The sequence below is a fragment of the Eucyclogobius newberryi genome, unplaced genomic scaffold, assembly GCF_026437365.1.
Source record: "Eucyclogobius newberryi isolate DKJ021-1_F unplaced genomic scaffold, fEucNew1.0.hap1 SCAF_14, whole genome shotgun sequence".
Taxonomy (NCBI): Eukaryota; Metazoa; Chordata; class Actinopteri; order Gobiiformes; family Gobiidae; genus Eucyclogobius; species Eucyclogobius newberryi.
The window spans coordinates 13781217-13925395 of NW_027315768.1; the positions used below are offsets into that span (position 1 = coordinate 13781217).

General features: G+C 39.6%; 7 protein-coding genes and 1 long non-coding RNA gene across 10 annotated transcripts in view; 5 read left to right on the top strand and 3 right to left on the bottom strand.

Moving 5' to 3' along the window:
- upp2 (uridine phosphorylase 2) overlaps window positions 1-2174 on the bottom strand; it is a 3340-nt gene extending 1166 nt beyond the window's left edge. The window contains exons 1-5 of the mRNA XM_072444357.1: window positions 2026-2174; window positions 1832-1946; window positions 1602-1760; window positions 1405-1519; window positions 95-304 (exon numbers count right to left, since the gene is read on the bottom strand). Coding sequence (XP_072300458.1) covers window positions 95-304; window positions 1405-1519; window positions 1602-1760; window positions 1832-1946; window positions 2026-2120 — 694 coding nt within the window. The 5' untranslated portion in view covers window positions 2121-2174. The remainder of the gene's footprint in view (window positions 1-94; window positions 305-1404; window positions 1520-1601; window positions 1761-1831; window positions 1947-2025) is intronic.
- A 1383-nt stretch (window positions 2175-3557) lies between these two features.
- LOC140360073 (uncharacterized protein C7orf57 homolog) lies at window positions 3558-6625 on the bottom strand. The gene is made up of 6 exons (XM_072445389.1): window positions 6427-6625; window positions 6248-6335; window positions 5776-5893; window positions 5354-5413; window positions 4538-4629; window positions 3558-3678 (listed from the first exon to the last, which is right to left on the bottom strand). The coding sequence occupies exons 1-6, from the start codon at window positions 6623-6625 to the stop codon at window positions 3594-3596; spliced, it is 642 nt and encodes a 213-aa protein (XP_072301490.1). The 3' UTR covers window positions 3558-3593.
- An 8908-nt stretch (window positions 6626-15533) lies between these two features.
- LOC140359433 (activin receptor type-1-like) lies at window positions 15534-49957 on the top strand. Of its 2 annotated transcripts, none has more exons than XM_072444360.1 (12): window positions 15534-15827; window positions 35012-35088; window positions 36159-36410; window positions 37759-38031; window positions 38960-39226; window positions 41806-42011; window positions 44314-44413; window positions 45679-45825; window positions 45907-46182; window positions 47476-47673; window positions 48647-48777; window positions 48861-49957. In XM_072444360.1, the coding sequence occupies exons 2-12, from the start codon at window positions 35019-35021 to the stop codon at window positions 48993-48995; spliced, it is 2055 nt and encodes a 684-aa protein (XP_072300461.1). In that variant the 5' UTR covers window positions 15534-15827; window positions 35012-35018; the 3' UTR covers window positions 48996-49957. The 2 variants fall into 2 exon arrangements, with proteins under 2 accessions (XP_072300461.1, XP_072300459.1); XM_072444358.1 differs by lacking the exon at window positions 15534-15827 and adding an exon at window positions 20825-20886.
- Window positions 49958-54708: 4751 nt separating this feature from the next.
- acvr1c (activin A receptor type 1C) lies at window positions 54709-93668 on the top strand. The gene is made up of 9 exons (XM_072444361.1): window positions 54709-54920; window positions 58982-59212; window positions 88166-88408; window positions 89472-89702; window positions 90925-91092; window positions 91173-91329; window positions 92329-92453; window positions 92547-92677; window positions 93329-93668. The coding sequence occupies exons 1-9, from the start codon at window positions 54851-54853 to the stop codon at window positions 93452-93454; spliced, it is 1482 nt and encodes a 493-aa protein (XP_072300462.1). The 5' UTR covers window positions 54709-54850; the 3' UTR covers window positions 93455-93668.
- Window positions 93669-99744: 6076 nt separating this feature from the next.
- cytip (cytohesin 1 interacting protein) lies at window positions 99745-104927 on the top strand. 2 transcript variants are annotated; one of them, XM_072444363.1, is made up of 8 exons: window positions 99745-99961; window positions 101120-101154; window positions 101249-101303; window positions 102130-102232; window positions 102403-102496; window positions 102897-102963; window positions 103080-103146; window positions 104329-104927. In XM_072444363.1, the coding sequence occupies exons 1-8, from the start codon at window positions 99788-99790 to the stop codon at window positions 104781-104783; spliced, it is 1050 nt and encodes a 349-aa protein (XP_072300464.1). In that variant the 5' UTR covers window positions 99745-99787; the 3' UTR covers window positions 104784-104927. The 2 variants fall into 2 exon arrangements, with proteins under 2 accessions (XP_072300464.1, XP_072300463.1); XM_072444362.1 differs by having other exon boundaries at window positions 101111-101154; window positions 104329-104925.
- Window positions 104928-108021: 3094 nt separating this feature from the next.
- LOC140360074 (uncharacterized) lies at window positions 108022-110032 on the top strand. Its single transcript, XM_072445390.1, has 2 exons — window positions 108022-108560; window positions 109776-110032. Exons 1-2 carry the CDS (start codon window positions 108128-108130, stop codon window positions 110030-110032), a joined length of 690 nt encoding a protein of 229 aa, XP_072301491.1. The 5' UTR covers window positions 108022-108127.
- Window positions 110033-111673: 1641 nt separating this feature from the next.
- Window positions 111674-119747, bottom strand: LOC140359436 (polypeptide N-acetylgalactosaminyltransferase 5). The gene is made up of 10 exons (XM_072444364.1): window positions 118343-119747; window positions 118092-118258; window positions 116463-116582; window positions 115942-116077; window positions 115695-115814; window positions 115506-115623; window positions 114489-114818; window positions 114105-114185; window positions 113158-113310; window positions 111674-112502 (listed from the first exon to the last, which is right to left on the bottom strand). The coding sequence occupies exons 1-10, from the start codon at window positions 119389-119391 to the stop codon at window positions 112368-112370; spliced, it is 2409 nt and encodes an 802-aa protein (XP_072300465.1). The 5' UTR covers window positions 119392-119747; the 3' UTR covers window positions 111674-112367.
- Window positions 119748-138088: 18341 nt separating this feature from the next.
- LOC140359154 (uncharacterized) overlaps window positions 138089-144179 on the top strand; it is a 7222-nt gene continuing 1131 nt past the window's right edge. The window contains exons 1-2 of the long non-coding RNA XR_011926829.1: window positions 138089-138266; window positions 138367-138576. This is a non-coding gene — a long non-coding RNA (uncharacterized lncRNA). The remainder of the gene's footprint in view (window positions 138267-138366; window positions 138577-144179) is intronic.

Genomic DNA, 144179 nt, shown 5'->3' on the forward strand with positions numbered 1-144179 from the left:
ATTGTATCCGGTTAAAGTTTCTATAAAGCACAATTGTTGAAAAAGGATGACACATATTTGTACAACACAGTGATGAAAGCACGTCGCATTCTACCTTCGTAAAAGTCGTGGGTGCACATGGTGTTCCCGATGACGGTCGGCAGGTTGGGGATCTCGGTGGAGTATTGGAGGAGTTCGTTGGACACTCCCTCGTCCAGCTCCGTGCTCCTGATGATCACTTTACCCAGAACCACCTGCTCAAACTTGGCCTGGAAGGAGTAGTCCACGGCCTTGTCCGTGATGACCACCGTCCCGGCTGGGAGGCCTGCAAACAAAGCATAAATGTGTTAAAAAGTGCAGTTTAAAAAGGTTTCAGTGGGCTTTAAAGTATAATTGACTGTTCTCTGGGCTTGTCTGTTAAAATCACAGTTGCTTTACATCATCAAACTTATAATGAAAGCTGATAAAAATGAAATAAATTGAGAGAATATAAATTAACCTGTACATTTCACAAAGCATTTGGCTTTTGTATATTAACTACTAACGGCCTCACACTATCTCATCTAAAGTGACAAATAACTCACAAAGTAGGTGGATATTGAAGAACTATAATACTACAATATCAGTGACAAAATGGCTGTGGGTAAAAGTTCTGACTAAAACATGTTCCTGACTCGTGGTTGATAAGACGTTTATGTTATGCAATATTATGAGATTGTGCAAGAAAATGTCATGATTTCCATACTGATGTAACATTAGGTTTAAATTAGCAAGGAATTAGACTAGAAATCCAAAGTGTTCTAATTTATCATTCAAAATACTGAAAATTCATCAAACTAGATTACAATACTAAGGAACAGGCTCAATACTGATTTCGATACCATAATGACAACAAAAAATGCACAATGGACATTTTCCACTCAAAATAATAGTACTTTAATTAGGCAAACAATGTCGCATTCAATAGCAGTATTGTGATATTTTTGATACAATAAAATCAGTTTAAATATGACTTAATTCACTAAAATAATAAACTCAACACTGACCAAAACCAAACCAAGGCCAAAATGAGAAGAATTTTGACACAAATCAGATTTTTAGTTTATTTTAAAAGTAGTAAAATGTATTTATTTTCTTGCACTATTGATGATTGAATTAGTCAACATTGATCTATTGATATTTTTGCCCATTGACCTATTGATATTTTTTCTACATATTGTGCTGTCAGATCATTCTAAAATTGTACGGGAAAAGTACAAGTTTGTCCTGTTTAAGTGACGTTTTTAGTATCGATACTTGTTCAAATGGTTTTAGTCGCTCAATATCAGATTTATTTATCCTTTCAACCCAATTTCAAACTTAATAATCGCACATAATTGCTCGTTGTCTGTCTGAAGCGCCGCTCTTCTAACATTCTTTTCTTACCAACTCCTCCAGACGTCCCAAGACGGAAAAGCACCACGTCCCGGCACTGAGCGTGGTGCAGGAGTTTGATCATCTCGTGCAGCATGATGGAGATGGACGGGACTCCCATTCCATGCTGGTGGAGAAACCAGATCATTGATAAAAGATGTCTGCGCGGACGGACGGAAATGAAAAAGAGTCTCGATCTGGATACTTACGCTTATGGAAAGCACAGGCCCAACTTTGTACATGCAGTAGCGGTCAGTTCCCTCACAAATGTCCTGGATGTCGTCGGCGTTTCCAGGCAGCGTCAGTTCTTGGTGGATGAACTGGGCAAACGCCTTCATGCGGTTTGCACTACCACCAACACAAACAAACTAAAGGAAAGACAGAGCATGTAAGCAACAATAAAACTGAAATGATGCAGGTTTTTCAATGCCGTACAAACCTTGATATCTCCAAACATTTCAGGAAGGTTGTGAGTCTTTGTACCGAGGCTGAAATGGTAGAGAATGTCCTCTTCCATCGTGGACAGATTGGGGTTATTCACATGGACTAGTTCACTAAAAAGATCAAGGATATGAATGAATGGGAAAAATGTGCACATTATTGGCTATAAGTATTGGCAGCAAACAGACTTACTTGATATAGTCCTTGTGCTCGTTCCCCATGCAGTTCAGCAGAATCGGAGCCATGATTGTGGAAAATGTCTCGGTTAAATCCTCAAAATTTTGCATTAAAAATCTCGGCAGTTGGGGCAGTAATCCGAATACGATTTGTTTGTCCGAGCCCGGCTTTTATAGCGTCGGTCTGTTATCTCTGCACTGATTGGTTGTGGAAAGAGGAGTTTTTGCTCGTTCACACCCACCACCCCAGACAAACACAACAGGAGCGATCACCTCGGAGATTACAGTGTAAAGTCATCCTGTCGATCACAACAGGCGTGCGAATGGTTAAACTGCTTTGTCATGTCAAGCAACGGACAGAGTTTGTGTTCAAACCAAGCCGAGACGACCTTTAGCAATGTTTTACTGGAAAAAGATTGATGATTGATTACATTACAGTAGACAATTTTCCCGATCACTTCCATTTATTTAAACTGCAGTCAAAAACTCATAGAAAAGCAACATACAGGGTAAACAAATTCTGTCCATATTTACAGAAATGCACCAAAGCAAAACAGGCCACGAACAAAGAAATCTTTAAGTTTATTAAATGTTTGTTGTTGTGCGTATTTACTAAAAATAATCATTTGTTGTATTCTATTAAAATGGAGAAAAAAAGTCTAAAACTGTTCAGAAAAGAAGACATTTTGTCCCGTTTGTGATTTAAAAAAAAAAAGTCGTAGTATCTGGTCCGATACTAGTTTAAGAACCAGATAGAATCTAATTTTCGATACTTTAGACAACTCTACTTTTGTTTGCAATAGAGACAATAATTTAAATAATTTGTGTTAATGATTGAGTCATTTTTAGTTGGAATTGTGATGCAATTCTAACTTATTTTAAATGTTTTTTTTTCTCATAGGGCATTTATTACAATTATTGTATAATTCGTAGTAAAAGCTCTTAAGCTAAACACCTTTATGAAAGACTGAGAACCTTTCCCACTTAAAGTACTTTAAGAAGATTAAATTATATTTTATAATTATGGCTTTAATGTTTGATGTTTTTCTTTTTACTGGTAATATGAGTGGCAAGTGGAACAAACTAATTATTGCTATGTATTTTAGATGAACTTAATGAATCACTTTCATGGAAAACACCCAATTATAGAATTTTGAGCGGACTTTAAAAACAGACAAAAACAATAACCAAAGAAATACAAGCAGAGGTCATTTTTGGTCAATCCCCCACGTTTCTTAATATTTAGCATATCAAACAAATTCAGGGTTCATCTGAAAACAACATTATACAGCGAGGAAAGTAAGTATTTGAACTCTTACTTTGTGATTTTGCAAGTACTCCCACTTAGAAATGATGGAGGATCTGATCATGGCAGGTGCATTTCCACTGTCAGAGACAGAATCTAAAGAATCAGAATTATTGCTGATTGGCAGGTGTTCAAATACTTATTTGCAGCAATAGCATACAAATTAGAGCACAGTGGAAATGCACCTGCCATGATCAGATCCTCCATCATTTCTAAGTAGGAGAACTTGCAAAATCACAGAGTTCAAATACTTTCCTCATTGTAGATGTGGAAACACATTAAGAAGTAGGTTTGGAGTCCTCCATATATCCAAAACTCAGGAGTGTAGACATGTCCACAGGAGCTGGCTTCTTGTCAAAAACTCTGCAATAGAAAGTTAAAAAGTTTATAGAAGTGTTGATCCAGAATACGGGAACATACTGTGTGCATAAAACATGGACCTGTCCTCAAACAACAAAGTACACTGAAGAGTCAATAACTGTTTCCTGTAACACAAATCCAAAAGAACTGCAAAGTCATTGCCTCAACCCAGACATAACAAACCACTTACATTTTATCTACGAACTAAAGTACATTTCTTTACATCCCTCTTGCATAACCGTCAATCACAAATTGTACCACAACAGTTTGAGAACAGGCCGAAACCAGTATGAAAAGTCATTCATTGGTTAATTAAAGGTGCACGTTGTAATTTTTCTGGTCCAAATCAGTTTTAAAGGAGAAATATTTTGCATGATTTATTTCCCTTTAAACATGCTCTTGAATACCTTTACATAAGCATGTCATGTTTAAGAAAAAAATAAAAAATGCATGTCAGTCTTGCTTTTCCCACGCCAGGAATGGACTTTTGGGCTCCATCTACTGGCAGCAGAGGACATGCTCATGCAGCCGATCGAGATTTGACTTCAAATCGGGCGATGATTTATGTATTTAAAAACAACGCAAAAGATCTCGGAGCATTTGAGACATTCAGTGTGTTTTGAACGCTCAGAGTGGAGAGGACTTTATAAACAGGATTCTTCAAGCTAGTTACAAGATATAATTCTGAAGAAACAACATTAGAATAATTGTCCTTTGAATAACTTTAGTTTATCTTGGGTATTTTTTTCAGATTTTTCCGAGATAAAAGTGAAGAGAAATAATAAAAAGTCATTTATTTTCCAGACGATGGCTAAATAAACAGAGCAGAACAGCTGGGAGCCAAAACAAACATGAGCTGAACCGTGGCACTGTGACTGTGGCATGGGCCGCGTTTCCTCTGGCAAACACAGACACACTGTGAAGTTCAGGACATTGTGCACATTTACCAGAGTCCTGCAGTCAGATGAATATACACAAGCAGGCAGTACATGGACATGTAAATATGTCGGCTACTAAACAAGTTAAGTTAAATGTATCTTTATTCTGTTTTTACTGGGGTTCAGCTGTTAAAAAGGACACATTTATTCTTAATTATGCAGATAATTAATTGAATGTTCTTATTTTTCTTTTTGATAACTATGTCGTTTGTAATGAGAATAATTTCCCCTTTGAGATGAATAAAAGGAAACTGATGTTGCATAAGCTCAATTTAAAACAAGGTAAATAAATAAATGTATATAGAATGTACATTATATAGATGGAATTCTGAGTAAAACCGGTAAAGTCCAAAAGTTTGCTGTTAATTTGACAGGCGATATCTAAAAAGCTACATATGTAAATGATAAATATTTGTCATAATGAACTGTGGTTTTAGTTTTATGTATTTAGTTTATAATCTATATTAAATCAGTAATATGAATATTCCGGGATCTATGTTTATGATAAAAATGTGTTTCTTTAGCTCAGAATCAGTAAAACAACAGCACTATCTAGTGGTTAAAGGTACTCACTTCCGCCTGAATTTGCTGCGTTCCAGTTTTTGAGTTGGCAGTTGCTGCTGCTGCTGCTGTTGTTGCTGTTGTTGTTGTTGCTGCTGCTGCTGCTGCTGATGTTGCTGCTGCTGCTGTTGTTGTTGCTGCTGCTGCTGCAGTTGCAGTTGCAGTTGCAGTTGCTGCTGCTGCTGTTGTTGTTGTTGTTGTTGTTCTGTCTCAATTTCTGGATTGCTGATGTGCTGTGGCTGTCGAGTATAAATTCAGACATATGTAATACATGAATATTGTTACATCACAAGCTGGAATTGGACTGACATAAAGATGACAGCAACACTCAAAGTGAATTCATGCAGATTATGTTAAAATATCAGTACTAACACCCCTGAACATTAAAAATTGGGTAATACAGCTAAACAAAAGATAATGTGGGGACAGGATTATGGTGTTTGCGAATATAATTATACTGCTCGTGTGTGACTTTTCTTTATGCAATTTTGATTCGATTTATAGTATGAATTCAACTGTAATATAGAATTAATTGAACCCATCTACTTAGCTGTAAAGAGAAGAACCCGAGCCTAGAGTTACTGGAGGTATTTTTGTTTACCTCTGTGCAGGCGCTGCCATCATCCCTCTCCCAAGCAGACATATTATCACTCCCAAAGGGTGGCTCTCTGCGCAGGAAAGCTCTGGGGGTCTTCTTCTGTTTGCTGGCGGTAATGAGACTGTCAAGAACAGAAAGGAGCGGCGTGAATAAACTCGGAGCTGACAAATAAGGACAAAAATACATCGAAAGAGTAGTGAAGATTAATGCTGGTGCGGAGGCGGCGAGCACTTTTAATGAGGAGCATGTGCAAAATGCAACAACTTTTCATCGTTTTAATAACTTGAAGAGTTCTTATTGTTGTGAGGGAAGGTTTTCATGGCATTTATCAATAGACTCAAACAAAAAAAAAGGTCTGGTGTAGGGCTGAAGTTGTAAAATAGGTTATATATAATAGGTTTCGTGACAATGAATGACAATGATCACAAATTCAGTCCCAACTTTCAGATAAGAATACACTCCAGTACAGTCGTACCTTGGGTTTCCATTGTCAGAAAACCAGGATGGAGCTTTGTATGAGTGCGGGCTGGAAGGAGACAAAATTTCAGTGTGCCAGAGGAGTCCTGTTCAAGCACAAAAAGACAGTTTACTGCCAGTTCAAGCCGTGCCATGGTGTAGCAGGAGTCATGTAGCGTGCAGAGTATCATTCTTTACCTTTATGTCCTCCTTGTTTTGACAGTCTGGTAAATTCAGAGTCAGTGGCGAGAACCCCAGATCTTTTCCCTTGGGCCCTCTCATCATTGATCGTTTTAACTGTGGGGGACAAACCTGGGATTTGTGAGATGTGGCCATTTTCTCCCACTGCCAACACAACACAAGCCAAAATAATGCAAATATTATTCAGAGTTTTCATGCACCTACTTCTTACTGAAAATGTCCAAATGCAAAGGTAATGTAACCCACGTAGCAAGAAAAAATATAAACATGAAAGTTAACTTTTTTTTTGCAGAGGTGTTAAACTTCAGCTAAAATACAGCCATCAATTAAAATATGTTTTGTGAGTTATACTTGCCGTGTTTTATCGATGGTAGATTGTCATTAGTGGACGATGGATATTTTCTAATCAAAAGGCAAAAAGACCGTCAAACAACAAGTTATTTAAGTAAGCTAACGTGACTTAGCTTGTTAGCATAATGTCTATCTACAGAAGAAAATGATCACGCAAACTTAACAAGATTAACGATAAAACTTAACAGCATTAAATTTGGACTGCAATCCATGTTTTAACACGTTGTTCTTTTTTTACTCACTCTGAAGTCATGGTGAAAGCAGCGGAGCAAAGTGCAGGTCCGGGAGCGCGGTGTGTTGTTGAAAGTTAGGAGGGCGTTACCATGGAAACGGCCTCTAGTGCCCCGCAGTCCGTCTGGAGTCTGCAACGTGCCAAATGCGCACTGAATGTTTTATTCACTCGTTAATCACTCTGTTTGACTGACTATTCTTAAACATTTTCCCACCATTTTTTTTTTTTTTTTAATTTTTTTAAATTACAGAACAAAACATAAACAAGACACATGACTTATAGATAGTCCTAAAACATATAGTCTGGTATAATTGTCTGTCAAATTAAGTCAGCAAGTAATTTTTTTTAAATGTTTCGAACGTCTTCTTCTTCTCTGGTGTTTAATGGTGGTTGGTATCCAAGAGTTACATTAGCGCCACCTACTGTATTCTTAACGTCTGAGACTTTAGACTTTATTCCAAAAGGCCACAGAGGTATCCATTTACTATGTCCATGGCAGGAGTTTTGAGGAAGAAATACATAGTTCTGGAGTCAAGTAGAAGGGTAAGGTGCTTGGGTGGTTAAGGCGTGTGTGAGACATGTGTGTTGTTAATGGACTGTAAATAATCTGTAAAATGGTAAATAGTCACATCTATATAACGCTTTTCTACTGTCAAAGCACTCATCATCAAGCAACCACTCACAGGCGAGGCGGGTTGAGGACACAATGGCAGCAGTCACCTGAGACAGCTTTGAGCCGCTCTACCAAGGATGCATGAGCGGGATTCGAACCGCCAATCTTCAGATCAGAGGACGAACACTCAAACCTTTTACTATTGGACAATTTATTGCCGCTTGCTGGTTTGCTTGCATCTTTTCGATATATTAAGTACTATAGTATGAAATTGTATGAAAAGCTCTTAATAAATTAAGTCGGTTTGAGCTATTCATTAAATAATTAGTTTCTAGCAATATACTAATGCTAAGCCTAGCATTAGTATGAACAAGTATGGCTAAAACAATAGGTTCAAAGTCACTTTTTTAATTCAACAACATGAATCTCATATGATGCTCATTTCTATTTGCACTTTGGCAGATCTAACTACACCAGAGCTTCTCAACCGCGGTGAAGTTAGTTTCACGTTGGACGTTGGATATTCGCCTCCGCAACTAGAGCGGGAGCTTCCTCTGAGTGTGCCCCGCCTGCAGTAGCTCGACACAGGGAGCTGCGCGCTGAAGTGCCGCTTGGTGCGCCAGTTAGGGACAAACTCTAAAGTACCGTTTGTTATCTTAAAAAATATAAACATATTTATAAAAAAAAAAAAAAACATTGAGCATGAATCCAAGTTGCTAATCCTAGATGTCATAGTCCTTTTGGGCTAAAAAATTAACCCTTTGTAGATTTTTAAAGAATATTTTTAGTCAAAAAACAAGGATTCTTTTCAATAGCTCCTAAATGAGCGAACCTAGATAGTAAACGTTAAATGATTATAGTAGTTTGAGTCTCCGGGTATCACGCACACCTTTTACTTTTTCAATTTAACCCTTTGTTAATTTTAAAGGAATATTTTTCGTCAAAAAACAAGGATTCTTTTCAATAGCTCCTAAGTTAGCAAACCTACATAGTAAAAGCTAAGTGATTATAGTAGTTGTGGTCTCCAGGTATTTAGGAGCTATTGAAAAGAATCCTTGTTTTTTGACGAAAAATATTCCTTAAAAATCTATAAAGGGTTAATTTGAAAAAGTAAAAGGTGTGCGTGATACCTGGAGACCACAACTACTATAATCACTTGGGTTTGACTTTCTAGGTCAGCTGACTTAGGAGCTATTGAAGAGAATCCTTGATTTTTGACGAAAAATATTCCTTAAAAATCTACAAAGGGTTAATTTGAAAAAGTAAAAGGTGTGCGTGATACCTGGAGACTCAAACTACTATAATAACTTGGGGTTGACTTTCTAGGTTTGCTGACTTAGGAGCTATTGAAAAAATCCTTGTTTTTTGACGAAAAATATTCCTTTAAAATCAACAAAGGGTTAAATTGAAAAAGTAAAAGGTGTGCGTGATACCTGGAGACTCAAACTACTATAATAACTTGGGGTTGACTTTCTAGGTTTGCTAACTTAGGAGCTATTGAAAAGAATCCTTGTTTTTTGACTAAAAATATTCCTTTAAAATTAACAAAGGGTTAAATTGAAAAAGTAAAAGGTGTGCGTGATACCTGGAGACCACAACTACTATAATCACTTAGCTTTTACTATCTAGGTTTGCTAACTTAGGAGCTATTGAAAAGAATCCTTGTTTTATGACGAAAAATATTCCTTAAAAATCAACAAAGGGTTAAATTGAAAAAGTAAAAGGTGTGCGTGATACCTGGAGACCACAACTACTATAATCACTTGGGGTTGACTTTCTAGGTCAGCTGACTTAGGAGCTATTGAAAAGAATCCTTGTTTTTTGACAAAAAATATTCTTTAAAAATCTACAAAGGGTTAATTTGAAAAAGTAAAAGGTGTGCGTGATACCTGGAGACCACAACTACTTTAATCACTTGGGTTTGACTTTCTAGGTCAGCTGACTTAGGAGCTATTGAAAAGAATCCTTGTTTTTTGACAAAAAATATTCCTTAAAAATCTACAAAGGGTTAATTTGAAAAAGTAAAAGGTGTGCGTGATACCTGGAGACCACAACTACTATAATCACTTGGGTTTGACTTTCTAGGTTTGCTGACTTAGGAGCTATTGAAAAGAATCCTTGTTTTTTGATGAAAAATATTCCTTAAAAATCAACAAAGGGTTAATTTTTCAACCCAAAAGGACTATTGCATCTAATATTAGCAACTTGGATTCATGCTCTATATATATATATATATATATATATATATATATATATATATATATATATATATATATATATATATATATATATATATATATATATATTTTAAATATAAATACGTTTGATATTTTTTAATAACACATTTTTAAACAAACGGTACTTTAGAGTTTGTCCCTAACTGGCGCACCAAGCGGCACTTCAGCGCGCAGCTCCCTGTGTCGAGCTACTGCAGGCGGGGCACACTCAGAGGAAGCTCCCGCTCTAGTTGCGGAGGCGAATATCCAACGTCCAACGTGAAACTAACTTCACCGCGGTAGCTTCTCAAATCTTTTCTGGCGCACCCCCTGGCAGATATAAAAGTATCCGCGCCCCCCACAGCCCAGAGGCTGCAGAATTGGCCCTTCACGGCTGTAAATACGGCGCTTCAAGGAGAAGACGTACTCACGTTACTTCTCGTCACTGTGGATCACTTTTACCACTGCGGGTCCACGACCGTCACAGACTGCTGCTGCTGCTGTTGTGTCACTTTTAATGGCAGTGGGCAGCCAATTGAAAAGGTGCATTAACGGCAACCTACTGTAGTTGTATGTCTTCAAAGTATGTGTTTTACACTTTTGTACTTGGTGTTTTATGGCGGTTGGTAAGTTTTACACTCAAAGTGTGACTCGTACTTCTGCACCTCTTCAAAGCCCATGAGATCAAAGCGGAAAGGAATCGGATGCACACGCGTTCTTTTCATATACGCTCTATTGTCACATGAGCGGTCAGTTGCTCCATCTTCGACTACGACAAAGTCTAAGGAATAAAGTCTGGCGGTAATGCAACACTCGGATGCCAACTGCCATAAAACAACAACAACAACAACAACAACAGTTGCTCAGTTGCTCCCTCCTTCTCTCTTTTTCCCTTCTCTCTCTTTCTCTCTTTCTTTCACTCTCCTCTCGTTTTAACAGTATTGCATAAAACACATACTTTGAAGAAGTACAACTACAGTAGGTGACGGTAAATGCACCTTTTCAGTTGGCTGCCAACCGTTATTAAAAGTAACACAACAACAACAACAACAACAACAACAACAACAACAACAACAATGAGCTGTCAGTAGCAGGGCAAGTTCAAAAGTTAGTCTAAAAGTTGAGTGTAGCGTTCAGTCGAATTGAAAAGGCCAGAACTGATGGTTAAATTAGTTTTTATTGTTTCCATTCCGTGCAGTTCAACCAACATAAGAGCAGGCAAGAACAAATAAAGAATCATTACCATTTTTTAGCTCATTACATTAGTCATTCATATTACAAACCTTGTTCCCCTGACGACTGTAGCTTAATCCTTAAGTTTTTATAGCTTTCACCATGTTTTTTTCTGTTTTCATTGTTAACAGTAGCTTTCTTTATTTACTATGCGTCTTTTCTTTGAGTCTCAAGTCCACTGTAAATTCTGGGACATGTAAAACCTTGTAGATTTACGTTTACAGGTAGTAGGTAGAGAGACGAGTGCGAAGGGAACCAGGACAGAAGCACATGCGAGGGGACAGAGAAGGGACTGAGGAGGGACAGAGGAGGGACAGAGGAGGGACCGAGGAGGGGCAGAGGAGGGACAGAGGAGGGACAGAGGAGAGACAGAGGAGGGGCAGAGGAGGGACCGAGGAGGGGCAGAGGAGGGACAGAGGAGGAACAGAGGAGAGACAGAGACGGGACAGAGGAGAGACAGAGGAGGGGCAGAGGAGGCACAGAGGAGAGACAGAGAAGAGACAGAGGAGGGACTGAGGAGGGGCAGAGAAGAGACTGAGGAGGGACTGAGGAGGTGCAGAGGAGGGACCGAGGAGGGGCAGAGGAGGGACAGAGGAGGGACAGAGGAGAGACAGAGGAGGGGCAGAGGAGGGACCGAGGAGGGGCAGAGGAGGGACAGAGAAGAGACTGAGGAGGGACTGAGGAGGTGCAGAGGAGGGACCGAGGAGGGGCAGAGGAGGGACAGAGGAGGGACAGAGGAGAGACAGAGGAGGGGCAGAGGAGGGACCGAGGAGGGGCAGAGGAGGGACAGAGGAGGAACAGAGGAGAGACAGAGACGGGACAGAGGAGGGGCAGAGGAGGGGCAGAGGAGGCACAGAGGAGAGACAGAGAAGAGACAGAGGAGGGACTGAGGAGGGGCAGAGGAGGGACAGAGGAGGAACAGAGGAGAGACAGAGACGGGACAGAGGAGAGACAGAGGAGGGGCAGAGGAGGGACCGAGGAGGGGCAGAGGAGGGACAGAGGAGGAACAGAGGAGAGACAGAGACGGGACAGAGGAGAGACAGAGGAGGGGCAGAGGAGGCACAGAGGAGAGACAGAGAAGAGACAGAGGAGGGACTGAGGAGGGGCAGAGAAGAGACTGAGGAGGGACAGAGGAGGGACTGAGGAGGTGCAGAGGAGGGACAGAGGAGAGACTGAGGAAGAACAGAGGAAGAACAGAAGAGAGACTGAGGAGGGACAGAGGAGAGACAGATAAGATTGACAGAGGAGCGACAAGGGAGCGACAGAGGAGGGACCGAGGAGGAACAGAGGAGGGGCAGAGGAGGGACAGAGGAGAGACGGATAAGATTGACAGGGGAGCGACAGGGGAGCGACAGGGGAGCGACAGGGGAGCGACAGGGGAGCGACAGAGGAGGGACCGAGGAGGAACAGAGGAGGGGCAGAGGAGGGACAGAGGAGAGACAGATAACAGGGACAGAGGAGGGACAGGGGCGGGACAGAGGTGGAACAGAGGAGGGACAGGGGCGGGACAGAGGTGGAACAGAGGAGGAACAGGCGAGGGGCAGAGGAGGGACAGAGAAGGAATAAAGACAAACATGTGAGGGGCCCAGAGGCAGGCTGCTGCTCTCTTGTATTTAGAGATTACCCATGTGTTGGCACCGGGCGATTTTCCGTCGCTCAAAAACACACGTAATTTTCTCACATTTCTCCAAATGTCTCACGCCCCCCTTGGCACAGCTCTGCGCCCCCCAAACGGGCGTGTTCCACACTTTAACTAGATGAAGCTCTAAACTAGATGAAGCTCTTCAGGTCTTGTTCCTCTTCTTCTGGTATGACTTCATTTACCTCAACTGTTGTCTTTTGGTCTTCACCATTGAGAAGTGATGTCCACACTTTTCATCTTCTTGTGAAATGACTTACGACTCCTCAGAAGTTTCTTTGGTGGCCTAAACCTACTTTACCTCCACTGCAGGTTCCGGTTGACACAATCCAGCCTTTCTTTTACTTCACACTTCACATTCTTCTTTCTCTTTTAGGCTGGAGGTGTTAAAGTGGGGAAAAAGCTCCACCCCCATCTTGCTTCTGAACTGGTTGGGATGATGCCTCAACTACAGTGACAACAAGAAGAAGAAGAAGACGAAGACGAAGACGAAGAAGAAGAAGAAGAAGAAGGAGGAGGAGGAGGAGGAGGAGGAGGAGGAGGAGGAGGAGGAGGAGGAGAGAAATGACTTCTGAAGCTTCACCAAACATCCACTGACGCTCTTTTACTTCTGTCACTGTTGTCTCTTCCGCAGTCTTAGAAGGACCTCTGAAAACATCTTCTAGTGGGGATTGTGACAGCTCTGTAGCTTTGTAGGTTTGATGCCGTCAACTTGTGTGGCAAGCTCCATCTGAGTCACTTGGAGCAGTTTCACTCCTAATTGGCTGTAGCAAACTCCTCCTGCTGCTGTGTTAAGTGTTTCCAGGCCTCTTCTCTCTCCTTGAGGGTCCTCTTCTCCTGAGCTGCACATGCTCTGAGGACAAACACTTGTCTTCCTCAACCTGAAAAGCCACTGGTTTTGTTCCATTGTTCCTTTTGTCACAGGTTTGTTCAATGCACTTCCAGCTGAAGTGAGTGTCTTGTTTAATGACTGGTTTGGTATGTGAACGTAACAAGAGTTCATGTTAAGGTGTCCTAAAGTTATGTTCTCGAAGCAATGATTTTAGAACTGACTTTACAACAGTTACTGAATACATGATTGAAGATAGGTAGGCCAAATTTGTTGTTCTTTTATGACAAAATCATCCATTATTATTTAATTTATATCAAATCAATAATAGACGCGTCCATAGAGATGAAAAAAAACATTTAAAAAAGTAAACATGAGACGTATAGCACCCCATAAACTTGGGACTAGTACAATTTATCACACTTTAGAGCCAGAATACTTGTTTTGAATGAACTCAAGTTTGGCATTTAGCCTCTTAAACCCTCCCTTGGTTTAACATCAGGCAAACAATGTAAAAATGATGCACACATTTTATTTTAGCCCATCACCAGTTTGTAAAAGCATGAGAGGCTCAATGTGGCTTATTTGTGAAACCACAGTATAATGCAATGTATCCATTACACTTTCCAATAAACAGCACGTAGGCTACACATTATTATTCGATACTAAGCTAGCCCTTTACCACTAAATACTTTGTATTGCAAAATGAAAAAGCCTTTATGGGATCGCTAATATCAAAAAGGAGCTCGTGGTGTCTCATGTCAGAAAAGCCTAAACACTTTATTGTAGGCTAAGTAAAAGGTGAACATTTTAGATTTGAAAAACATCTCAATTTAATAGGGTGAAAGCTCCATTTTGCAAAGTGGATATGCTAGAATAAATCAATGGTAATGGTCCTTTAATTACAGCACTGAGCCACACTGTGGCGCTCCATAGTCAAGTCAGCCAAAACAAGGCCTTGAACGGAAACACAGTCTAAATTCCAGTATAAAAGCCAATAACTGAACTATTTGACAGAAAGTCACAGATTTGGAAGAATTTAATTTGAAATAGGCTAGATTTGACTGAATAGCCTTGTTCAAAATATTCAAATAGGCCAGTGCTTTAAGTGGACAAAAAAGTGCCTGTACTCAAATGTATGCCATGTAAGGTCTTAAAGTTAAATTCACAATATCTGCCAACTGCAGATTCAGAGGAACAATAAACACGTTAGGTAAATGAGCTCATGTCTTTCTTTTCATTTGTCTTATTAGAAGTACTGGTAAATCAAAAAGAAGATGCAACATTAAAAACGATCATAAACGTATGATATAACAGGCTGCTCTAGTGGCATTGAAGGATGAGTCAAATATAGAGGTCAAATTTCAATAACAATAAAACTAACAATAAAATCTGCCCCACTTTACCTTTCAATGAATGTGTTACGAGGACAAAAGGACGAGGACAAAAATTGCCACATTTATGATTGGAGTTCTTATTTGGAAATTATTATCACGTTTATAGTTGTAGAAAAAGCTTCAGTTGTAGTCATCCAAGAGCCATTGACAATGACTCTTGGATGAGAGTCGAAGTCGAGTCCAGATGACTACAACTGAAGCTTTTTCTACAATGGAACACGCCTGGACAAATGAGGGATTACACCGACATATATCACGTTCATAGTGATGAAACAGTTTTGTGCGTATGCTGATAAATCTTATTTATTGACATTACACAAAGCAATTTTACAATCTTATTTTCATTTCCCTAAAATCTGATGTTTATTCATCAAGTATGATTGTTAATTATAAAACTAGAAGAACGCTTATGCCCACCTTACAAATGTATCCCTAGAATTTGTGTGAGTTTGTTTACCGTTTTTCGCAATTCTTTTATTTTGAAGGCTTTGACCGGAATTGCGCTTACGCGTTGCCGGCACTTGACGCGTGTTAATTACAGAGAGTTGTGGCACGGACACTTCCTCCTCAGATCCGTGGCTCCTGCCTTCAGCGCGCTGTCGCCTCCAGTGCGAGAGCAGAAGTCTGACCCAAACAGAGCTAAAGCTGTGCTCCAGATCACAACAACATGTACCGACATTCCCTCTCCCATCTGAGCACGAGCACCTGGTGATTTTTGACTTTTCCCACCGCGCAGCCCTCGGGAAGAGAATGTTTGCGTCAGGCACACTCGGCTTTTTGGAGTTTGGAAAACAAACTGGGCTGGCGATTTTTGCGAAGATGACACAATAGTTCGACCCGCACCACTGGCCGAATCTTCATAAAGCACTTTCGACACGATTTCACCAGGTAAGTTCGCGTCAAACGGCACGAATCGAACTGTAGACAAGGTGAAACGCGTGACCGTCTGCGCCCCGTTTGGACATTTTTGTGGACGTGGTTAGAAGTTTGCTGATCTGTTGGAAAAAAGGAGCTTTAACGTGCATTTGACTCGCATTTCCACGCGCAAAAAGACACAAATGACCTTCCAAAACAAACAAAAACATCTATGCATTGCTATTTCGTGTTTACTGATTCGATAAACATTTTTTACGCATAAGCTTTTCGCGCATGAGTGTCTGGTCATTTTAAAGTCTCCATCCTCTCAAACGTCTAGCCTGGTCAGTACTTGTGACTCTGTTGACTTTATTCTCATGCAAATAGTATTTCTTTGGGAGGGTCTCTTCTTGCAAATCGTGCGGCCCCATCATCATCTGCTCCCGCTGTGCGCGCTTTTCACATTACTATCGCAGAGACGCACGGGACATCAGGACATTTGGACGCATTACTAATTCAATATATATATTTTTTTAAACAATAAACAAGTCTTGTGTTGACATCTTTCACTCAGGTGTGCTCCAAAAGTCATGCGTGGAGCGTGATCAGACTGGTGCAGTTTTTAAAAAAAAGGCAAATGCATTAAGGGTGATGATGAAAGGGTGCAAACTTCATTATTGAGGTGTGTAAATGCGCGCAGAAAGCCCATCAAAGATAATTGTGCCGATTAAAAGACGTGTGAATGGGCACGTCTCGCGCGCCAGTGTTCGCCCGTCTTGAATCAACTCGCACATTGTTCCAAATTCGAGCTCCCCTGGAATGACATTCTCACATACTAATCAGGCTTTTGAGTCACTTCACAGTCACTTTGAGGCTCTGCGGTCTGGAGACCGCAGAGCGGTAGAGTTGGTATTTTCTTGCAGAGTTTATGGCAATGGAACGAGCATAATGTTTACACTGACACATGTAAAGGCGCAAAAGTGAAAATACTGCATACAGGAAGCATAATGTAAAGCTGTACCATGTCACTTTTCGGGTGGAGAGTGCATCGCCTGCTTGTCTCCATAGATATGTTATTTATTTGCCAGGAATGTTCCTCAGTGTGAGATTAAAATGTAATTTTTTGCCTTTTTATTTGCTAAAAACTGCATTTTTAGCGTGCTTGTGGGTCACCTCTTCACTGATCTGACCTGTACCTCAGCCTGGTTGCAGTAGACGTAAGGTAAATAAGTCTATACCGGGGAAGATTTTGGGCAAAGCATGTTATTGCTTTGCTAATGTAGAAAAGCAGGCACCAGAAAAGCTACATAATGCACCTTTAACCCATCAAAGATTTTTGCACTTTTTTAGAACGACAGTATGGGGACTTTTAAAGGAGTAACGTTGCAGAAACTTGCTTATCAAAATGACACTGACACAAATTGACGACATACATTTAACCTTGTCTACACTGACCTATGACTAGTGCTGACTCTTAGATATCACATTGTTTATGTCCCATAGCTGAGCCGTCATCGCTGCCGGGCCCGTGACTTCTTGCCTTTCACTTGCGCGCATACTGGAGTCCCCTGATAGTGGTCAGATAAGAGGTCGTCAGGCAGTCTGTCTGTAGACTCCGGGGGTCTGGGGGGGTCTTGAATACTTGTATCCTGCCATTGTGATTTAACCCTTTCTGTGCAAAATGGTCAATACGGTTCAAGTTACAGTTTTAGCGAGTCTGTTTTCTGTAATGTTGGCCAATACTGGAATTGGGAGAAGACCTAGAGCAGGGTAAGTCTGCTTTTTGTAAACGTGGGACATTGATTCCTACGAAGAGTCGCATACGCAAGCAGCGACCATGAGGTGACAGTGGGTCGTGTGACAAAGACGCCATCATTACTCAATTATCAGTTGTTGTTGCTGTGTTTTTTGTAGAGCTTACTTCTTGCATATGTCATTAGCAACCATAGTTTACATAAAACGTAATTGTTCTGCTTTCATCTACAGTGTAACATTTCTAACAAACCGGAATGTCCTGCTTAGACTGTAATGCTTTGGCAATGGTACAGATTTTTTTGCTTGCAGCGTTTGATGAAGATTGCTTGTCAGAATTAAATGCATTGAAGTCGTACAGCGCTGGAACAATGACTTGCTGTCCTGCTCACATAGAAATGTTTTAATGAGTTATCAAGATGTTGGTTGTGTCGCTGTCTTGTGTCACACAGGCTTGCGAACACGACACTTGCAATGTCTTAAAAGTTTGTCATTTGGGTTACAACTTTTTCTATTTCGTCAGCGGCTGTCTGCAAACCGCATGGCTGCTCCATCAGACGCCGCTGATGATGACTATAAAGTGTATAATTTTCCCACAGACGTCTGGGGTTTTCAGAAAGCATGAGGTGAGCGGGGTTACGACGCAAGAGGGAGAGAGGGTCTAAGCCTGTGATAGCAATCATTTCTCAGTGCACAGTAATTTGGCTGTCACAAGCAGCTGGCAGTTTGTGTTGGAACAATATGGAGGGAAGAGGGAAACGCAAGCTTTCTCTTAAAGAACCTATGCTTGGGTAGTTAAGGGGGGTTGGGATATGTATGCATTTGTGTGTGTGGAATCAGGTTACGCAGTCTGTCATTAACAACAAGGCTGCAGTTATGGGACCAAGATAGACTGCTTCAAGTCTGAGCAGGAGTCGGAAGGATTACGGGCCGTCTGTGTAGCTGTAGGTGGCTCTTGGGTTGAAAGAAAAGAAAAGGGCAGGCGCTTTGTGGAGATACTGTTTGTTTATGAATGCGGTTGGTAGACTGATCCCAGCCTGGGAAAAGGGACAGGACCTGGCTTGAAGTTGGAAACAAATGTTTTGGGCACTGGAGAGGATACCACTCCCCCGGCTAATTTGACTAGTGGGCACTTGTGGCTGTAATGTAATGTCTTTGCCATTAGCCGCAATGGAAATTAGGATGGCACAAACACATTTTTATCCAAAACCTTTGAGTCATCTTTATGTAATTATTGTTATGGTTATGCTTTTCATTACAATGTGTAGGAGTGCTTAGCCTTTGTTGACAACCTCTGACGAGTGCATACTGTGTTCATGTGGTTTGCCGAATGGTAGCCACACGTCATTGTTCTTCCCCAGTAGGGATGGGCGATATATGGGTTACAGTATTGGCCGATATCTACCCATTTTCACCAGTATCGGCTGATATTTGACGCCGATATTTTTGGGCGGGGCCCCAGTCTGTGCCCATGTAAAGTAAGTAAATATTGAAATTGAAGAGCAATTACGGTAGGTTGAAATATGGACACATATTTACACAATCATGCCACAAGTCATTTTATATCAAAGGTAAATACATTCAATATTTTTTTATAAATTGAAAGTTAACTTATTATCATTACTCCTACTTGAGGTAGATTTGCAGGCCTTATTGTGGATTTTAAACTCTAAATATCGGCATTGATAATTATTACAGCAGCAAGTCAATATCGGTATCGGACCCTTTCCTTACCCAGGACTGTGGCTCCAAGTGGGAGGTGAATGCATAATGAGGGATTGAGTGAGTGTTTAAAGGTGCTTTGGACTATTGTGTTACTAATAATGAGCAGCCTATTTTTGGCTTTAACGTGAGTTGTATAGCTGCTTTTTAAAGTTTCCAGCAGCCATGTTTGATTGATTAAAACTCTGGCTTAAGTAAAACTACAAATCCCGCAGCTTGTGACCATGTGTGTGTTCTATCTTTATGTATAAAGTTTTACTAGCAACAGATCTGGCATTAGAGGAGGCAGTGGGCTGCACAAAAACACAGCATGTGGCTTGAATTTTCTTGTGTCTATGCTTAGGTCCAGTTTTTTTAGAAAAGGCCTCTCTGACTATCTGTTATTTTTAGTGCGAAAATGGAAAAAGCCTTTTAATAATCATCTGCTGTTGTACGTAGCCCCACTGTATCGGGAGGAGAAAAGCTGTCTGGGACTGGCGGGCACTGCCGTCTCAGCAGGACTCCACACACCAGGAAGCGGGAAAAAAGAAAAACACCAAGAGATAAAACTGCAAGACACAGAGTTTAGTCTTGTTTTAAGCGTTTGCTGTTTGTCTTCATTACATCGATTTCTTCCATTCTGTGTCCAATTGTAGAGACTGCGAGGAGACGAGACACCAGGCATAGATCTGCAGTGTCTCCCTCCCCGCGCTCACCCCAGACTGCCCTGGAGACAGTCGGCAGTACACATTTTATGAGCCCTTCACTCGCCTCGGTGCTCTTGTCTTATCGCTCGGCTGCTAGGGGGGAAGTTAAGGCTTTGTTTCACACTCTGATCTCATTCCCGGAACCAAATCGTCCTCTGTTTTGACTGTGAATTGAAAATAACCCGTCTTTCATCGTGTGGGCTGTGAAACGGTAAAGAGGAGTTTGTTTTGATAGTTGGGTCTGTCCAAATGTGTGATTTGGTTCAGGAGTAGTGCGTCAGAAGGTGAACTACAACGTGGGGGATTGAAGCTGTAATAAGCCATGACCAAATCTCTGCAGTGTTTTCTTGCTAACGCTAATCTAAACACTCACATACTGAACTAACCAAACCATCTTTTTACATTAGCATGTTCTGAAAACCCAATACTGTTAACTAATTGTGGGAAATATAATAATGTAGTGAGCTATAACTAGTGAAATTACACCTTTGTTATGTAAAATTATGTAATAGTCAAGGTATGAGAAAGGCTAGCTTTGATACAGTATGTAGCTAATTCTTACTACAAAATAACATAGTTAGCATCTTTTGCTAACAGGCTAATACTTTTGCAATAATGGTGAAACTTCTATGTACAGTGTTCTCACCGTTTTCTTTCAATATCTAATAACTGCAACATTTTCTGCCTAAACAGGATCTTTTTGCTGAGGTATTCCAACCCTCACATGTCCTTTACGGAAATTACAGTGTGCCCGGGCTGAAATTAGACATTAAATCCAGCTTTTAAAACATTTACTATTTGCTCTGCTCTTAGAAGTCATCGAGAAGGCAGGAACCTTGTGATTTAATAAAAGTTGTCTGCTGGAGGAGACCGTCTGCGTCAGTCATGCTAAAGAGGCTAGCGCTCCAGCTTATGCAGCCATTGTTTTCAAGGTGAGATGTTTGCACGCTCATTACCATCACACTAGGCTATGGTCACACAGGAAAGACTAGCTCCAAGGCTCTGTACCTATGATCAATTTCAAAGGCCATGAAGTTTTTAATCTATTATTTAATGCTTTATGTTGCTGGGATTTTTAGTCCTTTCCTGAAGCACTTTGTCTTTTCTAAATGGCCTTTTGAAGCAAACTTTTGATTGGATTTCATTTCAAAGCTTGCATCTGGTCTGACTATTGATTTTGTGACTAAATTGGCCAATACTTTTAAGTTTGAAAATGAACCTTACCACAAGTCTAATTCTTCATAATATTAATATTACTGTATACTATAGATGACTTGGCTATATTGTAACCACAAAAAGGAGTTATGCACTAGGCCCATTTCAAAATTAAACACTGCTTCTCTGCCAAGAAAAGCAACCAAAACACTCAATAAATATGTCCAGAGCTTTGTGTCTGCACACTCTGTTCCCTGGTCTCTTTTTTTTTACATCTTGGAAAGTTGGAAAGGAGAAAAGTGGGTTGCCCTTAGGAAAGTGAACTTTGTGGGGCCGTCGTATTTGTGCATTCCACTTTTGGGCAAACATCGTTCAACACTATAAAGCCTCTGTTTGAGTTGGCTGTGTCCAATGTTTTGATGGCTCTGTTAAAATGAATGTCAAATTGCTATGGAGACCAATGCGTTGGACACTTGTCAAACATTGTGTTCAGAGGACAGTAAACTATCCTAGTTCTGTCTCACGAGAGTGTAGGTCACAATATAAGCACGTACTGGTCAGACAGCTAAGATTATTCATGCTCTATGGGTAAATTGGAGGTTATTGTGTGGGAAAATGAATGTGCTGTGTTGACATGTACAAGACCCTATTGGGAAACAAAGGACTCATAATCACAATGTCAGTTTGCTTTGTGGTTAACAGAAAATCATACCATGTTTTGACACGCTGTTAAAGTCTGCTATATTCCTATTTACAGTAATTAGTTTTACTGATAAAATACACATATTATTCTAAATAGACTTGTTTGAGCTTTTAACCATGTTCTAGTATTGTTCCCTCATCAAAAACATACCTAGAGTTACATTTAGCTTCATTCACGCTAGTTTGATGAATCCTGGTTAGAAAATCTTCTCCCCCCCGAGCGTCAAACACACTTCATTCTGAATTTCCCCAACATGTGATGTCGATCTGTGACGTGGTTTTGAGAATCTTCTGCTCTTCTGTTTTAAAGTCCATACATTCTTACCGGACTAATTCTGAGCATTTATGCAGTCAAATCACGATCTTTATAGCTGCGTAGGTACATCAGAACGTCGGGAGGCTAGTGTGCAATGTTTATTTTAAACTTGTGTAATTCTCAAAACTCCGTTAGAGCCGTGGGAAACGACAGAGGTATTTTTATTTTTTATTTTAATACTTTCTCAGGTTTGATACATTTGATGCCAAACTAAAGGTACTCAAGAGCATGTTTTAAAGGCTAAGAACAAAACAAATTATGCATAATATTTGTCCTTTTTGAAGTTGCAACATAAGTAAAGATGCAAGATTTATTGCAATTGACTCATAATCACTATTTGAATGGACGCCATTAGCAAAATAGCAAAGGCTATTTCCTCCACAAATTAACTTATTCTGCTTAAAACCTGCTAACCCTGTGGTTTAGATCTGTAAAACATGTTCTTAAATACATGAAAGTTGTTTGTCAGTTCATAGGATGTTTTAGTCAATTCTCATGGGCTTTAAAATGTGAAGTTTGAACAGAATCCCTCTACTAAAACATAATTGGCAATTGCAATTGCCAGAAAAATAGCAATTTTTGTGCAGCTCTAACTATAATGCAATCAAGATTTTAAAACAGTTTTTTGTCATCTGTTGTTTTGATTATGTGAACTCATGTCAGTAAAGGAACTTTACTTTTTTGAATTACATGATTTATTTCTGTAATATAATGTATTGTGTGTCCTTTAACCTCATATCTGTGGTCTGCGGACTGTCATATGGCTGTATCCATGGAGCATTGCCCTGTTATGCAGTGGCCCACTACAGTGAGTACTGAAGGGAGAATTAAACATAGCGGGGGGGACATTTGCATTTGATTACTCAGCCCGTGTGGTGAATAGGGGCAGCTGCAGAGATGGTGCCTGAGAGACAGGTCCTGGCCAGAGCTGACAGGGCACTCCAGATTCCAGCGGCTTTTCCTGGGGCCCGCTGAACTTCTTCCTTTCATCTCGCGCTTGATGACGCCCTTGGACAGGCAAGTGTGTTTGGAAAGGTTAATGAGCTTTTCTTTCCAGACAGCAAACCAAGTGTATGCAACTGGATATCAAGGAGTATAGGTCAGTCGGCATTTCAATTTTATTTCAGGCTAGGTTGTGGCGCTGTCATGGGTAAATTTCAATTCTGGAGCTAGCGGGGTGCCTGGCTATTTTGACTACACATCCAGCTGGAAATAAATTTGCCACATCCAAAAAATAATCAGATTTTTTTTCAGCATCTAAAGTGGAAGCTCTCAGTAACTTATCATTTCAATGTGTTAATGCCTCAATTTGATTGCCCCGTCTCATGTTTTGAATCCCAGACGTAGACTTGCGCTCATGTTTAGTGGGGATTTAGTCTGAATATTTAATATAATATGACACAATATCAGTCCTGACATCTGTTGATGACGTAGCTGCCCTTACGGCGTACAGACATTTACAAAGTTGCAGCCTTTGCTTTGCCTTGTGGCCCACGGGAAGTGTGGGCTTGTTCTGTTTATTGTTAATCAATACAGACTGACTATATTTACATGACTCATTGTACAAAATTGGACATTTTGAGCTTTTGTACATGTTTTAATATTGTTATGTCATTAAAAACGTACCTGGAGTTGTATTTAGCTTCATATACGCTAGTTTCATGAATCCTGTTTAGGAAAGCTTCTTTCTCTGAGCTTCAGAAAACACCGTTCCAAATCTCCCAGATTTGTGACGACATTGGTAGCGCTCAGATCTTCTGCGCTGTTTTTGGAGTCCATAAATCAAATCTCATTCATAACTGCAAGCTTACATTAGCATGTCGGCGGCAAGCTAGCTTCTACTCTTTGTAATTCCCTCTCCTGCCAGTAGATGGAGTTCTAAAGTGCTTTCAGCAGAAACATTATTTTAAGTTCTAAAATATGAGTTTCCAAAACAGATATTGTAGTTCACAACAATTACATAATGCATATGTGTCCTTTAAGTACAATCTGGAAGTGCTTTCAGTACTTTTAATATGGGAGATTAATTTTGTTGTGCCAACCAACTTTGGTACTTTTCCCACAATGCTTTCCGTTTTTATCATTGCCAATTGTAACATTGAAATATATCAATGGGATCTTGATAACTTGTGCGCACAGCCCAGTGGCTTATTCATTTTTTTGCCCAATGCCTGAGAGGTAGAACTATATTCCCCAAGAGGAAGGAACACAACATTTTTAATTGAATGTGCCATATTTGATTTGTTGATAAAGCTCACCTCACACAAGATATCAGCGTTAACTGAAGAGATTTATATTTATTTTTGATTTTCCATATACCTATTACCAAGTCATTATTTTAGCAATGTTTTGAGTTCATGTATTGCACAAAGTAAATTGCCTGTCAAATCATACATAAAAGGGCAGAAATAAAATATGCGTACCTTTTTGTTATGATTTATATTGCCCCCTTAAACTTTTCGTTTTTTTCCCCATCATCAAAAGTGGTTACCATGTCTATATCTAACTCCTTTTAAATTTGTGCTAACTTTTATACTTTCACATAACGGATCCTCCTTCTTGGCTCAATCTGACATGGCCTAATTCTGATTTCTCACCGCCTGTCTGTGGACTCATCTCGTGCTGGACTCAATCTGAACCCACACGTTTTGCTGATAAAGTGTGCAGGGGCCGCAAGCCAAGTGATGACTGGCTCCACAGACCTCCCACTGCATAACGGAGCTCATCAACTGCTCTAAATTAGTCTGCCGCAAAGTATCTAACACATGACTTTGGTAGGCCCACATCACTTTTGTCATATTGGGTGAAATGATTCAAAGATGAGCTGATCTGCTAAGGATATGACTTGATTTCTAGGTTACAGAGGACCTCATAGCATTCAATAGTCTTGTAGTGTTTCATTGGAATGTTGGCCAGCAGATCTCTGATGTGGCGAGATAAACAAAGCATTATGGAATTGTTCAGTAAAAGTTCAGCAGATTGATGGTCTTAAAATGAAAATTATTTCTCATGAAAACACTTCAAAAGGTGGTGCACTATGTAACTTTTCTCGGTCCTCCACCTGCTTGATGTCGATTTATTTACATCTTCATCTTGAATCTATCATCTTATTTTGATAATTATAATCATTATTTGGATTATACAGACTCTAAAACACATGAAAAAATCCGTTTATAACTAACAGTGACATTATTAAATGAATGAGAAAATTCAGATTTTCACTAAATACACTATAAGCCTTCAGTCGCCATATTTCATATAAATGTATTTAAAAAGTATCGATGTACATTAGACATACAAGACAACCATAGTTGACAGTTGTCAATACAAAAACTTATCTATATACTTATTTAATTATGTGAGGCAAATGATGTAGTTCGTTTTACCACCAGCATCCTGTGGTATTATTTACTTATATATCTACGTATATATTTTTATAATGTAGATATCTAAATTTGTTAGTCATTTAAATTGTTATCCCTTGAAATCATTCATACTATGTTCAAATTCATCCAATGATGCCCCCATTCTGTGTTAGCGAACCCACATAACCCACTTCTGTTCTTTCCCTCTTGTAATTTTTATTCCGAGTCATTCCGAGTGTTCCGTTGCACTGTAGGCAGAAGAGGCTTTCTAGTCCGGGGTGAATGTGTGAAAGCTGCAGTGTGAATATGAATGTAGGTTGCAGCAGGAGAGGAGAGGACGGCACTGGCCCTCAAGTTTACAGCACACCCACACGCACCTCACAGTCAACCATCTGCAAGGGCCCGATGGTGCTCTGGCACTGCAGATGGGCTAGGTTTACGCTCGAAGGGTTAGAAGGTTAGAAGGTTAGAAGCTCCATAGGGTATTGGCATGAAAAATATGAATAATATTTGGAATTTTGTTAGTTAGGGATTGGTGATGGTTTGTCATAAATGTTTAATTAAAGTAGGCCTGCAGTATTATACATTTTTAATTGACTTGGTATTAAAGGACACATATTATGCAACATTGAGTTTAACCATGTTCTGACACTGTTCCCTCATCCATAACATACCTAGAGTTGCATTTGGCTTCGTTCATGCTAGTTTGAAGAATCCTGGCTAGAAAGTCCACTTCCCTCCGAGCATTAAAATCCATCCGTTCTGATGTTTTTTCAATCTGTGACAAGGTTCCGAGAATCTTCACTGCCGTTTTAAGTCATTAATCATCGCCAGCTGGGTTCTGTGTATTTCTCCCATCTAATCACAATCAGTACAACTGCGTGCTTCCTTACTTCTCTCTGAAAACAGCCAGTTTTTTTAATGAGCCTGTAATTCCCTCTGCAGGCAGTAGATGGCACTTAAAAATCCTGTGGGAAACGACAGGGATTCAAATGTAATCAATTCGTTTTTTATTTAAAAAAGTTAATAAAGTTCTAAAACGTTTTTAAAAAGATAAAGTTCTAAAACTTGAGATGCCAAACTAAAGGTAATCAAGCACGTTTAATGGCAAATAACAATACAAATAATGCATCATATTTGTCCTTGTACTATAACATAAATGTATCATTTTACATTTTGTTCATTGTAAGCCACAAAAGTAATGGGTCCATTGACTTCCTTTTCAAAACTGCAAGTGGCTACGTGACATTTTAGAACTCTGCATGTGCCACTCGGAGTCTTGCTTTTTAAAATAACCAGAACTAAGAACGGGGATATGGGCGGAGAAAGGGGGTAGGTGAAAATCGGTGTTGTGAAAATGTAGCAAAACATTACCTGGGGTGGTTCTGGCACCCTGCTCGTCCCTGCCAGGTTACCCTCATCTGTTACAATGGAAAACTGTTTGGATTTTAAATAAATACATGATGAAAAAGCCTCTTATTAAAGGACGAGTTACTGAACCGTCAATGAAACTAGAGTGCATAACATTACATAACATTGTATAGCACGATTAGCGATCTGTTGTCCAGCTTTAGCCCTCTCCCCCCCCCCGTTTGCCGCAGTCCCCCTCGCAGCCTGGCGGTGCGTGCCATGGTAACCGTGCCAGGCTGCCAGCTCAGACACAGATTCCACCTCTCGTCTGCCTCGCTGCCAGCGTGATGACTCGGCAGCTCCTGCAGGGCTCCAGCCTCCTCTCTCCTCTGCCTCCCTCCTCATCCTCGCCCATACACCGCCGCACTCATTAGACAAAGTAGCTTTTTGTTACTCTCTCCTTCCCCCTGACCTGAATGCAAAGCAGACCAAAATAATAATAATGATGCGCCCGACTCGGCTAATACGATTTGTTTCGCTCTCGAGAGCTTATTTCAACACTCGCTTTTTGAAATGGCACAGCAATAAATTGGGTTTAATACAGTGTTGAGTAATCTTTTGTTTTGCCAGTTCACACAAATGAGGTAAAAAGTATTGCTATGGCTAAAACTTATTGCTTAGCGTATACTTATTGGCAACTAGATTGGTGAGTGAGCGTCAATGATTTTTCAAACGATGTTTAATGTGCCATACAATATTCCTGGCAATTTAATAACATTTCCATAGAGACAAGCAGAAAGCAGGTGGGATAAGATGATATTAACCTTTTATTTATTTCACAATGGAGAAATTCCAGTGTTGCAACACAGTTTAGGAACAGCAAGATAATAGAAACAAGCTAAATTCATTTAAAAATAGACTTAAGTCTAACACAATGTGCTGGTGGTTAAGCTGTTGCTACCACACAACCATTTGCAGAATGTCTAAACTCTCTCTCCACTTACGTTAAAGCCTTTGGGTCAGAAAATCTTAGAAACAGAAATAAAAAAGTCTTCCTTTTCTGAGGTGGTTAGCTGAAAGTCAAAGACACGTACATCCAAAAGTGTGTTGGACCATAAACCGTTTGCAGTGACGTAAAATAAAAAAACACGGTTAACTGAAAGCACCTTGTGTTCTCCTTAAAACCTGACTTAAATGTATACCTAAAGAGGAATCCTCTTCCTAACTATATTATATGCTTGGTACTTGGAATATATTGCATTTAAAACCATTTCAATCATAATTTGTAGCCTAGTAGAAAAACATGACCAGCAATCCATCTTGCACAATCAAATAACAATCTATTATATATTGTAAATCAAGTCAAATCAAGTGTATATAAGTTTTCCCTTTCACATTAAGCGGCGCATTTAATCATCTCTGGACTGCTAATCACTTTATGCCCGGCTCACAGTCTCCTTCTCGAGGCCGTGCTTATCGCGATGGCCCTCTGGAGCTTGATCACTGGAAAGAGTCTGTGGAGGATAAAAACATGGCATCATTGCAAAGTGGGATCCTGTGCTGATACGAGATCCCTTTCAAGTGTCTCCAGCAGCACACAGCGGGGGTCACCCTCACGTACTCTGCTCCCTCAGCCAAGTTGCCTCTACCGTCCAGTCCGCTCAAAAGTCCTCGAGCACTCTGCTAGAGGCTTTGTTGCACAGCGTACAGTAAAACGTGCAGCTTTTTCAAAAGCAAGCATGAATACTTTATGAGCAGTGGTCTATTGTGCTGCTATGTAACGCAATTATTACTGTCAAGGGAGAGATTGCTTTTAAGTGCACTTGAAACGCCACTTCACCATTTTTTTTGTTCTTATCTTAACCCCAACACATATTTTCATATACTATTTACCCCTGTTTTTATACAGTGCAGTTACTAGTCCTCTTGACCACCATTGGGTTAAGTATGCTTTGCATACAAGGTTTCAATAATGGAATATCAGCAGCTTTTTATGTTTTAATGCTTGTTGGAATAAAGACCAATTTTAGACCTTTTCCTTTGTTAAAGATGCGTCCTATTAAAACTTTGTTTACTAAATGCCTAACTGCTGTTGAGTAGTTTTCTGCCAAAAACACTGGCACAAAATGCTTTGAAATAGCTACCATCATTAGCCTTTAATTTTTGCATGAGTTGAGAAAATGAGCGGATAGACGTTTTTAGTGCTATGATATCAACTCTTCTCTCTTGGGACTTGGGAATAAAGGAAGGAATGGCGAGTTGATAGATGGGTAGAAATGAGAGCGCACCCATGGCACCGTGTCAGCGCTACGTACACACGCATTTCACCAAATGGTGCCAGTGAATTCAATACGCAGAGACTGAGCACAACAGTACACACACACACAGACACACACACACACACACACACACACACACACACACAGACACACACACAGACACACACACAGACACACACACAGACACACACACAGACACACACACAGACACACACACACAGACACACACACAGACACACACACAGACACACACACAGAGACACACACACACACACACACACAGACACACACACAGACACACACACAGACACACACAGACACACACACAGACACACACACAGACACACACACAGACACACACACAGACACACACACAGACACACACACAGAGACACACACACAGAGACACACACAGACACACACACAGAGACACACACACAGACACACACACACAGACACACACACACAGACACACACACAGAGAGACACACACAGAGACACACACACAGAGAGACACACACAGAGACACACACACAGAGAGACACACACAGAGAGACACACACAGAGAGACACACACAGAGACACACACACAGAGAGACACACACAGAGAGACACACACACAGACACACACACAGACACACACACAGACACACACACAGACACACACACAGACACACACACAGACAGACACACACACAGACAGACACACACACAGACAGACACACACACAGACAGACACACACACAGACAGACACACACACAGACAGACACACACACACACAGACACACACAGACACAGACACACACACAGACACAGACACACACACACACACAGACACACACACGCATACAGCGCACCGTGAAGTTGTCTGCTCAGATCGCAATCGCTTCTGCAGATGCTAACCTCTCCCTTTCCTCTCCCCCCTCTCTACGAATCCCTTCTGAGGTTTCCAGTGTCAGGACCAGTTCTGGGTGTGTAGTCAGACACAAAGCTGCGGGGCGGCTCAGTGTTACCGCGTCGCCTTGGATCCATGCTAATGTGTGAGCACAAGTGTGGCGTAGCGTCTGTTTACTGCCCCCATGTAAGGTAAACATGCTCTCTAAACACAGGCCCATGGATTAGTGCAGGCATGTTGGTGACGCAGGCCCGCACGTACAATAGATTCATATGATGGTAGGCTATATAACAAAATGAGGGAGTTAAGATTATTGTTTTGCAAAAAAATGTGTTACAAGTTTGACTATTGGGACACCAGGGTCTTTCTGTTCCTCCCCGTGTCTGGGTGGGTTTCCTCCATGCACTCCGTTCCCCCCCAAACCAGAAGCAAGTAAAACTCCCCAGGTCCGGTTCTTCCCAAGCCAACCTCAAGATCTAGAAATGGATCCCCCGCGCTCACCGCTCCTGGCGGGTAGCTGCAGCGGCATCGGAGGATAGGTCAAATGCAGAGGACACATTTGTCTGCGAGGACAAAAGGAGTTTGATATTTGGATGTGGGAACTGGTCTTCCTCCGATCCGCAGTACTACGGTAGTTTGTCCATTTGGCAGTTGGAATGGAAATGTGCAAATGGCTCTATAAATAAATAAATAAATAAATAAATAAATAAATAAATAAATAAATAAATAAATAAATAAATAAATGTTTGAGTTGAGCTTGTTAGATGGCAACATGTTAACTCTATTTTGATGCTAAAAAGCTTGGTACTCCATACCAAAGGTTTATTATTGATTAGTGTTTGAGTTTAAATATTTTTGGACAATCCTACTACTGAGTTAAGAGTTTGTTTTCATAAGTTTCATCAAGCAATTCTCAATTTTCCTACTTAAGTAACAAATTTCCAATATTTTTTTATATTTCAGTTAAGCTACTGGTAAATCATTTTGAGATGGACAGAGAAAGACTTATGTCCCAAGTTTACTGCTGTAGCCAATAACTGACATTTGCTGATACTAGAATTTAGATTTTAAAATCCATAATAAGACCCACAGAACAGAACTATGAAGTGAAGGTTAAAAATGACTTTACTTCAGCTTTAGTTACAACCAATAACAAGTGTTTATGTGGGATATAAAATAATTGGTTGCATGATTGTGCAAATATAAGGCCATGTTTTGAGCCCATTTTCTTCTCTTCCATTCTTACTCATTAGTTCATTACTAATATCGATGAAAATGCTCTCATATCTGCCAAACCAATGCAGTGCTGTTTATTTCAATACCTTATTCCTTCTTATACCCTGCACTGAACTCCCCACTCGCAGACTAGACGTGGGTGCACAACAAAATCATTCCTGTGGCCCACTGAGGGTCTTTTGGCAGCAAACAAAAATGCAATCATTTACCCACACAGTAACTGCAGCCCATTAAGAGGAGACTCCTGACATCCTCCACTTGGTTAATTATGGTGAGTTATTGATCTGCCTACTGCGTCTACTTCTGGATACCGCACTCATTGTTGGCTCTCGAAACATGAGTGATATATGAGTCAATATGGAGATAACTAAATCAGCCCTTTTCTTGGCCGGCGCACTCGACTGGCAGAGCTGCGCCCCAGACAAGTGTACTGTAGTGTCTTTTACTCATGTCTTTGTCCCGCGTCTTCCGGATTGGGCAAACTTCCCAGGGAGAGGGTGAGCGAGCGAGCGAGAGACAGAGCGAGAGGGGAGGGGGGGTGCCCTTCTTCTCAGAGTGTCCCTTGGGCGCTGACACCAGACACTTCCTCGTCCCACTTCCTCGTCCCGCTGCCTGCCACCAACGAGGCTTTTCATAAGGTTGTGCCCAATGCAATTGAGGTAAAGCAGGAACGAGAAAAGGGGTAACGCAGCAAGGCATATTTCATACCGTTTATGCATATTTCTTACTTATTGGTTCAATGACTTATTTATTTATTTACTTTCTTACATATCTCTTCAACGAGAACCCATTGACCCAGAACCCACTTTTTTCAAACGTGACCTGAACATGTTGGGCTAGTCAACAATATAAAATAATACGCATTTTTTGGATCATGATTGTCATTTATGTGGACTATATATACACTCTTAAAACATGTTATTATAGAAGGTATTGCGCAAATGTATTTTTCATGTAAAAACTATTTCTAAATTTTATCAATAAGACACTTTATTTGTAAAGTTTTTTATTTGTAAAGTGTATTATTAAGAAGCCTTCAGTCCCCACATTTCTACCTTTTTTATTTACTTAAAACTATGTTTTTATTGTCCATTATGACTTTTAAAATAATTGTTTTACCAGTACACTAAGCAAAAAGATAATTGTCGACTACTAAAATAATCATGAATTGCTGCCCTAGTAAGATGACAACACTGTGTTGCTATGTAACGGCCATATGCTTAGCAATATTGGATATTGTAATAACTGACAAAAGGCAATAGAATTTGTATACCTTTGAGTACCTAAAGTGTCTACGTATATATTCTGTATTGCTTGTTTGTATTTGATTTTAACACAATTCAGGAAAAAAAACTTGTCTGGAAAATTGTGTATTAAAAAGTAAAAGGACTGTGCCTCTCTGCCACCAAGGCTCAATATGTTTGACAATAACTAAAACCTTTAAACAAACTCTGCCATGGCCATGTTATTGAATGTGAAAGTACCAAAAATGATGATGACAATATCCCAGTTATTGCACGTGGATAAAGTATGACTAATTCACACAGTCAACCTTGGAGAACAAATATGTAGACAGTGTAAATGGCTCTTAAGTATCCCCCATTAATCATACATACCCAAAATGAACCGTTTCGCTCACTGCCCCATAACCTCCGACCGACCCCATGGTGTGGCCTCCCGTGACCCACTGTCCCCCAATTGCCCTCTAGCCACACCCCCTTCCTCTTCTCCCCCTGTATTTGGATGCATGCAGAGTACCCCAAAGCGCGCGCTCACACACACACAAACTTCCCGATTATCTCTGTGTGGCAGGCTGCTGTTTTGTGCCCTGATTAAAGGAGCAGCATGGGGTCCGTACGCACCCGGGCCCATGCAGACGCCGCCGTTGGGCCAATGCTAACATTACGTGCTTAATCATTTATGTCTGGGTAGACAGGGGCACAATGGCAGGAGAGGGGCTCGGCTGGTGCTGTGTGTCTGTGTGCGAGTGTGTGTACATATATTTATCAGTGGAGCAGATGCATTGAAGCGTGCGCACACATGCTGCCAAGATAACGGCCACGGTGCTGCTCAGCGTGGCACAAAGGAGGCATGCTTTGGGGAGTGCTTTTGAAAACTAACATGTCATCTTTATAAAAAAAAAAAAAAGACTAGTCTGGGGTGTTTCATGTTGCCGGGTGAACGTGATTGTATGTAGTACAGTAAAAGGCTTCAAGTATTTGCAGTGTTATAATAAAAGCTCACGCGATCTTAAGTTTCAGAGGCTCATTAGCTCCTAGAAAATAAGACTTCAAGATTGATCACAGTTGATTCAAATATGCAGTTCGAATTGGCCCGATTGGTAAAAATGTTAGACGTTATTAAAGGTGCTGTGTCTGATTTTTATGTCTTAAAAATGTGACGAACAGAACTGCCGGTAGTTCATTGGTGTTCAGCACATCCTAATGAATTATTAGTTCATAGGCACTTTTCACAACGTCCAATTGTTTCCTCTATTTATGTGTAAAAAGCCAGTGTTTGGGCACTCTTGCTCCTCCCTTTCCCTCCTCATGTCTGCTCCTCTCCTCTCTTTCTCCAATCTACATATCTCTATCTCTCTTCCTCTCTTCTCCACTCTCCAACTCTCCTCCTCTGTCCTCCTCACTTCTCCACTCGCCTTCTTTCCTCCACTCTTCTCCACTCTCCTGCCTCACTTCTCCACTCTCCCTCTCTCCTCCTTACTTCTCCTTCTTTCTTCCTCTCTCCTCCTTACTTCTCCTTCTCTCTTCCTCTCTCCTCACTTCTTCTCTCCATCTCTCCTCCTCACGTCCTCACTCCTCCTGACTTCTCCACTATTTTAATCTCCTCCTCACTCCTCCTAACTTCTCCTCACTTCTCCTTTGCTCCTCCTCACTCAACTCTCTTTCTCTCCTCCTTTCCCCTCCTCACTTCTCCACTCTCCTCTCCTCCTCACTTCTCCACTCTCCTCCACTCTCCTCTCTCCTCCACTCTCCTCCTCACTCGTCTTGTCTCCTATCATCCTCACTCCTCCACTCTCCTCCTCTCGTCTGTCTCCTCCTCACTCCTCCACTCTCCTCCTCACTCGTCTTATCTGTTATCATCCTCACTCCTCCACTCTCCTCCTCACTCATCTGTCTCCTCCTATCCTCCTCACTCCTCCTCACTCCTCCACTCTCCTCCTCTCCTCTCTCCTCCTCACTCCTCCACTCTCCTCCTCTCCTCTCTCCTCCTCACTCCTCCACTCTTCTCCTCTCTCCTCCTCCTCACTCGTCTGTCTCCTCCTCCTCTCTCTGTGCCAAGCCGCCTGTCCCGGTGACACACACGCACAGTTATCAACACACCCTCGCGCACGTTCCAGAGGCAGCCAATCGGTGAGCACCAGTCTCCCCATTGCTTGCCACTCAACGCCTTGTTGCCAGGACAACAGGCAGGCATGAGACCCACTCTATTTGAGCATGTTAAAAACTTGATGTTGACTCTTTTTACAAAATGACAAGAAAGGGTTTTGGTGTGTGTAAATAAATAAATAGTTTGCTCCCACAGTTCTACTCGGATCATCAGAAGATCTCCTCCGCTCCTCGCCTGGTTGTCCTGTTGTCTCCGTGCTGTCCCGCAGACGGCTGCTGCCAAATATATTGCGTTAGCGTGGGGTTCATCACCTTATTTTTTTGGGCCGTTTTTAGCATTAGCACATTGGGCTGGGTTTTTACTGCAGTGCAGCTCTGACCAGTGGTGTCTCTTCTCTGCTTCTCCTCCAGGTCTACGATGAAGTCCTGGGCCACGTTCTCTTTGCTTTTGATCATCCTGATGGTGCCCTGCTGCTGTAGCTTGGAGGGTAAGTGCCAGTGTGGGATTTATTTTGCTCACAACAAAGTAGCAAAGATCTGTGATTAATAAAATTGTATACATCATTTATTCATAGTTTAACTCTTAAGACCAAAACTGTAAAATTGGGCTGGGCAATATACATTCCTCAGCAACCCTCATTGTAAAAGCATGACCTGAGAATTAATAATCAAGTTGGTTTATGCTCTTACATGGCTTGTCAACATCAAAGTTGTATATTGCCAATAAAACCCCCACAATTTTCCCAGATTATAATTTTCTCATGATTCATGGGCACTTGCCATCTTCATAATTGCATTTGTCACCTCCCTAAAAACATCTGCTGCCTCAAAGAGTTTGTCACTGCGGTTGGCTAAATCCACAGCATATTGTCGCTCGTATCAGATCAGAGACTAAACTAAAACTAAATCGAGATAAATTTGGGCTGAACAAATGAAAATCGTGATTGAAATCTTTCCCTTATCAATATTTTCTTTTTTCAAAGCGTTATCGATACATTTGCCACGTATTGTTCAGCCCGAGTACTAGTTACTAGAAGAAAATGATCAGATTCAACATTCAAAGTTTCGGAGATGTTTGTAAAACTGACTCACGACGCCGTCACATTCTAGAATCAGAAAACCACCAGTAAAATTACAAACACAATGCCAAAAATGTTGCCAATATTTGAAATCTCACAAAGAAGCAAGATGTGAGTAGGTCATGCATCGTGGTTGTGCGTCGGAAAAACTATGATTCAGCCCACCCGCGGCACCCCTCGCTCACCCACATTTAAATAGACCTGTCTTCCAGTCCCCACCCGTGAGTCATAGCTTCAGATTCACACGATTTGTTTTGGTCTCACCACGTTCCCCGTCTGTCTCCCTCTGAACTGCTGTCTGCGTTTTATTTTTAAAGAAAGGACTGCAGTGGCACGCACTTTGAGAGCGCTGCAGGATTTCACTTCAGAAGTTATCCCTCGACTAATCTCTCTCAAGCAGACACAAAACATTTAGCACCCTTCTCTCCGCACTGACCTTGTGAATTTACTGTATTTTTGTGTTTTTTTTTCCCCCGCAGGAGACGCCGGTGTTGTGAGGAACTTTGAATGCGAGTGTGACGCATCGACGTGCGGCGCGGACAGACGGTGTTTTGGACAGAAGTGTTTCACCTCGCTGTCCGTGCAGAATGGGACCGCGGCGCCGGAGAAGGGGTGCATTGTGGGTGGCGAGGGCGAGGCTTGCTCACGCCCACCGACTTCTGAGCTGGTGGTGGAGTGCTGCGGAGGAGACTTGTGCAACGCCAATGCCTCCTTGCAGCGGCCAGTTAAAGGTAAGAGAGAAAAATGAAGGAACGTTTCAGAATAAGTTCCCACATTAGCGTGAAGAAAAACATAATTATGTGGTGAAATAAACGTTTGCTCGCTGGCATCAATTAGCTGTGAAATGAGCCGGAGAGACATACTGAATAAATATTGTGTCTGCTGCTGTCTAATGTAAGAAATTGCCTCTCTCAACAAGGATTCAATTCAGCCGCTGTTCAAAAGTAAAGTATCTCACCTTGAAAACGCTGGTTATTAGCAAATGGACTCATTCCATTATAATGGGTTGAAACATGGACAACTAGCAACGTTCATTTCTTTTATCTATTCCCTAACAAAAACTATGACAAATCAAAGTGCAGACTATTTTTTGCCTTTCTGTTCTTTCGTCTTCAGAACATCAATATAATTATATCATATGGAGCTGAACAGTCCTGCCCGCTTTCCCCATTAACTTTTAGAAAACAATCTAATATTCATATTTTTAAGGCACAATGAAAGCTAACCGGTTATGTGATATCTAATGTACATAACTACCATTTTCAGAAAAAAAAAATCTAAAACTAAAAATTCAGCTCAACAACTGGTTTATAAAATTTCATAAAGAGGTTACAGTATTTGCCTAAAATGTACACAAAACATTGGGCACACATACTATTTTGGAGTAAATATGTCACTTATTGCTTCTACTAATCAAAAAAGGACTTGATAAATAAAGTTACTTTTATATACACTATTCATAGTAATACAACAAGCAAAAAGTATAATTATGTACTATCATTTTATTGCACAGCTAGTTTTAGACTATGGGGGATAAAATTTGAATATGAAACACTGAGATTTAAAATAAAATACCACATTTACTGAAGATTTACTTCTGGAACCTCGTAGTTGTCAATCTAGTTGAGCTCCATTACATTCTCTAACTGCTCCTCTTCAGTTGTAGTCTGAATCGTTTAACTTAGTCTGAGAACAATGACCTGGTTTAGCCCTGGTTTAGTCCTGTTAGACCTGGTTTAGCCCTAGTGTAGTTCTGTTAGTCCTGGTTTAGATCAGTTGGTAGGTTACTTGGAAATATATTTTTTTCAAAGGCGTAATGCTGCGTTGTGAAAAGTGAACTGATATGTTGAGTTTTTGAATCTGCTGAATTGCCTGTAATACTATTATGACTCATTCTGTGATATCACAATACTCCTGTCACTAGACACTACCACATATGTGTAATTTTGCTTTCTTCTGCCAAAACGAGGCTCATTTAACTCTCACTCCCATGTCAGCTATAATCTCTGCCCTTGCCATTTCATTTAATGGTCACTAATGGTATTGGTCTAATGGCTGCGTTGCTTGTGCTCTTATCAGATGTGGAAGTGTCTGCTGGCAGGCCTGTCCTCCAGGAGCAGCAGTGCGTGTGCGACGGCGCCCACTGCAGGCACAACCAGCGCTGCACGGGCCAGCACTGCTTCTCCTCGCTCACGCTGACGGACGGGGTGGCCACGCAGCACAAGGGCTGCCTGAGGGACGACCAGGAGGGCAGAGACACCTGTGCCACGGCGCCCTCCTCCACCCGCGTCGTCAAGTGCTGCCAGGGCCATCTGTGTAACATGAACGTCAGCGTCCAGGCTCCAGGGAAAGGTGACTTTGGACACATTTATGTCAACATTTGTCTTTGGGACCTAGATCTACACGTTGTACATGCCTTCCTACAGTCTTGGTTGATTTGCTTCATAGATACAAACAATCAGTTCAAATGAAATGTAAAAAATCATTAAATTCTGCAGGTAAAATTGATGAAGGGTTTGTCATTTTGAACGGCACTGACACATGATTGTATGTCATTGGTTTTGGTTCCACGGGTTTGCTTTGGATCAGATTGAGACAGTTCAATAGTGTTGCCACTGTCCTAAGTGAACAGTACCTGCCCAAGATCCAAAACAGCCCACGCGAGGCCTGGTTTCCAAAGCTGTCTGGCTCGCCTTGGCTCCCAGATTGCTCTGGATGATTAGATAAAAGAGAATTCAGACTCGGGTGAAAAGACGGCAAAAACAAACAAACAACAAAAAATTATAATTTCTTACCAACCCTTGGTTTTCCAGTAATAAACTGCATTTCCAGTATGACCACTTTATGTTTTAACCGACAAATCAAAGCTAGCACAAGTTAGTATCAGCCGCTTTCTGTATTCGAAAATATTGTATTTCTAGTGCATAATGCATCTAACATTATCCAACCCCCAAAGCATTGCATAAAGAGATGTTGAAACACAACGTAGAGCTGAAAAAAGTGAAATAAATGGTGAAAAACCTGACCATAAACTGGAACACCACAAACTTTGAATTACTAAATTCATATTTTTGTGAATTCCTGATGAACAATATAATTTAAGTATGCTTTAGAATATATTTAGGAAGAAAACATGTGTTATGTTTGGGAGACTACAGTTGAAACGTAGCTTTTTGGCCCCAGAGACCATACTGTATGTGATCTGGAAATCTCTGTATAATCTGTCCCCAACCTGAATGTATTTATCATGGTATGTGGTATGGTGATATTTTTATTGCAGAAGAGTCGGTGAAGCCCGTGGTGCGAGAAGAGCATGAGTGCGTGTGCGAGGGCAGCTCATGTGAGACGCTGAACCGCTGCAGGGGCCACCAGTGCTTCTCCTCCCTGACAGTGAACGCGGGGTCCCTGGTGTACCAGAAGGGCTGCTTTAAAGTCTACGAGCAGAGCACACTGACCTGCAAGACGCCGCCGTCCAGGGACCAGATTGTGGAGTGCTGCTACGGTCACCTCTGCAACATGAACAGCACCGTGCAACTGCCAGTCAAAGGTAACGGCTGACTTCTGACGCCGCATCTTCTCTATCCAAGAGGGCTGGAATTGAAAATCTATTTCTATAGGAAAAGGATTGATTCAATAGTGGCTAAAGGCCATTTTTTGGCAATAGAAACAAAATTACTTTCTTTGATATCACAGTGGTACTAGACTAGCTTAAGCTTTCTAAAACTACTCAGAAAAGGCCCAACTGTTTCCTATTTATGTCTTTTTTTACCAGTATCGATTTAATTCCACGACGAATATAATTTTGACGCTAATTATAGTATTGATTAGTATCAGAGTAACAACACTTTTGACAACTCTACTAAATACACAACTATTTAGTGGAATTTGTGCATGTATTTTTTCTTTAGTTGAAGGTATTTCCATTTTGTTTCAATGCATTGTGTCTTCATTTATGATGGTAGTTAATTCATCCCAACATTGGTAAATTATATATTTTCCTTTCCAAAATGCCATGAGTCAGTTAAACCCTAACCCTAACCCAAGAAATTCAATTTATTCCGAGATAAATGGCTCAAATCCAGAATAACACTCTAAATTCAAGTCATTCCAACCCATTCTAGACATTTTTCCCCGTGTTCTATGTTGGTAGTGATCAAATTTACATGCATGAACTGAGGCATTATTCCACTTCACTCCAACATGAGTAATGTTATATTCATGTGGTCTGGGCAGTGTTTGGCCTTGGTTAAAAATGAGATCATTTGGAGCAATACTATTTAGTGATTGACGTTAATTTGTATCTTTTGGGTTGAAACATAAATCTATGCTGACGCTGTAGGCCTTTTCAGTTATTTATTAGTCGTAACATTTTCTCTCGTGGAAGACCATAACAGGCAAATGGCTTTAAGCGATGTCAATTTAAAATGGCTGCCTGCCCCTAGTCCTTGTTTTGTTTCTTTTCGGAGTAAGCTAAGAATGCTTTCAGAGTTTGCTTGCTTGAAGTGTCGGGCTATGAATCCTCCATGAATTAAATTACAAAGTTATTTTCCCTTCAGTCATAGTTCACAAATTCAAATGGTTAGCTTAATAGTCACAAACATGCCACCTCCAAAGTAACTGCCAATCACTTCCCATTTACCACAGTCGGGGTGACACCACTGGCTGTCACATTTTCTGCCCCAGCTGTTTTGGATGCTTCCATTGGCCTGGGTTTTCAGGGCAGAGTGGTCATACTGCTGGAGCCAAGGGAACCAGAACCGCAGGGGACAGTGGCCAGCCACGGGGAGATTTTGAATATGATTTAGTCATGGTCTACTTGCGCTGTGTCCCCCTCTGCGGCTGTCAAAACTGGCTGACAAACACCTACTGGGTGAGCCCACCTGGGAATGGAGCTGTATGCAGATAGAAAACGCCTTCTAAACCTTCTACTCTGAGATTCATTTGATGCTAAAGGAGTTTGCGAAAGGCTTACATCGGCGACGGCGTGGTAATTATCTAAATATCTTAATGTGTCTTTTGTTTATGTCTGGTAGAAGTTATGAATGCGCTGCTGGTTGGTTAGATTTGCGGGGGAAAAAGGGCGCACTATGCTAGTTGAAAAAAGGGGAACATTGTCAGTGCTGCCTGGAGAGCTGTTCAGGCGCTCGCTTGGAATGTCTGGAAACGCTGAATAGTGGTCAGTTGTTTGGCCCGGCCTTTGCAGACTACATCGGACACCCCCTCACCATTGACAACTTTTCAGAATTCAGTGACAAGTGACAATTTAGTGCAAGACTAATGACACAATCTGTTCAGTGATTGATTGTTCAACATTTTGCTTTTATATTCACTCTCAAAGGAACGCATTATGCCAAATTAACGTTCAGTGTTATGGCCTTGTTTTTCCAACTAGTGTGGCTTGATGGATTGAAGGATGTGTCTTGGAAAAAAAAAATAAAAAATCAGTTGACTAATGCACAAACTCATGAAGCAGCATGAACACAAAAACAAACTAATGCAAAATCCCAAGGGCCAGACTGTGACCGATATTATTACTCTTCCTTTTCCTAATTGGAGTCATTTGAAAATGTTCTCTATGATAATGTTTTAGTGGATGGTGTGCCACAGCATGTTCTCAACAAATAACATGTGCTAACACTCAAAAAAGGTTGAAATATCAATTGCAGAGCTTCAGAACTGTAAAGTGTTTTTTCCTTCTTATTATTTTTTATTCACATATGTTTAGGCATTTCTGTTCTGTTCTTAAGCATCCCTTTGAACAGAAATAACTTCCCCACCAAGCATCCATCTTTCAGTGTCAAGTTGATTGTAGCCTCACTGCTAATTTGTTATTTAAAAATGCTTCAGTACCCATTGCTGCCAGTAGAGTGCACCTAATCCCAGTTAAAAAGTACATATATGTTAATTCTCGATTTAACTACAGAAAGTTAGTCCAGTCGATTCGTACTACATACAGAAATAAAATAAAAGTACACATATATGTCCTTTTTCACTGTTAGAAGTGAGTCCAGTGTCTAATCAGCCTCAACAATGAAATAAAAACAACAGAAATGTTTCTGACTGACGTGTATTGTTTTCCTCGATCAACAGAACCCACTCACCGCATTTGATTTTGTGTCCCTGCAGCGGCGGAGCTCTCCCACTACAGCGTGACCACCCTGGCTGTTGTCATCGTGGCGCCCATAATAGTCCTGATCGTCCTCTCCGCCATCGCCATCCTGGTGTTCCGCCGCATCCACCAGAACCAGATGGAGAGGCTAACCTCCCGGGACGCCGAATATGGAACCATCGACGGCCTCATAGCTTCCAACGTGGGGGAGAGCACTCTGGCAGTAAGTATTGTAGACCGTAACGACATGCACTAAGCTAAAAATAACAGCTTTGTCAAGGAGTTAATAATTAAGAACCAAAATATAGAGTACACCTGGTTTGCCTACTTCTGTTTTAAACAAAGGAACGGCATTTGTGCGGTTCAAAGATGTAATGTTTTTATAATTGATGATGAATGGTGTTTTTGGTAACAATTGAATAGCTGTACAAACTATCAGAAAATATATTTGGACTGAAGACACAAGTCATGAGATCATATGTATATTTAAAATTGGATTGAGGTAATTGAAAGACATTTTGATTGCTGTTTCCTGACCTACTTCTTTTGGTTAAATATTGATCATCTTGATAATAATTGTTGTAATTTTAGGTTTTGTACAAATTAAATGCTATAAAATGCAAATTAACAGGAGCATTTATTTTGCGTTTCGCTAAAATGCTACAAATGTCATTTGGGAGATGGACCTTAATCCCTTCCTGTATCCTGTGTACAATACGTGTAAACAGTACTTTAAAATGGATGAATCCCTTTTGAACAAAGACGCCACCTGTCTACAAGGAAGCGCAAACCAGAATGACTTTATTTAAGCCACAATAGCTTTGCACTCCATGTTATCTCCGACTGGAAACATGGGATAGCACAGTACTCTATGTATTGTTTCCAACCACATGTCACTACACAACAAATGAACGTTCTAAATAGTTGAGCATAAACGGGGCTCCATATGTTGCAGATGAAATGATTAGAAGCACAGTGGCGTCATTCACAAACAAAACAGACATTCATCTTTTTTTTCCCCCCCATTCTGTTTTTCCATGTCTCCTCTCCCTTCAGTCTTGGCCTTTGTGTTTTTTATGCTGTGGTTTGAGTTTGAGGTTAGCAAAAATGAGCCATAATTTGGGTGGAGTCTTGAGGTTAGTGCTTAGCCTACGGCAAGTGTGTAATCATCAGTCTTGCTCAAACATCGAAGTTCGGCCTCAAACTTAACTCCTACTTGGACATAGTAGTGGAAAGCAACTAGATACAGTACTTTTACATGTTCTTGAGTGGATTTTTAGACATTTTCTAAAACAACACTTGCTCATGTTGAGAGTCTGTAGTACCAAATACTACATCATAATATTTAGTCAATGCTGGTTCAATAGTAGCCCCAATAATGAATTCTGCTGTTTAACAATCAATCATCCATCAATTATTGATTTAATTAATGAAGTAGAAGTACAAGTAGTACTAAAAGTTGTACTTCTACTTCTCCACTAATTAAATTGATGTATATTAAAAAGTGTAACAAAAAACTGCACCTACTTTTCTCAAATTTGCCTTTAGAACTCGAACTAGAATGCATGTATACATTGCATACTATTATTATACAATATGATCTTATTATTCTTTTCATCAAATGTTCAAGAAGCTAGTCCGAGTCCAGGGTACTTTTTGGCTCCCTCCAAGTCCACATCAATTCAACTTGGCACCGAAACATCCAAATATGAGCCGCGCCGAATGTTTGTTTGAGCATAATTAAATCGCTCTTGGCAGCAGGAGGAGAAAGGTTATTAGAAACAGCGGTGTGGAAAAGCTGAAAACACATGCGCCGGCCTCTCCCTCTGCAGCCCACAAAGTCATCTCTGATTAGAATGATACTCCAGCTCTGTCATGATTGCATTCTGCCGCTTGCCCCAAGTCTAACCCTCCGTAAAGCAACTCCACAGAGAGGCATTTAGAGTCTCCACAGAGCGACACCTCATTTCAGTTTATGTCCTTTCACCTATCTATGTTGTGATACCAAATTGTCTTCCAGGCCGCTCCTCACACATTATCTAACAGGCATCACTCATGATTTCTCTGCTTCGAGCTACCGCAGCGCCCCCCTGTGGTCACGCCGTGAAGCTGCCAGTCTAAAGCGGCGAGACAAAAATAAAAGGCTTAGCAGCATTGCACCTGTTTTGGAGTCTGGCCGTGGGATTAGATCAAATCTCCATCACCCACACCAGCCGGCCACGGGGAGGGGAAGTGGCAGTGGTGTTGTTTACCCACCAGGGGGCACTCTACACCTCTTGACAACAAGAGCACAGGCACACACACGCCCCAACAACCCACAATGCCTGGCTTCACACAACACACACACACTCCTCCCATGGGTGCCACTTCAAAGACACTGCAGCCATTGGAGACCAGATGCTCCTTGTTTCATTTTTTATTTTTTTTCTAAATCAGCGCTTGGGGATGGCTTTGAAAAGAGTTTATTATTCACATGGTCTCAACACACACAGGGCCTCGTGTTTAGTGTTGCCTTCTGTTCCCAGGATCTGCTGGACCATTCGTGCACTTCGGGGAGCGGGTCGGGACTGCCGTTCTTGGTCCAGAGAACAGTGGCTCGACAAATCACTCTGAATGAATGTGTGGGTAAGTGGTCAGTAGTTTCATAATGGGCACGTGTGGAATGTATGTCCATAAGTTGCGTGTGTCAAAAGTTGAGCTGAAGACGGGTCAGAATTCTATGGTGAAATTTGCTGTTCGATGAGGGATTGCATATTTTCTGACTTGATTTATGGTTCATATCTTGGTAGTACAAGAAACCAAACCAAACGAGATGCTGTGTACGAAGATGGAAACGATAAGAGTAGTCTAAAAAAAAAAAAAAAAAAAATGGTTTGTCCCAATGACTAATAAATTTGTCCAAATTCAATTTTTTTTTTTTTTTTTTTATTAATGTCCAGTGTTATTCCAGTCCAGTTCTTGATCGTTGATTCCGTCTTGCCATTCATCTTCTTGTTACGTTTTTTTTTTTTTTTTTTCTGCAGCCAAAAGTTTATTTCATTGGTATCCATCCAGCATTTCCATTGTTGGAGTTTTACATCCCAGATACATGTCGATGAAGAGGGATCGCAGTGCCCCATTAACTAAAAATGGGCACAAAGTTAAACATCTTCTGTCTGCACAAATGGACACAAATGTTTTATAGGCCAAGTTATTTATTTCACCATAGCTTAGAGATAGTGGAGCCGTTATTCAACACAAAAGACATGATTGTTCCTCATAAAAGGGCTTTAAGTGGAAAAAACTTAATATGGCAAGTTTTTAGTGCTAATCACTAACAAATAATACGGTTTGGCTATTTGCTACTTTCAAAAACGGTGAATGTGAACAGAACCCATAAGATTATGCATTGAGCATAAAACCTGCAAAGAAATGTACAATAAGGACTATTTTAATAAATGTTTGTGTGTTGGTTGATGAGTTGTATTACACAAACCTCCAAATAAATTGGACATCTCTTTCTAGCTTTTATTTATTCTAATGCAATACTGCCACTACTAAAATATAACAAATAAAATGAGACGGTGTTGCGACACATCTTTTATTTACCTTTTGACATCATACCCTTGCCAAAACTCAATTTTGGAATAAAAAGCAGGTGAAAGGAATGTATAAAAGCTCTGAGTTCCACAAATTCCTCATAACAAGTCTCACTGAAGAGAAGCTATTAAGAAGAAAACAAACTAGACATAACATATTTGTCATTTGCAGAATTTTCTTCAGTTTCAAATCAGGTTTAACACATAACCATGTCATACACCTAAATATATCTACAGTATAAAGCACAGAGCAAGTTACAAGTCATTCAGATAAACCAAATGTGACCGGTGTTGTCATGTTGTTGTCCCCAGGAAAGGGTCGCTACGGTGAAGTGTGGAGAGGCCAGTGGCAAGGCGAGAACGTGGCTGTCAAAATCTTCTCCTCCAGAGACGAGAAGTCCTGGTTTAGAGAAACTGAGATCTACAACACTGTTCTGCTCAGGCATGAGAACATCCTGGGTATGTCATTTCAGCCTGTCACTAAATGATCACACCTCCATAAATACGTTTTGTAATTTTCTTTGCTGATCTCTGTTCCAGGCTTCATAGCTTCAGACATGACCTCTCGTAACTCCAGTACTCAGCTCTGGCTCATCACACACTACCACGAGATGGGCTCCTTGTACGACTACCTGCAGCTCAGCACGCTCGACGCCCTCAGCTGCCTACGGATGGCGCTGTCCATCGCCAGCGGCCTCGCCCACCTCCACGTGGAGATCTTTGGCACTCAAGGCAAACCGGCCATCGCCCACCGAGACCTGAAGAGCAAAAATATACTGGTCAAAAAGAACGGCCAGTGCTGCATCGCTGATCTCGGTAAGATGATTTCCTGGTATGATAGTTATTTGCCACATTCAAAAAACGAAATATATAAACCTAATTTTCAGGTATTTATGCATTGAACTATAACATAGGTAGATCATCATTTTATATTTTGTTCATCGCTGCGATATTGATCTATAACGGCTTGGTTATACAAGTAGTTCCATTGACTTCCAAAACTGCAGAACTGAAGCTCCTCCTTTTCATAGGGACAGTTCACTGCGGCAAGAAGTAAAAAAAAATGTATTCCCATGTTTTTTATGAATTTTTTTTCATGGTCTTTGTGATTTGTTTGATTTTTTTTTTTACAGAGGGGAACATACAATTCACATAAACACTTCCAAACAGTCGTACACATTTAGTCCAACACATTGTGGGGTCTTTTTCCTGCTGCCATGTATGCTCCAGCGATGGGCGTTGATTGTGGAAACTTGATTCAACCTTAGGCTTGTAGCATGCACTTTTTATAGTTTAGTTTTATACGCTTTTAAATAGGCGTACAGCCAAGCCAAGTGGCTACTGTAACTATTGAGCTATTGTTTTACAATGTTATGTAATCACAGTTTGTTGCTGTTGCCAAAATGGATATCTTTGGTAGTAAAGTTTTCAATGGCATACGGACAATATTTTCTTGTAATGGAGACGTTTTGGCTCCACTTATCTGAGGAGAAAGTTAGATTAGAGATTAGTTGTGTCCTAAGGGCCATGGACTGGGTTCGAATTGTTACTATTAAATAATATTTATACTAAATGGCATCAGTCCTGGCACCACCAATATGCTGTGTATTGTTTACAAAAGGCACTTAAATTAAATGTGAGATTTTATAAAAGATTACGGAATAATTACGAATAAGAGAGAGGTTTGAGATTGAACATAACTCTGCTCCATAACATCTTTCTGTATGGATGTTTTTCATTACAGACTAAAGGCCTACTTTAAACACCAACTTTTATTTTTTATAACATCTCTTAACTGGAAATATTTTTTGAACAGCACAGACCACTTTGCCCCATACAGAGCTGTTTCCGTTTGTACACACAACTCTAATTCAGCTTCGAGTCCTCACCTACCCAGCCAGACAAGTTCATTACACACTTCCAATCTCTCCTAATGTCCAGATAAACAGGGTACCAGTTGTTCCTTCCTGGGCAAATACTCTCTAATTTAGGAAAAAAACAAAAACATCCTGTGTAGAAAAACAATTTGGAGGAGCAATATCTAGCCAATGATAAAATGATTCGGGTGCACTATATTTCTGAGTACTTTTTTTTTTCGTTTTTTGCTAGGTTTGGCGGTAATGCATTTCCAAGACACCAATGAGTTGGACGTGGGCAACAATCCGAAAGTGGGCACCAAGCGCTACATGGCCCCTGAAGTGCTGGACGACTCGATCCAGATGGACTGTTTCGAGTCGTTCAAGAGAGTGGACATCTGGGCTCTGGGGCTGGTGCTCTGGGAGATCGCCAGGAGGACACTCAGTAACGGTTAGGACACGTTTAAGCCATTTCATCTCAACAGAACGGCTGCACAATGTATACAATATCCGCGCTGCTTAGCTTCCATCCATAGTGTTCTCATATTGTAAAACTATAGTAAACACATGCAAATATTTGATCACAATTTCATTTGTAATTTAGGTTGAATATGTGGAATGGATATTTTAGATGAAACAACACTTAAAAACACTTAAATACATGTTTACTAACAATTATTTTTAAGTTGAGGTCTGGCACCATTTCCTGCTCTATTTTTTTTTAACAAATTGCTGAAAAGAAGCTAATAAAATTGGAGTCATTATTTTTGCAAATGAAAATGGACAAAATGATCTTCAAAAAAACATTCATGATCACCTCTTACATTGTTTCTATTGCTTTCATTTCCCACAAAAATATAAAAATGCGCAGACATAAACATTAAAGGTGGTATGGACAAATCATTTGTCCTGCCACGTATCAATCATAAAACGCACCTATCGCTCACCTGCAGCCGCGTCAGGCTCGTCCCCACGTTTCCGCGTGCCTAAGCGCATGGATCTCTCATAATATAGTTCCCTCAGTGTACGGGGCAAAATGAAGACGGAGAAAGACAGTTCGAGCTGACGCAGAAGTGGACAGAAATCTACGGGAGACGAGAGATGTGATGTGATCTGTTGCGCTAATAAACAAACGCACGTGTGTGTTGTATCAGTCCACACGGGGGAGTGCGCATGAGCACTTCCACCTGCGTTCTCAAATCGCCGAAAAATCGTCCATACCGCCTTTAATATTGTAGCCTATGCAATTTTAATGACCCTGTATTATAAACAAGTGTCTATACATTGAAGTGGATGGGTTATATATGAGTATATAATAAGGGCCTTGTTCTATGGCAGGTAATAAAGGGTTTTAATAACAATCTGACTACAACATTCTGAATAAATGCACTTTAAATAACTGAGATAATGTGTGTGTTCTCTAGGTATAGTAGAGGACTACAAACCGCCTTTCCACGACGTGGTGCCCAGCGACCCCAGCTTTGAAGACATGAAGAAGGTGGTGTGCGTGGACCAGCAGAGGCCTAATATTCCAAACCGCTGGTTCTCGGACCCGGTCAGTCTCACTTTCACTGTTCATATTTCAATTCTCATTTATTCCCAGAAATTTAACTGACCACATTTTCTCTTTAATTGTAGACATTAAGCTCCTTGGCCAAACTCATGAAGGAGTGCTGGTACCAGAATCCCTCGGCTCGATTAACAGCATTACGAATCAAAAAGACTCTCACAAAGATCGACAGCTCTCTGGACAAAATCAAAACGGACATTTGATTCTGCCACGCTCAAAGTGGTGGAGACTAAAAGCCTTTGAAGACATCCAGAGAACGGAGTGAATCACACTAAACAAAAAGGACTCGTGGGTTGAGTGCCCTTATAGTGGCACAGACCAGTATTTATTTTAAAAACACTTGGTGGGAAACATTTTGGCATCCAAAGATGGCTTACATGGGCATTTCTGAGACGGCAATGACTCTTAGGAAAAAGGAAAACTATCTATTTGAAACAGTACATAGGAGCTGGACCATTAGGAAAAAAGCTGTTACCTGGGCATTTGCTTTTGTTAGTACTGCCAATTTAGCTTGTTTTAAGTCTGTATTTTGAGAGTTGTTTCTTTGATATTGTTCATTTCTTTGATGATATTGTTCATTTGCATTACAAAAAGGAAAGCTTGCCAACTCATTGTGAGCACACTCCACAATAAGAAGTGCTATGTTTCACTGGGACATGTATCTCTGTTTACAATGCTGTCACAAGTTTATAGGATTTCACAGTAACGTTTAGCTGTACAAGCGAATAAGGCACTATTGTTTTCCTCTGAAGCTTTTGTATTCTCCATGCATTTGACTTGAGTTATCTACATGTTTTGTTTCTTCAGCTTTACAGACTCACACTAAAAGAACAAATAAACTATGTGCTAAGTAACTTGTCGCTCCTAGGCCTGTGTGAAAGCCTGTGCGCTGTCTTAACGCCTGCACTGTTGTCTTAATGCGTTTAATGTCAGAAAATGGAACTTCAGCCTTTTTTATTTCGTTAACATTTTATATCAGATAGTGATTTCTATTAATTAAATAGAAAAAAGTGTTTTATTTGTCTCACTTGTCTTGATCTATTTATTGTTTTTTGGAGATAACATTCAAATGCTTCTAGTCAAATTCTGATATTGATGAAGACATTTAACTGGACTTCTGTCTTTTCATGACCAGGACGGAATAAAACTGCTCTGCTCAGACTAATGCTGCCTTCATATGGTCTTTGTACTTTCAGCTTCAGTCAAATAGAAAACCAAGCAATATAAATAAATGCAACGGTGTCAAAATGTCAAAGTCAAAAATGAATGTATTGTTACTGCCTATAATATAAAGAAGGATTGGGGGATATAAGGTGATAAAAATCCCACAATGTCATTCCTGTGACGATCTGCTATTGTAGTTCACAAAGTTTCTCTTGAATGTTGCACTATTCTCAAAAAAGTAACACTTTTTCTCACCCACATCTCATACTTGTTATGTACCGACATACTTTTATTAACAAAATGCTTCAACATTCCAACTTATATTTCAGAAGACGCAGATGACTTTAGTTAAGTCAAGTTTACGTGGATTGTGACAAAATCTAAATTGTGATCTTTGGCTTATCTCCCATCCTTAATAAACCGTAGTTTTAAAAAGATACAAAAAGAACAAACTTCTAATTGGTCACACAAAGGGCATACTGTACATATAATGTTGTGTTACTTTTAATAGCAGCCAACTTTAATGGTGCATTTACCACCACCTACTGTAGACGTACGTCTGTAGTATGTGTTTTACACTATAGGGAAAAAAAGGGGAGTGAGAAATAACGAGAGAGAACAAGCCATACACTGATCTGCCCTTTTGTGATTCATTTTGACTGCACCGCCACTTTCTCTATAGACCATGACATTTAAAAACCTGTTTTAGCACATTCCTGATGGATTATTATAATCAGAAAATTGAGGTAATCAAACAAAAAATACTGTCTTTCTTTTTTGTCCATCCCCATCTGCGAACCATTTTAAAGGTGCACAAACCTCCTGCCTGTCCTAGAGATGTTAATGCTTCAATTCAATTCAAAGGACTTTATTTGTTCCGAAGGGGCAATTTAAATAGCACTCAGCAGCAGACATTCACACACATACAAACACATCCCCATGAATAAAATCCAAATCTTAGAATGAAAGTGCATAGCTGCATGATGAGCACTAAGGGGCGCACTAAAGACTAATACTACTTTGTGCAGTATTTTGCAGCTGAACAGCTCCAAAGGTCGCGCTTCACAGTAAAGACGGTAAGCGCTGTCCCTCTGAGCGGAGTTCACAGTTTGATCATCACACAGTAGGGAGAGCTCTAAGAGTGCCCCAATGACTTCAGGACAGACCTTAGTAATGTTCATTAGATTATTGGGGTCCTGAAAACCATTGGAAGAATAAAAAAAAAAAAAAAAAAGTAAAGGACAATTTTATGATACTCTCAATGAAGGAGTAATAAAACATTCTTAAAATACACTCTCAAACACCAATTTCAACAGATATTTTCTCCGATGACGCTTTTTGAGAATTTCCTCTGTGCTTGAAGGACATTTAAGAAAGCTGTCCAGAATAGTTCCTATGTATTTGAATTCCTTCTCGATCTCCACTGGCTGCCCCATCTGATGGCGTCCACAGACTCAGCTAGTTCTCCCTGTTTGTTGGAGAATGTGACACCCGTGTCTTTGGCCTTGCTCACATTAAGTACAAGGCATGATCTTTCACACCAGCTTACAAAGTCCTGCACAGCTGACTTGCAGTCCTGTGTGCTGCCTGAGAGCACAGATAAGAGAACAGTGTTATCAGCAAATTTAACCAGGAGGCAGTTTGTCTGGGAAGACCTACAGTCGCCTGTGTAAAGAATGAACAAAAGAGGAGAGAGAACATATCCTTGCGGGATCCCTGTGGATGTGTTGATGGTGTTCTAAACTAACACCCTCTGTGACATGTTGGAGAAAGTCAACAAGAACAAGGTTTTGGTCCAGGTGGTCTCTGCCAAAATGTGAGGTTACGTTTGTATTGAATGCTGAGGGGAAATCTGTGCTGTTTGGGGTTTTGAGATGCTTGTGGGTGGTATCTAACTTAAATATCTCTGCATCATCGATCGCCCGATAAGCAAATTGTAATGGATCCATGCTTGGCCAAGAACCTACAGTTATAACCAAGTTACGAGTCACGGGTCTCTTTTATCCAGCATGCCTATGTACAAACATTTTATTTATGTGCGTTTCCAAGTTAAGTTTGTGATCTATAAAAAAAAACTTGACATGGAAATCAACCAAAATTGTCCAAAAAGAGAGATGAGAATTTAGCAAGTTTGAAGACATTTGTGGATGTTTGTCTTTTGTCCGTATGTACATTTTTTGTGAGAATTCCACATAAAGTTGTGATCAATGGACCTTGCTCTCCGTAAGAATGCATTTATTTGAGATTGCAAGATATTTTTAAGCTGTAAAAAAAACTGTAAAACTTTCTGAAATTCTACATCTGCTCATATGTGGACATTTGCTCACTGCCATTTAGTTTAGACCAAAAATTCAAGCCAGCAATAATCACAAACAAACAATAATCAAACCGGAACTTTTGCTTGACACAAATCAATTACAAAATAGGAGTTTTAAAGTTCACAGCCCAATGAATACTACCAATGGTCCCAATGATTAAAAACATAATGACTAGGCTTGTCTACGGTGTCAAGAGCTCCATCTGTCACCGCTCTTTTGAATTTAGTCATTTCATCGTCATTTGAGTCACAATGACACACACCACACTTAGAACATGTACATTTTTGTGTTATAGTTCCCTTAGATTCCCCGTTAGAACGTGCAGCCTCTTACGTGACGTGGCCAGCCTCGACTTTGCGGCGAAAAAGTGAAAAAAACAATAACCGGGTATGTATGTGTGGAGACGGATGGACACCGGGCGGTTGCCAAGGAGACAGAGCTACAGGGAAACATGGCAAGCTGTTGTAAATTCACTTTTTCCACAGAGGTGTGCTAAGCAGGTGTTCTCAATGTACATGAGAGGCCCTCTGCCACCGTATATACTGCCGTCCGTCATGTGCACGCTGCATCTAATGTTTGTCTTGACAAATTAAGCTGAAATGAGCATACAGTGTTTTAATAGAATGGGTTAGAAGCCGAAGGAAGTCCGGGCAACATGCAGGTGGATGTTGGTTACAGTGGTAGGCCTAATATATTTAAGTGGGGCTTGTTGTCTGTAGCTGCAATCAGGAATTAGGGTCTATCAGTGGTAGAGGTAGTTTTATTCCTCTTAGATTATGATTAGTTTTATTCCTCTTAGATTATGTCCTATTCTATTCAAGCTATTCAGCTATTTTTTTTTTTTTTTTTTTTAATTTATTTATAGGAGATCTTCTACTGAAAGTGTTTTTCAGACTTCCTATAAGTGATCTGTTCTTCTGTATCTACCTCTGGATCTACCTGCGTTGCACCAATGAAATTTCCCCATGTGGGACAATAAAGGAATATCTTATCTTATCTTATCTTATCTTAAGTTGGCCTATATTTAGACGTTTTAGTTAAGATAATGCATTTGTTTTAAATACACAAGACAGAGCGGGTAGAAAGACAAAAAAAGAGAGGAATTGATTCGTATAAAGTCAGTCTGGTCCCTTATTTTCCCTTTTGTACATGTCTCATTTGCTTCATAGTCCGGTAAATGTGTCCATTTTCATATTCTCTGCAAATGTTAGTCTATTTTATAACTGTCCGATGTTATTTCAGTCCAGTCCTTGACAGTCGGCTCAGTCCCTGTCATCCATCTCCTTGTTATTGCTTTCTTTTGCTGCAGCCAAAAGTACATTCCACAAATATCCATCCATGCATTGTTGGAGTTTTACGACATGTATTGTTTTAAAAAGTCAAATGGAATGTCGCCATAGAAGACAGTTTGCAGTGAAAGGTGCTGTTCTTAAAAGTGCACTGTGTAACTTTTTACAATTACTGTGATTTAATAATAATGGCATTAAACTTGCAGGGAAGTAACTACAGTAAATGCGAATACTGAAAATACATAGTCAGAAGTGCATCTTCTCGAAGGATGTTTGCAAAAATAAATTTAGAACAAATACAACATTTTGTAGAAGTGGTAGATCCTGGAACTGTTGCACAGATGAACTTAAATCCTGTACCACTCTTTTCCAATTTAAATATTTAAAGATACATTTAAATGTGTAACTCTCAGCAGATAGTCTCAGTTTATGACAATAATGTACTTTGCATCTGTAATATCACCGTTTGCTTTTCGTGAATTACAAATGGTTTCACTCTTGCAGCAAGCATTGGACAAATAAGCATCATAAGCTTCAGCTACACCTTTACAGTCTTTCTGCACATCAAGTGTTTTGTTTTTGGAATAATGTCTCTAAAAATGACCATAATAAACTAATAAACAACAACAAAAAAAGCCCAGAGAGATAACCATAAATACTGCTAAATTTGACGTCCATTTGATAGATTTTTGATGTAAGTAAGTAAGTACATTTTATTTGTATAGCACCTTTCACAGACAGAAGTCACAAAGTGCTTCACAAAACACAGAATAAAACAATAAAAACACAAAAAACTTACAGTGAGCAATACATATACAACAATATACAGTCAAATCAGTCCGTGCACACTACAGTAATGACCAGTGAACTTGAAACATAATGTACATTTTGGATGTGATACATGTACTTGCCCCTGTGTACCAGTACTTTTAAACACAGATGAGTACTTCTCCCACACTGACAGCCCATTAGAGCAGCAGTGAAATGCAGCCTGCACTTGCTCTGCTCATTCACATGTCTGTGTGCGAGCTCCGCGGTGTAATCCTCTTAAAGCCGGTGCGGTCACAGAGGCGGAGCGAAGCCTGATCAACACTTTCCCCTCTCCCCTCTCCCCGTGCCCTGCCTCACTCACTCCCTCACTCCCCCGGGGACACTTCACTCCGCACCCGGGACTAGGACTTCTCCATGGGCTGCGCGTATGGCCGCCACACTCCCGCTGCTGCCCCCGCGACGCGCTCCGGTGCTCAGTCTCCGTAGGGGCCGCGGACGAAGAGCGGGCCGGATGTCATGACTTGCCCCGCGAAGAGCAGCTTTCAGGCGGCGTTGGTTGTTCTGTCCGTCGCCCACCTCACTGCTGGTAGGCGCGCTTCATAAACACGCTATTAATAAGTAATCGTGGGTTTATAGGTCACGTGTGGGTCGTGGATCTCGATAACGGCATGGGAAAAGTTAATGATTGAAGAGGAATCCGAGCAGCCTCCTACAGACACTTGTTCCCTGCAGCGTGGCCATGTGGACTTTCACTGCACACTACCGTCATGAGCAGTGAACTTGGAACAATCAGAGAGTTTCACTTTGTTTAGGTTTTTACAAAAGCTAAAGCTGCACTTGTGACTTTTCTGGTGGAGGGTTTGCACTTTTTATTGGAGTCACATTAATTCATTAGGGAAAAAAAGTGAATTTCACATAGAAAACATGATATAATAATACGTATGTTTTCCTCGCAAATAAATCTGCACTTTTTGCTGTAGGCTTCTGGCTGTCGGGCTGTAATATTAGTTCATATTGTTTAAGTGTACATTTGATAAAAAAATGAAAATTTTGATTTTGTTGGAAGTTACAATTGATCTGGAAAGTATTCACTTTTTCCACATTTTGTTTTGTTACATTCTTATTTTTAAATAATTCAATTAATTATTTGCCTCAAAATTCTACAAACCATATTTCCATAATGACAAGTGACAAAGGTAGTTTGAATCTTTTGTAAATGTATTTTAATAAACTCCAGATGCGCTGTATTATGGGCGTTTGAGCTTAAATTTCTCGAGTCTGTCCGTCTGTGATTGTCCACATTCAACAATATGTCACACTTTGTACAATCTGCAGTGGTCAGAGCACCTGCTTGTGGAGACTAGGATGGTCAGTGCTTCTGGATCCATGGAGATGCTATTGTTTTATCTACAATGTTCCACACTGTGGCATTAAGTTCTTAGGTTCATGGACACAGGTGATGTTATGCCCTACCAGACCAACTTACATGTCAGGTCCATGCAGAGGCGAGCACTTCTAACACCTGTAATTGGATAAACGCAGGATGAATCCGTTTTTAATGTCGTATTGTGGAACATTTCAGGCAAAGCCGTGACAACATAATGCCCATTGTCTGTCTGCTTGCTTTGTTTTCATTATTATACCATTTGTGCAGCTTCTTTGAGTGTTAATATATAAAAATAACACATTTAATTTAGACAGCATGACACTGATGCTATACAAATTAAATGTGTAATTCTCATATTATTTTTTGTATCTTCATTGAGACAAGCAGGTGGCAGACCCTCCATTAAACATTACATAGTGCATCTTTAATATAGAATGTGATCAAATGCAGATTGAATTGGGTTGTTTACAAGTGTAAAACGGGGGCACTGATAACAACTCCAATATAAACTCCCACTCATATTTATATTATTATTATTAGCTAAAGTCGTCGTAGAAAAAAGTTTTGCTTGTTCATAAAATTCTAAATTAGTTTCCAACACATTGCAGATTTGAGACACAACTTTTTAACAACCAGTAACTAGTCTGTTCTTGTCTCCTAAATTGCATTATTAACACTGTCAGTCCCATAGCACTTGAGAGGCTGTTGTCAAGTGCTTATTGTCAGGTACTTGTGTTTTGCCTACAATGAACACACAAGTGCACTTAATGGACACTGTCTAGTCAAATATAATTGAATGTAATCAGTGCTTTCTAATCAACTGAGTGCTTTCTCCCCTCAATACGTTCTTTTGTGTCTCTGCTTTCAGTTTTCAAAACGGAAAAAAAAAAATAAAGAAATAATAAGGGTTCATTTCTAAAAAGCTGTTGGATGGCTTTACTGTGTTTTGTTTTTTTAGACTTTGTGATTTAATTAAAACTTCACTTTGATCAAACCAGAATTAAACCAGGGCAGTTGTAAACCCAGTGTTAATAGTAGTTCTTCACAAAATATTGGATTAAATTAAGTGCACCTAACTGTTTGATATTGGCAAGTAATATTTAAAGATTTTCATGTACTCGTTTTTAAAATTTCATCTAAAATGAATACAAAATGGGATGTTTTTTCATTCTTGCAGGTGTACAGTCTATCCACATTCAAGATTCAATAACATCACAGTTTTATCTTTTGCGTTTATCAATTCTCCAGGCGTTTTCTTCCCTAAGGTTTCTACTTTTTCCCTCAGGGTTTTGTAGTTTTTCCTTGCCATGAAGGAGGGTCTGAGGACAAGGAATGCTGGGAAATTATCCATTTTACAAATCCTTTTGCAACATTGTTTAATCCGTTTTTTCATTGTAGCCCCTCAACGCAACTGCTGTTGTGATTTTGAGCACTACAAAATTAAATGAAATCAACCTGCGGTTTATTGTCAGGTGGGGGTCATATATGGACAAGTTCTATTTTCTTCGTAAACATCGAGCGCACGGCTTTTATTCAGGAGCGCTGTGCAGCTCGAAAAGTACGGTAATTGAATTCTTTTCATTGCAAAATCATATTCAAAGTTGGGTCACCTTTGCTGTGAAGCAGGGCTATTCAATAATATTTTCTATGGGGCAAGATTTTTAGGATGACCGAACTACAAAAATACACCACAATTTGATTATTTATATGCAATATCCTTGAACAGTCCTTTGTGTAAGACAAATGTCATGTCAGTGGCACGCACTTTTTTTTGGACACCTTTAAAAATTGCAGAAGATTTCAAAATCCTCTATTGTGCAGCCGGCTTCAGTGGGCCTGTTCAAGTTACCTTTTAAGTCATGTGAATTCCTTGCCTTGAATAGTGACCCTGATCCATCGCGCAAGTCAGAATTTTGATTGTAAAACCTTATCCTTGGACTTATTGTGTTACCAAGCAACAGCTTCAGCTCTTCTGAAAGAGACATTTTGGGCAATTTTCAGACTTCATCTGAACCAGTGTCTCAATAATAATCAATAATAGTCTTAAAAAACCTTAAATATCAGAACTATTCCACATCGCGCATTTATAAAAGGAAATTCTTTCTCAAGGTTTTTTACCTCATGCACAAATGCTTTTCATTTAAAGCCAATCAGCCAATCAGAGCGCTGCTTTCAGCCCTTACTTCTGGATTGACAAAAAATGTCTTGCCACAGAAATCACAGTGGTCTCTTTTTGTCATTTAGTGCTGCTTTGACAAGATGATATTTGATGGAAAAGACAAAAAAAAGTCCAATATCCCAGCTTTAAGGTTATTACATTGTCTAAAAGTGACCAGCTAAAATGGTTAAGTTGGCCACAGTATATGACAAAAATAATTGAAAGAGTGAATTCACTTCACCAGGGGCACTATGACATGGACTACACATGTCAACAGATCTGTAAATAGAAAAAAGAATGTAGTGATATGAATGATTAACTGATATTAGATCTACTTAGATTCACACAACGCTGTAATAACATGTATTTAACGTGTTTTAACCTCCATATGTGAAGTTGAAATGGGGTCTAGTACAGGGGTAAAAGCTTGCTTTATTGAACCACAAAATACAGACAACATTTGTGAGAAGGTTTTTTTTTTGCTAAACGAGATTCATTCTGTGAGCCTCGACTCCTTAAGGTTTTACTCTACAATTTTAATAATGTCAGATATTGGTGTGATTTAGATATTAAGTTGTTTATTTTTAAATATTCAAAACGCTTGTGTTTTAACAATGGAAGTTAGTCAGTAGACAATTAAAAAGTAAATTTCAAAATATGTCGCAGTCTTTTTCATAAGGACACTGTCTTCTACACATAATTATAACAATATAGTTGATGAGATTTGCTCAAGAATGGATGTAATTATATTTTTACTGTAATAATATAGATTTGGCTTTTGAAAACACTGCCAAAAAAGATAAATTACAAGTAATTGTTTTTTTGCAAATTAACTCTAATGAACTACTAAGTGAAGTCTCTTTTGAATGAAATAGAATGGATTTTTTATTGAACTTGTCTTACTCACAGTTTAATCAAACAAAGCATGGCAGCAGCACAGAGTAGAACACAAGATTACCTGGGTGTTAAACTAAGCAGCATTACTCATACAGCTTTGGGTGCTTAAGACACTGACTGTACCTTACGTAACACGAGCATCCCTAAAAACCTTCAAATTTAGAGAGCTACATCTAATTGGTGTGTTTTCTTTGGGTTTTTCCAGCCCTGAAGTGCGTGTGCCAGCTCTGTGCCAACCACACTTGTGAGACTTCTGCAGATGGCGCGTGCTGGAACTCCGTCATGTTGATCGACGGGAAGGAGGAGGCGGTCAAGTCCTGCCTGACGCCTGCAGAGATGAGGGGCCAGCTTTTCTGCTACGGCTCCAGGAACGTCTCCAAGAGAAACTGCTGCTTCACCGACTTCTGCAACAATGAGACGCTGCATTTACACACGGGTAAAAATGACAGTCAGCAGCACATCGGATAGTCCGGGTTGTGCTCATTTATTTTGTATGTTTTGTCAGTGTTTTATGTAGCTTTTCTGCAGGACAGTCCACCATCTGCGTGTCTCCTTAAAGCGACCCCTACAAACCCTAACCCTGTTCCTATGACTGTCAGACAGTTTTGAAAAAAGAGCTGTACGTTCCTTCAGCCCTGATTTGTCACATTTTAAATATACTTTTGAACGTAAAAGCATAGCACCACCATGACTTATTCCTATCTATAATCTAATATAATATAACCTAAACTTAACCATTATCATACAAAAAGGCCAATCAAGGGCTGCCACAAGGTAATAAATTAACTGCAACTAATTGATGATTTAAATAATTGTCAACTATTTTAGTAATCGAATAATCGTTAACTGGTCTATACTTAGGTTCCAAAACATCCAATGAGCTGAGAAAATAAGTTTCATGACTTGATTGAAATTGAGCAGAAAATGTGAATATTTAGTGTATCTTTTGTCCATAAATGTGCTCCACCAGGATCTTCCAACAGCTTCTGCTTCATCTGGGGCAAATTTAGTCAAACTCTTGACTGTGTTCTAAATAACTAATTGATGAATCAAAAATATACAGGCCTTCCTCTGCAGTCATATTGGCTTGCTTACAATTTGTTAATAATGCTGAATTTTCCAAAATATAATGAAAAACCTTTGGAAATTTGAATATCACAAAATTGCCATTTGGCCATTTCTTTCTTTTTCAATAGGATTTTTAGAATAGCGTTAAATGGGCATGAGAGTAGGAAATTACATACAGCTAACTGTCAAGAGCAGCACAGATTTTTTAAACGTCCAATCACAAATTGTGCATGTTTTCAAATATGATCGGCTGAAGACATTAGAGATTGACGCAAATTGCACAATTAGCTTCATATGAATTATTCAGATTTTCTTTCATTTATCAGCCTGGGTAATTTCTTTAAAACCTTCAGGCTTAAAGGAGGTAGTTAGTGAGTAAGTGAAGAGGTTTAATCAATCTGAACCAAAAAAGTTGATTAAAAGTTTGTGTTCATAAAAAAAATAAAAAATAATCCCGTGTAAGTAAATTTAGCTGCCAAAGTATACAGCATCCAGTATACAACATACTGTATACAGTATACAGTATACAGCATACAACATACAGTATACAGCATGCAGTATACAGCAAGCAGCATACAGCTTACAGCATGCAGCATACAGTAAACAGCATACAGCATACAATATACAGCATTAGATATAAAGCATACAATATACAGCATACAATATACAGCATGTTGTATGCTGTATATTGTATGCTGTATATGGTATGCTGTATGCAGCATACCATATACAGGATGCAGCATACAGCATACAATATACAGCAAGCAGCATGTAGCATACAGTATACAGCATACAATATACAACATACAATATACAGCATGCAGCATACAGCATACTGTATACAATATACAGCATACAGCATACAATATACAATATACAGCATGCAGCATACAGCATACAGCATACAGCAAGCACCATACAGCATGCAGCATGCAGCAAGCACCATGCAGCATGGAGTGTTCTTTTCCTCTGTATCTCCCTCTGTATCTACCTGTGTTGCATCAATGAAATTTCCCCATGTGGACAATAAAGGATTATCTTATACAGCATGCTGTATACAATATACAGCATGTGGCATACAGTATACAGTATACAGTATACAGTATACAGCATGCAGCATACAATATACAGAAAGCAGCAAGCAGCATGCAGCATACAATATACAGCATACAGCATACAGCATACAGCATGTAGCAAGTACCATGCAGCATGCAGCATACAGCATACAGCATGCAGCATATAATATACTGCCTGCAGCATACAATATACAGCATGCAGCAAGCACCATACAGCATGCAGCATCCAATATACAGCATGCAGAATACAGCATGCAGCAAGCACCATGCAGCGTGCTGTATACAGCACACAATATACAGTATACAGCATACAATATACAACATACAATGTACAGCATGCAGCATACAATATACAGCATACAATATACAGCATACAGCATAAAGCATACAGCATGCAGCATGCAGCATACAATATACAGCATACAATATACAGCATGCAGCATACAGCATACAATATACAGCATACGCATACAGCATACAATATACAGCATACGCATACAGCATACAATAAACAGCATACAACAAGCAGCATGCAGCATACAGCATACAATATACAGCATACGCATACAGCATACAATATACAGCATGCAGCATACAGCATACAATACACAGCATGCAGCATACAGCATACAATATACAGCATGCAGCATATAATATACAGCATACAATATATAGCATATAGCATACAGCATACAATATACAGCATACAGCATGCAACATACAGCATGCAGCAAGCACCATGCAGCATACAGCATGATGTATACAATATACTGCATGCAGCATACAGCATGCAGCATACAGCATTCAGCATACAACATTAAGCATACAATATATAGCATACAGCATACAATATACAATATACAGCATGCAGCATACAGCAAGCACCATACAGCATGCAGCATGCAGCAAGCACCATACAGCATACAGCATACAGCAAGCACCATACAGCATGCAGCAAGCACCATACAGCATGCAACATGCAGCATACAATATACAGCAAGCACCATACAGCATGCAGCACACAGCAAGCACCATGCAGCATGCAGTGTTCTTTCCTCTGTATCTCCCTCTGTCTCTACCTGTGTTGCATCAATGAAATTTCCCCATGTGGGACAATAAAATATTATCTTATACAGCATGCTGTATACAATATACAGCATGCAGCATGCAGCATACAGAATGCAGCATACAATGTATAGTGTGCAGCATGCAGCATGCAGCATACAGCATACAGCATACAGCAAGAACCATGCAGCATGCAGCATACAGCATGCAGCACATAATATACAGCATGCAGCATACAATATACAGCATGCAGCATATAATATACAGCATACAGCATGCAGCATACAGCATACAATATACAGCATACAGCATACAATATACAGTATACAGCATACAGCATGCAGCATGCAGCATGCAGCATGCAGCAAGCACCATACAGCATGCAGCATACAGCATACAGCATACAGCATGCAGCATGCAGCATGCAGCAAGCACCATACAGCATGCAGCATACAATATACAGCATAAAGCATGCATCATACAGCATGCAGCAAGCACCATGCAGCGTGCTGTATACAGCATACAATATACAGTATACAGTATACAGCATACAATATACAACATACAATGTACAGCATGCAACATACAGAATACAAAATACAATATACAGCATACAGCATAAAGCATAAAGCATACAGCATACAATATACAGCATAAAATATACAGCATGCAGCATACAGCATGCAGCATACAATATACAGCATGCAGCATGCAGCATACAATATACAGCATACAGCATACAATATACAGCATACAATATGCAGTATACAGCATACAGCATACAGCATACAGCATACAGCATGCAGCATGCAGCAAGCACCATACAGCATGCAGCATACAATATACAGCATGCAGCATGCAGTGTTCTTTTCCTCTGTATCTCCCTCACTATCTACTGCTGTATACAGCATACAATATACAGCATGCAGTATACAGCATACAGCATACAATATACAGCATACAATATACAGCATGCAGTATACAGCATACAGCATACAATATACAGCATAAAGCATACAATATATAGCATACAGCATACAGCATACGGCATACAGCATACAATATACAGCCTACAATATACAGTATACAGTATACAGCATGCAGCATGCAGCAAGCACCATACAGCATACAGCATACAGCATACAATATACAGCATGCAGCATACTGTATACAATATACAGCATACAATATACAGCATGCATATATACATGCATACAATATACAGCATACAGCATACAATATACAGCATACAATATACAGCATACAGCATACAGTATAAAGTATGCAGTATGCAGCATACAGCATACAATATACAGCATACAGCATACAATATACAGCATAAATTATACAATATACAGCATACAATATACAGCATACAATTTACAGCATACAGCATACAGCATGCAATATACAGCATACAGCATACAATACACAGCATGCAGCATACAGCATACATTATACAATATACAGCATACAGCATACAGCATACAGTATGCAGCATACAATATACAGCATGCAGCATACAGCATACAATATACAGCATACAGCATACATCATACAGCATACATCATACTGCATACAGCATACAATATACAGCATACAGCATACAATATACAGCATGCAGCATACAATATACAGCATACAGCATACAGCATACATCATACTGCATACAGCATGCAGCATGCAATATACAGCATACAATATACAGCATGCAGCATACAGCATACATTATACAATATACAGCATACAGCATACAGTATACAGCATACAATATACAGCATGCAGCATACGATATACAGCATACAATATACAGCATACAGCATACAGCATACAGCATACAGCATACAGCATACAATATACAGCCTACAATATACAGTATACAATATACAGCATGCAGCATGCAGTGTTCTTTTCCTCTGTATCTACCTCACTATCTACTGCTGTATACAGCATACAATATACAGCATGCAGTATACAGCATACAGCATACAATATACAGCATAAAGCATACAATATATAGCATACAGCATACAGCATACTGCATAAAATATACAGCCTACAATATACAGCATACAATATACAGCATGCAGCATACTGTATACAATATACAGCATACAATATACAGCATGCAGCATACAGCATACAGCATACAATATACAGCATACAGCATACAGTATGCAGTATGCAGTATGCAGCATACAGCATACAATATACAGCATACAGCATACAATATACAGCATAAATTATACAATATACAGCATACAATATACAGCATACAATTTACAGCATACAGCATACAGCATACAGCATACAGCATACAATACACAGCATGCAGCATACAGCATACATTATACAATATACAGCATACAGCATACAGTATACAGCATACAATATACAGCATGCAGCATACAGCATACAATATACAGCATACATATTACTGCATACAGCATACAATATACAGCATACAGCATGCAATATACAGCATACAATATACAGCATGCAGCATACAGCATACATTATACAATATACAGCATACAGCATACAGTATACAGCATACAATATACAGCATGCAGCATACGATATACAGCATGCAGCATACAGCATACAGCATACAATATACAGCATACAGCATACAGTATACAGCATACAGCATGCTGTATACAATATACTGCATACAACATACAATATACAATATACAGCATGCAGCATACAATATACAGCATTAAACATGCAGCATACACTATACAGCATGCAGCATACAATATACAGCATACAATATACAGCATGTTGTATGCTGTATATTGTATGCTGTATATTGTATGCAGCATAAAACATACAGCATGCAGCATACAATATACAGCATGCAGCATACAGCATACAGCATACAATATACAGCATACAGCATACAATATAAAGCATGCAGCATACGATATACAGCATACAGCATACAGCATGCAGCATACAGCATGATGTATACAATATACTGCATGCAGCATACAGCATGCAGCATACAGCATTCAGCATACAATATACAGCATACAATATACAATATACAGCATGCAGCATACAGCATACAGCAAGCACCATACAATATACAGCACGCAACATGCAGCATACAGCATACAATATACAGCATACAGCATAAAATATACAGCATACAATATACAGTATACAGCATACAGCATACAGCATGCAGCATAAAGCATGCAGCATGCAGCATACAATATACAGCATACAATATACAGTATACAGCATGCAGCATGCAGCAAGCACCATACAGCATGCAGCATGCAGCATACAGCATGCAGCAAGCACGATGCAGCATGCTGTGTTCTTTTCCTCTGTATCTCCCTCTGTATCTACCTGTGTTGCATCAATGAAATTTCCCCATGTGGGACAATAAAGGATTATCTTATACAGCATCCTGTATACAATATACAGCATGCAGCATACAGTATACAGTATACAGCATACAATATACAAAAAGCAGCAAGCATCATGCAGCATACAATATACAGCATACAGCATACAATATACAGAATGCAACATACAGCATACAGCATGCTGTATACAATATACAGCATACAGCATACAGCATGCAGCATACAGCATACAATATACAGCATACATCATACAGCATACAGCATACAATATATAGCATACAGCATACAGCAAGCAGCGTGCAGCATACAGCATACAATATACAGCATGCAGAATACAATATACATCATGCAGCATACAATATACAGCATGCAGCATACAATATACAATATACATCATACAATATACATCATACAGCATACAGCATACAATATACAGCATACAGCATATAATATACAGCATACAGCAAGCAGAATGCAGCATGCAGCATGCAGCATACAATATATAGAATACAGCATACAATATACAACATGCAGCATTCAATATACATCATGCAGCATACAATATACATCATACAGCATACATTATACAGCATACAGCATACAATATACAGCATACAGCAAGCAGAATGCAGCATGCAGCATACAGCATACAATATATAGCATACAGCATACAATATACAACATGCAGCATTCAATATACATCATACAGCATACATTATACAGCATGCAGCATACAGCATACAATATACAGCATGCAGCATACAATATACAGCATGCAGCATGCAGCATACAATATACAGCATACAGCATACAGCATGCAGCAAGTACCATGCAGCATGCAGCATACAGCATGCAGCATATAATATACAGCCTGCAGCATACAATATACAGCATGCAGCAAGCACCATACAGCATGCAGCATCCAATATACAGCATGCAGAATACAGCATGCAGCAAGCACCATGCAGCGTGCTGTATACAGCACACAATATACAGTATACAGCATACAATATACAACATACAATGTACAGCATGCAGCATACAGAATACAGCATACAATATACAGCATACAGCATACAGCATGCAGCATACAGCATACAATATACAGCATGCATCATACAGCATACAGCATACAATATATAGCATACAGCATACAGCAAGCAGCTTGCAGCATACAGCATACAATATACAGCATGCAGAATACAATATACATCATGCAGCATACAATATACAGCATGCAGCATACAATATACAATATACATCATACAATATACATCATACAGCATACAGCATACAATATACAGCATACAGCATATAATATACAGCATACAGCAAGCAGAATGCAGCATGCAGCATACAGCATACAATATATAGCATACAGCATACAATATACAACATGCAGCATTCAATATACATCATGCAGCATACAATATACATCATACAGCATACATTATACAGCATACAGCATACAATATACAGCATACAGCAAGCAGAATGCAGCATGCAGCATACAGCATACAATATATAGCATACAGCATACAATATACAACATGCAGCATTCAATATACATCATACAGCATACATTATACAGCATGCAGCATACAGCATACAATATACAGCATGCAGCATACAATATACAGCATGCAGCATGCAGCATACAATATACAGCATACAGCATACAGCATGCAGCAAGTACCATGCAGCATGCAGCATACAGCATGCAGCATATAATATACAGCCTGCAGCATACAATATACAGCATGCAGCAAGCACCATACAGCATGCAGCATCCAATATACAGCATGCAGAATACAGCATGCAGCAAGCACCATGCAGCGTGCTGTATACAGCACACAATATACAGTATACAGCATACAATATACAACATACAATGTACAGCATGCAGCATACAGAATACAGCATACAATATACAGCATACAGCATAAAGCATACAGCAAGCAGCATGCAGCATGCAGCATACAATATACAGCATGCAGCATGCAGCATACAATATACAGCAAGCAGAATGCAGCATGCAGCATACAGCATACAATATATAGCATACAGCATACAATATACAACATGCAGCATTCAATATACATCATGCAGCATACAATATACAGCATACAGCATACAATATACAGCATACAGCATACAGCATACAGCATGCAGCATACAGCATACAATATACAGCATACATCATACAGCATAGAGCATACAATATACAGCATACAGCAAGCAGCATGCAGCAAACAGCATACAGCATACAGCATACAATATACATCATGCAGCATACAATATACAGCATGCAACATACAATATACATCATGCAGCATACATCATACAGCATACAATATACAGCATACAGCATACAACATACAATATACAGCATACATCATACACCATACAGCATACAATATACAGCATACAGCAAGCAGAATGCAGCATACAGCATACAATATACAGCATACAATATACAGCATACAGCATACAGCATACAATATACAGCATACAGCATACAGCATACAGCATACAATATACAGCATGCAGCATACGATATACAGCATGCAGCATACAATATACAGCATAGAGCATAGAGCATAGAGCATACAGCATACAGCATGCAGCAAGCACCATGCAGCATACATCATGCTGTATACAATATACTGCATGCAGCATACAGCATGCAGCATACAGCATTCAGCATACAACATACAGCATACAATATACAGCATACAGCATACAGCATACAATATACAATATACAGCATGCAGCATACAGCATACAGCAAGCACCATACAGCATGCAGCATGCAGCATACAGCAAGCACCATACAGCATGCAGTGTTCTTTTCCTCTGTATCTCCCTCTGTATCTACCTGTGTTGCATCAATGAAATTTCCCCATGTGGACAATAAAGGATTATCTTATACAGCATGCTGTATACAATATACAGCATGCAGCATACAGTATACAGTATACAGTATACAGCATGCAGCATACAATATACAGCATGCAGCATACAGCATACAATATACAGCATACAGCATGCAGCATACAATATACAGCATACAGCATACAGCATGCAGCAAGTACCATGCAGCATGCAGCATACAGCATGCAGCATATAATATACAGCCTGCAGCATACAATATACAGCATGCAGCAAGCACCATACAGCATGCAGCATCCAATATACAGCATGCAGAATACAGCATGCAGCAAGCACCATGCAGCGTGCTGTATACAGCACACAATATACAGTATACAGCATACAATATACAACATACAATGTACAGCATGCAGCATACAGCATACAGCAAGCACCATACAGCATGCAGCATGCAGCAAGCAACATACAGCATACAGCATACAATATACAGCATACAGCATACAATATAAAGCATGCAGCATACGATATACAGCATACAGCATGCAGCATACAGCATGATGTATACAATATACTGCATGCAGCATACAGCATGCAGCATACAGCATACAGCATACAGCATGCAGCAAGTACCATGCAGCATGCAGCATACAGCATGCAGCATATAATATACAGCCTGCAGCATACAATATACAGCATGCAGCAAGCACCATACAGCATGCAGCATCCAATATACAGCATGCAGAATACAGCATGCAGCAAGCACCATGCAGCGTGCTGTATACAGCACACAATATACAGTATACAGCATACAATATACAACATACAATGTACAGCATGCAGCATACAGAATACAGCATACAATATACAGCATACAGCATACAGCATGCAGCATACAGCATACAATATACAGCATACATCATACAGCATACAGCATACAATATATAGCATACAGCATACAGCAAGCAGCTTGCAGCATACAGCATACAATATACAGCATGCAGAATACAATATACATCATGCAGCATACAATATACAGCATGCAGCACACAATATACAATATACATCATACAATATACATCATACAGCATACAGCATACAATATACAGCATACAGCATATAATATACAGCATACAGCAAGCAGAATGCAGCATGCAGCATACAGCATACAATATATAGCATACAGCATACAATATACAACATGCAGCATTCAATATACATCATGCAGCATACAATATACATCATACAGCATACATTATACAGCATACAGCATACAATATACAGCATACAGCAAGCAGAATGCAGCATGCAGCATACAGCATACAATATATAGCATACAGCATACAATATACAACATGCAGCATTCAATATACATCATACAGCATACATTATACAGCATGCAGCATACAGCATACAATATACAGCATGCAGCATACAATATACAGCATGCAGCATGCAGCATACAATATACAGCATACAGCATACAGCATGCAGCAAGTACCATGCAGCATGCAGCATACAGCATGCAGCATATAATATACAGCCTGCAGCATACAATATACAGCATGCAGCAAGCACCATACAGCATGCAGCATCCAATATACAGCATGCAGAATACAGCATGCAGCAAGCACCATGCAGCGTGCTGTATACAGCACACAATATACAGTATACAGCATACAATATACAACATACAATGTACAGCATGCAGCATACAGAATACAGCATACAATATACAGCATACAGCATAAAGCATACAGCAAGCAGCATGCAGCATGCAGCATACAATATACAGCATGCAGCATGCAGCATACAATATACAGCAAGCAGAATGCAGCATGCAGCATACAGCATACAATATATAGCATACAGCATACAATATACAACATGCAGCATTCAATATACATCATGCAGCATACAATATACAGCATACAGCATACAATATACAGCATACAGCATACAGCATACAGCATGCAGCATACAGCATACAATATACAGCATACATCATACAGCATAGAGCATACAATATACAGCATACAGCAAGCAGCATGCAGCAAACAGCATACAGCATACAGCATACAATATACATCATGCAGCATACAATATACAGCATGCAACATACAATATACATCATGCAGCATACATCATACAGCATACAATATACAGCATACAGCATACAACATACAATATACAGCATACATCATACACCATACAGCATACAATATACAGCATACAGCAAGCAGAATGCAGCATACAGCATACAATATACAGCATACAATATACAGCATACAGCATACAGCATACAATATACAGCATACAGCATACAGCATACAGCATACAGCATACAATATACAGCATGCAGCATACGATATACAGCATGCAGCATACAATATACAGCATAGAGCATAGAGCATAGAGCATACAGCATACAGCATGCAGCAAGCACCATGCAGCATACATCATGCTGTATACAATATACTGCATGCAGCATACAGCATGCAGCATACAGCATTCAGCATACAACATACAGCATACAATATACAGCATACAGCATACAGCATACAATATACAATATACAGCATGCAGCATACAGCATACAGCAAGCACCATACAGCATGCAGCATGCAGCATACAGCAAGCACCATACAGCATGCAGTGTTCTTTTCCTCTGTATCTCCCTCTGTATCTACCTGTGTTGCATCAATGAAATTTCCCCATGTGGACAATAAAGGATTATCTTATACAGCATGCTGTATACAATATACAGCATGCAGCATACAGTATACAGTATACAGTATACAGCATGCAGCATACAATATACAGCATGCAGCATACAGCATACAATATACAGCATACAGCATGCAGCATACAATATACAGCATACAGCATACAGCATGCAGCAAGTACCATGCAGCATGCAGCATACAGCATGCAGCATATAATATACAGCCTGCAGCATACAATATACAGCATGCAGCAAGCACCATACAGCATGCAGCATCCAATATACAGCATGCAGAATACAGCATGCAGCAAGCACCATGCAGCGTGCTGTATACAGCACACAATATACAGTATACAGCATACAATATACAACATACAATGTACAGCATGCAGCATACAGCATACAGCAAGCACCATACAGCATGCAGCATGCAGCAAGCAACATACAGCATACAGCATACAATATACAGCATACAGCATACAATATAAAGCATGCAGCATACGATATACAGCATACAGCATGCAGCATACAGCATGATGTATACAATATACTGCATGCAGCATACAGCATGCAGCATACAGCATACAACATACAGCATACAATATACAGCATACAATATACAATATACAGCATGCAGCATACAGCATACAGCATACAGCATGCAGCATACAATATACAGCATGCAACATGCAGCATACAGCATACAATATACAGCATACAGCATAAAATATACAGCATACAATATACAGTATACAGCATACAGCATACAGCATGCAGCATGCAGCATGCAGCATGCAGCATACAGCATACAATATACAGCATACAGCATACAGCATACAGCATACAGCATACAGCATACAGCAATCACCATACAGCATGCAGCAAGCAGCATACAATATACAGCATGCAGCATACAGCATGCAGCAAGCACGATGCAGCATGCTGTGTTCTTTTCCTCTGTATCTCCCTCTGTATCTACCTGTGTTGCATCAATGAAATTTCCCCATGTGGGACAATAAAGGATTATCTTATACAGCATGCTGTATACAATATACAGCATGCAGCATACAGTATACAGTATACAGTATACAGCATGCAGCATACAATATACAAAAAGCAGCAAGCAGCATGCAGCATACAATATCCAGCATGCAGCATGCAGCATGCAGCAAGCACCATACAGCATGCATCATACAATATACAATATGCAGCATGCAGCAAGCACCATGCAGCATGCAGTGTTCTTTTCCTCTGTATCTCCCTCTGTATCTACCTGCGTTGCATCAATGAAATTTCCCCATGTGGGACAATAAAGGATTATCTTATACAGCATGCTATATACAATAAACAGCATGCAGCATACAACATACAGCATACAATATACAGCATACATCGTACAGCATACAGCATACAATATACAGCATACAGCATACAATATACAGCATGCAGCATACAGCATACAGCATGCTGTATACAATATACAACATACAGCATACAATATACAGCATGAGGCATACAGCATGCTGTATACAATATACAGCATGCAGCATACAGCATACAATATACAGCATACAATATACAGTATACAGCATACAGCATACAGCATGCAGCATACAATATACAGCATGCAGCATACAGCATACAATATACAGCATACAATATACAGCATACAGCATACAATATACAGCATACATCGTACAGCATACAGCATACAATATACAGCATACAGCAAGCAGCATGCAGCATGCAGCATACAGCATACAATATACAGCATACAGCATACAGCATACATCATACAGCATAGAGCATACAATATACAGCATACAGCAAGCAGCATGCAGCAAACAGCATACAGCATACAGCATACAGCATACAGCATACAGCATACAATATACATCATGCAGCATACAATATACAGCATGCAACATACAATATACATCATGCAGCATACATCATACAGCATACAGCATACAATATACAGCATACAGCATACAACATACAATATACAGCATACGTCATACACCATACAGCATACAATATACAGCATACAGCAAGCAGAATGCAGCATACAGCATACAGTATACAGCATACAATATACAGCATACAGCATACAGCATACAATATACAGCATACAGCATACAGCATACAATATACAGCATGCAGCATACGATATACAGCATGCAGCATACAATATACAGCATAGAGCATAGAGCATAGAGCATACAGCATACAGCATGCAGCAAGCACCATGCAGCATACATCATGCTGTATACAATATACTGCATGCAGCATACAGCATGCAGCATACAGCATTCAGCATACAACATACAGCATACAATATACAGCATACAGCATACAGCATACAGCATACAATATACAATATACAGCATGCAGCATACAGCATACAGCAAGCACCATACAGCATGCAACATGCAGCATACAGCAAGCACCATACAGCATGCAGTGTTCTTTTCCTCTGTATCTCCCTCTGTATCTACCTGTGTTGCATCAATGAAATTTCCCCATGTGGACAATAAAGGATTATCTTATACAGCATGCTGTATACAATATACAGCATGCAGCATACAGTATACAGTATACAGTATACAGTATACAGTATACAGTATACAGCATGCAGCATACAATATACAGCATGCAGCATACAGCATACAATATACAGCATACAGCATGCAGCATACAATATACAGCATACAGCATACAGCATGCAGCAAGTACCATGCAGCATGCAGCATACAGCATGCAGCATATAATATACAGCCTGCAGCATCCAATATACAGCATGCAGCAAGCACCATACAGCATGCAGCATCCAATATACAGCATGCAGAATACAGCATGCAGCAAGCACCATGCAGCGTGCTGTATACAGCACACAATATGCAGTATACAGCATACAATATACAACATACAATGTACAGCATGCAGCATACAGCATACAGCAAGCACCATACAGCATGCAGCATGCAGCAAGCACCATACAGCATACAGCATACAATATACAGCATACAGCATACAATATAAAGCATGCAGCATACGATATACAGCATACAGCATGCAGCATACAGCATGATGTATACAATATACTGCATGCAGCATACAGCATGCAGCATACAGCATTCAGCATACAACATACAGCATACAATATACAGCATACAATATACAATATACAGCATGCAGCATACAGCATACAGCATACAGCATGCAGCATACAATATACAGCATGCAACATGCAGCATACAGCATACAATATACAGCATACAGCATAAAATATACAGCATACAATATACAGTATACAGCATACAGCATACAGCATGCAGCATGCAGCATGCAGCATACAGCATACAATATACAGCATACAGCATACAGTATACAGCATACAGCATACAGCATACAGCAAGCACCATACAGCATACAGCATGCAGCAAGCACCATACAGCATGCAGCAAGCAGCATACAATATACAGCATGCAGCATACAGCATGCAGCAAGCACGATGCAGCATGCTGTGTTCTTTTCCTCTGTATCTCCCTCTGTATCTACCTGTGTTGCATCAATGAAATTTCCCCATGTGGGACAATAAAGGATTATCTTATACAGCATGCTGTATACAATATACAGCATGCAGCATACAGTATACAGTATACAGTATACAGCATGCAGCATACAATATACAAAAAGCAGCAAGCAGCATGCAGCATACAATATACAGCATGCAGCATACAGCATACAATATCCAGCATGCAGCATGCAGCATGCAGCAAGCACCATACAGCATGCATCATACAATATACAATATGCAGCATGCAGCAAGCACCATGCAGCATGCAGTGTTCTTTTCCTCTGTATCTCCCTCTGTATCTACCTGCGTTGCATCAATGAAATTTCCCCATGTGGGACAATAAAGGATTATCTTATACAGCATGCTATATACAATAAACAGCATGCAGCATACAACATACAGCATACAATATACAGCATACATCGTACAGCATACAGCATACAATATACAGCATACAGCATACAATATACAGCATGCAGCATACAGCATACAGCATGCTGTATACAATATACAACATACAGCATACAATATACAGCATGAGGCATACAGCATGCTGTATACAATATACAGCATGCAGCATACAGCATACAATATACAGCATACAATATACAGTATACAGCATACAGCATACAGCATGCAGCATACAATATACAGCATGCAGCATACAGCATACAATATACAGCATACAATATACAGCATACAGCATACAATATACAGCATACATCGTACAGCATACAGCATACAATATACAGCATACAGCAAGCAGCATGCAGCATACAGCATACAATATACAGCATACAGCATACAGCATACATCATACAGCATAGAGCATACAATATACAGCATACAGCAAGCAGCATGCAGCAAACAGCATACAGCATACAGCATACAGCATACAGCATACAATATACATCATGCAGCATACAATATACAGCATGCAACATACAATATACATCATGCAGCATACATCATACAGCATACAGCATACAATATACAGCATACAGCATACAACATACAATATACAGCATACGTCATACACCATACAGCATACAATATACAGCATACAGCAAGCAGAATGCAGCATACAGCATACAGTATACAGCATACAATATACAGCATACAGCATACAGCATACAATATACAGCATACAGCATACAGCATACAATATACAGCATGCAGCATACGATATACAGCATGCAGCATACAATATACAGCATAGAGCATAGAGCATAGAGCATACAGCATACAGCATGCAGCAAGCACCATGCAGCATACATCATGCTGTATACAATATACTGCATGCAGCATACAGCATGCAGCATACAGCATTCAGCATACAACATACAGCATACAATATACAGCATACAGCATACAGCATACAGCATACAATATACAATATACAGCATGCAGCATACAGCATACAGCAAGCACCATACAGCATGCAACATGCAGCATACAGCAAGCACCATACAGCATGCAGTGTTCTTTTCCTCTGTATCTCCCTCTGTATCTACCTGTGTTGCATCAATGAAATTTCCCCATGTGGACAATAAAGGATTATCTTATACAGCATGCTGTATACAATATACAGCATGCAGCATACAGTATACAGTATACAGTATACAGTATACAGTATACAGTATACAGTATACAGCATGCAGCATACAATATACAGCATGCAGCATACAGCATACAATATACAGCATACAGCATGCAGCATACAATATACAGCATACAGCATACAGCATGCAGCAAGTACCATGCAGCATGCAGCATACAGCATGCAGCATATAATATACAGCCTGCAGCATCCAATATACAGCATGCAGCAAGCACCATACAGCATGCAGCATCCAATATACAGCATGCAGAATACAGCATGCAGCAAGCACCATGCAGCGTGCTGTATACAGCACACAATATGCAGTATACAGCATACAATATACAACATACAATGTACAGCATGCAGCATACAGCATACAGCAAGCACCATACAGCATGCAGCATGCAGCAAGCACCATACAGCATACAGCATACAATATACAGCATACAGCATACAATATAAAGCATGCAGCATACGATATACAGCATACAGCATGAAGCATACAGCATGATGTATACAATATACTGCATGCAGCATACAGCATGCAGCATACAGCATTCAGCATACAACATACAGCATACAATATACAGCATACAATATACAATATACAGCATGCAGCATACAGCATACAGCATACAGCATGCAGCATACAATATACAGCATGCAACATGCAGCATACAGCATACAATATACAGCATACAGCATAAAATATACAGCATACAATATACAGTATACAGCATACAGCATACAGCATGCAGCATGCAGCATGCAGCATACAGCATACAATATACAGCATACAGCATACAGCATACAGCATACAGCATACAGCATACAGCAAGCACCATACAGCATACAGCATGCAGCAAGCACCATACAGCATGCAGCAAGCAGCATACAATATACAGCATGCAGCATACAGCATGCAGCAAGCACGATGCAGCATGCTGTGTTCTTTTCCTCTGTATCTCCCTCTGTATCTACCTGTGTTGCATCAATGAAATTTCCCCATGTGGGACAATAAAGGATTATCTTATACAGCATGCTGTATACAATATACAGCATGCAGCATACAGTATACAGTATACAGTATACAGCATGCAGCATACAATATACAAAAAGCAGCAAGCAGCATGCAGCATACAATATACAGCATGCAGCATACAGCATACAATATCCAGCATGCAGCATGCAGCATGCAGCAAGCACCATACAGCATGCATCATACAATATACAATATGCAGCATGCAGCAAGCACCATGCAGCATGCAGTGTTCTTTTCCTCTGTATCTCCCTCTGTATCTACCTGCGTTGCATCAATGAAATTTCCCCATGTGGGACAATAAAGGATTATCTTATACAGCATGCTATATACAATAAACAGCATACAGCATACAACATACAGCATACAATATACAGCATACATCGTACAGCATACAGCATACAATATACAGCATACAGCATACAATATACAGCATGCAGCATACAGCATACAGCATGCTGTATACAATATACAACATACAGCATACAATATACAGCATGAGGCATACAGCATGCTGTATACAATATACAGCATGCAGCATACAATATACAGCATGCAACATGCAGCATACAGCATACAATATACAGCATACAATATACAGTATACAGCATACAGCATACAGCATGCAGCATACAATATACAGCATGCAGCCTGCAGCATGCAGCAAGCACCATGCACCATGCAGCATCTGTATCTACCTGCGTTGCATCAATGAAATTTCCCCATTTGGGACAATAAAGGATTATCTTGTACAGCATGCTGTATACAATAAACAGCATACAGCATACAATATACAGCATACAGCATACAATATACAGCATGCAGCAAACAGCATACAATATCCAGCATACAGCATGCAGCAAGCACCATACAGCATGCATCATACAATATACAATATGCAGCATGCAGCAAGCACCATGCAGCATGCAGTGTTCTTTTCCTCTGTATCTCCCTCTCTATCTACCTGCGTTGCATCAATGAAATTTCCCCATGTGGGACAATAAAGGATTATCTTATACAGCATGCTATATACAATATACAGCATACAGCATACAATATACAGCATACAGCATTTTGTATGCTGCATGCTGCATGCTGTATATTGTATGCTGCATACAGCACACAATATACAGCATGCAGCATACAATATACAGCATACAGCATTTTGTATGCTGCATGCTGCATGCTGTATATTGTATGCTGCATACAGCACACAATATACAGCATACAGCATACAATATACAGCATACAGCATTTTGTATGCTGCATGCTGCATGCTGTATATTGTATGCTGCATACAGCACACAATATACAGCATGCAGCATGCAGCATACAGCATACAGCATGCAGCATGCAGCATGCACCATACAATATACAGCATGCAGCATACAGCATACGATATACAGCATACAATATACAGCATACAGCATACATATACAGCATACAATATACAGCATACATCGTACAGCATACAGCATACAATATACAGCATACAGCAAGCAGCATGCAGCATACAGCATACAATATCCAGCATACAGCATACAGTATGCAGCATGCAGCATGCAGCAAGCACCATGCAGCATGCAGTGTTCTTTTCCTCTGTATCTCCCTCTGTATCTACCTGCATTGCATCAATGAAATTTCCCCACAATAAAGGATTATCTTATACAGCATGCTATATACATTATACAGCATGCAGCATACAGCATACAATACACAGCATACAGCATGCAGCAAGCACCATGCAGCATGCAGTATACAGCATGCAGCATACAATATACAGCATACAGCATACAGCATACAGCATGCAGCATGGTGCTTGCTGCATGCTGTATGCTACATGCTGTATGCTGTATATTGTATGCTGCATACAGCATAAAATATACAGCATTCAGCATGTTGTATGCTGTATATTGTATGCTGTATGCAGCATGCAGCATACAATATACAGCATACAATATACGGCATACGCAGACAGCATACAATGTAGGCAAGGCAAGGCAAGGCAAGGCAAGTTTATTTGTAGAGCACATTTCATACACAAGGCAATTCAAAGTGCTTCACAGCAGGTAAAATGCATTCAAATCACAAAGAAATTACAGAAACAGAAATACAATAAAATTAACTAAATTAAAAATCATCAATCCAACTGATTTTCTAAACTAATAAAATCACAAACAAAAGAGAAGAGTGCAAAGAAAAAATCCTTTCAGTCATATGCGCAGCTAAACAAAACAGTTTTTAGCTTAGATTTGAACATTGTCAGAGTAGAAGCCTGTCTCACATCTTCAGGAAGACTGTTCCAGATTTTAGCTGCATAAAACTGAAACGCAGATTCCCCATGTTTTGTCCTGACTCTGGGCACCCGCAGGAGGCCGGTCCCTGAGGTCCTCAGAGTCCGAGATGGTTCATATGGCACTAACATATCCAAGATGTACTTTGGTGCTAGGCCATGGAGAGACTTGTACACAAGCAGAGCTGCTTTAAAGTCTATTCTCTGAGCCACAGGGAGCCAGTGCAGAGACCTGAGAACAGGACTAATGTGATCATACTTCCTGGTTCTAGTCAGGACCCGAGCAGCAGCGTTCTGGATGTACTGCAGCTGTTTTACAACTCGTTTGGAGAGACCAGTGAGCAGGCCGTTACAGTAGTCTAATCTACTGGAGACAAACGCATGGATAAGTCTCTCTAAATCTGGTTTTGACACTATATTTTTTATTTTGGCAATGTTTTTTAGATGGTAAAAAGCTGCTGATGTTATTGATTTGACGTGGCTATTAAAGTTCAAGTCTGAGTCCATTATTACCCCCAGATTTCTAATTTGGTTTGTAGGTTTTAGAGCGAGACTCTGGAGGTGACCGCTAACACTTTCTCTTTGTTTCTGTGGGCCAAAAACGATTATTTCAGTCTTGTCTGAGTTCAGCTGGAGAAAGTTGTTTTGCATCCACAAACTGATCTGTTGGATACAGTGACAGAGTGAATCTACTGGTCCATAGTCACCTGCCGATAGTGAAACATAGATCTGAGTGTCGTCTGCATAATTGTGATAGGACACATTTTCACTGCGTATCAACTGACCTAACGGCAGCATGTAGAGGTTGAACAGAAGGGGACCCAGGACTGACCCTTGGGGCACTCCACAGGTCAGGGTCATGTGGTCTGAGACACAGCTACCAATTTCAACAAAGTACTTCCTGTCTTCCAGATAGGACCTTAACCAGTTTAGGGCAGTGCCAGTGATGCCCACCCAGTCCTCTAGTCTCTGTAAGAGGATCCCATGATCGACAGTGTCAAAAGCAGCACTCAGATCTAACAGAATTAAGACTGAGGCTTTGCCCGTGTCAGTGTTCAGGCGGATGTCATTTGTCACCTTGACAAGAGCAGTCTCAGTGCTGTGATGAGGTCTAAAACCTGACTGAAAAACATCAAATGAGTTGTTTATTAAGAGGAAATCTGTGAGCTGTTGGTAAACAACCTTTTCAAGGACTTTGCCCCAAAATGGCAGATTAGAGATGGGCCGGTAATGACTCAGTACTGCGGCATCAAGACTGCTCTTCTTTAGGAGAGGCTTTATGACCGCAGTTTTCAAAGACATTGGGAATGTTCCAGATTGAAGCGACATGTTAACTATGTGAGTAAATGGTGCTAACAAACTGTTCAGCACAGACTTTAGAAATCTGGTGGGTAACACATCAAGGCAGCATGTAGATGAACTCAGACTGGTGATGATCTCATGGACAGTTTTGTCAGTTACTGGTGCAAAGTGAGTTAGCTCTAAGTGTCTTGGTGGTTTTAGGGTAATTTTTTGCATTGTGGGATTTATAGCATTTTTAATGCCCTGAACTTTGTCATTAAAGAATAATGCAAACTCATTACACTTGGATGTGGAAATGAGTTCTAACGGCAGCTGAGCTGGAGGGTTTGTTAATCTGTTTACTGTGGCAAACAGGACACGCGAGTTGTTACTGCAGCTTCCAATTATTTCAGAAAAATATTTTTCCCTAGTTCTACATAAGATTAGGTTGTACATGTTCAGCTTTTCTTTGTAAATCTCTTTTTGAACCTGGAGCTTTGACTTGCGCCATTTCCGTTCGGCCCTGCGGCACTCCCTTTTCTGTGCCCTGACCGAATCATCATTTCTCCACGGCGCCTTCTGCTTATTTTTAACCATTTTAGCCTTTATAGGGGCGATGGTGTCCAGAACATTCAAAACACTAGATGTAACAGAGTTCAACAAATCATTTACATTAGAACATGAGACATTTTCAAAGTTTATCATTTCCATAAACAGTGCACCTGTGCCATCACTTATGTGTCTCCTCTGAACAACTGCAGGACCAACCGGAGGTTGGGGAGAAACAGACAGGTCAAAGAAGACACAGAAATGATCAGACAGAGCAACATCGATCACATTAACATTTGAAATATTTACCCCCTTTGTAATTATGAGATCTAGAGTGTGTCCTTTGCTGTGGGTGGGGCCTCTCACATGCTGAGTAAGACTGAAGGTTTCAAGGACAGCATCAAGCTCTTTAGCGTTTCTGTCACAAACATTATCAACATGCACGTTGAAATCACCTGTAATGACCAAACCATCAAAGTCTGTGCATACAACTGAAAGCATCTCAGTAAAATCATCAATAAAACTTTGGCAGTGCTGGGGAGGCTTGTATAAAACAATGAAGAGAATGGATGGAGACCGTTTTAGCTCCATTTTAAAGGATACATACTCAAATGATGAAAACACCCCAAAAGACAACCTGCGGGTAATTATTTCATCTCTAAAGACAGCACAGACTCCACCCCCTTTTTTGTTTTCTCGTGTTTCAGATTCAAACTTAAATTTGGGTGGAGCAGATTCTATCAGAACTACATTTCCTGTGTTTTTGTCAAGCCATGTTTCAGTTAAAAACATAAAATCAAGATTATAAGAAGAAATAAAATTATTAATTAAGAGAGATTTGTTACATAAGGATCTGACATTTAGCACAGCAAGTTTCAGACTAGTTTCAGTGGGACTGGGCTTTATCTTTTCACAGGGAATATGAATCACATTTCTCAGATTGGGCCTGACTCGCATTTTGTTTTTCCATCTGTGTGATGATGTGACTACAGAAATAGCACTTGGGGGGGCTCTTTTTACATAGGGCCCCGGGTTGGTTTGATTTTTAATGTGACAATAAGTCCCGGCAACGCTGAGACCCAGTGCATCCTAGCTATGGGAGATACCAGGTAAAAGGCGAGGTTGGATGGGTGGTGGGGCTTTTGTAGCCAAGGAGAGTTTGGGACCAGGTGAGAGGCGAGGGGGGATGGGTGGTGGGGCTTTTGTTGGTGTAGTCGGCATAGCCCTTGCTATATTGGGCGTGAGTGGAGCCATCTTAATGCCTGATTTGATCAGACTTTCAAAATGGCTGGGAAGGCCCATGGGTGAGAGTGGAGATGAGAAGGAGAATGATGAATCTTTAGTGGGAGTAGATGTTGCAGGGGGAACCCAGGGCTGGTGTGAAGGCAGGGGCGATGACAGGGATGTTGTTGGGCTTGTCACAGATGGGTCCAAGGCCTTTGAAGATTGTTCCTTTGCTGGAGGCGGTGGAGGTGAATGTGGAGCAGCTGGAGCTGAATCCTTTGCTGGTGGTGGTGGAGCAGCTGCTGATGAATCCTTTGGTGGAGGCTGAGGTTGTGGTGCTTTTGATGTTGAAACATTGGCTCGGTCTCTGGCTGAGGGAGCAGGAATTCTTCTCTCATTCCTCTCTTCTCTAACTATCTGCTCAGGACCCTGTCCAGGCCCAGTCCAATGCCTCAGCATACAGCATGCATACAGCATACAATATACAGCATGTTGTATGCTGTATATTGTATGCTGTATACAGTATACAATATACAGCATAGAGCATGCATGCAGCATACAATACACAGCATGTTGTATGCTGTATGCTGCATGCATTGTACAGTGTATGCTGTATAATGCATGCAGTGACAGAGTGCTGCCCTGACACACTTTCAGATGCTCTTTTGTACCCGCGGCCAACAGACTGTTCTCCTCCCACAGAGTGGTCTATGACTATCTGCACTTATAAACGTTTTGCATTTCTAATTTATCTTCCCATTTGCACATTTATTATTGCTTATGTGGCTGATTGTGTTTGGTTCTGCTGGTGAAATGTCTTTAAAATGAATCACAAAAGTGCAAATATCACCTTATACCCTTATTCTAAAGTTTGCAACATAATTTTGTTTTTCATTTTTATTCAGCTCTTTTTGTAGCATTATTTTCAACAAACAATACACACATATTCAAATTCTGCCTATCCTTAACACCATATTATCTACATTGTGAAATATTCCCCACCTCTGACCTCCAGCCCCAGTTTACAAAGCAAAGGCCTAATATGTGAGTCTGCTGTGGTACAACAAACAGCAGCAGTTCAGTCAGCGTGCGGGAGATCCTGGGTGAGACGGGTGAGGCAGACGCTGATCCGACTAGATCCTGTGACATAACAGAGCTGGCGGTCAATGTTCCCCCCCTACCCCCATCCACACACACACACACCCACACATAAACACACACTGCGAGTTTATAAATACACTGAAGCCATTAGGTTTGTACTGACAGTCTGAACTGACAGGGAATGTAAGGTTATCAGAGCCAGACGGTGTAGATAAATATAGTTACAGTGTGTGTGTGTGTGTGTGTGTGTGCGCCCCATGCTGTACATATGACATGCTCGACGCTTATTGTCTACTTACTATAATGTAATCCTTGAATTTCATGTTACTTGTTTTCTATGAAGGGGACATATTATGCAAAATTAATTTTAATGGGGGTTCTCATCATTACTTTACTCGACCTGTTACTCAAGTCCTCTTTAGGTTCTGGGCCCTTTCAATGTAATGGAGAAAACACAAGCTACAGAGACATGCTATGCGTTAAACATAACGTTTATTGCATTAATTTCATGCAACCTAAAAGAGAAATACAGGGTAATAAGAATTGCACCTTTTATTCAGGCTATGGGTGTCCAATCATAAGATAAAACAAGATAAGATAAGTAAATAAATAAATAAAATACAGACAAATTCTTACTCAAATTCTCCCTGTTTCCAAAAAACTCCTAAAGTGTAAATAATAATACCCAAAACATTTCTAACAATCAGGGCCGGCCCAAGCCTTCAGGGGGCCCTAAGCGAAAACATTTTTGGGGGCCCCTCACCACGTCATCAGAATCAGTTTTATTGCCATTGTCAGTAAACTATTCACATATGGGAACTTTCTTCAACGCAAACAAAGCGCACCAAAACTCCAGGGCATCTGTTTGCCAGTTAGTTTATTCTCAGCACCTCACAAGCTCAAATATTGATAACTTAAATCCCACAATGCAACTTGGTATTCCGCTGACATCACCTCTACTCCCTGTACAAATAACACACATCCCAGATATGTTTTTGGGCGTATTTTGGGGCGTTAAGGGTCTACAGCCACATTAGCAGTTTAAATGAATGAACAGGGGGGTCTGGGGGCTCTCCCCCAGAAATTTTCAGACCTTTTTTGGGTCTTCTGGTGCATTTTAATGTGGTCCAGCCGACTAAAGTAAGAGTAAAATGTTGAGGTTGTAATGCTATAAAATGATGATGTGATGAAACTGTGCCAGGAGAAAATGACTAAAGCCAGTTATTAATACATTATGGTACTTAATTACTCAATACAATATTGGCTATGAAAAATAATTATGGTCATATTGATTCATTTTAACTGAAAATGTAAAAGTAATGTTATCCTTACTAATTTATCTTTTACAGCTCCCAACTGTTCCTTCTTGCCAAAGTGACAAAACAAGTTATATTAAATAAAAAAAATGGCATAAGCATTGCTTGATTAACAATTAACACTGATAAAACAGTGCAAACATGTTATTCCCAGAGAATGAATAGTATATAGTATTATTCTATAACAGACGTAATCATAATATGTCTGGTTATTTTTCACTATCAATTTATTATAATTTATAACAAATAGTCTAATGATGCTTTTTAAATAAATTGAAATGTTTTATTGCTCTATTAAAAGTGAATTACAATATAAATGTTTGTTCTGATCTGAACATCACACACTGGACTCCTGCATGAAACAATGCTGCGATGTGATTGGCTGATGGACCTCACGTGCATAAACCTTTACGTTCCTCTCATTGCACTTTAAGAAGTCAAAGTAAAACAGACATCATGAGTCACGATTAATCTGACACATGGTGATGTGAGAGAGAGGGACGCAAACTCAAACCCGCTCATCTCTAAGTGAGGCTGCACAGGGGCCCGGGACAGGGGCCCGGGACAGGGGCCCGGGACAGGGGCCCGGGACAGGGGCCCGGGACAGGGGCCCGGGACAGGGGCCGCACACTGTTCACTCCAAAGTTTCACATCAGAGGTTCTGGACGAGACGGCGCTCGTCCGGACCGGATCTCCGCCTCTTAGTGACCCGGGGCATAGACGTCCCTCCCCGGCCTCACCTGCAGCTGACACTACGGGGCTGGTGTAAATATTAAGCTTATTATCTTTCATTCAGACATATTATTAAGCGCGGTGCAGAGCTCTCGTCGCCTCCAGCCTGAGCGAACTAACGTGACAGAATCGTGTTGTTTCAAACAGCAGCATTAACCGTCTCTTTGTAAGAGAAGTTCAATACCTGGAGAGTGTTGTTGAGTTTGCAGTTTCTTTACATCGTCAAGAAGTTTCTTCTTTCGTTTTTTGGCATCGGGGGGATATATTCCTCTGGACATGATGACCACGTTCTGTTGTGTTTATGTTTTGCTCTCGTTCTGCTCGCGCACAATGAAGTTGACCAATCAGCGCAGGTTTGGTGTCTTGGTTGCCAGATTGTCATTACAAATAAATGCGTTTTTTGTGTTATATGTTACCGCTGTGTGCGCTGCCGCGCCAGCAGCGCTACTACACTAGTGGCGCACGCTGCGCTTGCACTTCTCATAAGACGGGTTGCCAGATTGGGGGCCCTATTAACGCCTCGGGGCCCTACGCGGCTGCTTAGTTCGCTTATAGGCTGGGCCGGCCCTGCTAACAATATTAGACTGGATTCATTGGTATCTCATGTTCTCCCACTGTTCCTCTTCAAAATGAGCCCTTTGTCAGACATTTGTGTGTGACTAAAGTGTTTTTTTTCTATCATTGTTGTATTGAAGTTGGTTTTGAGTTTTTTGCCTATTCCTCAGTATTGAAATAGAGTCATTATTTTGACTATCTTGACAACATTAATCAAAAATCAATGTGTTGTTGTTTAACCTGAGGGGAAAAAATATAATTTGTTGACTTAATTGACCTCGTTGAGATATTTCTCCTCAATTTGACCCAACCTTCGACCAGTGCCTCTGGGCAACTTGTCAGGAGCATAACCACAGGGCAGCGCCTGGGGACACTTTATTTCGGGCCTCGGTCAGGATTGGTCAGGATTATGTCAGGAGCACCTATTTAGCATGTTTTAGATTGATGAGGGGGACCGGAAAAAACTAATAAATTCGGCTCTACCAGGATCAGGAATTGAACCCTGGACCTTTTTGTTAAGAGGCAACAAAAACATAAGCCTTTTGCATGTGTTTTAAACCTAACGCTGCTGCACACAATAGTCTTGGATAAATATCAATGAGAGATGTATCGGCGTTTAAATAGCAGTTTTTCTATAAAGTGAACACACTCTGCTGCTGCCAGGCCCAGAATAAGAGTTTATTTATTTGCTTGCATGTCACTAAGTCTTATTTTATCATCTCACCACCTGCCCTGCTGTTAGTGTTTGTGTCCCGGGCTCCTCTGTCCACCCACACGCTCGGAGAAGGTCAGGGACAGCGGCCTACTGTATTTTAAGGAAAGTCTTACCAAAACATCGGGTTTGGCACGATAACAAAGCATAACACGACTTTTAACAGAAAATACTGACATTGCACTCTTGCTGCCAATTCATTTCCCCTCAATACATGTTCTTTATTCTCAGTATTTCCTGTATAAACAAAGGTTAGTCATGTGAAATTGAACAAAATTTCACATGAGTAAAAATAACACATGCTCTTTTACTCACAGTGAATCTTTATTACATGTATAGTTATTACCTTCAGATATATATCTTTATGCCTTTATTGCATCTAATCATCACAGAATTAGTATCAATCTTCTTGTTTGTCTTCTTGGTTTATTGTTTGTCGACACCTTGACTTAGGAAGATGAAACTGCAGATTCATCTTTATCAGAAGTGGAGCTCTGCAAAACAATGTCTAAGAATGACCAGCAGAGAACGCTGTGCACACGCTCACACTACACGGACACAGCCTTTAAAAGTTTGTGGACAAAAACATTCTAAATCCTGGAATTGAGGCAAAAGTGAAGTGGAACATAATGTGAAAAAGTATTTTTGATAATAAGAACTATACGTTTCACTGACGTCAGAGCCTTTTACTATTGTATTTGCATCATTTGTTTATTTAAAAGAAGACTGACACGCAACAGTTTTGGCTGACTCAAATTCCAGATTTTAAGGTTTTATTTGACAATATTTTCAGAAACATTTACCTCTTATTAGTTTTTAATTTTATTTCCAGATATATTACATACTTAAGAATCAGAAAGGTTTCATTGCTGTTGTCAGTGAACAAAATGCACAAACTTGGTTCAACATTAAACAATGATTAATATTAGTTACAAATATAGACTATGCTGAAATAAATTAAATAAAAAGGCATGCAAAATAAAATATATGCAGGCTCAAGTACAATTTTCATGCTAGAACATTTTATATTTTGACCCTTTGTAATAGAAAAGCAAACTAACTGACACTTTGACACTGGTTATTCTAAAATGTCGCTTATTTATTGCTTGTGCAAGTTTGAACATTCTGATGACATAACAGTTTAACGTGTCAATCGATGTAAGTGTTCCAGGCTCATTCCCGTGTCCTCCCTCCCCAGGACGTCCGTCAGAGGAGGGGGGCTGGGGCCGGCTGCAGTGGGCGCTCCTGGTCCTGGTGCTCTCGTGCCTGCTGTGCGTGGCCGTGCTGCTGGCCGTGTGCGTGCTGCAGGGACACAGGTGCGCGTACAGCCGGGCCCACAGACAGGACCCCGAGGAGCCCCTGGACGACCAGACCCTCATGTCCCCCGACAAGTGTCTCCGAGAGCTCATCTACGACATGAGCACCTCCGGCTCTGGCTCAGGTGAGGTTCAAGAGACCACGTGATACATTTTGAAGTATTATAGCAAAGTGACTGTGTGTGAGCAGAGGATGGTCATGGAAGTAAATGTATATGTGTAAAGCAGTATTCAGAATATGCTAAATATGTCATAATCACACACATAACCAGTGGTGGAAAGTAACAAAGTACAAAAGTAAAAGTGCTGTATCTGTACTTTACTTTGTTACATGTCACAGTGGATACTTTTCACTACATTTAACAGGATTAAAAAGTAAAAAGTACAATTCTTTAGGCCACCTGAAATTGCTGAAAGGTTATTTTCAATCAGAGTTTGAGTTAACGTCCCAATTTTGAGCAAACACATATTATACAGATAAAAACCTCAAGAAAATGTTGGAAATGTATTAATTTGATTCTGTATTTTTAAAAATCTAGATTAATACTTTTGATGCTTTGATAGTTCTCAAAAACTAGTACATTTTACTCTAAAGGTAGTAGATCATACTTTTACAAAATTGGGTACTTCTTCCACCACTGCACATAAACAATACATGAAAGTGAAAGCAGTTAAAAAAGTGTGAATATGAAAGATTTGTTTTTACAGAAGATTTAATATTGATTACAAATATCGAAAGAAAGTTGTATTGGGCAAGTGGTCTAAAAATGAATCAAATAGGAAAATACTTTCTCCTAAATAGTTTTTACTTTTACTTATTACATCTCAAGTAAATTATTATTATTATTTTGGAGAAAATTTAAGCAAAACAATCACCATTGCCAAATTTAGAGAACCAGACAGTGGGATGGACATTATTCACCGCATTATATGCCACATTCTTAGGTGGTGTGTGGTACGATATTTTTCAACCAGAAAACGAAAAAAATAGAATAGAATTCTATATTATGTTAAAAGGTTAATAAAAAAATCAAACCTCCTCATTTAATCTTCATACTTTCCTTGTTTGAAGACTGATCCACGGTAAAGTTTGTAGTAATCGTTTGCATTTAAAACACATGGTTATTGTATAGTCACATTGCTTAATCACCCTTCAGTGTTAGATCGACCCTGTGTTCACCTGTCCAGGCCTGCCACTGCTGGTCCAGAGAACCATCGCACGCACAATCGTCCTGCAGGAGAGCATCGGTAAGGGCCGCTTCGGCGAGGTGTGGAAGGGGAAGTGGCGGGGCGAGGACGTGGCCGTGAAGATCTTCTCCTCCAGAGACGAGCGCTCCTGGTTCAGAGAGGCTGAGATCTACCAGACTGTGATGCTCCGACACAACAACATCCTGGGATTCATCGCCGCTGACAACAAAGGTGACACAGGCTCATTCTGCTGGGAGCAATCATGAATAATGGCTGTAATTGAACTACGCATTTGTAACATCATAAATCGCAATTACGGTACAATATTTAGGCCTGATGTGTGGAGACAGAGGGATAAAACTAATTCCAGTTGCTATAAGCTACTGTATTTCTACTGTTAACATGTTTGGGTATAGAAAGATCAAATCATTTTAGTAAAACAAAAAACTACTGACCGTACAGGTGAACTTGCCCTGGACTTTGCCATTTCTTTATCTTGCCTCTTGCCTCATTTATCTATATATTGCATGTGTCTTGTGGAGCCGGCTAGACGTATGCTAAAATATCAAAATATCAATAAATCGTGAAAGAAAATTTGGTGATACAGTATCGATATTGTGAGGGCTGCTAGAACATTTTGAAAAAGGAATGTTGTGCAGTATGTTAAAATATATTTGGCTCTTAAAGAATAGGGATGTATTGCAGAATATCATGTGCTATATATTATTACAGATTATGGCATGTATCGCCAAAATCGTGACATTATCAAAGTGCGAGCCATGTATCATATCTTGTGTTGAATCGTGGAGCATGTGATTCCCAGCTCTAGAGAAGAGCTCTGCATTTTAGGTTGTTGTTGTTTACATTCTATAAAGCCTTAAGTATTGGATTGCAGTAATTAGATTATTACTAATACGACCAAAATAAACCATTGTTCTGCCACGTTTTTAATGCAGGTTATTGTAAATACAATTACTACTACTGGTTAAGAACAAACAACAAGCACACCTTTATATAAACTAAATATATACTTCTGCTTCTGACAATTGTGGATCTTAACATTGTTGTACTTTTACACACATGCAGTACTTTTACACAAATTCAGCAATTTTACACAAATTCAGCAATTTTGTACAATTAAACTACTTTACACAACTTCACACTTCAACAAATTAGTACTTACACACATAGTACTCTTACACACATGGTACTCTTACACACATGTAGTACTTTTACACACATACAGTACTTTTACACACATACAGTACTTTTACACAAATTCAGCAATTTTACACAAATTCAGCCATTTTAAACAACTAAACTACTTTACACAACTTCACACTTACTATACAGTAGGTTGATTTGTGTAAACATGCGTACCAACAAGTCAACAACAACAACACACATGCAGTTTACGTATGTCCAGGTGTGATGTTGTGTCGCTGTGTTGCAGACAACGGCTCGTGGACGCAGCTGTGGCTGGTGTCCGAGTACCACGAGCACGGCTCCTTGTACGACTACCTGAACAGATTCACCGTGTCTGTGGAGGGCATGATCGTACTGGCCCTGTCCATCGCTAGTGGCCTGGCTCATCTGCACATGGAGATCGTCGGCACACAGGGTTAGTTAGGATCTAATGCCTGCTTTTAGGTCATGAAGTTAAACGTCCTCAAAGTGTGTTTTTGCTCAACTTGTTTTTAGGGAAACCTGCCATCGCCCACAGAGACCTCAAGTCCAAGAATGTCCTGGTGAAGAGAAACGGCACAGCGGTCATCGCCGACCTGGGTTTGGCTGTAAAACACGACTCCGCCTGCAACTCCATAGACATACCCACCAACCAGAGAGTCGGAACCAAAAGGTCAGCTCCACCTGCAAAAACAGAACATTTAAACATAACACAGAAACTTAGTGCACTGTATAAGCTTCGTCTTTAAAACAAAGTTTAGTATTTCTAAAATGATTTACACATTTCCTACATCAGGGCAAAGATGAAGCAGCAAATTGCATTCACATTTTAGAATTTGGTAATAATATAATCTCACAATATCTCATTTCCAAACAATCCACAAACATAACTGATAAAAAATGTCTCTTTGTGATTAAACAATGCCATTACCTTGTAGTAAGATAATAATTTAAAGGCAAATTATCTGAAACATGAAAAAACATGAAAAGAAACAGAACTAGTTTATTTTAAGATGTATTCATCACTCTCTCACCTAATCTCACTTTAGCGTCCTAATTGTTCACTGCGATGAGTTTATGAGCGCTTTTCACGACTTTCAGAGGCCAGAGCGAGTTTTGCCATCAAAATAAAGCTAACAACAACTAGCATTCTAACATTACACTTCCTGGTTTTTCAGAGAATTAAATACTCTATTATAATTAGATGCCGAACGTACTTTGCGGTCTCATTTTGACCCTAAGAGCTGCTTTAACAATACAACAATGTGTGTACAGTTGAGGGATTTACTATGACAATTAAAAGGCATTTTCTACCAGAGAATTATTTGTTGTGCACGTATTGACAAACTAGAATGCATTATCATTACGCCGCCTGGAAAAGTGTCTCTGTCAGAACGATGACGTGAGTATAAAAGTAAAGTTTGTTGAGTCTCGAGGTCAAAAGGTCTCCACAACAAAACACAAACTGAATCCAGATCGGAGTATTACAGTAGAAGACTTTGAATAAACAAAACAGAACTGACATTTAAACCTCCTTTATGCAAAATATTATTGATCATTTCGTGTAGCTGTTTGGAATTAACTAAGAGTCATAATAAGATAATGACACTAATTGTCTGAGAGGCGCCGGGCTTTTCTCTTCATTACAGCCTAATTGTTTTGTCCTTTGCAGGTACATGGCCCCTGAAGTCCTGGACGAGACGATCAATACGGCAAACTTTGAGTCATTTAAACGCGCTGACATCTACTCACTTGGACTGGTGTTCTGGGAGCTCGCCCGAAGATGCGCTGACAGAGGTACAGAAGCCGGGTTAGAGGGATTTAATCGTACTGTGGGAAAGTATTGATTTGAAAAAGAATATGCGCTTACGGCGTGTTTTTTCTTGACAGGGTTTCATGAAGATTTCCAGTTGCCTTACTTCGACATGGTGCCTTCGGATCCCTCCGTCGAGGACATGAGGAAAGTGGTGTGTGAGCAGAAGTTCAGACCCAATGTTCCCAACCAGTGGCAGGGCTGTGAGGTAAATGATCACAAACGTAAGACAAACACAAGCTGATCTAATAAGAAGGTCGTCTCTGGAATACATTTAAACGATGGCGGTTAGAGGCGCATCAGTGGCAATTTGTGGGGGGAAAAGAAGTGGTGCTGATTTCTTAAACGGATCAATACAGACAATTCCATCCAAAATGCAGAGACCGTTTATGTGCAAGGAAGTCATTTTTCTAGCAGTTTAAAAATGTAACAAAGTCAATATAATTTGATTTGATTAGTTTAATTATAGCTATTGTTCTGGCCCTTATTTACATTTTGATTGCTAGGTAACAATTATTTAATTATCTCTACACATGTCACATCTGCTGTTCATGTCTAACCAGGAAGTAACATTATAAACTTCAATTAAAATAAAGTCTTAAATATTATCATGTTTGAGTGAAATTAGTGGTTTAACCTGTCACGTGCACCTTACGATTATGTTTTAACTCTTCTGTTTTTGGGAAAGATGAATTATGTTCTGTTACCATTCCACTGCAACAAAACAATGTATTTATTCAGACCCAGGAAATAGCCAAGTAATTTCCCCTGAGGATCAATGAAGTCTGGTGTAAAAAAAAAAAAAAGAAAAGTCAAATTTGTCAGTAATACAGCGGCGTCTTCCTGTGTGTTTCCCCAGGCGCTGCGGGTGATGGGCAAACTGATGAGAGAATGCTGGTACACCAACCCCGCCGCCCGTCTCACCGCCCTGAGGGTCAAGAAGACTGTGTCCCAGTTGTCCATCAGCAACGACGTCAAGCTCTAGTCTAAAGAGTGTGTGCGCGCTTTACAACACTGCCCTCTAGTGGACCAGGAGAGCAGCACCGACATAGGACCACTAATGTGATAGCAAGAACCAAGAGTGTCAAGTTTATTATTGCGTATTACCAAAGAACTACCTCATATATTTAAAGTGCCCAAAGCTTGAAGTTGCACGACGTCACCTTTCTGTGCCATATGCAGCAAACAGACGAGGAAAACAACAACAACAACAACAACAACAACAACAACAACAACAACAACAGCAACAACAACAATGAACAATGAAATGTCGCAACCTCCCAAAAAATACTTTTGTCTACAATACTAAAGTTGATTGATGCGCTGCACGGATTACAAATTTGTATTGATTACGGCGAGACACTGCAGGTGAAAAGGACATTTTTTTAAGTTAAGATATATTAATTTGAAACATCTTCAGTAGTGTACTTGCATTAATTAAAAAACTAAGATTTATATTTTTATCCTGTAATCTTTTTATGTACAAAATAAGGCATTTTCATATGTAAAAATTGCACATATTTGGGACTTAAGGGTGCCAGGTTTAAATGTTTTACCTAATTTTGCCTTGAGTTAACACTTTTTAAAATCAGGCTTGAGAATAAATACCTCGTTAAAGCTTAAGTTTTAATTGGGGCTCATTTTTTCAGGGTTTTTATGATAACTAGGCCCCAAGTGTACACAAGTTTGGTGTGTGTAGGTTGCTCCTTTATGGTCTGATCTTTATGTCTCTGTGGGGAAAAAATGCAAAATTGGCCTTTGAAGTAACAATGTCCCATATAAGTCTGTGGATGCAAGTTGATTAAATTAAACAATGAAACATCTCCAGGCGCAGATTGGACAAAGACGTTGTTCCCTGATGAAATCTTTTGTGTTGAGAGAGAAAACTGACTGAACTCTGAGTTTTGCCCGTAGTGTCTCGCCTCAACTAATGAATGTGTTGAAAACATGGCATGCACGTGTTTCTCCTGGATCACACGCACATGCAACTAGCCAAACGCTTTTATCCAGTTGGAAGAATGTATGTCGACATGGGTGTCTGTGGCTTAAAAAGAATAAATCCGCAATTAATTAGAAAAATTGCTCTCTAACGTTGTAGCTGCCTTAAGATGAATTGTCTGCTGATTCAAACCAGTATAAAAATAATTTGGCATACACTGGAAACTTGCTTGAGAGCCACATAATGTACTATATGTATTAAGGGATACTAATTTACCCATATTCCTGTATATTTATTATTGCTTCAAGATACAGCAGTGTTGCCTCTTATAGATATTCAAATGTGTAGCTATTTGTCCTGTGTGCACACTGTACCTAAATGACTTTATTAGCTTTACTATTACTATTTTATATGCAGTACTGTGTCACCATTTGTGTTTCTGTGAGAATCAGATAGGTGGCATTGAAAAAGCATTCCAAAGATGAGCCCTTTCTATGTGCAATTCCACACTGATGTTTATTTTTATACCAAATATTAGAGGTAGGCCTGTTTGTAAAATGATTGTCATGCTGCTGCTTTGGAAATGTGATTTATCGACCTGTGAAATGTCTAGGTTCTCATATCGTACGTGACGAATTTGAAATCGTACCATTCAGATGTGAATTTCATATCATGTCATTGTGTACTATTTATTCTGTACAGAGATACGTACATAAACCCGGTAAGTCAATAAACTGTTTTCAATTGTGTGAGTGCAGTTTTGTTTGTATCCAGTTTTTTATTTTATTTTTTATTTCTGAGAGCCATTTCTTTGATACAGTTAAAGGAGATACAGCATGTTTTCCCCCCCAGCTACTTAGTACAACATACTTTTTTCATTTTGTTCATTGTAAAGCACATCATTGATCTAAAACATTCTTAGTAATTGAAACAGGTTCATTGACTTCCTGTTCAACCCGCAGAACTGATAAGACTGTTTCACTGTTACAAGCAGCGGATTGTCATTTACACGTTTTTATTGTTGAAAAAAAGCTAGGTGACATTTTGTGACCTAACATGTGTCACTTAGAGTCTTAATTATTTTAATATTCATAACTAAGTGCTGAGATGTGGGCGGGGATAGGGGATAGGGGAAAACATTAGTTTTTGTCGCACTTGAGTCTCAGTTGAAACACAGGAACATGCATGAATCAATTAATCACAATACAACTTTGAGCAAACTAATCATGTTGTAACATGTTTAAAAGCTCCTTAAAAGGTGTTTTTGCATAATATTTCCCCTTTAAAAACAAACCTAGCAGTTAAATGCAGATCATTCCTGTAATGCTGAATCTTTCATTTGTTACTGTTCTGTTGGTAAAGTTGCATCAGATTTCTAACTAAGTGATCACAAAGCACAAACTATGAAACCAAACATTTATCTCAGATGACGGGTTTTTACCTGAAGTGATGCAGATCATTTCCTGAGCGCGTTCATTCACAGTTTCAGAGCGAAAGGACCGTTAGAACAGTGGGGAACTCGGGGTGAACCAGGGCATCAACAATAGACAAATGAGTCAACTCTGACTTTACTGCGCATAGACAAGAAAGAAAGTGCGAGACAGCGTGTGAGATAAAACATTTCCATTTTATCCAGTAAGTGCAGTGACAGTTGTAGCTTAGTTTCAATATGAGATTGGGACTCAAACTGGAGCACACTGCAAACTAAAACATGTATTTAAACATGTTTAAACCACCCGAGTTCAAAATAGTTGTCTGGTTTTGAGCAGTTTAAACGCATTTCAATTTATGTACTCTGTATCTCTGTTTTTTTCCAATTTTTTTTCAATTTCAATATAATTTTTTCTTTCTTTTCATATTTCAAGCACAATTATTTGTCCATTCTAGTCTAGTTTGTGACTTATTTTATGAAATGGCAAGATAAATTCACAAAATAACAAAAAAAAAAGGGATTAAAATAAATAAATCATGAAAACAGATATATTTCCAAAGGTCTAAAACAAATAAAGAAATCTAAAGTAGTCAAAGATTAAAAATTTAATTTCAAGACAGTGTAATTCACATACTGTAGACATATGTATTATATATATTTTTCACAGTGCATGCATGTTATTTAGGTCACCATCACAGTTCACAGAAGATAACTGCTGATTCGGTGTGTGGTGAGAAGGTGAACTGAAATACTTTCTGCAATTATCTGATTCACTACAGTTTATCCTGCACAACCACGATCTCTTCTTTGATGGACAAAAAATGCACCAGACTTTGACTCAAATAAAAAAATTGTGTTGTGTCCCAGACACAGGGCCCAACTACACTAAATCTGTATTGAACAAGGAAAAGCAGATTTATCATAAGTAAAACACAAGTAAAATGAAACAAACACAGCAATATGTTTCTCTAGTTTTGTTAAATTACCATATAAAATATTTGTTTTGCAAAGTTGTCCTGTAAGGCAGTGTTTTCCCATGAGGTACGTGAGCACTTAAGTTAGATTGTAGACCTATAGAATTTGAAAGGTTGTATATTATATTATACTATATCTTTACGTGTCTTCTTCGTTATGCTCTTCCTTTATTTATTGTGTCATTATCATTTACAACACAATAGAGTAAATAAAGTTGTGCTGCCTTTTTATCACAAATAAATAATGTTTATTTGTTTTTTTGGAGGATTTTTGGCATCATTATCATTAAAACAAGGAAATGTGACCGTAATAAAAGATAATATACTGTTCACAGCTTTCAGCTTATCGTCATGTGTTGCCATTTTGACGACGGTTGAGCATTTAAAAGACATAAATCATCAGGGACACTCTCTAAAGCCTGGAGAGAGGAAGAGGAGCAGCAGCTGGTGAGTCGGAGCAGTGAAAACAACCTGATCCTGAATGTCACTAAAACAACAGAAACATGCCACGCTCCTCTTCCCCTCAGCAACGCCTGCACTTCCTGTGGAGGTTAAACAGAGCACATATGACTCCGCCCATCCTGACAACGTTCTACAGGAGCACCACAGAGAGTTTGTCCTGGGTCAAGATCATCATCCGGGACCCTTCACACCCACATGATGGTCTGAACTCTAGAATCTGATGTAGGTTCAACCAGGTCATACAATCGTTTTCTTTTCCTCCCATGACTGTCAGACTGCTGAACTCCTTTTACATGTGAAAAAAGCAACAACTAAAAACTATGTCATTAATGTTATTGTCATGCTGTTGTCTATAAATTGTGTGCGGAGCTAAAATGCAACAACATTTCGTTCCATGTACACTTGTTGTGTCTGAATGACAATAAAACTATATTTTTTGTGTTGAATTGTTAAATGCAATGGTCCTAAAATGTCATTATTTTGAAATCGAATAGATAGGGGGTACTCAGAGTGTGAGACAAAGCTTGGGGCGTACTCGAGACAAATAAATGTTAAAAATCACTGTTGTAAGGTGTCATAAAACCTGGCATTTTTAGATTCTAGACTGTGATGATGCCGTTCTCACAGATGGAGAGAAAAGGCCACATTTCCTCATTGATTATGTGGTATTTGTAAAAGAAATATATCCAAATTTTGAGCCTGATTCATTACATTACACATTATTCTTATTCTTATCTGTAATACACAGCATTGGTCTATAGTTGTGATGTCATCTGAAACTGAAACTATATATTTTAATACTGGAGCCACACAAGTTCAGGTTTGTGTATCTGGGGCTGGGTAGTATTAATTTTACCCTGATACCAGAACTTACAATACTTGGTTCATGATACTAATACTTTTTTGGTACATATCTTGCATTACTCAATAAACATACAATGGATTAGTTATGTTCAGACACATTCTTTGAGCTTTTTAAAAAGAAAAACACTTCTTTTTGGCCCTTTCTAAAGTTACTTCTAGAAAATACAGACCAAACACTGAAATTTAAACGTGTATATTGTAGTTTCGTGCTGGACAGATTATAGAGTGTCCCTTTAAAAAGCTGGGTGTGCCTGCTCTCCCTCCCTTCCCTCTGTCCCATCATGCATTGTCCCTCTGACCACTGGCCTGTGTGTTCTTTTCTCTTTTGATCCGAGCATGTCTGATGCCTTCCAGCCAATGACCCGTGCTGTCTGTTTGGGCAGCGAGCTAAAGCGGCCTTTTGTGTGCCCTCACAAGACATGTCTCCTTGGATGGCGGCACACAGGGCTCAGGACTAAGCCCAAGTGGAGTCCTATTGAAGCGAGAGGGTCTGGAGCAGGTGCGGTTTGGAGGTGGAGGTGAGAGGGTGGAGGTGAGAGGGTGCGTTCTCATGCATGGATGGTTTCTGACAGGCTTAACTTCAATTGCAAAGGAACTAATGGAGCCTGGTAAGGATAAGTAGGAGTCTCACATTTAGATGAACTTGACTTTCTTTGGAGAGAGAAAAGTGAAGCGAGAACTTAGGACTGATAAGTAATAGGAATAGTTTAATAGTAGGCTGCAGTAGTGGTGAAACAGTGGTAACGAAGGTCGCAAATGAGTGTCTGGTCTGGGTTTAGTCCTGGTTAAGTTCTGACATAGATCATGTTTTGACCTGGTAAAGTCCTGATTTAGGTTTATGCATAAATATGTCTAGAGATTGTTTAGTCCTGTTTTAGTTGTAGCTAAGAAGATCTGGTTTGGTTCTGATTTAGTTCTTGTTTATACCTGTTTTAATCCTGGTTTAGTCCTTGAACATGCCTGGTTTACTTGTAATTTAGCCATTTTTAGTCTCTATTTAGGCCTGGTTTTGTCCTGTTTTAGGCCACGTTTGAACCTACTTTAGATTCCTATTTTAGTTCTATAGTCAGAACCCGGACCTGGTTTGATCTATTTTATTTTGCACACACATCAACTGGAACTAAATCCTGAACTAAATCTGGATTACACCCATAGACCGTAATGATTACTCCAAGACAAGAACCGGACTAAACAGACTCAAAGCAAGTGTGAACGCAGCCTAATTAGTCACAGTTCTGTGCTGGATTTAAGTGCATACTCTGAAAACCAACACTGGTAAAAAAAAGTCTTTGTTGCAAATTTCACATTTCACACATTTCTTTTTAATGTTTTCAATCAAGGTAGAAATCCAATTGGGAAAAAGCACTGGGGAATTTTTGCACAAAATGTTAAGCTTCTTTCTGTAACTTTCATTTGTGATTCTTGAGAAGAAAAAAGCCAAAAGGGGTAAATAGGTGTGTGATGCATAACACTGACCACAAATCTATCACATGATGTGGATTTCCTGTGACACTTTTTCACTTTCGGGCTGCAGAGTGCGGGCTGGGCCACAGACTCTCTCACACACACAGCAGCAGCAGCAGCAGCAGCAGCAACAGCAGCAGCAGCAGCAGCAGGCCAGGATGGTGCACTGACCCACACCGGAGCATGCTGTCCACCATGAATTTCAACGTGTTCGGTCGCTATGGCAGCCAGGAGAACTGCAACCAGGAGCAGGCCAGTGTGTCTAAGAAGAAGGGCTCGCTGTGGTACCGGCGCTCTCTGAAGGGCAGCCGGGACAGACAGAGGCAGAACGCTGCAACTTTACCCAGATCCTGCAAGGTAAGAGCCCAAGATGGACATGCCACACACAGGGATTTAAGAGGTACAGATAGCTACAGTTAGATTGCTGCAAAATATAATGGATACAAGCTATTTATTCTCACAGAAACTTCTAAAATGGCTTATGACTACAAACAAGCAACAAATAAATAAATACAACTATAAATGCAATGTAAGCCAATAAAAACATCTCAGTATGGAATTAAATCTCCATAGACACAAGCAGACCAAGGCTAAAGTGAAGAGGAGCTCACATTAAGAATGGATGTTTTTCAATGTACTTATTAGCAAACACAAATGCCATACTGTGAAACATTCCAGGCAAAGAAATACAATCTCCATGGAGACTGGCATTGAAAATATTGCATAAAAAAGTTAAATATGGAACATTTTGTTATTCAATTTTAGTCCTGATGTAGACTTGGTTTTATCCTGTTCTAGTCCTGGTTTAGTCCTAATTTGGCTGTAATGAATGTGCAAATTAACTTAGTGAGTCATTTTGATCTTAAGTTGGTTTGATAAACTGCTGACAGTGAATACGATTGCGTTTCATGCAGTATATATATTTCAATTACTGCTATGTATTCTTTCTTATATTCTATTGAAACTAAAACATGTGTTATTTTTGTATTATTTAGATTATCCATGGGGTTCATGATTATACAAATTGGGACTGTTACCATAGCGATTAACAATTAAAAAACAAAATATGATTTAAAAAATACATGAAAAAGGTGCATACAACAGGAAACAGAAACTCATGAATATTCAGCCATGCATGTGCCTAGACCCACTTGTTGAGAATCGCTGATTATACAATGTGAAGTATAGTATTGTATATGCATAATTCTGTTCATTTAATCTCTAAAACACTATGCAAATCGTTTTAAAGTTCAGTTTAAGCAATTCTGCAAACGTCTCTTACACAGTTTCATTGATGGTTATTTGAATACAATACATGGAAGTAATAATGTGCAGTAGGAAGTAAGAGTTTGGTGGTTTAATGCCAGCTGTGGGACCAAACATAACTGTGTAAGACTTCCAACTATTTTAATCTTGCTGTGCGTTACATAATAATAAGCAGCATTATGATCAGCAGCTCTTATATCGTGTTTAAATGCAATAACTGAGTTTGTTATGCATTCACAGAGCAAGCAGCCCACATCACTGGTGGATTACTCGGACCCACAGAGGTAACTCAATCCACCACGATCAAATCATCAATATATATGTACACTGTGTGCCTATAGTTTTATCCTGAATGTGGTATATTTTTACTTTCCACAGGACCACAATGGTACTTGAAAAACAAGACAATGAATCATATGGGTTTGAAATTCAGGTAAGCAGATTATTTTGATTGAAATTATTATTAACAACTTTTAAATTGTTAGATCATGCAATAATAGTAGTTGTAGTCGTAAAATGTTGTTGCAATATTAGCAGTTGAAAATAGTATTTGAAAAAAACAAAAGCACTAGTAACTATAGCAGCAAAGTATAAAAAGATAGCACACAACAAGCAGCTAGTTGTGGTAATGGCAGTGGAAACTAAGGTCCTTTTATAGCAGTGGTGATTGAAATGACTGCAGCAGCACTCTTAGAGGTAGTGGTAATAGGACTAACAAATATGAAAGTATGTATTTATAAGATAAGATAAGATAAGACAGCAGAATTATGCAATCAAAATATCAAAAAAGAGTAGGCAGTTTCTGGTTTTTATCAATAATTCACTTATTATTACTCATTATTCCTTAAACAAATCTTTAGTTACAAGTATTCAGTTACCATATTTCAAGTTTTATTTGTTTAAAAATGTATTTAAAAAGTCACATTGTACATACTAGTTTGATGAATAATAGTTTGATGAATAATAGTTTGAAACGTCAACTTTGAAAATAATTGTTAGTTGCTGCCCTCATAGAAGAAACAAAACATGCAGTCATATAAGTTACAGCAGTAGTACTAGTGGTAGAAATAGCAATAGTATGCAGTATTTTGTATATGTAAAGGGGATATATTATGCATTAAAGGGGAGTTAAGGAACAACAGTTAAAGTACATAATTTGTAGTGCATCTGCTGCAGTCTGCAACAGCAACAAAATAAATACAATTAATACAAATAGAAAGGACTCATGCACATATTTAAACATATTTGATGTTCTGCAGCCATACGGGCTCCCGCTGAAGAACAGCACGGCAGTGGAGACGTGTACTTTGGTGTACTCGGTGCAGGAGGACAGTGTTGCCGAGAGTGCAGGCCTGACCGCAGGTGAATCGCACACATCCTCCTATACATGCTCCCTCTGACCTTTCAATGTTTATGTTCCACCACCAACACCCACACACTCACCAACTGCACCAGAACAACCAGTACAAAGATATCACATTTGCTCATATAACTCATGATTTCTCCTTTTTCTACTACTTCACTTTCTGCAGGAGATATTATCATTACTGTCAACGGTGTCAGCACAGAAGGATCGACGCATCAACACATTTCAGACCTAATACGAGAGTCCACTAATAGCCTCAAGTAAGTTTGAATTGGACAAGGCGCGAAAATATTAAAAAAATGTGTTGTACAAGCCGTGCAGAAGTGGAATGATTAGTAGTAGCATTAAAGCACAAATGTTCATCATGAAGCTTTTGCCACATAAACTAACTCAGAGTGACAACAACTTTTACTACAGAAGTTTGAATGTAATCCTTTAGCACCCCTGAAGACCTGGGCCTGCCTCACTAAAAACACAAAACCACAAACACTTCACAGTTAAAATATCTAATCTTAGTGTACAGACGAGCATTATTGTGCTTCTACAACTGCTTCTACATTCGAAGGCTGTAAATAAATGATAAAAAAGATATTTCTATGTACAAAATAACCCAAAAATGTCAAACTTACTCTAACGTATCATGTATTTTTGTCTCTGCAGAATTGAAACTGTAAGTGGAAATGTGGTGAAGCAGGATGAGCTAGAGAAGAAACGGAACCAGCTAAAGGTATTTTATTTTTCCACACAGACTGGTATAAGTTCTGTACAATGCTATGATAAGGTCAGCGTTACTGCAAGTATAAAAGGCTTCTTCTTTTCTTTACTTTTTCTTTTTTTTAACAGCAAACTCTCCGTGAGAAATTGCTGGAGCTGCAAACGCTAACTTTACAAGAAGAGCGTCTTCAGAGAGGTGAGGCTAAGCCCGGCTGTCAGACCACAACGCTTCCTTTCTCAGCCGTCTTCAGAGCTCATCACCGCATTCATTTAATTCTGCAGAGCTTACGAGGAGTTTCCCTAACTTCATACACGCTCTGATTATTTCTTAAGTAACACAAAGCAAATCTCAGAATGTGTTATGACATTTCAAGGACATTTTTTCATTGTAACAGTCACACGGTTTAAAATCAAGGAACAAGTGGATGAAACGCTGGAAAAGCATATTTATGGACAGAATCAAGCTCATTTTTATGTAATGAAACTGAATTAGTTTTTTTACATAACTTGATTGTTATGTTACTTTGATTAGTGTTTTTTTCTTTTTTTGAGTCAAGTAAGTTAAAGTTCTGTCTTGACAAAACAGTTTATTTAGTAGCTGGAAAGGCAGAACATTAAATGATGCACAAAATCTGGTGTTTTCAAAGTATAGACCAAAATGAGAGGATCTGACTTACTCACAGTGAGAAGAGTAACCCTTTTACTCAAGTGAAAGTACCCTTACTTCAATACAAATACTACTCAAATAGGAGGAAAACTATGAAAGGTACATATACAAAAATAGTAATGGTAATTGTTTTGCTTTATTTTTGGATCAGACATCAGACTCAAAAATTGTGAATTATTTAATAAAATCCATGCATGAATCAGTTAACATTGAAGGGTGGGTCAAATGCAGAGGAAAAATGTCTCTACAGGGACAATAAAGTGTAAAGTGCTCCCTGGCCATGATCTAGTCACAGTCAACACCTTTGCTCATTATCCATTGACAAAATGAATCATGTCTTTCTTTTAAATACTACTGTAGGTCAGTTTTTAAAGATAAAAGTAGGTTGTGTTTACCTTGACATGTTTCCTTGGTGAAATATGTCAAGGTAAACACAACCTACTTTAAAAACGAACAAACAAAAGTAAACCTTTGCTCCTATATATTTTCTTACAAAATTTGTAGCTACATTTCCCTCCAGCTTTAAATAGTAGTAGTAATTGCTCTGTCCAAAATGTATATTTTGCAGCGATTGAAATAAAAAAATTAAAAAAAAGATTAAATTAAAGGGGACACAATCAACTTTAATTCACTTTTTTAACATAAGACATTTCTAAATAGTCACATTTTGGTATTTTAAGCATCTGAAAGTGTTTTCTTGGTTCTTTATAGGTAAATCCTCTGACACCGGTCTCCACCCTTCAGTCGGCTCTGACGTGAGTTCCCCTGCTGGCCGCTGGGGGCGCCGCTCCAGTGACAGCAGCTACAGGAGCGTCATGACCGAGGACAGTGACCAGGCCAGTGTGTTTGGAGACGTCTACTCACCCAGTCCCCTCAGCGCCGCCACAACCGACGACGACTGCTTCTTCTCTAGAGACTTTCCCCTCCAGAACCAAAGACTGCGCTCCAGCCACGCCCTCAGCAGCAGCTCCAGTCTGGCTGTGAGCAGTAATTCTCTGTCTCCGGCCTGGGATGAGCTAAAGGTTTCATCCATCTTTGGGACTTTGCCGAGAAAGGGCAGGAGGGCCAGTGTTCGTAAGCACATCCTCAAGTTGCTTCCTGGACTTCAGAGCTCTGTGGAGGAAGAGGACACTGGGATGAACCCTCCAAGACAGAAAATACACTAAGCTTAATGAAGCGGACTGGAAATGCTTGAAATGCTCAAACAGGCAACGGAAAATGTGGACAAACTGCAAATGTCTAAAATTATGTTAGCTAAAGGTGTGCTCATAAATACAGAATTGTAGTTTATATTGTGAAAAGTAAGGAACGTAGGATTTCGACTTAGGAGAAATCACATTTGAATATATATAACGGTATATCAGTATCACTGGGTACATTTATCTGGCCTGTAAAAGTCAGATAGCTACAATAATCAGATAAAGCCATTATAGATCTGATTATTGGAGTGTGTTTTCAGCACAAGAGAAATCTGACCATCAATCTCACCTCAATCTAGGTCTTTAATCTTTAACATTTTCTCTTTCATTTTTCATAGTTTGCAATTTTTGGCATAATTGTCCTTATCTAAACTTTGTGCAAACAATCAGAAAGAAATCAGATTACTCACATCAGATGCAACTGTTTACATGACATTTCAATCATCTGATCAGAAATCAGACCATGACACATTTGGTGTGAATAGAAACATAGCGTTTGTTTTTGATAGTTTGTTTTCTTGACTTTACTAAAACCAGCTGAAGAATGTTAGTAGTTTTTCTTACCATTAACCAATGTAAGTGTTATTTAAATTAGCGGAAAGGCCTTTCAAACCAAATCCAAGACAATCTGGGCCCTGTGACAAAGACCAATTCTTGTGAAGAGACCAAAGCTCCCTGAATGCATCTACCGCTACTTTTTAATTTTACTTTTTTGTATATTTTGTAAATGGACACACCTTCCTTAAAAGCCTGTCTTTTTGCACATAGCTGTACGTAGCAATGGCGGCGGCGGCGGTGGCGGCGGCACAGAAGCATTACTCATCGCATTGAATGTTAGCTTACTCAATTATCAATCAATCAGCCATTTGAATGTATGTAGCGCAGTTGAAAAGCACTTGCGTTAACAGGATGTCATTCGAGTCCGCATCAGGTGCACAAAACCAGAGATGCAAAGATACTGCTCGGCTAAAAACAGGATGTGGGCATGAGCGTGAGTAGTTTCTCTACTGGTAATTTACAGTACACGGCATGTATAAGGCAGAATGGCATAGAGAATGACTTCAATTGTGATAATAAAGAATCTGTTTTTAAGTCGTGTTTGTGTGTTCTGTTACTCAAAAGTAGCTGTTGCATTTTTCTCAAGTGCTGAAAGAAGAGTGAACTACGGTAAAAGGGCGTGGGTGAAGACATAAAAAAAAAGGTGACATCTTTTACAACCACAAATAAAAAAAGAAGCGCTATTGGTGTCTGTCGCAGAGAAAAAAAAGCTACTCAGAGCGTTCATGGAGCCTTGGGACGACCAATGATTCTGAGCTTCTTTTATTCTCGTTTAAGCCAAGGTTTTCTTTTATTCTGTTACCAGTACCAACACCAACGCATTTAAAACACAAATCTCACTATCCAATAAAGCTTTTCAAATCAATTTACCTCAAATATTTCTACTGCATTATAAAAAACATGTGTTGTAGTGGTGCAGGTCTGTGCTCGCTGAATATCTGTAGGACTAAGCCATATGCAAAAAAAAACAAATCAACTGCCTAGTTTACGACATAAAACGTTCATAATAAGTGACATTAGAACAAATCTATAAGTATAAATATCTAGCAGCTCAGTGGCCCAGTGGATAGCACATATCATTTATGAAATTTCCCCATGTGGGACAATAAAGGAATATCTTATATGTCAGGCTCCATGTGCAGCCGCAACGTCGTGAGTTTGAATCCAGCTCTGGCAATTTGCTGTATGCCCTTCCCTCTCTCATCCCCATTTCACACCACACTGTCCTGTCTAATAAAGCCTACAGGTAAAACAAAATCCTGAAAAAAATTAATTAAAAAAAGATATTTAATGGAGCATTTTCCCCCTCACAAAAGCCAATATGCCATCGTCTTGTAAATGACCTGAGCGTGAACATGGACGTGTGCTGGCCTTGTAAACACACTCAGAAGCAGAACATTTCACTGTCAGAAGAGGCCGGACTCTGCATCGTCGGCATGTTAGCGGAGCATGTCTACCTACAGTGTTTGGAACAGCATTTATCATGTATTTCAATTCAAACAAAGATTCAAAATAACAGTAATATGTTGACTTGAAATCTTTGTTTACATGACATGAAAAAGGAAGAGTAAACCCACCTCGGCAGAGTTAGAGTGAATCTGGTTTACCACAGATTCTATTGCCATCACTTGGAGGGCATGAAACTAAGTCATCTCACACACGATACTGCAGACTCCAGTAGTATATGTGTGTAATCTGTTTATAGTGCATTTCTACTCGACTTGTGGTGAATAACCAGCACATGAACCCCTTAGTTTGTCTTCTGATGGCACCAAACAGAAAGAAACTACTGCTATGGGGATTTGGGCGGGGCTAATCTTCACTTTGGCCCCTAAACATTCAGCGTTTTATTACAGGGGCGGAGCTTTGCGTCCTAATTTTTCCGCATTTAATTTAGTTATTTTTTGTTAACAAAGGTTTTAATTGACAGGAAAGTCAAAGCGTGTAAGGGGGAGAGAGGGGTATAGACAGTCAGCAAAATGTCGATGGCTGGACTCAAACCCAAGACTTTGCATAGGCAGCAACCACACATGTGCAATGCCCTTGACCACTGCGCCACCAGCAAAGCACCCTGTTTATTTTCGACAATACATGATTTCACAGTTAGGATAAGCTTAGGTGTTCGGGTTAGCTTTAGCTTTAAGTACAGTTAATTTGGTAAAGTTAGGGCTGAATCAAAAGTTAGCCCTTCTATGATCATTATTTGGTATTTATGCACACTTTAGACCACTCAGATGATTGCGATCTACATAATCCGCCCCTCCAACGAGTAAAATGAATCTGCATGAATGTGCAGACCAGGTCTGCACATTCATGCAGATTCATTTTACGGAGGGGCGGATTATGTAGATCGCAATCATCTGAGTGGTCTAAAGTGTGCATAAATACCAAATAATGATCATAGAAGGGCTAACTTTTGATAGAATTCATGTATTTTCTACCAGGCACAACTTTAAAATGAAATGTTCTTCAGGTTTGTGCCTTACACTTGACGTAGCAGAACTGTGTGTTAAGTGAACCAAAAGAAAATGTTAATCTGTGCTCCTTTGGTACGGAGGGATTACAGAAGCACTGCATTCATTCCATATGCAGATGTAAGGGCCACAAAGGGGCTTTGTCGACGCTACAACCAAACCCTTGTACTTCACTTTGCACTGAAAACGTTGCACTGAAGACGACGCAGCCTTGGTTAGATTCTTTTAAGCAATGTAAGGAATTAAAGGACTCTGAGAAATTCCCCCTAAGTTTTCAAAATGGCAGATTTATCACCTGTTTTTGAAGACGCCGTGGCCAGTCAAATGTTGGAGATCATCGGAGGCATCGCACCAAAGGCTTTGCAAACGCTAGAAAAACCCTGCAATGAGACGGACACATGGTCCATGGAGGAGGGAGATGACTCTGTGTTCTACAGCGATGAAGACACACCTCAACATCAGGTGGTCGCTATGGAGACGAGGAGACGGGTCAACAGTGAAGCTGAGGAGACACCACTGCAGGAGGATGAACAAGAGGAAAGAAATACTGAATCTGTCCGCTTTATTGCACAGGAGAAAGAGAAAAGGGACATTGAGCATGAACTGGGATTTGCAAATCTAAGCACCACCATTTCTGAGATATTAGTGAGCGCACAAGAGGAAGCCAGCCATTTGATGAACACAGACTCAGCAGCGCAGTCGTCAAGCAAAGGTAAGACCAACCTTCTTTCCACTCACCGCCATTTAGTAGTAACAATACTGGCATCATCGCATTCATTCATTTGACAGGGACAATGTACAATAAATATATTGCACAGGTTCATTTTCATCTGTCGTCCCTGAACAGAGGCAAAGTGACAGCAGGCCATAAAATGACCCATCTAACGTTTTAAATGCAAGAAAACAAACAAACAAACAAACAAACAAACAAACAAACAATCAATGACCAGCAGAGGGAGTACCTCATCAGCAATCCAAATACAAATGTAAATATGAATTGACATTATCCCCACAGACACCAGATCACTAATGACTACACTGATTATATTTAAACCACCTTTGGATTAGGTCAGTAAATATTACTATAGAGTCTTAAATAATCGCAATCTCATTATGTATTATATATCTTTTACAGTGCTGTTCCGTACTACAAAAGTATCAATATCAGGATCTGAACTAAATTGTGCAATGAAAATTCATGCAGTTCTAAATTCTTCTCAACATAATAATATTCATATTAATATTTTGTTTTTGCTCTGTATGTATTTCTGTACTTTTGTTTATTTATATGTGTAATGCCTGAAGGAGGATGACTTGTGTTCTTTTTATATTACTATTATTGAAAACATCAATAAATACATTTCTGAAAAGCAAACAAACAGATCTTGTCGTTCAGGTGTAAGACTGTGGTTATTTGTTCAATAAGCAAATCAAAAAAGGTTATAGATCATTTATCCTCATAAATCCAGTGGTGGAATGTAATGAGGTCAAAGTAGAAGTACTGTACTTAAGTATCAGTTTTAGGTATCTGTATTTTACTTCAGTAATTTAAAAGAGTATAAATTATCAACTGTAAAATTTCACATTTTATTTCTGATAATTTTAACTTTTATTCCACTACCTTAAATTTTTACCATTACTATTTAAAGACTTTTATTCAACTGGTCTGAAAAGGAGATTATTGATATAGTTTGAGATCTGCTGAAATGATTGAGGGTTATTTTTCATTTAACCCGTTTATAGCTCTAAAGATGTGTGAAATATTTTACTTTTAACTCTAAAAGCAACATTTAATTTCTTCACATGATACTTTTTTTTCTTCCTGTATCTATAGTTCTACTTAAGTAACAAAAAGTAGTTCTCTTTCCACCGCTGCATTAATCTAGTGCCTGTTTGTTACTTTATGCTCATCTATTTGTCTTGACAGATCTTACAGACTTTTCCTCATCAGCAAAGTTCCTCTCAGAACCACAGGCTTCACACCGACTGTCTGACTCTCATCACAAACCTGAGAAAAGCCAGCGCTGCCTCCAACACGATCCCAGCGAGGGCAAGAAGACCTCCAGCCACGCCTTTAACCACCTGACCTCCTCCAAGTACAGCACCATGTCCTACCGCAGGATCCGCCGCGGCAACACCAGGCAGAAGATACAAGAGTTTGAGCACATGATTATGAAGTTGTAATAATAATACACTGTTGGGTGATCACAATAACATAAAAGTATAGAGCCGTCGCGATAATTACTATCATGACTTATTGTTCAGTAAATAATAGCTGGAACAATGTTTTTTGGGGCTCAGTGTTTATCATGTGTACATTTAGTTTGCACTATGGGACTTTTTCTTTTGTTTTTATAAAGAGCAATAAGATCTGAGCTTAAAAGAGTCGAACAAGTCACTTGTATGACAAAGAACTAATAACTTAAGTGTGTTATGCATTTTTATATTTGTGGAAGCTCATTTTTTTCAAAGATATTGTACAGTTAGAAAAGGGTCATTCTATAAAACCGGTACGTTTGAGTCCTCAGATTTGGATGGGAGGCAGAAATAATCTTAATGAACTTTTTTACTTGTGATTTAAGTAAAGTAGTAAAACGTTTTGTTCTGAACTCATAATGTACATTTATTGACAATTTCTTTGGTTAAAAAAAAAAGAGATTTGTTTGTGTCCACCATTTACACTGCATGAATGTTTCTTCAAATGTATGGTCAATTTGTGGAGCCAAAATAGTAAAAACGTAAATTCCTTCATATTTAGTTTTTGTTTTATTCTAGATGGGGCTTGTAATGCTTTATCTATTTGAATTTGATGAAATTTTTTTTCTGAGGTGGCAAAATGTGTTTTTTTTTTAAGGTTAAAGGTGCCATTTATAGTGTGGATATGTTAAAAATTTGTATTCGGTAATATTCATTTTAAGTTCTTGATGGCCAAAATGCACCGGTTTCATAGAACGACCCAAAAGCATATATTACTTCAAAATATGTAATGGTGACAGGCTGATTCTAGTCTACTATTTCAATGTACAAAGTGGACCATGATTAGAGCTGGGTTTCGATTCAAATTTCAAGAATCGATTTGATTCCGATTTTTATGTTTCCAAATCGTTTTTTTCCGATTTCTCAGATTCCATCCGATTCGCTCCGATTTCGATCTGATTTCCGATTCGATCCGATTTAGATTTGATCCGGGGGTTAATGTTATTAAAAATTAAAAAATTATTTGAACCGTTTCCTTCACTTCATGTGTAGAGAAGCAACATATTAAAACTAGTATTATATCAATATTAAACAGCAAATATTACAAGTATTGGTAGTTACTGATGGAAGACTGATGAAAAGGTTAAGGGTCAATCTACCTTCAAGAAAGATAATCCAGGAGTCCTGAATTATCTTTCTTGAAGGTAGATTGAAGTTCACTGAGGGAAATGTAGAAAATAATTTTAAGTTAAAAAAAAGTTAAAATAAATAAATAAATTGATCTTTGGACGTACGAATCGATAATCGGTCATTAATATGCGAATAGATTAAAAATCGGAAAATCGATTATTTCAACCCAGCTCTAACCATGATCATGTAAATATTTGGTACTTCATTTAGTTAACTAATTTAGTAACAGTACATATTAGTTTTCAATTGTAATAACACATGTATAAAGATCCTGCAGAAAGAGGAAGTCACTGTTACATGTTAATAGACAGCTCATTTCACTTATGATGTGTCAAATGCAATATAATAAAAGTCATTTAAGAGTTATACTTGTGTTATAGAAAAAGATTATGATTTAATTAACACAATAATTCATCACATAAGTTTTATAAATAGTAACCTTGATTGTTTAGTGTTTTGAACAATACTTCCCCCTAGTGACAAAAGACAAAATCAACAACTTGCACATTTACAAATACAAACGACGAGTCTTTACCTTTTCAAATGGATTACATACTGCAAAAGTGTCATACTTAAATCTGCTATTGCTTCTTGACCTGGTGATTTTAAATCAGTCAGCTTTTGTTAAATAAATGAATGATTAAAAATATAAAATCAAAGACTCGCTTTCAAACAAGCTACCGAAAAGTGACATAGAAAATCACTGATATGTTTGATGCATAATTAATAGGCACTCTTATCCTTACGCAAGGCAACCCGGGATTACCCATAAACAAATACATCACAAACAAAATGGCACGTCAGGAAAAAGCTTGTAACTCAAATATATACATATACAGAGACAGAATGTGTACATAAAGCAAAAATCCAGCTACGTTTTTACCCATCGAATCTACATAAGGCTCTTTGGCAAAGTATTGATATGTAGCACCCAAACAATCTTCCTTTTTTTGTTTCACCATAGGCACAGGGGTAGAAAAAAATAATAATAATACAAAAATAAAAGCATTGCACATCCCCATTCACACAAACGGCCCCCAGAAAAGTCCACCACCGAAGCAATTCCAAGTTATGTGGACGCCATAGGACCACAGTTTTGCATTTTGAGTTCAGTTTATTCCAGTTTGATTACTTAAAAGTAATGTGTGAATTCCCATTTTTGAAAAGCGTTATTCTGGTCGCACGATCGCAGTAGAACTCCGTCTCCTTTGGGCTTTCCCTGCAGACACATGCGACTGGAAATGTAGTCCGAAACGATGTGCTCGCCCTTCACAAAGACACAATTATAAAGGATTAGCCAGGTTTTTGGGGTTGAAAAGGAGTAGTGTTCACATTCTATGATTCAGATGTTGGCAGAAATATCATATCTTATTTATTTTAATGGAATTGTGCTATTTTGCCCTCTCATCCAATATACATTTTTTTATTTTCCTTAGTTTATTTGTGCGGACAGTGAATTTATATATTTTTGTCAGTTTCTGGTGTGTAAAATATTGACATTTTAATAATATCGTGATTGTTTTTTAGAAGATATGCAAAATTTGAAAACCGTTTATAGTATAAAAATAAAAAGAGCTGATTAAAAATGAAAATAAAATAAAAAAGCATATAAGGAGATTAATTTGAAAAATATTTCACATTTATCTCACAGTTAAACGTCCTCAACTAATAAGTTTGAAGACCGGTTTTAACACATTTGTTTGATTGACATAATATCATCCGAATATCATTATCGGGATACACCAAGAAAAATATTTTGTCGATATCACTCACCCTGCGTTTCTGTTTAATGTATACAAGTCCAATAATGACCATAAATGAGGTCAAAACATCTGTAACTTTTAACATTTGAGCAGTAAACTGTATCATAGACTCTCCATCTCACAATTAAACTCCAGTACATGTCGTGATCCCTGACTTACCAGTAACGAGTTGGAGAGTTGGTGGACCCATCGGAGTCGGGGGCTGGCTCGGTCACACGAGTACAGACCGATGCTGCCTTCTTTGCTCTGTGGCCCGATGCAAACGCTCTGCTGCTGGAGATTTCTCAACCAAGTGTAATTAAAGTGTTGACTCTATAAAAAAAGAAAAGGGAAAGCGGCATATAATTAAGCTAAAAAAAGACAACATTTTGGTAGAGTTTAAATATTGTACATGTAATTCAAGGTTTTGTGTTTATGCTGATGTGGGCTGCGTCTCTGGTCGCTCGTGTTTGGAAGTTATGGCTTACGTTTTTGCTTGCAGAGTCTAGAGAACCGTTTATTTTTAATATTTTATTTTTTAATTAAAGCATAAAACCAAAAAAACCACAACCCCTCCCCAAAAAACCCCCACTAAAACCTGCAACAAAAAAACAACAACACAAACACACACAAAAAACACAAAGAACGGGCTGGACTAGGGAGATCTTACTGTCGTAATAAACTGATGAAAATAGAGTGTTTATTTTTCCATTATTATTAGTATTATCTTGTCTTACGCTAGCTGCTTTTATTTTATTTTATCTTTATTTTTCCCCTCCATTCCTTATTAGGAAATGAGAGGTTCTGTCTATAGGAGTTTTTATTTATAAGAGTTTTTGTTTAGAGAAGAGTTCTTCAATTAAGAGTGTTTTTTAAACTTCCTATAAGTTTTCTGTCCTTTTCCTCTGTATCTACCTGCGTTGCAACAATGAAATTTCCCCATGTGTGGACAATAAAGGAATATTTGATCTTGAATATCTTATCTTAGAACATAAGGTAACTGAAGGATTAAAACGAGGGAGTGGCATCAGAAAAAAGAAAGAGCACATACATTTCTGAATATTTGTCCCATTTTGTCCATTGTGAACCGTTGTATTCTTATTATTCACTTAACATGACAAGTTTACCTGCTGGTTAAGATCACAGGTTTCAAAGAGGAGCTGTCCTTTCTGGAGAAGGAGACATTTCCTCAAACCTTGATTGAAAACCTGCAAGACACAAAATATATTCAAAACAGCTCATTCGCGACAACATTTAAGATTGTTTTTTTATTTTTTTAAACATTTAATGACCCTTGCTTATTTTGCCTCGGAGAATCCTAAAAGCTGGCTCTTAAAAACACCATGGGCATTGTTTATTACCAAGACTCTTAATTAGTTTCTGTTCTGTAAACTTTGCTGCGAGCTCTCCAGCAGAGCGGCATACTAATCAATGCAAATTTCCGAACTTGATATTTCTGAGGAAAGTAAACAACTCTCAAACGGAATTAAAATACGACGGGTTTTACATACCAATCCCTCTGCTTTGACTATGGGGGCAATTGCGTCTGGGTACACATTGTCCAGGTACCATTGGAAGCTCTTGCACTTGAGCTTCTTCCGCAGCTCGATTTGCTCTGTGAGGTCGCCGATGTCGATGTGCTTTTTGTCCAGCAGGTGGTGGTATCCGTGTCCATAGAAGAGGTCTTTGTATTCGTCCAGCCACACTTCAGCCACTCGGGCCAGGTTTCTCTCCACCGTCTTCTGCCTGTCTTTGGGGAACTTGTAAGGGTTTTGTCCCCTGAAAATATGGCCCACTCTGGAACAAGGGATGATCTCGATTTCTCCTCCGCACATCCAGATCTACAGCGACAAAGGATCATTAACGATACACTCCAGACAACCAAAACTGTTTATTTATGCACACGCCGGATGTGTTTTGATCAAGATATTAGAGAGGGTATGCTTCTTTGTCAAGGTATGGCCAATATACAGTAACTACACTCATTAAAAAATACTTATTAGTGATTGGACATGGAAGGACATTTTGTGTCACTATTATCATGGCCAAAATAACTACAATCAACAATGATATCAAGATAATTATCAAGATTGCTGACAGTCTAACAATATTATGGATATCAATAATTAAACTTTTAATATTATGAATATGTTGAATGTTAAAACAACTTTTATATCATTATGTGAAAACTATATCTAGAAGGTTTTTTCTGCAGATTCTTGTATTATAATAACATTTTTCACAACTATACAAAATGCACCGATTATTAGCCACCCTTTTTAAACAATATCTGTGTTAGTTGTGATATAGACTACTTTTTGTTCACTAATTGAGATGGAACTATTTGAATTTGAATACTGGCTAATTTACTTATGGTGTCACGTGAAGAGGGACGAAGATACTGCGTGTTTACAAAACTAGTACAAAAAGCTTCAGAAGTAGTCATCTTTTAATGTTTGGTTTAACTTTTACTTCTATGACTCGCTTCATTGTTGCGTGGGTGGAAATGGTGTGGGTGTAGAAAAGACCTTGAATGAGATCTCCATGTTCTCTCCTCCCCAAACATCCAAGCCGGGGTCATAGGCACCGAGCTCATAGAAATAGTTCCTGTCAATGGAGAAGAGTCCCCCGGCCATGACTGGACATCTGCAAAACATATCATAGAGTCAGACAATATGAAGGAATGTGCACTGGAAACAGGCCTTTCTTTTTCAAACCTGATTGGATCTGCTATTGTCATGTTATTCTTTTTAATGTAATCTACAGGCAGTGGACTCCATCCAAACACCAAAGGCCATTTGAAGATTCCACGCTGGAAGTTGTCAACCAGAACATAACTGCAAAAGAAAATAACTGTAATGACTTTGGTGCAAAGCTTACATTTAAATTGCGTCAATGCTTTTCAAACATTTGGATTGTTACTCTATTCAAAGTTAACGTTTCCCAAACTAAAATGATTATCACCTCATATCTTTGTCCCCGATGACTTCGATAACTGGACACGGCACTTTCCTGTGGTCCAGGTAAACTCGCTCCAACAGTGGCTCTAACCAGCCCACGTTACATTCAATGTGCGAGTCGAGGAAAGTCAGGACTTCACCTGCAGCAGAGACAGTAATCCTGCTAATGTTTCTCCATAAAGACAATACAAGAGCATGCACATCCCTTTCTTATCATGCATATATCTCTAGTACTAATACTTTTGCATCAATACTCAATACCATCAATTTTGAGGTTGCAGCAGAATTGGGTGGAGTTTAAATAAAAACATATCTACAGACAAAGAAATGTGCGAATGAGCTCATGATGACAGATTTATGGAGGTGTAATAATGTTGTGCTTTAACATATTGCACAATTTTTCATAACTTTTAACTGGTTAATGTAGAATTGCCACGTTAAACCAGATGTTTTCAATGTGTTTATTTCTGAAGTCCAGCATCTGTAACTCTTTTCAACATATGTTTCCAGTTTCAGCGACTTTACCGGTGGCAACTGCTGCTCCGGCCATCCTGGCTCTGATGAGACCCTGACGCTCCTTCAGGCGAACGATTTTCACTTTGGGAATCTGTGCCATGTAGTCATCCAGCTGCTCGTTCAAATAATCTGAAACAACAAATAATTAAAACCTTTTCACATGTTTCAGCCCTTATAATCATAGTACTAAAAATGAGTTCAGAATGAATGCCCAAGCATTAATTAATAGAATATAAATAATAAAGCATGTATAAATATAATAATAATAGTAGTAATAATAGTAATAATAGTAATACAAAAATAAGTAAATAAACAATATACAAATTAAAATTAAAATCCAGGACTAAACTAGAATTTGTCTAGATTTAAGCAAATGAAATTGGTTATATGTTCATGAGTTTCAGGCAAATTACTTTGTAAGGGTCTTTTTCCATTTAAAAGATACCATATTTTGATTTGAATTGTGCTATTGCTATGACAACGAAGGACCGTTGCCATGCCAAATCCTGCAAATCAGGAAGGAATCCTTTTGCTTGAAAGCCATGAATACAATCATGAGTACTTTTTCTCTGAATGTGCTTATAGGGTTGTAAAGAGTATCTAAAACAAACAGTAATTTATGTTGTCCCAACATACAATACAAACTAATATATTATTAATATGGTGTATTTATATAGCGCTTTACCACCTTCAAAAGGACTCATTCAACATTCAAGTTACTTTCTTAGATGCAGAGGCACCACACCTTCAAAAGATTTTGAAAGTGATTTCCTGTATTCTAGTGAATTTCAGATATACTATTTTAGCAGGCCACTGTCCTGTCACTTAGCTGCATTTATTTTTAGTAACCCCCAAGAAGAGTTTTGACTTCTTGGAGAGTTCCGTGTGTCGCTGTGTTTGCGTCAGTTTGCACTTCCATTCATTCGCTCTTTTAATCTTTCTCCATGAATGTGAGGCCAATTAACATCAAATAAAATACCTTTTGTAGCTTGACATCAGCAGAAAAAGGCTATGTGGCTGTAATTTTCCCCAGTGGCCCTGATCTGATCGCGCATCTGTTTTTATGATCATCTGATTCTAAACCTAACCAAGCCCACTGCTCGCTGCCTGTGCCCCAGAGTAAAGAGCAAACAGAAAAAGGAGAGATGACACCTCAAAGAAGCGCTCGGTGAAGTGACAGTGGGGAAAGAGAGTACAGTTTGTACAGTTCTACACGGAGAGAAAGCACCAAAAGGCTGCAAGCAAGTATCAGTGAGCAATACAAAAATCATAGACTGCACCACTGTATTGTATCGTTTAACCACAACCAGTGTCCTGGTTCCGATCATACATAAAGACTGTATGTTTGTGGCTTCTTTGACGCTCATGCTGCTGCATGCATGGATGGCTGAAGGTCACAGTGCCGTAACCAAACGTGACTGAGACAACCAATGTTTTGGTGATTCCGTCACAAGTACCGGTAGCTCTACATGTTGTAGACCCCTGTTATAGAGTATCAAGCCTATTCCTTAGTATCAAAATCGAGTATTACATTTTAGTAAAGAGACTCTACACTGCCATAATAATTATGTTTTAATACACAAATACGCACCACATTTATGAAACAGGTTGTAGGACAATTGTTTAAACCGATATTACCTCTTGTGCTGCAGTCATCCACCAGAATAACTTCCTTGAGGAGATGAGGAGGAGATCTGTTCAGAACGCTGTGCACTGAACGAAGAAGTGTGGACCACACTTCATCTACGAAACAGAAGATCACACTGGTGGTAGGCAGGTCATTGTGGACCAGGTTGGCTTTACACCTTCAGGAACAGAACAAAACATGGACATAGTTAGATTTGGCATGGAACTAAAGTATGGACACTAAACTGCCAATGAATGCTTACGTTTTAGGCCTTGTGTCTGGGATGGCTCTGTCCAGGGGAATCTGGTCACTTAGGTGGACATTAAAATGCCCCTCAGCCCACCTCTTCTTGACTTCTGTGTCCTCTTCATCGCCCATGATGACAGGGCGACCGAACTGGCCCACTGCTTTGGGATTTCTGGGAGACTGAGTCATGTCTAGTGGAAGCACTTTATGGACACCTGGCTTTTTCCAAACAACCGTGACATTTTCTTTGAGTTCCACATTCTCCTGGGGCTTGGGGTCAGATTGCAGCTGTTCTTTTGCCACAACTGCAACATCTTTGGCATTTGTCTTGACTAGCGTCTCTTTAATTGTGCTATTTACCTCATGTTCTACATCCTTGATGGGAGTGTTGGCAGTTGTTTTAACAGGGTGTGGCTCTAACTTGGCTGTCGTCACGGCTTGTCCATTCTTTACTTTGTCTAGTGGCTTTGGCGCAACATCATCTCTTTTCTTTACAAGTTCAACTATTTTATTGTCTTGAATAGTCGGTTGCAATTGGTTTTCATTAGCTACAACAACCTTAGCTGCCATTTTTGTTGTAGTTTTAAGTTCACCCTCATCCAACTGATGTTTTTCATTCACATCCCAATCCACAGGTTTTTTGAAAGACTGCTTGGTTTCTTGTGTTTCTTTGGCGTCCTGTAAAGAATTGCTTTGTTTGGAGTCCACCTTCTTGTCTCCCATTATTCTCACTCTTTTCCTCCCTCTGTACACATTTTCAGCCAATTTGTCAACATTGAGCGGTCCATCATTATTGGCCGGTGTCACGCCTGGGTTGACCCTTTGAACTGGGTGTCCGCCCTTTAACACTTTGGTCACCATGGACTGCTGCTTAAAAAGTTGCCTCTCTCTGACCAGCCTCTCCTTCAGCGTCTGACCGCTCATGTCGTTCATTGACACGCGTAAAGCCGCCATGTCAAACAGCAGCCATATGATAGATGCGACGAACACGAACGCCAGGACCCTCCCACTGCCCCTCAAGTATCTCCTGAGCTTCATCATTCTCGGATGATTCTTACAAAACATTACTTTATAAACATGTCAAAAGTGTTCGTACGGTTTGAGACACCTTGGATGCGTGACTTGGCGGTTGTTTTCTTGCAGATAAGCCTCTTGCCTGCGTGGCATGCTAGAGACCGTACATTACTGCTGTATATCAACGTAGTGACTGACATGCCCGAGTGTAAAGTTTGTTTTCCATACCGATCCCGGCGATCCCGTTCATCTATCAACACGTACAGACATTTGGCTTGGTTTGTTAGAGTCGCAAAATCATCTTGAGCGGATTAGCCCGAATGAAAATCCGTAATTTCCTCTTTTGAACGTAAAGCCGCAACTTTGACTGACAGTGCCATTTGTATCAGGACGTAGCTACCGACTTCCACTTGGACAACGCGCGCTGATTGGTCGGATTGTATGACACGTCATCATACATGCGTCAACCACGTACGTAGCGTCATGCTAAGCTAACAGAAATGAGCCACGAGTGAACAGGAAGTGTTTTAAATATGTTTAGATTACTCAAGAAACACCAACCCTTATTTTTAATTACATTGATGGCATATCTAGAATGATCTTGCGACGTTTTTCTACTGAAATAAATTGGCGTGTCAGTTTTTTTAAACGAGTAACTTTATTGCGAAACAGGAAGCTGTCTCCCAACATTTCTCGCTCATTTACCGCAATGGTGCTTGGAACTCGTGGGCTTCTGAAGAAAAATCTAAAAAATAAAGTCTAAAGTCTACAACTACCGTGGGTGGCGGTTATGGAACACTTGGATACCACAAAGTTGCCATTTCACCCCAGCTCCATTTATCAGCCGAGAGTTAATAAATAGCAGTGAGAGTGCACAATAAGTGTACATAAAACATGACACCCAAACACGTCTTATAGAATTAAACTATTAAGCCTTCTTCTCCACAGAGCTGCACTGATCAGACTGGTTAAGTGGGTGAACCTGGATTGGTTCAATAACACATCTTGAATTATGCTTGAATAACTTGTATGCCCACATTTTAATCTTCCTCTGTGCACAGGTCTAGGCGTTGACCTATTTGAAACAGCTGTTGATTTCAGCCTTGTTGGAGAGATAACTCAAGACTGTGGTGCTGGTTCAGATGTGAGAAGAAGAATAAAGTCTAAAGAATAAAGCCTAAATAATAAAGCCTAAATAATAAAGTCTAAAGAATAAAGCCTAAATAATAAAGCTTAAATAATAAAGCCTAAATAATAAAGCCTAAAGGATAAAGTCAAGATGTACAACTACAGTAGGTTGCGCCGGCGGTAATGTAACACTTGGATACCAGCCGCAATAAATAATTATATTCTCAAACCCATAAACATCAGTAGTCAATCATAAAATCACAATGTATTGAAAAATGTCTCAATTCCTAATAACTTTTTAAATTAGATGCAATATACTAAGCTATAAGTGAGTTTTGGAATTTTTTTCTAAGAATTATTTTAAAATTTGTGAAGGATTGCTTTGCCCGTAGGCTCTATTAGATAAGGCAGTATAATGTAGTGAAACATGGCGGAGAGGAGCAGTTTCGGCAAACTGTCAGAGCTGAGAATCGACCACATAATGCTGAGGTATGTGCTGCTGTTTGGACAACTTGACCACCGGACAGCACTCTCTTAGAATTACTTATATCGAAAACATGAACATTCTCTTATTCTTTAATGAATAGTTATGAATATACAATTATGAAAATCTGAAACAATTCAACAAACAGCTTAGTTTGAGCAGCTACACTACTTGACTGTGAGTAGAGGTGGTTTCTGGGCCAATAATTTATACAGCGAGCATACTTTGAAAAAGGTCAAATTAGGCCTGTAACGTTTTCCTTTCTACTACTAAATTTGTTTCACTCCTCACTCCTGCCACAATAGTGATTATATATTCCCATGTATCTTGCAGCACAACACAGTCACATGTGCTGCTTGTGCATTAGTTCGGCCATTAGGCAGTGATTAGTGAGGGTGACGGCAGGCTTTCCTCTTCATCAGCGGCCCTCTCCTGGGAGCCCCATTGACTCCATCCAGCCTATTAACAGCCCCCAACACGAGGAGGAGGGGACTGTGCCTCCCATGGTGGCTGCCCTTATCCGCACTACACGCGCTTTCATTAGTGTGTTAGCTAAATGATTGGCCTCAGGACAGCCCCCAGGCCCTGCGATGCATGTGTTAGCTTATGTTCCATCCGTCGGTCAATTTATTCATTTATGCAGCCATTTCCGCATCCACACTCACATGACATCATTTGGTACTATTTAATTGCATGGTCTGGTCTCTAAGCTGATGGGTATAGGTAAGGAAATGCACGGGTGACACAGAGGTGACACAAAGGTGAACCCACAATAAACAGGAAATTGTTATTCAAAATCCTATGGTGACATTACTGGAGGCTATACAATAGACTTTCATGGATATATGTGTTCATACTCTTTCTGCATTGACAGAAAACACAATAAGAATCCAAAATTAGATTAGGGAAAATCTGAAAACGTGTATATTTCAGTGTAAAAAAGTTCAAAGTCTGCTTAGTAGCCTAATCGTTTCTCCAATCTTTGTGCCATTCCTGCATCTGTGTGGCCAAATAAGCTTTAGCCGACATAATGGAGCAATAATAGGCTCCTACCTAGAGACCGCCTTGTTCAAACTGCTATTGTGTCTTTGAGCAAGGCACTTTGACCGTTTGTCAATGTAGATTTACAATGGTGATTCTGTGCTGCCACATCTCTGTGAGTCGACCCAGGGCAGCTGTGGCTATGAGTGGTGCAGCGGAATAAATACTATATCACAGGAATGTTCAAAGTTCTGGAATGGAGGCGACTGGAGGCAAAGGAAAATAGAAATATCTCATTTTCATTAACTGATACCAGATTGAAGTTATAATTATTTCATATCAATTTCTGTACATTTAACACAAATTAAGCTAAATTTGTTTGGAATATAAAGGGTAAAATGCCAGTTAACTTCCACGCATCAATTAAAAAAGCCAAAACATACAATTTGATTATAAACCTCTGAATTTAATTTTAACAAAAAACAAAACCAAAACATAATACATATAATAAATCTGTGGATATGCTGAAGAGCTAATACAGGAATTTGTGCAGTAAAACCTAAAAATCAATATTTTAGGGCTTTCCCAATCGATTACACTGGACTTTGTCATGAAATAGAAAAAAAGTCTATTCACAAATGCTTAATCTGATGATTTCTAACCCTTCTTTATTATAGTAGAAAAATAATAATAATGTTGTGATGTCATCTGAAACCCAGCATAGATTAATAAGTATAATAGACACATACATCGACGTGAGACACACCCTTAAATCCGAGTCATAGCAATTTAGAGATGCAGGATCAGGCCAAGTACAGTGTGTATACGTCCCATATGCAGCAGCGTCACATCTCCAAGAGCCTGTTGACCCGCGAGAGAGTCACGTGTCTGCCACGCTTGACTGCAGCACGCGCCCTCAAAGAAAAAGTTCAACATTGTAATATCACCAATCAAACGAGAACTTTCCGACCTGCCTGACACGTGCAACTTAAGCCGTCTCACTGCTTCTGCCATCAAAAGGGGATTAGACTAATGCTACCCCTGCAGTGGCACAGTAAAAGGAGCTAAACGCACTGGTATGATATCTTTTACAACATGCTAATTACCGCCCGGGATGAGAATGACAACAGTTGGTCGCGTGTGATTTACATAGAGGTCATGTTGTGCTAATGCGCAGCTAGCAGGAACAGACAGCTAGCAACAATATGGTTAATTTGACCCAGTGACATTTTCAGCTCCAAATTATGCACATTGTGTGAATTAAATTAATTACAGAATTCATTAAGAAATACGGCTCGCGGAAATGAGTATAATATTTAGTTATGTGGTGTAATTTTCTTTCATTGTTAAAGCTAATTTGTTTCACAACACTTCCTGCGGTAGTTTGCCCACCGTGCTAACCATGATGTATGCCTTTTGTTAGCCACTTAATTAATTATGATTAGAATTAGGGGGAATGTACGGTCTGTTTTGACAGATGCTTCCCATCAGGGAGACCTTTGCACAATTAACTTAGAATCAATTACGTCCTATTTCTTCGTTTGGTGCGACTTGGAACTTGGTTTATGTGGGGGAATGGTCGCAGTGCGTGTGGATGTGTGGATGTGCACTGCATGATGTGTTTCAGCTGTTAGGGCTAATATTATAAAGCCAATGGGGGAAAATAGCTTGCGTTTTGAGGTCCCTGCATTTTAACAATTGCAGATTAATGCTGAAATCATGCCTCTCTATTTGCATTGCCAAAATGCATTGTCAAAAGTAAATTCAAAATGTTAATTGTGAACGTTTTGCTTGATTGAGTGTGTGGGTGCATTCCTTTAGATATATTTTGAAATTTTCCATAATGTAAACTAAAGTTATGAAGGAAAGAAAATCTTCATAATCCACTGTTGTTGTGCCCGCTTTAGGTCACAAGATGGCGCTTTAGTTCTGTTGCTTTGCTGCACATGGAGTGTATGAATAATGGTCCTCTTTCCATTTTAGGGGACAATTTGCCAACATATGCTGCAAGGTAGATTTCATCTTGCGCTACATATATAGAAATCTATTGAAATCTAGGGCATAATTTAATTAAAGCAATTAACTTTCATAAAGTTTTATTAACACAATTACAACAGAAACTAAGTAGTTATTTTACTGAATGAAGCAGTGATACATGGGTGATGGTGAAAGTAACAGTGAATTATGTCTATCTGCACTTATTTGTTTTATCCCTCTCCTTAAAACAGGAGGATCTCCACTGCCATGAGGACATCCAATTTCCAGTGAACCTGATAAACCTGCCGACCAGCAACGGTACAAATGTTTCTATGTACATTTATGTTGTAATATGGCAACTGTTGTATTCGAAATAAAAGGTATACTATTATTTTACTATTAACATAGCTGTTTTTATGTTTGCCTGGTATAGTATAGCGTTCAGAATCCTGGTTAAAACTTTTTTAGAAAAATGTCTATTCATCCGATTGTGATGAAATCTGAAATAATTCTCGTACTTTCAGAATCATTTGCTTGTCTGATTTATGTCAGTATGTCTGTAAAAGGCAAAATGTAGAAAGTACTCAAAATCTCATCTCAAGGAAGTGAATTTACTTGTAATGACTAAAATACAATTAAACCATAATATCTTTGTGAAATTCTGACAAATAACAACATGCAACAAATTAAATATGCAAAATGTCCTCATACTTCTCTAAAATCTCTAAAACTCCTCCAGTACGTTTGTCCCACAGTAACTGACCCATAGTCTCACTCAGAATGGTCCATAATGTCCTTCTCTGCTGCATTCTCTTTGCTGTAAATACCTGATCAAACAGCATGTCTCTAAAGGAGGGCCAAGTCCTTTATCCCTTTTCTTGCAGGTGACATGAAGGTGATACTGCCTTGGCTCCCACTGGACATGACTTAATGTCTGACATAAAAAAATAACTACATCATTTGTCTCAATCCAGAGGGCTGACTTGGCATGGACAGCACCCTGTGCTAAATGTCACCCTGTAATGAGTTCTGGCCAAAGGTACACAGTATACGGATAGTGCCCGCTGGCTGCTGGGATGCCCACTGGCCAGCTTTTCTGCCCTCAGCCATTTGGACCACCCTGGCCTTCTTTGTCAACGCTAGCTTTGCATGATCCCCATCCAAAACTAAAGTTGGAAAAGTTTAAAGTTAAACTGTGATTTATTTTTCAAAACATGATGTCATGATAACAGTGGCTGAAGTAAGTAGCTTAACATTGTGACAAACAAACGTTAGTTTTAGCACCTGTATGTTAGCTGGAAAAAACACACACATTTAAAGTTTGTTAAATGCAAATCTTATCCGCTTTCATGTTACATTAGTTATATTTTCTACAACGTTTTACAAAATGCCTCCGTTTGAAATGCATTGCACTCAAACCTGTAGCAAAGCGGTCCATGCGTAACCGTGCGCGCTGGGATTGGCTAATTATGGCTAACTGTTGATTGATGTATCACTGCTTGGATCTTTTTACACGTCACACCAGTTGTCATATTGTAATTGATCCTTTGAGTTTTGAGGAACTTGTCATGCATTGTTGCGTGGCTGTGATGCCTATGGACAACACGCCGGCCTGATAATCACCCAAAGGCTCCGGAGATGAGCGAACACTGTATCTAAATTAACTTTTCCTATTTGCCGCTGAATGAAATCAATTCCAGCCTTTTATGCTTCTTTCATCTGCCTTTTGTCTTGTTGCGGAATCTTTTCTCTTTCCTCCCCATTCATCTGTTTTGCCCTTTCCTTGATCTGATAGCATTAAACATATAATTAAGTCATAAAGGAGGGGACTGATGAGTGTAGCAGATGGTAATTGCGTCCTACATTTGAATGAAATGATATGCATTGCTACAATTTACAACCTTCGCCTCATATTTTATTCAGCAACCTTTTATCTCTTTTCCTGCAGAATTATTCTGCAATAAATTTAGACATCTTATCAATAGGCCGAGTGGTAGTGGCAGAAACATGGGGAAAAATGAGACCCGGACATTTTATGCTGTTTAAAATAATTTTCCATAATAAAGGAGCTATCAGAGCTGTGCTATCGCGGCGGAGGAGCGCATCCTGAGGCTGCTCAGGTTTGTAGACGGCCTGTCAGTCTCCTGCTGGAAGCAGCGAGCAGAGAGCAGGCTCCACCCAGTTCATCTGAGGCGCCTCAAACTCAGCCAAACAAATGTGAAGTGAAAAAGTTCATCTCAGAGCGCAGAGGGAACTCATGGTAGCTCAGTTAGAGACATTCCCTCTAACCTCAAGGTTGGTGTTTGAATCCCTGCAACTAGCAAAGCATAGAGCTGTTGTGTCCTTGTGCAAGACACTTCACCCACCTTGAATATGTCAGCGTAATGGTGTTGTAGGTGATATGATACATTAAAGACATGTTTAAAATGCAAACATCTGTCCTTGTGGCCCATTCACTTTCCTGTTAAACTTCAGCACGACTTTGCTTCTCTGATCGTTTGCCCTCACCCAAACTTCCCTCCTTGTGTGCACTCGCTGCATGTGAATGGAGCGAGTGCCAGGAGGCTCTTTCTGTCCCATTGACATGCTTCCCTCCTGCATGTCCCCGGTGTCGAGCTGGACCCCGCTGATATTTGAGCTGCTAGCTGGGGCCATATAGGTTTAATTCTCATGTTCCTGCCAACCTGCCAAGTGCACACGTTGCTTGCCAGCTGGAAGGCTTTGACATGTTTGGGGTCTATGGGGGCATTAGCATTAGAGCAAGTGTTCTGAACACAAGGGACTCTACACCATGAAGGTGCGACACAAGTGTTCGTAAGAGTCAAGACCTAGGGCACTTCAGTTTTATTACTCTTATGTTCACTGTTTTTATTCATTATTTTTTGACAGACATTTATATCTAAAAACTGGTTCTACATGTTGACTTACTGTATGGTATTGGTGCATATATCATCTCAATATTACTGATAATGGATAAAACGACTTTCTTGACACATGTTTTTGCAGTTTAATTTATTTATTGTTGATTGTTCCTATTGGTAAAGATAATACATTGTTGGTTTAAGATAACTATTGAAAGGCATAAGTTGTTATTAAAGTAAGTTCTCTTTCAGTCAATATAAATGTAACATCATCCTCATGAATTACAAAACAAATCTAGCATTCAGTCACTTGCTTTCATACTACTTATTGTTTTTGAAAGCTAAATATCAATTACATCACTACTATTTTGTATCACGGCGCTAGCATTACACAATCCATGCTTACTTATGCCCAATTAGCACTTTTGGTGGCTAATGCTAATCCATCCATTTAGAATTCGCCCGTTTAACTTCCCTCACCACAATACACACAGTCAATGTTGTTTACCAAGACTAAACGGGTCTATATGTTTTCCAGCTCAGAGGAAATCTAGCCGGGGCCTCCCAATTCTATTTATTGATGCTTTTAGACTCAGCTGGTAATAGACTGGAAACCACCGATAATGCGTTTGATCGACCAACGTGAACACATTTCATTTGTCGGGGGTCGATAACAGTTTACAGTTGACAGAGCTACATTTATTTCAGCTTTCTGATTGTCCGGCCCGGCAAAGAGAGCAACGCGGTCCGCTCCAGTCTGAGCCTACTATTATAGCTTTATGTGTTGCAAGCATGGAGTCTTCTGTTCTATTATTGTCGGCAATCTGTATTTAAAACTAATATCAGTGCATGGCTCGGGGCAAAGGCACCAAAGCAATCTGAAATACACCATGGCTTTCCTTCTCTGTTCCTTGTGATGGGAATTAAAATGTGAAAAATAACAATTCGGCTATATTTTTCACCGCTATCCATTTTTTTCATTTGAAGCTTGTAATGATTAGATTAATGTTTTTTTTTTTGTTTGTTTTTTTCCCCCCAAAAGCCCGATTTGTATTGCATTGTTCCAAACATAATGGAAACCAAAGGCAGGAATGAGGAAATGAACTGACGTGGAGCAGACGAGAGATGTTGGGGAGACTCAACCTTTTACAGTTTGCTGGATGTTTTGGGGCGTTCAGGGCTCATGCTCCACAGTTTGCCTGGGGACATGAGAGGCCGTGGAGGGCAGGGCACACAGGGAGGACAGGCCTGGAATACCTTGTGTACATGAAGACAAAAGCACTGGAGATGGGGAGTCCACATGGATAAACATTTACTGAGCTGCGACAATGCTGTTGCTCCAGGCCAGAGCTGTTCAAAGGGAACGCACTGAGGTTATGCCACTAACCCAGGAAGGAGGTGGGTCAGGATTGGACTCCACTTGTAAAAATGCCCTCAATTAAAAAATTTTGTCGAATATTTAATTCTTTTGAGATTTTTGGCAAAGCATATACTAGCTTTAAATCCAGACAATTGTACACACCAGATTAGAATAACTAGAAACTAATACATTAAAACTAAATTAATGATCCAATAGGCTGACAATTACGCAAGATAACAACCCTTAATTTCTTAACTAGTGACGTTGGCCTTCTGTAAAATGGTACATTTAGGTCTGATTACTACAACATCTTTGTACTTTTCAGAGTACAGTGGATATTGTACTATTATTTCATGCAAATCATGGGCTACCAGTCATTATTATAAACACTTAGAATGCTAGAATTCATTTGCATTTTCAGCCTGCAATAGGAGAATGTCAATACATACAACAATTTGAACTATTAAAATACAATTTTAATGCATCTTTCAAACAAGACATAGATTCAAATCAGAAATATTTTGTTTTACTCAATGTTAATACCTCACTGCACTTCTTGTGTATGTTTTTTGTTTGGAAATCTTTTACTTCAGAGTGTTGCTGTGATGTGTAATATGAAGAGGTCTCTGCACAGGCCTTACTGGCAGATGACAAACAGTCAGGTCATTTGGAAGTTAAAATCTGTCTTTACAACCTGTAAAGAGCTAATGAAAACATACAAACTAATCAAAGATGATGACATCTTAAACTGTTTGGCTTAAGTTTTGCCCCTAACAGCATTGACGTTAGATTAAAGTCTGCATAAAAAAGTATAAACTCCTGTGAAAGGTTTGCTATTTTGAAAGAATCCTTGACTTGGAGAAACAGGACTTTTAAGCCTTATAAGGATATTTACAAATAAGGAGTTATTGTAACCAATAAATTAAACAAAACAATGACCAGTACAACCCTCTGATTGACATTTTTATAAGGCTTATGAATCAGAACTTTCAGGGGGTATAATATCTGAACTATAAACACATTCATACATTAAAATAGATGGGAAAAAGAGGGTTATTTTGACAGATGAAGAATGGGGGGTATTTATAATTCTCAATTGAGGACCACAAATTCACATGTTAGGAAAGAATTCTGTTCAAAAACGTGTCTCCTTTTTCACAACACTATGTCAAAGTGTCAAAGACAAGTTTGAGACTTTGGACTAAATGGGACTTTTACATGGAACTTTATGTGCCTTCATTTTCTTTGGATGTCTTTAGCTCTAAAAAAGATAAAAAAATAAACAACCAAATTAATGAAAATAAATAAATAAATAAATAAATATAAATATAAGCAGAGATGTATAACTGTTCACTGGGGGCACAATACTTTCAGATGTGTGCTGGTCCCTGCGCCTTGGCACTGGCACAGGTTAAGCCCAGGCATGAGCTGCATATTGTTTGTGTTCATTTGAATAAGGACAAATGTCAGATTTCCATGGCTCGGGGCGGCTTGCATGTTAGATGATCAACTCTTTTGGGCCTCTGGATGTGGGGTCACGGGCAGCGCTTCCAGGTCACTGTCACTGCACGCCGGTTTGGGGCCATAATTGACCTTTTGACAGAGTGTACCGAGACAGCCTTTCTCCCAGGGCACAAATAATCACTTCACATTTACTTGTGGCTGGGCTCATGTTCACTAATTAAAACGTTTGGTCCATTCTGAGGAACTGTGATGTAACACAATTGTTTGAGGATTAGTTATTTAGTCTGTGATGTTTTGAATAAGCTTTTATAAAGAAGATTATTGTGCATCAAAGTACTACATCGCAGACATAAATTAAGCTGTCTTGTATCTTTTTCTTTGATTTTAATTATCTGGCTAATTTATGTATTTAACACTGAATAAGCAAAAACAAAACATAAACACCCTAAAATTTCACATTAAAAAAGTATTTTAACCCTATACAACAAATTAACTTGTTTACTGCAGCCCCATCCAAACCATGGTAGTGGGTTTGCTACATCATTGGTCTGAGATAAATGATTCCCAATTTAGAAAGAAAAAACATTCAATTCCTTATTTTAATATGTCAGCCAATACCAAATGTTACATGCATTTTATTCTTTAAACTACAGTGACTACAATTTTTTTTCTTCTATGGCATGGCATCTGATGTGTTGATGAACAACAATCATGTTAATTTAATACATTTAATTAGATTATATTTCAATTCAATTCAATTTTTTTTATAATGCCCCAAATCACAACAAGGGTCTCAGGCTACAACAAAAATCCAACATGGACAATCCAATCAAAACATCTGAAGAACGCAACAAGGATAGAATTTCTTAATTTTTTTTTAATAGTAAAACTCATATCAAGGTATTAATACCTATAGGGGCATATGATGTAAATTCAGCTTTTATTCACTTTAATTTACAAAGGTGCTCTGGGGCAGATTCCCCGAAATGTGGCTGCCATTCTGCACTTATGGCCACTCCCCCCAGAAGTACCTTGCCCAAAAGCACACTGTACATAGTGCTAGTAGCAGGTACTAATCCACTGCTTTTTTTCTCAATGTAAATATATGTATTTTTATTTGTGTTGGCGTTAATGAACCTCACCTGTAAATAGTATTTTTCTCCATAAGCCGAGAGAGCTGATAAAACGGTCCCATTTTGCTTGTTTGTTGCTGTTACTGTGTGTCACAATCCTCTGCTATCTGGGACATATAACAAAGGTTGAATATAGCCGTTTTCCCAGAAGTCCTTGTTCTCCCTGGGGCCTCCTCTGGGGCCTAGGATGTCCAAAGAAGCGTGCGTTTACCCTTCACATGGCTCGTCTCTGCTTACAGCCATCACACTTACGGCTCTGCCTCTTATAGCCCGCAACAATAACTTTCACTTCACTTAGGTCGCCATTACTTCTCTGTTTTTTGAAATAGTGTTGTTTTCGGTGTCCTAAAATGGACTTTCTTTCATACACCAAATCCAATTCCCTTCACTTCTGCAGGCTTCTAAATCCTTCACTTTTCCCAGGCTTACGTCTCAAATCTAGATGTATGGAGTGGAAACGCGCTGAAAAATGCTCCTGGCACCATGGTTGAGATTTAGAGAGTATTTACACAGAAAGCACAAAGCCAGTGCCACAGGCCAGGCCTTTGAGAGCGGCGTATTACATTATTAATTAAAATACAAGTCGCTGTGTAGCCCATGGGTATACAATGTTGCACACTTGATTGAATCAGGTAGCGGAGGCCCAGGACTCCAGGATTTAGTGCTCCAAGGGACTGAGGAGATTTGAGCATGGATGTATTACTCCACACACAGAAACATGTTTGAACAAACGCTCGGGAGCTGTGGCACTTTTATACAGTTAGATGCTGCCTTCAAAACAAGTAGATCTTTTCTGAAATCAATGATGTTTGTTATTCATAATTTTAGTATTGATATAGCAATAACACCAATTTTGACAGAAATGTACAGTTTTTAAAATGAAGACGTTGAAAAACACTGATTTTATACATGATTTCCCTAATTCAGTCTAACTGAGCATTGATTTAGTCTCGGTTTTGTCTCTGTAAAGTGTTTATTTTTTACTTTTTTTTTTTTGCTATTTGAATAGTAGAAAAAGCTTCAGTTGTAGTCATCTGGACTCAGTTTGAAAAAATATTTATTTTTTCAAACTGAGTCCAGATGACTACAACTGAAGCTTTTTCTACTATGGAACACGCCTGGACGAATGAGGGATTACACCGACATATTTGAATAGTCTGCAATTGTTCGTTTGTTTCTTGCTTTCACTAAAAATGACTTCCTCATATTCAAAATTGACTACCAACTATTTAACTAAAAGGCATTTAAGTAAAAATAGAAACAGTAAGTTTTCACCCTGTCTGATGGAACAGACACCTTATTGCCCATAATAGTTCATCATAAAGTTTCTCCCAGCCTCATTACGCTCTGCTCTACCAGCATGTGAATATGTAATCTTCTAATAAGCGCCTAACTGACAGACTCAAGTTGGTCCGGTTTCTTTAGTGCAGGTCTGGGAACAGTTATGGCCTCCAACACTGGCCAAAGACTCGCATAATGAGAGTGACACAGAGAAACTGTGGCTGGAAATTCTCCTCTGATTCCTCCTGACCCCCAGTCTAGGTCTGTTAGACGTGGTTCAGGAGGATGGAAATATCAAAGTGGGCCCCAGGCATTTCTATGGAGTTCACTGCTGCAGGTGATGGAAGGAAGAGAAGCGGTCTTTTTTATTATTAAGTATATCTAAGGATTTGTTCATCCATTTAGCAGGGACAAATCAAGACAGTGTTATGTTGTGCATGGGTTGATGTTTCAATTGAAAGTGGGGTTGGAGCAGATCAGAATCAGAATCAGAAAAGCTTATTGTTGTTTGTTTATCTGTTGTCAATGAACAGAATTCACAAACAAAGGAACTTGCTTTGGTTATTCGGTGCAACATAAAACAATGAACAATGATGAAACAACCTATATAAGTCAAAAAAAAAAAAATTTGAATTTGCAATAGGATAAAGATAAAAATAGGCTATAAGATAAAAAAATAAAATTAAAATAGGCTTGCTATGTACACAAAATATACAGATACAGATGAATTTACATATGTAGTGCAGAAAGTGAACAGTGCAGTGAGGGATTCATGGTTAAAGTGACAGTGTTGAAGTGTTCATGAGTCCAACGGCAGAGGGAAAGAAACTGTTCTTGTGGCGGGAGGTTCTGGTCCGGATGGACCGTAGCCTCCTGCCTGAGGGGACTGGCTCAAATAGTCCATTTCCATGGTCATCCAACCTGCACGTCCCAGAGCCCTGGAGACGTACAGGTCCTGCAGAGATGAAAGTCTGCAGCCGATCACCTTCTCAGCAGAGTGCACAATGCGCTGAGCTGATGGTGAGCTCCCACTTTAGGTCCTGGGTGATGGTGGTGCCGAGGAAGCGGAAGGAGTCTATGGTGGTGATAGGGGAGTTTGTGATAGTGAGGGGGGGGCTGGGGGCTGTGGCTTTCTGAAGTCCACGATCATCTCCACTGTCTTCTGGGCAAGTTGTTACCGCTGCACCAGGACACCAGCCGGTCCACCTCCCTCCTGTAGACAGACCCATCCCCATTTGAGATGAGCCCGATGAGGGTGGTGTCGTCCTCAAACCTGATCAGTTTCACAGAGTCGTGACTGGACGTGCAGCATTTTGTGTACAGAGAGAAGAGCAGAGGAGACAGTACACAGCCCTGTGGATCTCCTGTGCTGATGTGTCCGAGTGTCTGAGACATTTTTTCCCAACCACACGCACTGACTCCGGTCTGTCAGGAAGTCAGTGATCCACCTGCAGGTGGAGTCAGGCACGTTGAGGTGGCTAATAGTTATGCTGCTGCGGTTGAGATGAGGTGTATGTGGATTGTGGATGCTTAGCGGAAACGACAGGAGGGGGAGAGCTTTTTCTATGAATGACTTGAAAAATGACTGAAGCCAAAGGGAGAAAACAGTGATTGGCTGGAAGCAAACAGCAGATTCATGTTATTAAATTTAAACTATAATAAAATAATATAAAAACTTGGAAAATATTGACTAAAAGAAATATCTTGATATTTTTTGGGATATGATATTTTAACAATCCATCATGAATGTGTTAAAATATCTTGGCTGAGGTTCAAGAATTCCATAAAATATGAAGGGACAAAAGAAATTAACCACAAAACGGCAGCGATATCACTTTTTGAGGCCATCTTTATTTGGATCTCAAAAACAACAATTGCGATCTATTCATCGCTCACCTCTAGTGACGGCTTTATTGAGCTATGTGAATTGGGATGTGGCTCTTGTAAGTGAAAGTTTACATGAAAAGAAAAAATAATGTACCACAGTTCTGTTCTAATTCTAATGATTAGCAAAAGTTTGTCATATCTATATTTTTCTGATTGGATTTGTCGAGTTTCCACTGAATTGAAGCCTGAATTGACAGACACTAGACTTCCATCTTTAGATTCCTGTCATGGTGGAGGCGGCCCGTTTTTGTGGGATCCGGTCTGGCTGTGATCTGAAGTGTATCGAGTGACACAGCCCACTGACTCCAATAGTCTGTGGTCTATTGATAACTCGCTCCTGTTTTAAAATCCTGGCACAACAATGCAGCGCGGGCCTGGTCTGCTCCACTGCTCAACAATACCTCCACTGACTGGCAGCTCCACCGTCACCGCAACAAACAACAACAGTGCCATTCTTCCCCGTGGCCCCTCGTTTCTGCTGCACTTGATAAGAACAACTTTACCTGCGAGGCCCTCTGCAGACCTGGAATCCAGGGACAGTGATGGGAACGGATAGACTCAGTGCAAGGTGAGAATGAGCAGAATGCATCTTGATTGTCCTCTGATAGATTCAATATTTTTTATATATTTGGTGATTGTTCCAGGTGTTGAATGCTCCAACATGAACTCATTTCTAATCTATTCTTCAATTCTAAAAGCCACAATATTATCAGTGCTTATACTGTAATAACTTGATACTTTTCAGTGCATCATAGGAAAAAATATTTTTTCCTCCTTCCACATACACTTTACACACAGTCATTTTAGAGTCTTTGATTTTTTGAACATGTATCTTGTAGGTGAGTAAATATGAACCTACTGATTATGCACATTTACTAAAAGTTAAATATCAACCACTTTATCAATAGTCCGGGGGTTTTCATTTAAGGGGAACAGTTAATGTCCATACAAACACAAACATTGTATTGTCTTATTGTTCACAGAGCCGAGTCTTCTCAGTCTGGTGCGGTGGCCTCCCCGGTACGCCCTGCACTGCCTGTGTGGGTCAGTGCTGCGGGCTCCAGTGGAGGGTAAGCAGTGTTGATGTGGACGGCCCCTGGTCAAGGGCCAGGCCCTGGCTGTTAAAGGACGTCAGAGCCAGAGCGGCGCTGGTGCACAAGGCATTTACCCACAGCACATTCACTACACTGGCACTGCCTGATGTGGGGCTAAATGGCATTGTTACAATGTGCCTCTGAGAAGTGTTGACAGGTCCATATGCTAATTTTAATGAATACAAGGGAGCGCTGCTTTTATTCACCTCAACTCAGCTGCAGAATCCGATCGGAGCGCAAATATAATTGCGGCGAACTCAAATGAGCTCATTAGGAAATGTATTGAATTTACACATTATTTCCAGTAGTTAAGCTGAGTTATTCTCCCTAAGGACTCAATTATACACTCCTTTGTGACTCAGGTAAATGGCTTTCTGGTGACTTTTTCAACTGCTAAATTGTAGTCACTGAATAATTTGTAAGGAAGCTGTTGTACAAGCTCGTCTGTTGACATTCATTTGTGTGAGTGCCTCAAAAATCAGAAAAGACAAGATAACTGCATGCTTGTGTTCGCCGTTCTGTTGATTTGATTAACTCGTAACACTGCCTTCACTGCATGTGCTCATCTGTCCCTGTAATGTTTTCATTCACAAGAGCCTGTTGTCTTTGGTGCATATGTCACTCCATCATCCCGGATCTCCTTGAACTTTACACCAGTTTAAATGCTTTTTCCCTATGACAAACAGCACACAGTGAGTGAGGAGCAGGATTATGGCAGCGTACTGGGGCTTCTAATCAAAGTGCACATTCATACTGTGACTCACTGCTGGACCTAGGTCCTCCTTTGCCTACAAAGAGCACTCTGTTATGGGCGGAAAAGATGTGGAAACTATGTGACAGTGTTGAGAAGCCAAATTCCAGTTGCTGTTCATATTGCTGTTTGTTCGTTGATAAAAAGGATCTGCTTTCGCTGGAAATGAAATGATAGAGCGGAGGCATTTTGACAGTGCTTTTGTATTGGCTTGAAAAGTCATGCAGTCACATGGCGGCAACTAGAGACTTTCTTGGGGTCCAATTTCAGATTGCTTAATACAAATATTGAGTATATTGTCCATGATTAAAAAAAATAAATCTGAAAGTTATTTATGAAATATCTGATGAATTAGTGAAAGAAACAAAACTTGCTGTGTTATTGTTGACACATACAAGAATATAAAGCGACCTTGCTGCACCTTTGTGGTCATTTCAAACGATACTTGAACCTGAATCGAGACTCTAAAGAATTTAAAGTAATATTTACAAGAATTTACAGATGTGAGGGAGAGCTAAAACATCATCTATCATTATATGAAATGAAAAAGAAAGAAAAGAAAAATGTGCTATTTGCACAATTATGTATGCACTTTTGATGGCCTTCTGCTCATCTTCAATTAACTCTGCATGACAAGTCCAGATACACAGGTTGAAGAGCTAGGGGCCTTTCGCCATGTACTGACTTTTGGCATCCTTTCCAAAATCTTCATCACTGACACTTTGCGACAGTGTTTGCCCCTTCAATAATCATGATCCACTTCGTATGACTAGTGTGCATGATCTTATGTCCCTCCGTCTCAAGTTTTCTCCAGGCAAATCCACAATCTACATATTCAGGAGTGAAGTTTGGAGCCCGTCACAAAAGGTCATATACAGACTGAGGTTTACTTTCTCCGCTGCTGAGTCGGCAAGCTGCCCGGGCCGCGCAGAACGTACTCTTGTTCCATGAGTCATTCGCAGTCATTGTGTCGCACCTTTGTATTGTGATGAGGTGTGCTGAGCTGTGACTGCTGGCCGGTCTAGTCCAAGGAGCATCCATAAAGGGAGGTGCGCCTGGCCCTTGTGCCGCGATGGGCCCCGGAGCCTCAGTCCAAACACATCCTCACCACTCAGCTGTAAATATCACCAACAGCTGGTGGCACACAAGCAACTTAGTGGTGCTTAACAAATGACTGGCCTACATGTGAGGGCGAGAAGGATCAGCACGCCGCGATGTGAAGGAAGATGAGGCTAAAAATGCAGCGGAATGATGAAATGTTGTAGATGCAAGGATACAACAAGGACAAACCTATTTAATTGTGCCAGTTGGGGCAAGTCAAAAATATATTTGTGCTAGGGAGAACAATCTATGCATAATATTTTGATAAAAGTCCAATTTGCTGTAAAGTTGCAATGGGAGTGAATGGTCTTTTGGAGAGAACATTACTGTTTAAAACTTTGACTGACAGTTGGCAACACTTCAGAACAATATCCTCATAGTTATTAAATACATTCAGATTGTCAAGGCTCATTGCAATTTATATATTGTAAAATTTGAACGTCACTTCAAACCTTTTCCTTGTCTGCAGCTTGAAACACTGTCTCTGGATTCAACAAATTGGTCTGTTTAAGAAGGACCTCTTGTATAAAGTATAATTTACTTTATTTGGCTGTAACAATGATATTAGAGTTACGGAACACAATAACTAACAAGTGACAGGACTGAGGTCAAATACAATTTGTCCACTATCATCGTTTCTCGCTTTCATCCTGTTGAGATCCTGTTTACACCGACAAAGCTCTCATAGTTGGCCCTGAGCAGCCGCCTGCAGCTCGGGATATCACACATAATGACATTCAGCGTGGCCCAGATTACATTTATGATATCATATTTGATACTGTCATACACCAACCGAGAGAAACTGCTGCCTAAAAGAATCAAGCCTCCTTTTCCAGTTTACACACAATCCATTTTTCAGTGTAAATCACTTGTCAGTCTATTGCAGATGCCACCTCTGTGATGTGAAAGCGAGAGGTGTGCAGAGCCTGGGAGAGAGTAAAGATTATCTGTGGAGCCATTTGGCTGGCAGCGCACCGTGACAGAGACTGACAGCTCTTTCAGATGACTGACAGGTGTCCTTTGAAACGCGCCGGACGCTGCCTCTGTTCGCACTGTTGAAATGCATATTGGAGCTCTTATCATAAAGGCATGGATGGCCCAGATATGTGGCGTTAACATTGCAAATGGCTCCGGAATTATTCATTGTCAGTGCGGTGGGAAAGAATGGCGGGAGGGGGGTGAGGTTTGATTATTCCGCTCACACAATGGCAGGTGCTTAATGAGTCCTCTCCACCTTGGCAGAGGCATGTGCCGACTTGAGGTGCTAGCGGCGGGTGACACAGGTCTGGCCAAGTGTTAGAGCAAGATCATACGTCCGGGCCCCATTTTAATTTCTAATACATTAATCTTTTCCGCACAGATCCTCCATGAATATTCCGGGCTCCTTGTTTGTCGGAGGGGCTGTCTCGCTTTCATCTATTCAGGTGGTTTCATTCAGTGTGAAAGCCAGCTAAATGGACCCGATCAGTCAATGACAAGCGGCGTACAATGGAGCCCAGTAACGCGTCCCTTTTCTCCTTTCAGCCCTGTGATAGACAACCCTGACACCTACTCCCCGGGGATGCCCTCAGTCCAGTCAGCCTCTGTTCTGGAGATACTTCCCTTCACTTTATCAGCCCATAAAGGACTGTCACAGGTGACCATATCAGCTGAGCTATGGAGCTGCTCCCGCTGACCTGCCCGAGCCGTCGCGGTCGTGCCGCTGAGCAACGCATCGCAAGCAAACGGATTACGGTGGGTTTAACACTGTCAGACAAGCCAGCTCACGACTCCACACTTTCACAAATGTTAAGCCTTTGTTCTTTTATTAATTAGCATTGTCTTAAGTTCATTAGACCACTGTTCCTAATGAGGTGCTGAAGACCACCTACACCAGCTCAGGCTTTGTAAGGTCTGACCTGACACTGGCTCCTGACTCTGCTGTCTGTGCTGGAATGACATACACACAGACACATGCACAGGGCAATGCTGCAATTATGCAGTAATTAATACTATGTGCTCTGAGCCCTTTATATTCAAGAACAGTTATGCCCAGTGTTATTAATGGTTTAAATTCCATATTATTTTCTTGTTTACTTTAGCTTACCTTACAAATAAATAAAAAAACAACCCATATGGGTAATAAAGCAACACTGTAGTTTGATGACTACATACTTTAAACTCCTTGTACTTTATTTAGTTGTAATTTGTAAAAGTTTTATGACAATTCTCTTTTTTTTCTATTTGTGGATTGGTTCTGCTTTACATGGGGTATTCACCTTGTTTTTTATCGACATACAGTACATGTGGACAAGCAGTGTTTCCCATGACTATGTGGCACAAATCATTTTTATTTGAATCATTTAAATAAATGCAGTTTGTGGAGTTTAAATGTCACTTTCTGCCAAACAGTGCAGTTGTATTTATTATCCCAACATATACCCCTGGTTATTTTTAGACAATGGCGTGATAATTCTATACTATGGGGCCACCATCGTCTCATGTATGAGACTATGGTGGGGAAATACTGCACCAAACTAGAATTTGATAAAAATCCCAGCAACACTTTATGATAACTGCACTTATTCCTGCCTTTGTAAAGCATGAACTAAGACTTAATTCATAGTGAACAAATAGTTTATTATGATTAATTCCACTTAACTATTAATCTAACCCTAATTCCTAACCTTAACCTTAACCCTAACCTTAGTTAAATAGTTACTAAGCCTTTTCATTATGAATTAAGTATTTGCTCATGCTTTGTTAAGGCAAGTTAAGGTGTAGTTATTATAAAGTGGTACTTTCTATTAGATATATTCTTTATGTATTGTTGCGCCAGAGTGTTGGTAAAACTAGTTATTTAATTTGTGTTTTGGCACTAGTAAAACTTTCCTTACTTTTCTCCACGATATTCAGGCCATTGCACTTAATCCAAATGAGCCCATCACTCACCCATCCCGAGCTAAATGAGACTCACAGGGGCCCAAATTCCAGAGCGGCGCCTAAATCGCTATAACTCTTAGGCGGCCCCCAAACTTAAATGTGCATTGGCATATATGGATATTACATGTGTCAGAGCTTTTGATGGAGATTTGGTGCCATTCATAATTATCATATCTGATTTGGGCTCAGAAGGGGACAATCTGGAGCCAAAGTGGGGGAGCATACCAATATTTTAATGCAGAGCAGACAGACTTCTCCCTGAAGGAACATCCGCACTGACACCGGCTCCTGCAAAATTGGGATTTATATTTCCTGTTTTCTATTAATATGGAGATGAATACAGGTGCTGCGGTGTCATAAAATTAGTTTAGCTCTCGCAAATTGCAATTACACGTGTTGAGGAGGAGGAAAAGAGAGGCACATTTTAGCCGGCCAAAGAAAATGTGGGGAAATTAGGAAAAATATCGAGATTTAAAATGAACATAATAACGTGTAATGCTATCCTCGGAAGTCCCCTTTAGCAGCCTCCAGCAGCTGGGCCTATTTGTTCTGGTGACTCTTCCACAGTGCTCGAGCGAGAAGTGGAACAAATGTACTGAAACGCTTCACTCCTCAACACTTTGGAACTGTGTAAAGTCCTGCCAAAAGTCGAACAAAATGTGGCTCCTGTGGGGAGAAGTGGAGGACATGGGTGAGGAGAGCATAAACTAGGTTGGTTTGGAAGGATTTTGAGTTTATTTCCAATGCATTTGATTCGATTTCTACTAGAAGCTGATATTTTGTACATTTATGTTGATAAGAAAAGGTTAAAATAATTCCTCACTGCCGGTGGTGTTACATTTTGAAGTATTGTTACACCTCAATAACCCTGTATAGGCTTGTTTTCTGTTTGACAAACTAATATATATCAAAATTGATAGAAATTGATGATTTGATAGATCCTGGTATCGTATTGTGTGAGACCTTCAGACCTTGAGAACTGCTCCTTATAAGTCGGCCCTTTTGCAATGACGGATCATTTTACCTATGGGTGCACTAACATTATGATTGTAATGAACTAAGAAGACTAATCCTCATTAATACTGTTAATTTAAATACAGTAAACAGCTTTTCCATTTGACTTTACAACCACCTAGGTCGGATGTAAAACTCCAACAATAGAAACGGTAGATGGATACCTGTGGAATGTACTTTTGGCTGCAACAAAGGGGGCAATAGTAGTAATAATAGGACATGGACGGAGCCAACTGTCAAGGACTGGGCTGAAATAACATTGGACTTAACTTTTGCAGTGAATGTGGTATTGGGACCAATGAGACAGATATGAAAAGGGACATTTATTTTTCCTTTTTGCTCTTTGTGTCTGTGTGTTTTTTTTTGGAGTGGATTATATATGTAAAAAATGCTACCCGGCTGAAGTACAGGAAGTCAGAGCAGAAGTTCAATTTCTCAAGATAGAGCCCAAAACTCTTAAGCCTATCATTATTGAAAATGTCATGCAAATACTGCAAAATAAAGGATCCAAAAGATTTGCTTGGCCACTATAAAAAACAGAAATCCTTTACAGTAAATGGGAGTTGATTCATCCAGTCAGGCTAGTAACATTTCAACTGGTTGTAAAAGTTGTGCTGCTGTCAATCTGACAAAATAAGTAAATCAAGTACTTTCATTTAGCCAGTTTTAAATAAATAGATTATGACTGGTCTTCTCATTTCTACATCTTAATCTCAAATGCAGTCACAACAACCATATTACTTTCCTTTCCCTTTAGTCACAAATTGTTAACCATCTTATGATATTCACTTTACAACAACTTTACACTGCATAATTCTAATCATAGCCCTATATTCCTCATTAGAAAACAAAAGCAGCCCTGATTTATACCAGGCAGTAGCATTTACCTGGCACCGGCCTAACTTTCCCTCCACGACAGCCAATAGAGAGGCTGTGGTATTGAGGCGAGACATTAATTCACTATGTCAACCTGTCCCCGTGGAATATTTATGATGCTAAATACATTTAATTAGGCGGCGCGGCTGTGATGGGAGAGAGAAAGCACTGTCAGTAAAACAGGAGCCGGGACCAGAGGAGAGATTCGGGCGCCTCTGATGTCTATGGAGTGACTTCCTCATTTAGGCTGCGACAGGAGGAGATGGAGGGAATGAGAGGAGACGTGTTCATTATACTGTCATTATGGTACCTGAGCGGACACTTACGGAGGAGAGGAGGTGCAGAGGAAGAGTACAGGCTGTTGTAATGGCTAAATGGAATGGACAGTGTTTAGGAGTCGAGGAGTTTGAAAATGAGATGGTCACGAATGTTTTTGGCTCTTCAATGAGTAATGACTGATATTTGAGTGTTTCAAATGTATGTAAGACAGAGGGAAAGATAATAGAAGTACATAATAAGAGCTGTACTGTGACGGTATTGTTGCATAAAGTGGATTTCAACTATATATTAAACAAAGTAAAGTAAAAGTAATTTAAACATGTGTTGTATTACTTTCACAGATTGAACTAGAGCCTTTAAAAGTTTGTAATCAGAAACATTGAATTGAAGTGGAACATAGTGTGATTTCCATGGAGGAACTGTGATCTACCTCAGAATATCTCAAAATATGAAAAATCAAAGTTGTATTTGCAAACGATACATGTGAGTGATATCGGAGCCTGTTTTAAAGACATTTACAATTGCATTTTACATTATTTGTTTATGTAATATGTAGACAATAATAAGAAAATCTTTTATTTTGTGTATACTTATATTATTAAATACTTCACCACAAATTATACTTTTTGGGAGCCTCTTAGTAACTAGAACATTCTTTTTTTCACCATTCTTTGTAATAGAAAAGCAAACTTACCGACATTTCTCAAAATGGTTCCTTAGTTTTTTACTTTTACATTTTACCATTAGCATTTATATCTGATGTCAGTTAATGATCGAAAATGCATTGTGGTTTTTCATTTTTGCGTCCATTTGCCTAATTTCTGGAATTTTAAACATTCTCATGGCGTAGCATTTTAAAGTGTCTATTGCTGTTATCAGAATGTTAAAATTGTTAAAATTTTGTTTTACCCATCAAATTCATTTATATAATTTCCTATTTTTGTTTTTATGAATTACTCTATTGTACAGCATAACATAAATACATTTCCACCTCCATTTAATTCAAATTGTTGAATACTTTTATGCCTACTTATATCTTTCACTACACCTGTCATTTCAAGCCTGAGACACTCCTGGTTGCATTCAATAATGCATTATTTACTATAACATGGAGATTCTTTTAAATCTCTGTTTTGATTCCTTCAAATCCCCATTTTGACATCTTTCAAAAGTGGATTAGCTCCACAACCCTTCCATTCCAAATCCAGTCTGGAGTACCAACCCCATCAAACCATCATTCCAATATAAAACATCAAATGCCTGTTTACTGCTATCTCCCCAACACCAAAATGGTCCAATTCTGACGCTGACAGCTCAGGGTAAAGTGAGACATCATGTCGGTGTGCGATAAAACCAGGGCTACAGTAAATAATGGGCCGCTTTCATCTTGACATGTGTCTCGCCGGTGGAAATGGATGGGGAAATGACCATCTCTCTGTCGGCTCAGCTCCTGCCTGTGTCACTGAATGATGCAAATAGAAGATAATATCAGTGCGGGGCTGAATGGCATTACTCCAGATGTAATGTCATTAAAAGGGTGGGCCTTCGTCGCAGCGGCCGTCTGGAGCCAGGGCCAGTGTGGCTTTGACTGACACCCAGATTAAGTGCAGTGACAGGCAGCACAATAAAGTCATCAGCCGCAGTGACATGTCAGTTAGGGGGGTCCGTAGCACAGCGTTGTCAGTCTCTGTCACAGCCCATCCCGAGCCTTATCCCTGATGTCCCATACACAAGCGTGGGAACAGAGGATGAGCGGCCCGGGACGCCACTGCACAAATATTTATTCAGACCGAGGACAAGTGTACCCACTCCAGACTGTTTAGTGTTGTTCAGATATACAATGTACAGAGTAGCAGCATGTGATCGGGAGAAGGAGGAGAAAGCCGATGTTTTATATTGTAGAAGCGAAAGCAAACGGCAATTAGCTTACTCACGACTGTCAACACAAATGTATAGTTCATATTTATACATTGAAATAGTATCCATTGTTTGACAGAAAAATGCCATAGCTGTGAAGTCTGAATAATACTCTTCTGACAATCCACCACACAACCTAATTGTGCAGACATTTAAACTCACAAAGCCTATGCATTGTTCATGACATCAAATGGCAAACTTCCGGTAGCCCTGTCACAATAATGACTATATGGACTTATGCTGCTGAATAAATGTTTGATGGAGCAACAGTTTTTTGGAGCTCAATATATATCGTGTGTATGTTTTCTTTCTCTACTTTTACTTTAATG

Coding starts and splice junctions, on each gene's coding strand:
- LOC140360073 (XM_072445389.1), bottom strand. CDS start 6,625: ATGAAAACTCTGAATAATATTTGCATTATTTTGGCTTGTGTTGTGTTG. Junction 5,414..5,775: donor ATGGCAGCGCCTGCACAGAG/GTAAACAAAAAT, acceptor TATACTCGACAG/CCACAGCACATCAGCAATCC. Junction 3,679..4,537: donor GCCACAGTCACAGTGCCACG/GTTCAGCTCATG, acceptor TTTCTATTGCAG/AGTTTTTGACAAGAAGCCAG.
- LOC140359433 (XM_072444358.1), top strand. CDS start 20,840: ATGCTAAAGAGGCTAGCGCTCCAGCTTATGCAGCCATTGTTTTCAAG. Junction 36,411..37,758: donor CTTGCAGCGGCCAGTTAAAG/GTAAGAGAGAAA, acceptor TGCTCTTATCAG/ATGTGGAAGTGTCTGCTGGC. Junction 39,227..41,805: donor CGTGCAACTGCCAGTCAAAG/GTAACGGCTGAC, acceptor GTGTCCCTGCAG/CGGCGGAGCTCTCCCACTAC.
- acvr1c (XM_072444361.1), top strand. CDS start 54,851: ATGACTTGCCCCGCGAAGAGCAGCTTTCAGGCGGCGTTGGTTGTTCTG. Junction 54,921..58,981: donor CGTCGCCCACCTCACTGCTG/GTAGGCGCGCTT, acceptor GGGTTTTTCCAG/CCCTGAAGTGCGTGTGCCAG. Junction 92,678..93,328: donor ACCAGTGGCAGGGCTGTGAG/GTAAATGATCAC, acceptor GTGTTTCCCCAG/GCGCTGCGGGTGATGGGCAA.
- cytip (XM_072444362.1), top strand. CDS start 99,788: ATGCTGTCCACCATGAATTTCAACGTGTTCGGTCGCTATGGCAGCCAG. Junction 102,233..102,402: donor GAGTGCAGGCCTGACCGCAG/GTGAATCGCACA, acceptor CACTTTCTGCAG/GAGATATTATCATTACTGTC. Junction 102,497..102,896: donor GAGTCCACTAATAGCCTCAA/GTAAGTTTGAAT, acceptor TTGTCTCTGCAG/AATTGAAACTGTAAGTGGAA.
- LOC140360074 (XM_072445390.1), top strand. CDS start 108,128: ATGGCAGATTTATCACCTGTTTTTGAAGACGCCGTGGCCAGTCAAATG. Junction 108,561..109,775: donor AGCGCAGTCGTCAAGCAAAG/GTAAGACCAACC, acceptor TTGTCTTGACAG/ATCTTACAGACTTTTCCTCA.
- LOC140359436 (XM_072444364.1), bottom strand. CDS start 119,391: ATGTTTTGTAAGAATCATCCGAGAATGATGAAGCTCAGGAGATACTTG. Junction 114,819..115,505: donor ACATGGAGATCTCATTCAAG/GTCTTTTCTACA, acceptor TTGTCGCTGTAG/ATCTGGATGTGCGGAGGAGA. Junction 114,186..114,488: donor TAGTCAAAGCAGAGGGATTG/GTATGTAAAACC, acceptor TGTGTCTTGCAG/GTTTTCAATCAAGGTTTGAG.